Below are 109,843 nucleotides of genomic sequence, written 5' to 3' on the forward strand. Positions count from 1 at the left end.
CTCTGTCTCAAAACAAAACAAACATCCTGAGATCTAACAATTCCATTCCTAGGCATATACCCAGCACATACCCAAGGGAAACCTAGGCTCTTGTGTTCTGTGTTCTGGGAGACATGTTACAGCAACGTTCATAGCAACACTCTTTTTGTTTTTTTTTTGAAATGGAGTCTTGCTCTGTTGTCCAGGCTGGAGTGCAATTGCACGATCTCGGCTCACTGCAACCTCCACCTCCTGAGTTCAAGTGATTCTTCTGCCTCAGCCTCTCAAGTAACTGAGATTACAGGTGCATGCCACCACATCTCGCTAATTTTTTATATTTTTGGTAGAGACAGGTTTCACCATGTTGGCTAGGCTGGCCTCGAACTCCTGACCTCAAGTGATCCACCTGCCTTGGCCTCCAAAAGTGCTGGGATTATAGGCATGAGCCACCATGCCTGGCCCATAGAAACACTCTTTGTAATAGCAAAAGAAATGAAAAGAACCTGTATACATTATCTTACTGTGTAGCAAATTACCACCAATTTAGCAGCTTAGAACAACAAATACTTATTATTATATCTCACATTATTATATCTCACATGGGTCAAGAGTCCAGGCCAGGCTTGGCTGGGTCCTCCACTTCAATGTTTCAATGTTTCCTACAAGGCTGCAAACAAAGGGCCAACAGAACTGCAGTCTCATCTGAAGGCACAACTGGGGAAGGATCCAGGCTTCCAGGCTTACTTGGTTGCTGACTGAATTCACTTCCTAGTGGGCTGTCAGACTGAAAGCTTCAGTGTTTTACTCATTGTTGGCCAATGGCCACCCTCATTTCCTTGACACATGGCTATCTCCAGTATGGTAGCTTACTTCATCAAAGCCAGGAGGGGAGAGAGTTGATAGAGTCTGCTACCAACAAGGGAGTTACAGGCCTGGTGCTGTGGCAGAGGTGCACTTCTCAGAGACAGACTTAGCTATATCTGGATACCAGGAGCAGATGCCTCAAAGAGGAAGAACCATCAGGACCTGGCCCAGCCTTTGCCATGCAGGAGGCCAATAGGTGAGGTCGTGACACCAGCCATCAAAACTGTATTCTGGGCCCACAGTGCTACTGCTAAGGCAGAACTGTTAGCCTGCCCTGTCTCCTGGTCCTCGGGCCACTCCATCAGCCATTCCTACTATCTTTACATATAGCAGCCTACAGGTGAGGTTACATGGATAAAAGTTTCAGAGAATAGAACTCTGGGGGCCTATTGCAGACTATGGAGAGATCGTGGTGCTATAGCAAGGGTCAGTGTGTGTGAAGGGCTAATGGTTAGTTTGGGGCAAGTGGAAGGTCAGGTGGAGCCAGTGTTAACCTAAGACCAGGTGAAGTGCATGGATGGGGCTCAGAACAAGGTCAGGAGTAGTTAGTAATTTTTATTTCATTTATTATTGAATATTTTAAATATTACTGAATTCGACTAAATATAATCCTTGGTTCATGACACTCTCTCCCCATTTGTCCATAATCAACTCACTTATGAACACCTATAAACCCACCACCTGCCCCAAGAATGGAATTATTACAAATAACTTTCACTGGCCATGTGCTTCTTGCATCTCTCCCCCTTGCTTCCACTCAGAGATAACCACCATCCTAGATTTCATCCTTTCATTGCTTTTTCCTCCTTGTAGTAGATAGCTCCTAACGTGGCTCCCAGTAATCCCTGCCTCCTGGACGTCACCCCCATGTGTACCCTTTCCTTGAATGTAGGCTGGACTTAGTGACTTGCTTCTGATAAGTAGAATACAGCAAATGTGATAGGATGCCAACTTTTGTGATTACATTAGATAAGATTATAACTCCCTTATTTTTAATTTAATTTTTTAAAATTTTTTCTTTTTTTTTTTGAGACAGTATTGCTCTGTCACCCAGACTGGAGTGCAGTGGTATGATCTCGGCTCACTGCACTCTCCACGTCCCTGGTTCAAGTGATTCTCCTGTCTCAGCCTCCCAAGTAGCTGGGATTACAGGCACACGCCACCACACCCGGCTAATTTTTGTATTTTTAGTAGAGACGGGGTTCCACCATATTGGTCAGGCTGGTCTCAAACTCCTGACCTCAGGTGATCCACCAGCCTCGGCCTCCCAAAGTGCTGGGATTACAGCCGTGAGCCACCGCACCCAGCCATAACTCCCTTCTTTTTTAGAGACAGGGTTTTACTCTGTCACCCAGGCTGGAGTGCAGTGGCACAATCTTGGCTCACTGCAACCCCAGCCTCCCAAGTTCAAGCAATCTTCACACCTCAGCCTCTGGAATAGGTGGGAGGACAGGTGCATACCACCATGTCCAGCTAATTTTTTTTTTTTATGAGATGGAGTCTCACTCTGTCATCCAGGCTGGAGTGCAGTGGCATGATTTCGGCTCACTGCAACCTCCACCTCCCAGGTTCAAGCGATTCTCCTGCCTCAGCCTCCTGAGTAGCTGGAATTACAGGCACCTGCCACTACGCCCAACTAATTTTTCTATCTTCAGTAGAGATGGTGTTTCACCATGTTGGCCTAGCTGGTCTCGAACTGCTAACCTCAGGTGATCCACCCACCTCGGCCTCCCAAAGTGCTGGGATTACAGGTGTGAGCCACTGTGCCTGGCCGTTTTTTTTTTTTTTTTTTTTTTTTTTTTTTTGTAGAGACGGGATCTCGCTTTGTTACCCAGGCTGGTCTCCAACTCCTAGGTTCAAGTGAGCCTCTTGCCTCGGCCTCCCAAAGTGCTGGGACTACATGTGTGAGCCACTGTGCCTGGCCCCTCTCCTCTCTCTAACCAACACTAAATCTGCTATCTTCTGGTTCATTCATTCGTTCTTTCCTCTATTTATTGAGTACCTACTATGTACTAAATACCAGGAATACAAAAATGAGTACAAAACATGATTTGTTCCCTCCAGTGTTCACAACCCTACAGGAGAAGAAGGCATGCAAGGGTATTTAAACTTTGTTACTTAATGTTTTGAATAGATAAAACATATATATGATTTAAAAAACACACATAAAAAGTGAAAAGTCTTCTTGTTCCCAGCACATCTCTAATAGGGAACCTCTATCTTTAGTTTTTATGTATCCTTCCGGAATGACTTTATGTGACTATAAACAAACATGCACATTTGTCTTACTCTTATTTTTGAGAGAAGAGTCTTGCTCTGTCACCCTGGCTGGAGTGTAGTGGCACAATTTCAGTTAACTGCACCCTCCAGCCTCCTGGGTTCAAGTGATTCTCGTGCCTTGGCCTCCTGAGTAGCTGGGACTACAGGCACATGCCACCATGCCCAGCTAATTTTTATATATTTAGTAGAGGCAGGGTTTCACCATGTTGACCCGAACACCTGAGCTCGAGTGAGCCGCCCGCCTCGGCCTCCCAAAGTGCTGGGAAAACAGGCGTAAACCACCGCACCCGGCTAAGGTTAACATTTAAATCAGCAGATGAGGCCGGGCACGGTGGCTCACGCCTGTAATCCCAGCACTTTGGGAGGCCAAGGCGGGCTAATCACCTGAGGTCAGGCACTCAAGACCAGCCTGGTCAACATGGTGAAACCCCATCTCTACTAAAAATACAAAAATTAGCCGGGTGTGGTGGTGATTGCCTGTAACCCCAGCTACTCAGGAGGCTGAGGCAGGAGAATCGCTTGAACCCGGGAGGTGGAGGTTGCAGGGAACCAAGATCATGCCACTGCACTCCAGCCTGGGCAACAGAGTGAGAATCCATTTCAAAAAACAAAAGGAAAAAAGAAATAAATCAGCAGATGAGTGAAACAGATTTCCCTCCCTAATGTGAGTGGGCCACATCCCATCAGTTGAGACCTAAATAGAAGAAAAAGGCTGGCCCTCCCCAAATAAGAGAGAATTTTTATTGCCTGATGGCCTTTGAACTGGATCATCAGCTTTTTTCTCGCCTTTGGGCTCAAACTAAAACATTGATTCTTCCTTGGTCTCAAACCTGCTGGCCTTTGGACTGGAGCTACATCATTGACTTTCCTGGTTCTCAGGCATTGGGACTCAGACTGGAACTAAACCATTGGCTCTCCTGGGTCTCCAACTTGCCAACCCACGCTGCAGCTCTTGGGACTGGTCAGACTCCATAATTGTGTGAGCCAATTCCTTATAATATGTCAGTCTTTCCTATCTGCCCTCTTTCCTAGTTCTGTTTCTCTGGAGAATCCTAGCTAATACAAAATCTTTCCTTAGCAGGCTGGGCACAGTAGCTCATGCCTATAATCCTAGCATTTTGGGAGGCTGAGGTGGGTGGATCGCTTGAGGCCAGGAGTTCGAGACCCGCTTGGATAACATGGCAAAACCCAATCTCTACTAAAAATACAAAAATTATCCCGGCATGGTGGCTCATGCCTGTAATCTTGGCTACTTGGGAGGACATTGAAAACTTCCTCTGTTTTTTTTTTTCTTTTTAAAGCCATATAAGATTACATTGTCTGTACCAAATTTATTTAAGAAGTCTTCTATTTATGAACATTTGAGTTATTTCCAATCTTTTGCTATCACAAGAATGCAACAATAAATAACCTCATATACTCATGATTTAGTGTCATGTGGAAGTATATCTAAATGACAAATTCCAGAACTGGGGTTCCTAGATCAAAGAATATATGCATCTGTAATCTTTGTTGTGTTTTTTCCTCTCTCTTTTTTCTTTTTTGAGTCAGAATCTCTCACTGTGGCCCAGGCTGGCGTGCAATGGCACTATCTCGGCTCACTGCAACCACTGCCTCCCGGGTTCAAGCGATTCTCCTACCTCAACCTCCTGGGTAGCTGGGATTACAGGCACCTGACACCACGCCCGGCTTATTTTTTGTATTTTTAGTAGAGATGGGGTTTCACCATGTTGGCCAGGCTGGTTTTTTTCTCTTTTTTTGTGTGTGCATTTGCAATCTTGATAGCTGTTGTGAAATTGTCCTCTACAAGGGCATGGCTCAGAGGAGAGGCTGAAGACTGGTAGTCCGTTGCCCTGCTTTGTTTGGTTAGCATGGTGTAGCGTTTTTTACAAAATTGCAAATTTTTATGTTGATGAGGATGTGACGCAACAGGAACTCTTATACTCTGCTAATGGGAGTGTAAGTAAGTACAATCATTTTGGAAAACAATTTGCCAGTTTCTTTTAAAATTAAACACATGCCATGGCTGGGCATGGTGGCTCACGCTTGTAATCCCAGCACTTTGGGAGTCCGAGGTGGGTTGGTCACCTGAGGTCAGGAGTTCGAGACCAGCCTGGCCAACATGGTGAAACCCCGTCTCTATTAAAAATACAAAAAAATTGGCCAGGCACGGTGGCTCACGCCTGTAATCCCAGCACTTTGGGAGGCTGAGGCAGGCAGTTTACCTGAGGTTGGGAGTTCGAGACTAGCGTGACCAACATAGAGAAACCCATCTCTACTAAAAATACAAAATTAGCCAGCGTGGTGGCACATGCCTGTAATCTCAAAAAAAAAAAAAAACAAAACAAAAATTAGCTGGGTGTGGTGGCATGCACCTATAGTCCTGGCTACTGGGGAGGCTGAGGTGGGAGGAGTGCTTGAGCCCAGGAGGCAGAAGTTGTAGAGAGCTGAGATCGCAGCACTGCACTCCAACCTGGGTGACAGAGTGAGACTCTGTCTCAAAAAAAAAAAAAAAGTGGAATTACTCATTTCATTTATCATTTTTATTAGGTACTGCCAAGCGTTTTCCAATGAGGTTATAGTTGTTTAATTTTTAATTAAAAAGAACAGAGGGCTGGGCACAGTGGCTTGTGCCTCTGGTCTGGTCCCAGCACATTAGGAGCCCAAAGTCAGGGAATCGCTTGAGGCCAAGAGTTTGAGACCAGCCTGGGCAACATAGTGAGACCCTGTCTCTGAAAAAAAAAAAAAAAAAAAAAAAAACTAAGAGGGTACAGAATACCATGTGTTTGGAGCTGTAGCAAGTGTTGTGTTTTTTGTTTTTTTTAAAAAACTCACCAGGTTCTCATGGTGAGTAGATTTTTTTTTTTTTTTTTTTTTTTTTTGAGATGGAGCCTTGCTCTGTCGCCCAGGCTGGAGTGCAGTGGCGCAATCTCGACTCACTGCAAGCTCCGCCTCCCAGGTTCACACCATTCTCCTGCCTCAGCCTTCCAAGTAGCTGGGACTACAGGCGCCCGCCACCACACCCGGCTAATTTTTTGTATTTTTAGTAGAGACAGGGTTTCACCGTGTTAGCCAGGATGGTCTCGATCTCCTGACCTCGTGATCCACCCATCTCAGCCTCCCAAAGTGCTGGGATTACAGGCGTGAGCCACCGCGCCCGGCCGTGAGTGGATGTTTTATACATGCTCCATCTGTTCTCCTAACCTGGAGTTGTTCCTAATTCTTCTTGTCCTGCCTCCATCTCCAGGGAGCCTGGTAGGGGCCTGTGGTTTCCCTTGCAGAGCCATCTAACTTTGGTAAGGCCCTCTGCACAGGAAGCCCCAGAGCCTGGGCACCACTCGTGTGGTAACACAGACACATTGGGCAGTGATGGGGCAGCCATGTAACTCCTGCCCTGACTTCCTCCTGACACAAAGAGTCTAATTTTCTCCTGGAGGCTTTCCAGAACCATCTTTGGCCTTCCCTGAGAGCATGTAGTATCCCTAGGTATGGGCAGCTCTGTATTTCAGCTCCTCCCAGTGGGCCAGACTGCCCGATGCCTGGGAGTGTGAGGAACATTTGGCAAGGACAGGAGACCACAGTTCTTTGTGTGTGGTGTCCCTCCCACACTAAACTGTGAGTGCTTTCCACTCCACAGAGCCTAGCACAATAACTTACTCATCAGATACATTCAGTAAATGTTTGCTGAAAGGAGTAGACAATTCGGAAATAACCCCAGGCTGTGCAGTTAGCAGCTAGTTTGTGTTTGAGAGAGCCCACACCAGAGATGGTTTTGAGAAGTTGGCTAGAAAGACTTTTGAAAAAGGCAGGCTTGGGCCAGGCGCGGTGGCTCATGCCTGTAATTCCAGCACTTTGGGAGGCTGAGGCAGGCGGATCACTTGAGGCTAGGAGTTTGAGACCAACCTGACCAACATGGTGAAACCCTGTCTCCACTAAAAATACAAAAATTAGCCCTGGTGTGGTGGCGCGCACCTATAATCCCAGCTACTTGGGAGGCTGAGGCAGAAGAATGGCTTGAACCCGGCGGGGGAGGGGGTGGAGGCTGTAGTCAGCCGAGATGGCACCACTGAACTCAAGCCTGGACGACAGAGACTCTGTCTCAAAAATAAATAAATAAATAAATAAATAAATAAATAAATAAATAAATAGGCAAAACTTACCTTGGTTGAAGAGGCCTTGAATTTTGGCTATGAGAAGAGACGGGGGAGGGACTTCCAGGTTGGAAGGTGGGATAATGAGGGGGAGGGGATCACAAATGTCTGCACAGACCCAGAAGGTAATTAACTGTGAGAAATAGAGATTGGTGGGGACTATGGTAAATTGATGTGCTCTTAAAGGGGCTTGTAATGCCAGGCTGGAATGTGAGCCCATGTTGTTAGATCTTCTGATATTTCAAAAGAAGCCACGAAACCAGATTCCTGATTCCAGAAAGAGGCGGAGGAGGCAGGAGGGGGAAGGACTTCTTTTAAAAAGCCCCATGTGAGCTAAACAAAATACACCTACGGGCCACTTGGGGCCCACCGTCTGCCAACTTTAGACTTTCAAGACAAGGTCTAAAGGTAGTGGGGTGGGAGTGAGTAGAGTGGGCAGGAGTGGATGGGCTGAGATCAGAATGTGAAAAGCTCTCAATGTAAGCGCTGTGTCTCAAACGCGAGGGCACATGAATCACCCAAAATGCTGCTGAAGTTTGTGAAGCGCTACTGGAGACAGTCCCAGAGGGCTTTGGAGCAGGAGAGGGACGCGATGAAAGCAAGAGCTCAGAAAGATTAATTTGCCAACAGTGTGCAGACTGGAGATCAGCAGACAGGTTATGGGCCACAGGGTGTCAGACTCGAGGGCTCCTTTAAGGCAGCGACCCCGGCCCTGCTGAAAGGAGGCTGGCCTTCAGCCGCCCAGGCCGTCTCTCTAGTTCCGTTGGAAGCAAGGCGCTGCGTGCTCCGGCAGGCTTATTGAGGGCACTTTGGGGAATCCGTCCCCACGGGCGAAGTATAGGTGGGGTGTTCGCGAAGCGGCGGGCGGAGAGCACCGGCAAGAACCCCCGCAGACCGGAGGGCCACGCCTCTCGCTCCCCGGCTCATTGCAGGCGCCCACATCCCACCCCGCGGTGCTGAGCGAGGCGCATCTCGCTGCCATGGCGACCGCCTCCATGGAGACCGGGAGCAGAGGCTGCGGTCCCCGGGGGCGCGTCACAGGCTCTCCCAGCCCCCAGCCCGCGTGCCTTCTTTGTTCTGATGCTTCTCCAGGCCGGGCCGGGCACCCGGGACGCGTCTCGGGCCCGCACGGGGGCGCTTCTTTCGAGACAGGGGATGGGGTGGAAGGGGAAGAGGTCCAAACCCTGGGGTCGAAACAGGAGTGATGGAGGATTCCTCAGCTCCTGAACGAGACCAACACGGCCCGTATCGATGGCCGAAGCCGGCGTGGAAGCCCAGGGAGAAAGGCCACCTTCGGGAGCTCCACCCAGCCCCGAGACGCGCCCAACAGCCCTCCCTAGAGCGAAGGGCCCAAGCGAAGTGCGTCCTAAGCAAGGGTTAAGGCTAGAGGCGCTATACCCTAGGCGGAAGAAGAAGCGGGGGCGGGGCCTATCCGAGGCCCTCCTCCCTCTTCGAGTGGCCGGTTCTGGCCCCTGGCCTACTTGGGACGCCTGCCCGTCTTCCTCGCGAGAGCTCGCCCGGCAGGCGCGGACTAGCAGGGAGCTGCCTCAGCGACCCTGGCACGTGACGTAGGCGGCCCTCGCCAGTTGGCTATTCTTTGGAGCCTGCTCATTGGTCCGGAGCGTCCCTCGCCCCACCCCCCCCAGATCAACCAATGGGCGGAGGCGGGGGCGTGCCGACAGGCGGGCGGCCGCGGCGCGGGGCTCCCTTCCTCGTGCTCGGCGTTGAGCTCCTGCAGCCGCCGCCGTCGCCGCAGCGGTCGTCCCTGCCTTTCCTGGCCCCGGGGTGCACCCCGCAAGGTGAGGCCACCCCTCTTCTCCCTGCCTCCCGGTTCCTTCCCGTTCGCCGAGGTCCCCTCCCGGTCCCGGCCCTGTCCTGAGCAGTCAGTGCCTGGGACCCCAGCGACCGTGATGGCAGGGCTGGAGTGGGGGGCTCCGCTGTCGGGGCGGGGCCTGGAGGACTCCCCAGCACCTGAACTAGAGTGATGTCGAATTCCCGGGGCGCAGTGACCGTTAGCTGGTGCAGCTGGGGTGTTTTCCGCCAAGCGATTGTCCGGGGGGCACGAGTGCGGTAGTGAGGGCGGGGGCGTAATGGGGTCAGCGCCCCCTCCTCCCCACGACCCTGTTCATTGTCGCTGCTTCGCTGCATGACCTTGGACGAGTAGCATCTCTGAGCCTCCGAGCCTCAGCACCCTCAGGAAGGAGGGCAGTGATGTCTGGGAGTGCGGGCTCCGGAGACTCCTGCGTCAGCCGAGGTGAGTGAAGGTGGGGAGCGCACAGGATTATCTCCGAGGGACAGAGCCGCCGCCTCGCAGCTCAGGATGGATTGGATGGGGGGGATGTCCGATTACATTTCCCCCCTCCCCCTGAGATGACAAGAATGGGGTGTGGCGGGGGTGCCACACCCACAGGGATGGCTGCCGGAGAGGATAAAGGATCCTATACCTGGACCCCTGGGGCCTCGGGGGCTTGGGCTGCACCTCCCTCCCGGTGGTACGAAGGAGGAGGGACTGGATTTAGGTTCTGGACCGGTGTTTCCGTTAGTAAGCAGGGACTGAGAAAGGGAAGTCTCCGCTTGTCTTTCTTCTTGAATCTTGGCACTGGAAAGTGGAGGTAGGGCATTTTTCTGCCCCGGGGAGTTGAAGAAAGTCGGGGCAGCACCCCATCCCCCTCCCAGTCTGGTCTTCTGTGGAGGGAAAATGTAGCTGGATATCCCCCCACATTCTATCCATCCTGAGCTACGAGGCAGCAGCCCTGTCCCTGGGAGATAATCCTGTGTGCTCCCACCCTCACCTTAGCTGACCCCCTGGATCCAGCCTGGCCTCTGCTTCTTGGGACCTCTGGATCACAGGCCCAGGGCAGGGCCTAGGTGGGGCATGCGATGTGGAGGCTAAGCACCCACTAGCTGAGGGCAAAGTGGGGAGAATGCTCGGCAGAGGATGGCAGCACTTGTTGGGGAGGCAGGAGGGTGTGGGTGGTGAGGGTCCCTTCTCCATATTCCCCCACCCCCACCCCCAGCACCTCACTGTTAGAGGGAGAGAGAACAGCCATACTTATCTTTGCACCTTTGGCCCACTGGAGGGAGAAGGAAATTAAGTCACATTAAGGCTGAGGTGATGTGAAGCTGCCACAACTACTGACCTCCAGCCTTGCCTTTCCAGGCCTTGTTCTGAGTATGTGTGGCCCCTGCTGTGTCCAGTCCTGAGAGTCAGCAGGTCAGTGTGGCCCCATCTCAAGGCCTCAATGGGTGTTCTTTTCACAGGCGTGAGCTTTAATGGGAGGCTACACAGTGCTTCTGCTGGACTGAGTGCTTGAGCCAGGACTGAGCCCCAGGCTGGGGTAGGAGAGGAAGAGGTAGGGAGGGTGGAAAGGTTGCGGAGTTCCTGGCCCAGAGAGAAAGACTTCGAACCACAGTGAGAATGGGGATTGAAGAAGGAATGAGAAATGAGGTCTCAGACGTTAGGAGCATGCTGACCAGAGGTGAATGGGTGTAGCTCCTCTTCCTGCACCCTGGGCTGGGACCTGGAAGCTTGCTGACACTCCATCTCATGGGGGAGGGTATAATTTTTTTTTGCTGGAGGGGGAGGCACCGTGTTCCTCCCTGGTCATTTCCCAGTTTCCCAGGATGTTCATTCTGCACATCTTCCTTGTGAGCCCCTCTGGTTAAGGGGACTGGAAACTCCCAGCATCTGTTCTCTGACCCTCCCTAGGGACCTGGCTGCTTTGGGAGTGGGAGAGGGGGGAGGCAGGAGGAGGGAGGCCCCCTCACCCCTTGAGCTGTTTTCCAAGAAGGCTGATGTCCCTGGGGCCCACTCTAAGGGTCACTCCTGGCTCCTCCAGGATTGGCCTGAAGTGCCTCTCTGATGGTGCTGCTGAAATTGCTGTTGCTTTAGAAACCAGGCCTTTGGGGGTTTGCTTTTGCAGAGGTTGGGGGTGCATTGTCACAGAGCTTCAGGCACAGTTGCAGCAAACCCTGGGAGGAAGAGGCCACTGCTTATTCCTGTGTTACACATTAGGAAACAGGGACAGAGAAGTGAAATAACTCACCCATGCAGCTAGCAAGGGCAGATCCTGAATTTGAACCAGGACTGCTGCCTCTGGGGGCCATGTGGATTGAGCCACGGTGAGGCCTTGGTTGGCACAGGAGGAGGCTGGAGGCAGGGCCAGGCTTGGGGTTGTGTGGTGGCCTAGCTGTGCCCTCTTTGCCTGTTTCTGATGAGGAATTGTATGTGGACAAGAGTCTAGCTCTCGGGGGACAGCGACCAGCAGGTTCTCCATTGAGAAAGGAGGTTTGGTTTTCCCAGTTTCCTTTGGGTTCCTGAAGTCACTTGCTTCCTGCCTCTATGTTCTCACTGTCTGGAGGGTTACAGGCCCTGAGTGTTTGCCCTTTACTGAGTACTGGCACTGCATGGATGTGGGTCCTACCCTCAGTGGGCATGAGTCATGTCCCTCTCAAAGCAGGCATGGACAGGTAACCAGCTGATTGCAGCAAGGCCTGAGGAATGCCAGTGGGAGGCCACTTGGTGGGAGCCAGGGAGAGGGAAGTGCCCCCCAGGGCAGGGGTGGGGTAAGAGAGTGGGGTGGGGAGTTCTGCTTCCTGAGAGCCCCCAGTGCAGTCACTGGCCCTGACCATATCATTTAGTGCTGAAGTACGGGCCTTGGCCAGGCCCTCCAAGCAAATGTGATGTGGTCATTCCTTCAACAAACATAAACCAAACACAGCTCCTCCCTGTCTGGTGCTGCGCTGAGTGCCGGGGACACAGAGTTTGACAAAAACACAGTCACTACCCTTGTAAGGTGAGGAAGAGGGATATCAAATGATCCCAGACATGAGAAAGGGGATTCCATAAAGAGCTGTAGTCCTGTCCTGGGATTTGCAGGGTGTGCATCCTTAAAAAAGAAATGTTGGGGCTGAGACCCTGTCGAAGGTGTGGCTGGGAGGGATGGGATTGTTCCTGGCTGAAGGGATGACCTGGGCAAAGGCAGGGTGGGGGGACGGTCAGGCAGTAGGAAGGGAGGAAGACAGGGAGGGTGCCCTGCACGGACTGGGTCAGAGTGTTTTGTGAAAAGGGCCTGCAGCCTTTGCTCACCAGCCACTGGTGCAGTTTAACCTGAGCCTTCAGGAAGCATCCTGAGATGGGGGAACCTTGTGGACACTGGGTTGTCACTGCCTCCTGGCTGCAGAGGAGGGCCTCACACTCTTGCACTTGGCCATTTGTCATATACTCTGAGTTCACAGCTTTGGGGGCAGCTGTAGTCCGGAGGCGGTTATGGCAGGCTGCTCTCCAAGACCAAGTTCCCTGGGGACAAGCTGAGCTTTCCAGGGCTGAGGCAACTGACCCCACAGTGGCCCTGGCCAGAGATGAATGGGTGTAGCTCCACTTCCTGCACCCTGGGCTGGGGCCTGGAAGCTCACCTCCAAGAGGGGGTTGCTGGCCTGTTCCATTGGCCAAAGGGGGCTCCTGGTGGTACCCAAACTATGAACACCCTGCCCATGAGGCAAGGCTTGGGCCTGGGTGGACTTTGCCCACATTGAGAAGTGGGGAGTGAGGTGAGGCCACATCTGCTCCCAGGGCAGCTTGGCACCAGAGGGACCTTGAGGTCATGTCCTCCACAGGCTCAGCCCTAGACTATGAGGCCACCCTGTAGTTCCTCTTCTGTCCCTGGACTGACAAGCCAGTGTCACCCATCTCTAAGTTGTTCAGTGTGTTTCCCTGACAAAATAAGGACATGCTTCTTTATATAATACAATTCCATGATCAACTCATTTCTTAGTGTCACCTCATATCCAGGCTATTTACATTTTCCAGATACCCCAAAATGTCTTTTTTTTTTTTTTTTTTTTTTTTTGAGACGGAGTTTTGCTCCTTTTGCCCAGGCTGGAGTGCAGTGGCGTAATCTCGGCTCAACGCAACCTCTGCCTCCTGGGTTCAAGTGATTCTCCTGCCTCAGCCTCCCAAGTAGCTGCATGATAGGCATGCGCCACCACGCCTGGCTAATTTTGTATTTTTTAGTAGAGACAGGGTTTCTCCATGTTGGCCAGGCTGGTCTAGAACTCCCAACCTCAGGTGATCCACCCGCCTCGGCCTCCCAAAGTGCTGTGATTACAGGAGTGAGCCACCTCACGGGCCTTTTTTTTTTTTTTTTGAGACAGAGTCTTGCTCTGTCACCCAGGCTGGAGTGCAGTGGCGGGATCTTGGCTCACTGCAACCTCCGCCTCCCAGGTTCAAGCGATTCTCCTGCCTCAGCCTCCTGAGTAGCTGGGATTACAGGTGCACACCACCATGCCTAGCTAATTTTTGTATTTTTAGTAGAGATGGGGTTTCGCCATGTCGGCCAGGCTGGTCCCAAACTCCTGACCTCAGGTGATCCACCCGCCTTGGCTTCCCAAAGTGCTGGGATTACAGGTGTGAGCCGCAGCGCCCAGCCCCCGCAAAATGTCTTCTTTGATAGGTAGTTCGAAACACCCTCTCCTTTATTTTTCTTCTTGCAGCTGATGTGGTGAAAAAAACAGATCAGTTGTCCTGAAGATTATCCTTTTTTGGTTTGTTAAGTGAGTGTTGATCTAGAACAGGGGTTGGCAAACTTTTGCTCTGAAGGGCCAAATAATAAATGGTTTAGACTTTGCAGGCCATATGGTCTCTATCATAACTACTTGGAAGTAACTTTGTTTTAGTGCAAAAACAGACAACATGTAAGTGAATGAAGTGTAGTGTTCTATTAGTAAAACTTTATTTGCAAAAAGCTTTATTTGCTAGGTCCGGCGGCTCACGCCTGTAATCCCAGCACTTTGGGAGGCTAAGGTGGGCGGATCGCTTAAGCTCCGGAGTTTGAGACCAGCCTGGGCAACTCTGTCTCTACAAAAATTAGCCGGGCATGGTGGTGCGTGGCTGTGGTCTCAGCTACTTGGGAGGCTGGGGTGGGAGGACTGCTTGAGCCTGGGAGATTAAGGCAGCAGTGAGCTGGACTCCAGCCTGGGCTGGACAGAGTGAGACCCTGTCTCAAAAAAAAAAAACAAAAAACAGGCAGCAACTCTACCATCAGCTGTGTAATCAGCTGTAGTTTGCCGCTTTCCTATCCAGAACGATCTCCCTCGTTTTATTTTTCTTCTTTTTTTTTTTTCTTGAGACAGAGTCTTACTGTGTCACCCAGGCTGAAGTGCCATGGCGCAATCTCGGCTCACTCCAACCTCCGCCTCCCGGATTCAAGTGATTCTCCTGCCTCAACCTCCCAACTAGCTGGGACTACAGCTGCCCGCCACCACACCCGGCTAATCTTTGTACTTTTGGTAGAGACTGGGTTTTACTATGTTGGCCAGGCTGGTCTTGAACTCCTTACCTTGTGATCCGTGAAAGTGCTGGGATTACAGGCGTGAGCCACCGTGCCCAGCCTGCTTTCTTTTTCTTCTTGACATTTGAAAACAAAAACGAAAACAAAAAACAGGTCAGTCATCCTGTAGAATGTCCTGCCTTCTGGGCTTGTCTCATTGCTTTCTCATGGAGTCATTAAATTTGTTCCACCCTCCTCTGTGTTTTCAGCAAATGAGAAGTTGAAGCTAGAGGCTGGTTTAGATCCAGGTTAAACCTTTTTGGCAGGAATCCCTTATCAGTGATGCTGTGACTTTGGGCTGCCTTACTTCAGGAGGCATCAGTGTGACAGGCTGTCCTGCAGAGAGTAGAGAGATAGACCAGTATGTGACTGGAAGAAGTCACATACCTCCATTGCAAACTTGTGCTATTCCTCTTAAACACCAGGTCCTCGGCCAGGCATGGTGGCTCACACCTGTAATCCCAACACTTTGGGAGGCCGAAGTGGGCGGATCACTTGAGGAGTTCGAGACCAGCCTGGCTAACATGGGGAAACCCCGTCTCTACTAAAAATACAAAAATTAGCTAGGCGTGGTGGCGGGTGCCTGTAGTCCCAGCTACTCGGGACGCTGAGGCGGGAGAGTCGCTCGAACCCAGGAGGCAGATGTTGCAGTGAGCGGAGATCATGCCATTGCATCCCAGCCTGGGTGACAAGAGCGAAACTCCGTCTCAGGAAAAAAAAACAAAAACCACACCAGGTCCTCTGTCACTGACACTTGGGCGCCTGTGAGTATCTGCTTCCTGTCAACCTTCCCCTCTGGTTTAGCATCCACTGGCTCTTGTTGCCTCCAGCATTTGTTCCTTTAGGGGTTGCAGAATGACTTAGCATTTGGTCGTTTGTTATTTATTAGCAAGAATTCTTCCCGAAAGAAGAGCTTTCTGTCAACCACCAGGGCAATTTGGTTACAAGAAAGGCCAAGAGACAGGCTGAATTCTTTCTCTTTAATCCCCAGCTTTCGGAGTAAAGAGGGCACTGCTACCGTCAGTGGTGACAAATGAGGGCTTTTGAGGGCTTGGGTTTGTTTGTTTTGCTTTCTCTCTTCTTTTCTAATAATGTCTGTGAATGCACTGCTTTTATGTGTTCCATCTGTTTCCATCAGTTGCACTCATTATTCTTTTTGATGCTCAGATGGTCCCAGCTCGGCCCATTGGAGGCTTCCTGGGGCACCTCTCACTGCCCCTGTGCTGAGGCTGCCGTTGGGGAGCTGAGCCGGAGGCAGGCCTGAGACTCAGGGCAGGGTCTGAATGGCAGGTTCAGGTGGGGGCACACCCCCTCCACAGGCATCTGTTTTGCACATGGCCCTGACCGATCACCAGGAGGGAAAGCTCTAAGGGCACGTTTATTTTATGTGGTCCCCTGTTCTTGCCCACCATCGAGCACACTGTTGCCTCTGATCTCACCCAGCTGCATTGCTTGTGCGACCTGAATAAGGTAGCTCCAGGCCCAGCCTTTGGGGTCAGCAGCATCAGAACTGGTCCCTGGAAAATACCAATAAAGTCCTCCTTTCCAGGCTGCCCCTCCTGCCAGTCTCCAGGGGTGCTGGGGATAGGAGTCCTATGCTGTTGCTTTGGCACCTAGAAGCTACAGCTCAGCACATGCTGGCAGGACCCTGAGTCATTGGGGTATCAGGAAGCGGTGAGGGCTCTTGGTGAATGTGGGCAGTCGGTAGAGGGTGGGCAGAAGCCCCTGTGCTTGAGAGTACAGGTACCACTTGGGCTGCTGAGAGCAGTAGGGGTTTGAGTCCTTCCTAAAGGGAGCTCCTCTGCTGTCCTGGAGCCATGGGTCCATGGGTGGCCCTGACCCCTGCCCTCCCTACTCCCTATCCTTCAGGCTCCCACTGGTGTCCCTGGAGCATGGGAGGCTGCTGAGCGTGAGTGGCGGTGTCCCGCAGGAGCTGTGTGGCAGGGAGGGCGTCCATGGCTGCAGTCAACAAGGGTAAGTGCCTTCCTGGCCTGGTGGGGCTTGCACAAGCTCTTCCGGTGGGCCCTGGTAGGAGGGCCATTGCTGCAGGTAGGGCCTGCACCACCTCTGTGTGTGTGTGCATGTATGAGTGCGTGTGTGCTGGTGTGCAAATGTGATTGGGAATATGTCAGTGTTTGTGCCAGGTCCTGGGGCTCATGCAAGCCCTGGCAGGGACCCCTGCAGAGCCCTGCTGACTCCTTAGGCTGGTCTGTGGAGGTGTGTGCTCTTGTGTCCCTGCCGTTCCACTGTGGGGGTTGGGGGAGCTGAGGGGCTTATGGTGAGCACTGAGACTGGTGATGTGGGAGGGCCACAGCAGGCTGTGGAAGGGAATTTGGGTTTCTTTCAGAGTCCAGAAGGGATAAGGGAGGGTTTTAGGCCAGGGTGATCTGGTGAGATTTGAGGGTTAGTTCTGTGGGGCTCACCAGGGATTGTGGATGTGCCAGGCTGGTCCCCTGGGTCTCCGAGTATCCAAGAGGCCGGCTCAAAGCTGGATCAGGTCCTCCCACTAAGAGGACCCTGGGCAGGGCTCTTGGTGGGAGGGCCTAGGGGCCAGGGGTCAGAGGACTAGGGCCGTGCTCTCGGCCTCTGCAGCCTGATCATTCATCCACTCCAGGCCCTCAGCTCGGCTCCCGGCTACCCTGCCTGTCTCATCCCTCTGCCCTTTCTGGCCTTGGAGAACCCGACCCAGCTCAGAGACAGCTGAGGGCCTTGATGGTGCGCTAGGCAGAGGAAGGAAGGGGGTCTTGGGGTGGGTCTGGAAGCTTCCTTGGATTCTCTCTTCTTGCTACCAGTGGCCAGTGAGGTTTAGTGGCAGCTGCAGCCTCGCCTAGGTGGGCTGAGTGTGTTTTTTGATCCCCTTTGTTTCTGCCACCCCTAGGCAGATCCCCTAGAGCCTGTTCCTGTCCCTGCCCTTTCAGGTTTGGGTCATGAGGTTGGGCAGGCAGGGGCCTCATGCACTGACACAGCTTAGGGATAGGCCCCAGGGATGGGGAGCTTTGCACTGTGAAGGAGAGCACTGGGCAGGGTATCCAGAGGACTGGGCTGAGCCCCATGCTGCCCTGGCTTGGTGGGAGTCTGGAAGACTGTCCCTTCCTGGCTCTGGCACCAGCCCCATCCCCTCCAAGCAAGGGTCATATTAGCCAGTCCCTGAGTCCCCCCACGCTCACTCTCAGGGGATGGATTTTTGTGGGAGGGGCAGGTCGGAGCCGGGGGAAGGCCTCAAGCCTCATGATCCTAGTGTCCATCTAGCCCTGAAAAGAGCCCAGCCAGTGGGAGCTGGATGATGTTAAGGGCAGTCTTAGGGGCGACGAGGGGACAAGGGGGAGGAGTTTCCTGGGGACAGGGAAAGCCCTCAGAGCCCTCTCCCACTCTTCCTAGGCAACAAGCCCAGAGTCCGGAGTATCCGCTTTGCGGCAGGCCACGATGCAGAAGGATCCCACAGCCACGTCCACTTTGATGAGAAGCTGCATGACTCGGTGGTCATGGTTACCCAGGAGAGTGACAGCAGCTTTCTGGTCAAGGTACATGCACACCTCCCCCATCAGCAGCTTCTCCCCCTCCCTGGCTCTGCCTGGCTTCTGGGTGCCTATCCCCATTCCTCTCAGCTGGGTTTATAGGCATGTCTGTGCCTTTCCCTGTGCCTTGGTTTCCCCATCTGTCAGATGGGAAGCAGTGAGATTTCAATGAGATGAGAGCATTTAGAATGTCATCCAGATCAAGATGAGCAGAGCCATTGCTGTCATCTGCTTCACCCAGACAATAGCAATGGAAGGCAGTGTCGCGGCTGTGGTGCCAGTGGCCTGAGTTCAGGTCTAGGCCAGCCATTCTGGCTCTGTGACCTTGGGAAGGTCACCTGAGTTTCTCTTCTCTCAAGTGGAGACAATCACATCCCCTAGAGTTGGTGTGAGAATGGAAGAATATATGTATGTGATACAGGTGTGAAGCTAATTATGGCAATAACAAGGTGCGACTTTTTTTTAACCCTTCTTTGCCAAATCTCTGGCTGAGTTAGGCTCCTTGAAGTAGTATTATCACCCCCTGTTTTCTGCTTGGTGGAGCTGGATTGGGGAAAATGGAGACTGAGGCCTTCAGGTTGGTCAATAAATCAGGGGTCCAGAGTTGAACAGGAGTGCCCTTGAGTCGGGGGAGGTCTGGCCCATTGAGATGGCCCTGAGTGGGGGGTCTGCTGTGCTGCTCAAAAGGGGCCCAGGTTTAGCCTGGCCAATGGGTCGAAACCCATCTCTACTAAAAATACAAAAGTTAGCTGAGCGTGGTGGCACACGCCTGTAGTCCCAGCTACTTGGGAGGCTGAGGCAGAAGAATTGCTTGAACCCGGGAGGCTGAGGTTGCAGTGAGCTGAGATTGTGCCACTCCACTCCAGCCTGGGCAACAGAAAGACTGTGTCTCAAACAAACAAACAAAAAAGAACCTGGGGGGCCCAGGTTTGTATCCATTTCTGTCCAACTCTGAAGTTCCCACTCTTTGTCCTACAGCTGACAGCTTCCCCAAGAGAGTAAATGAAACAAACCAACACTTAAAAATAGCTCTCTCCCCTCATTGCAAAATCCACTCATGTCTTAATAGACATGAGAAAATTTGGAAGACAGAGACAATATGAAGAAATTTAAAAGTACCCACAGTCATACTATCCCAAAATAACCATGGTTAATATTCTGATGTGTGTTATTTCAGCTTTTTTTTTTTTCTTTTTGAGACGGAGTCTTGCTCTGTCACCAGGCTGGAGTACAGTGGCACCATCTCAGCTCACTGCAACCTCCAGCTCCCAGGTTCAAGCAATTCTCCTGCCTCAGCCTCCAGAGTAGCTGGGATTACAGGCGCGTGCCTCCACGCTCAGCTAATTTTTTATATTTTTAGTAGAGACGGGGTTTCACTCTGTTGGCCAGGATGGTCTCGATCTCCTGACCTTGTGATCCGCCCATGTCGGCCTCCCAAAGTGCTGGGATTACAGGCGTGAGCCACCACGCCTGGCTTATTTTAAAAATGTTATTATTTATTTATTTATTTTTCTGAAAACACTATGGCGATGGATCCAGCTTATTTTAAAAAGCTTTGTTTCCAAAAACAAAAGCTGGCATCACTGTGTCCACACTGGTTTTTGCTTGCTTCTGTTGTGAACTGTCTCCTACCTGTGTCAGTAAATAATTTTCCACGAGATTTTACAACTGCCTACTGGTCCATGATATGTGTCATCACTGACTTAGCTGGCTCCCTATTCCTGGGTGTTACAGCTGTTTTTGTTTTCATTGTTATAAATAGGGCAGCGAAGAGTATTTTTTTGCACATCTCTATTTCCCCTGGAAAATTCTATAAGTAGTACCCCTGGGTCACAGGTTCACAGTTAGCAGGTACAGCCAGAAAGCCGCCTTGAGGGGTGTGCCCTCTACCAGCAGAACATGAGGGGGGCACATGGATTGAGGTTTGTCATGTAGCAATATCAACCTGGTCCCACTGAATGGCTAAAACTCTCTGCAGCCAGTCCCAGTTGGCCCCCAGGGATGGGGCTGCCCAGCCCCAGTAACTGTGAGCAGGACTCTGTGTGCCCATGCGAGCTGGGAGTACAGCATGCACCCTTTGCCTTCTGGCCTGGCACCCCCGCCAGCCACCCTGCTCAGCAACCACCCTGGCTTGTGACCCTTAATACTACTGGAGTTTCCAGGAACGGCATTTGTCCCAGAGGGTGGTTGTCACCAAGCACTGTGAATGAACAACAGAAATTGCTTGGGTCGTGAGTATGGGCCATTGGACACAGTCAGTCTTTGAGTGGGCAGGCAGGCATCCACAGTCCGGTGCCAGCAGGGCAGCCAGGAGCCCCAGTTCAATGGCTGGTGCCAGGCCTGTCGGCCAGCTCTGGGCTGACACAGCTGGTCTACTGTCATATCTCTAATTTGATCCCATCCCTCATCCCGCGCTGTCTGTGGCCTGGTGTCATCCTATGAGCGAATGGAGGACCAGCATCCCTGACCCTGGGATACTGGCAGTGATGGGGACAGGTGGATGACCCATTGGACTTTGAACTTTCCCTTGTAGGCAGTGGGTGGTGCCTTGCTGGGTGCCATGCATGGCAGGAATGGCCAAGAAGTCTAGGGAGGACTTGACCCTGGCCACACTACATAGCCTTTGGCCAATCATTTTGTGGTTTCCATTTTCTTGTCTATGAAATGAGCCACTGGGGACTTTGGGGCCCGTGAGACAGATGCTGAGGATCTTGTTGACCAAGCTGTAGGGCTGGGACCCTCAAAGGGTCTGTGAAAGGGCTGGGGCCACTGGGCTGGGGGGTCGATCAGTTGGAGTGATGGGAGAGTTGGGCTTTCTAGGCTCTCTGGGGAAGCAGGTGCTGGGGCCCATGGGATCATAGGTGGCACAACTGGGTGGGCCTGCGGGAAGCAGGAAGTGAAGGTGCCTCCCTCCCTCACCTCTCCTGCTATAGGTTGGCTTCCTGAAGATCCTGCACAGGTATGAGATTACCTTCACTCTGCCCCCAGTACACAGGCTGAGCAAGGATGTCCGCGAGGCACCTGTCCCCAGCCTGCACCTCAAGCTCCTCAGCGTGGTGCCCGTCCCTGAAGGTGCGTCCCCTCCTCCAGCAGGGCCTGGATAGGCATGGGAGTGAGAACATGGGGTGCTCCCTTACCCCCAACTAGGGTGGATGGGCAGCTCAGCAAGTCGGGGATGTGGCACCTCTTTGTGAGCTTGCAGTGTGGCAGCATGGCAGGTCCCACACTCCACGCCTTGCTCCCTGTCCTGAACAGAAGTCCATGAGCTCATACTTGCCTGTACCTGCCCATGGTGTGATGGTTACCTCCATGGGGCAGTAACCAAGATGGGAGCTGCTGAGGAACTGGTTTGAAGCCTCCAGCCCTCCCTCCTGCCTCCCTAACCCTCTAGAAAAACCTGCTGGAGCTACACACACCGTGTGGATAACTCCTAGCACCCACCAGTCCCAGACCTTGGGTTTCAGGCTGCTGTTCCTATCAGGCTCACTTCAGGCCCTGCCCCACGCCCCATTCCCAGCCTGGCAGAGGCTAGGGTGTCAGTTTCGTGGAGCTCCAGCTTCAGTTTCATGTCCCCGTCACCAGCCTCCTCATGACCTTGCCCTTCAATGGACTGACACCCCTCAGGCCTTTACCTCTTGCCATCTGATCTGCTCCCCTCACTGCCCTGCCCCCCTCACTCCTCATCACCGCCTCTCCCTGCCTTCCTTTTGGGAGAAAACAGCCAGCCCTTCTTTTGGAGGCCTGAATTGGACCCTACTTCATTCACTCTTGGAGCCACATTGGGGTGGCCCACAGGCTGGAGGCATGTCCAGCTCACTGAAGAATGGGTTTTTGAGACCTGTGCACCCCTGCTAGGGGGAATGGGTCTCTGGGCTCTAGAAGGGCCATCCCTGCCCCTTTCTTGGGAGGCGGCTTAGCATGTAGCCCCCCCCATGGTGGTGGGTAGGGGCCAGTGAGTGCCAGGGGCAGGATCGGGAGGCTAGGGGAGGTGCTGACCAATTGCCCCTGTCCCCGGGCAGGTTATAGTGTCAAGTGCGAGTACTCGGCGCACAAAGAGGGCGTCCTCAAAGAGGAGATACTGCTAGCCTGCGAAGGTGGCACTGGCACCTGTGTGCGCGTGACGGTGCAGGCCCGCGTCATGGGTGAGAGTGTGAGGCTCCTGGTTGGAGGAGGGATGCACAAGCTCGACTGCAAGGGTTTCTGTCCTCAGGGAACCAGGGCTGAACAAGGGATCCTTGCCCGGCTCGGGGGTTCTCAACCTCCTTGGCGGGTCCCTACCTCCAGCTGATCCCTGAGGGAAGGGGAGGGGTCGCCTTAGTGGGCCGCATGGGTGGGGCCAGGGGCCAGCATGGCACTGACTTGCACCCTGCCTTGCAGACCGGCACCACGGCACGCCCATGCTGCTGGATGGTGTCAAGTGCGTGGGCGCCGAGCTGGAATACGACTCAGAGCACAGCGACTGGCACGGCTTTGACTGAGGCCCGAGGCCCCGCCTGCCCCGGGCCCCTCAGCCTTAAACCCCGCCTTGTCCCCCCGACATGCTGCGTGATGGTGTGGCTTCCTCACCCCTCTCTGGGGTGGGCGTGGGGGTGGAGTGGCCTTGCCCACGCCTCTCACCTCTGCCTTCATTTGTGCTGCCACCCTGCCCCTCCCGCATCCTCCTCTCCCACTTCCTCCTCTCCGTGTGCCTCAGTCTCCTGCCAGAAGAAATGGGTTGAGCCCGAAAGGAGGCTGTCTGAGGAAGGGAGAGGGAGGGCCTGGGGTGGGTTCCCCACTCCCCACCCCAAGCCACAGGGGCTCCAACCAGGGTCTGGGAGAGGATGGAGCTGGCTCTGTGACGTCGTGGCCCCATTACTGCTGCTGCTGCCTTGCTTCAGCCACCTCTCCTGCCCCTCCCTAGTCCCCACTGCTGTCCACCATGAGTAGGAGGGAGGTGCAGTCCCCAGCCCCCCCCCCCTCAGGTCTGTGTTACTTGGTTTTTAAGCGACTGGTTGGGATAGAACCTTAAAGAAATAAAACTTCCAGTGGATACCGGAGGCCAGGTGGATTTTTGTTCTCTGGGGTTGGGGTAATGTCTACTCCTTTGCAGATGGGCCAAGGAAGGACTTGGGTAGACTCACTCTTTCAGGAGGCAGGGGCACCGCGTGGTATTATAGCACCTAGCCCCACAAGAGGTATGCACAGGTGGTGGGATTTTAGGCCAGAAGCTGGCTGCCAAGACAATTAGTTTGAATGAGGAGAGAGGGACCTCATGTGTAGGCCAGAGAGGTCTTAAAGCAGTGGAGTTGTTTGGGATGCTTGATGGGAGACAGCAGCACCCCCTTCTGGTCAGTTCCCTATGCACAGCTGAAAGCTTTCTCCCTTCTCTCTCTAGCACCGGGAACCCCTGCATTCCTCCCACTATTAGGGTCTCCACACCATATCAGCAGGCTGTGGCTTCCCCTTGAGCATAAATGTTTTATTGTCACCTCAGGGCTCTCAGGCAGGTGGGGCTGTTGCATGTCACAGTTGGAGGGAAGTGCCTGACATTTCACACTTTAGGAAACTGAGGCCCATGGGCGGTCAGAGAATGTCCTAAAGGCACACCGAGTCAATAGCAGAGCTGGGACCACCCCTCAGTGCTTCCTCTGGGCTCCCCATCCACCCTCCAGCTGCCCTTCCATGGCTGGGGTGGGGTGCAAGTGGGGTCCTTCATAAGCTGCCCTTGGGGCCTTCCCAGATGGGTGTTTTGTCTCGAAAGAAATGCTACCCTCATATCCCCTCATAATTGCCTCCACCACAATGTTCCCACCTCCCCATTAGAGATTACTGCCCTTTCCACAATTCACAGTCATATTTGGGTGGTCAGCACCACACCAGGACTGTGCTACCACACCTGTCCCCCTGGAGTCCACTTCCAGTCACTTTCCTACAGCACAGGGTTTTTCTGCCTGGCTCCCGGTTCGGGCCGAGTCCATCAATGAGTGAACTTCAGCCCTGCAGGTCCAGACCCTGCACAACCTACCTTCCTCCTGCGGCTCCTCCTGCCATCCCACCCCCACTCCTACTCGGCCGAGTTCAGACCAGGACTCTTCTGTTGCGTTCTTCCTTCGGGGTCACATGCCCCTTGCCGGGCTGCGCGCTCTGTCTTGCAAACCTCTTCTCTTACCCGTTCAGTCCTTGGCGGGTCCCTTCAGCCTGGCAGTCAGCGGACCAGTGCCCAATCCCAAAGCCAGTCTCTGGGCGTGTCCCCACCCACCCTCCCATGACCTCATCTCCCCGGGGCCGGAGGGCGTGGAAAGAGGCGCAGACTGCAGAACCATCGTTTCCCCCGCCCCACCCCGCTCCGCAGGCCCCTGGACCGAAAGAGGGCGGGGCCGGGCAGAGGGCGCTGGCACCGCGCCGGCGCGCCCTCAGTTGGAAAGAAAGTCGATGGACGCGCGCACGGAGCGATTGGTGCTGACGTCGACGGCGGTGACCTTAATTTCGGTGTCGCCAAACTGCATGGCGGCGCGGATCTCGCGGCGGCCGGGAGGCGCGTCGGCGGTGTCCTGGCCGCAGTCGGCGGGCTCAAGCTCCAGGCTGAGCGCGCCGCATTTGCGCACGCCGGGGTCGGTGATGAAGCGCGCATCCTCTGCAGCGCAGCAGTACAGGTTGATGAGTACGCGCCGCTGGCCGGGACGCGCCGGGCAGTAGCTGCGCCGCACCTCCTCGCCCAGGGCCACCGACTGCTCGGCGGCCACGAAGCGCTCGAAGACGTCGGTGCACCAGCGGCGGCCGTCGCGAACCAGCAGCTTTTCGGGCGGGTGGCGCCCAGGCACAAAGCGGTTCAGCACGCCCACGCCATAGGTGAGCGGCGAGCGGCGGACCCGCACCACGCCCGGCGCCTGGCCGAACAGCACCGCGCCTTTGAGGATGGTGAGGCCCACGTCGTGCGGGACCACGACACGCAGACCGCGGGCGCCCAGCGCCGCCTGCACCGCGTGCTGCAGCACCGCTGACTCGGCGAAGCCGCCCACTAGGAACAGCAGCTTCACACCCTGCACCTCCGGCCGTGCCAGCAGCGCCTCTGCGGGACAGGACGGGGGGACGCGGGTGAAGGGGGCAGAGGAGAAGGGGCGGGGGAGAGAGAGCCACTGAGGCCACCACTAGGCGGCCACCGGTGCCTCCCCTCCCTAGCCTGTACCCGCCTGGCAACTAGAAAGTAGCCATTTGAGCACTTTCTTTGAGAGCTCACGGGAGTCCTCGAGGGCTTCGCCTCCCCAACACTCACGCTCCCCACTTCTCTCCCACCACGACGTGGAGGACAAGAGATAAGGATATGCATTTACACGTATTAAACACCTAGACATTGTGTGCAAGACATTGTGCTCATTCTAGGTACTTCAGCTCATTTTATCCGTGTGATAACGTTTTGAGAACCCAATACTATCACCCCATTTTATAAATGGGGAAACTGAGGCACCAGAAGTTTTTTGCCTTGGCAAGACTACATATCAACCCCCTAGCTCTTAATCACCACTGCACTTCATCCCCCAGGTGTTCTAGATGATTCTAGGTCTCATCCCAGTGTATGGATGTGTGGAGGTTTCTAGGCACTGATGGGGGGGAATTATTCCGCATCTGTTTATGTGGGGGCGGGTGGGGGACCAAGCTCAGGTGCTCACCTATGTGCTGGATGATCCCGCTGACGGTGGGCTGAAAGAGCTCGTTCATGGCTTCACAAGACATTCGGAGCATCCCCTGTGAGGACCACTTCACGAAGTTCACGCTGTTGGTGGCGAAAGGGGCAAAGATCCATCGGTCAGGGCCCAGCTGCTTGTCCCAGTTTGGGGTCCGTGGTCCTTATTCTCTACCTCTGCCTCCAGGCAGAAGTGCCTGGGCACCGACTGCACGTGGTGTCTGGAGGACTGGACCTGCTGGATGTTAGTCCCTTATCTCCACCCTACTCACTCAGGGGATTTAGTTGCCAGCCTGCTCCAGGTTCCAGGTACGAGGTCCTGGGAGGGGCCTCCCCTTGCTTTGGTGCAGGGAAACCAAGGAGCATGGGCCGGCAGGGCCCGGGGTAGGGGTGTAGAGAAGGCTGGGAGGAGATAGGCATTGCCGCCTCCCCGCCATGATTCTCTCTCTTGCCCCAGTTCGGGCAGCGGATTCCGTGGGTGGAGCCTGCTGGGCTGGGGCACTCACTCGCCGCTCCCCGCCGCCCCACCCCGACGCCCTGCTGGCTTAGTGTATATGTGGGATGAATCAGGCAGACCCCCACCGTTCCTTAGGGCTCGGGACCCTCCAGTGCACGGTCATTCCCGGGTCGGCAAACCCTGCCTGAGCCCGCGGGCCCAGGACCCACCTGCTCCTGCGCAGAGCGGTCTCCACGTTGTGGCCTCGCTGCTTGCGGTAGAAGTCAATGAAGGAGAAGGGCAGCGAGATGTTGAGCGCCCCCGCACGGTGCGGGCCAGCAGTGCGCTTGCGAGCCTCGAAGGCGATGGTCAGATCTACCCAAGCTGCCGGCCGTTGCCTTTTGAAGGTGGCGATGAAGTCCTCGCCGAAGATGCGGCACAGCAGCTGCTCGAAGGCCAGGTCCACGCCCACCGCGCCATAAGGGCCCCCTGGGGTGGAGCAGGGGGCGAAGGAGGCGTCAGCGCTCACCGGGCCGCCAGGGGGCGGTGGCAGGGCCGGAGCCCGGGTCGCGCTGGGTACCGGGGCACCGCCTGGCTACTCACCAGATGCCTTGTAGAGCTCCTTGAGGGTGCCATGGGGCTGCTCCAGCTGGTGCACCGTCAGGTCCACGGTGCCTCCGCCGCAGTCGGCCACCACGTAGCGGTCTCCTGCGGCGGCGAGCGCGGGCACACACTCATGGGCGGCCTCGCACCCTCAGCCCTGCGCCCCCTCCAGCCTCGCCCAGCCTCCAGCCCTGCCCCGGGTCCCAAGGCCTGTCTGCAGGGTCGGGGGAGGGACGTGAGGGGCTTCAGGTGCTTGAACCTCAGACCACCACATATGGGCGCAGGGTGTGGGGGAGAAATGGTTCCAGAGGCTCTGCAACTCCACCCGAGCGTCCGCGGAGAATCCCCTGGAGGAGTGGGAGTTAGGGGCGCCGCTGTGAGTGGGGTGGGGGTGCGGGTGACTGTGAGGGGACGGCCAGGTTAGGTACAGCGGATGGAGGAGGAAGAGACGGGCTTTGCAAACATGCCCTTCCCCCCATCAGTATATGGTGCCCCGTAGGGGCCAAGGATAACTCTCCATCCCCCTTTCCCTCTACCTGCTTGCATCTCTGCCCACAGCTCTCCTACGCCTGACTCCACCAGGAACGTGCGGCTGTGGCGAGACCTTCGCAGCTGCTCCCGAGCTGGGGGTCAGGAGACAGCAGGGAGTGAGATTAGAAGGAGGTGCTCCAGCTATGGCGTTCAACTCCCATCCTCCTGCCCAGGCCCTCCATGGGCACTGGGAGCAGCCAGTGCTCCTGAAACTCCAACCTGCTCCTGACTAGGAGAGGGCAATCCTGAACCCCAAACTCCCACCCTGTATCCAACAGCTGGGGGGAAATATTTATGGACACAGGGCCTTCCTTTAACCCAGGAGGTCTCAGGTAATGGCAAAATCAGGGTTAGAGGGGTTTGGAGGAGCGGAGGCAGGTAGGTCTTTGGAGTCTCAGAGGGGACTCAGGACTTAGGGCTTCTCCCTGCCCTGGGAGATGGCATTTGGGAGGATGACCATAGCTGTCCTTGGCTTGGGTGCCTGGTCGTGGCAGCAGGAGCTTGGGGCTGATGTGTGTCGGGGAAGATGAGGGGAATGAAAGGGACAGCTGATGCAGTGAGCTGACTTCCTCCTTTGTCAGTACCCCAGCAATTTCCTCCTGGGGTAGGCTGTGTCTCCCCCAACCCTCAGACTCAGGGCTGGGCGGAGTCCTGCCCTCCTCAGACCTTGCTCCCCTAGGGCAAGGTGAAATCTCCACCCTGAGATTGGGCTGCCCTAGGTAGGGCATGTCCCGCCCTGAGACGAGGTTGCCCTTGGGCAGGGCTGTGCCTCCCTCCCTCAGACGGGCTCCACCAGGCATGTTTCTGCCTGCTCAAATTGGGCTCCTCCAGGGTGGGTACCCCCTCCCCTTCATACTAGACATGGCTGAGCTTCTGGCTTCAGTGACCCTCTGACCCTCCAAGGGTGGGTGGTGTCCCTGGAGGTAGCTCACCCTGACGGAAGCTGGAGTCGATGGAGCGGCGCTCACCCAGGCGCCCACCACCTGGGGCCCGGCCACTCAGGTCCAGGAGCTGGTGCAGGCGCAGCTTGCGGCAGTATACCGAGGCAGCCTCGGGCTCCAGGGCAATGAGTAGCTGCTCTGCATTCTCTCGGGACACTAGTCCAGCCTGGGGATGGGTGGTGGGCAGGGTCAGGCAGCACTGTGGGCTGTCACACCTAAGATGGCACCGTGAGGTGGGGAACCGTGGCCTATGGGGCTCCCACCTCCTCCTCCATCACACCCCACCCATGTTAGGCCTCTCAGGCCCCTCTGTGCTGCACAAATTTGGAGCTGCCTCATAGCCACGCTGTGACCAGGCTGGGGAGGGAATGGCCCTGGCCAAATATGCCAACAAGTTGCCCAGCAGGAAAAGACTCTAGACAGAATGCAGACCTAGAACCCCTGGGATCTGCCCATTCAAATTTCCCAAGATAGCGGGGCTGCAGCAAGGTTCCCCTTCACAGGTACAAGTGGCCAGCTGAGCGCTGGCTGGGGGTGTTGGCAGACTCTAGCACAATGTGGGGGGATGTGGTGGCTCAGAGGAGGCGGTGGGGAGCCGTTTTAGCTCATTGAACCCTCTTTCTCCACTAGGCTGGTGTCAGACAGTAGCCATAGGCCACCCCACTTCCAGGAGAACTTTGTTCCCAGGGAATCTGATACAGCAGGGAGGAAGCTGAAATTCCAGGCACCAAGACAGGCCAATTGGGTGGAGAAAAACACTTGAGATCTGGAGTTATTTCCTTCAGGGCAGGGGATCCCTGTGGGAAGTACATTATGGTTTTGTAGGGTTCCCCAGATTCTGACCAGATAGGGGAGAGGGATAAGGGTGTGATTGGAGACTTTTCCCCAGGGCCAGACTTTCCTGAGCAGCCAGGGAATAGCGTGAGAAGAAGGAGGGTGGGGAAATAGGCAAGGGGACGCTGGGGGAGCAGGTGTTTGTTCTGGCTGGGGACAGCCTTGCTTCCGTCCTGATCCTTGCACAGGGATGTCACTGTGCTCCTTCCAGTGAAAAGTGTAGACATTTACAGACCTGGCCCTGGGTCATGCCTGGCCCATAGGTATGGGAGGATTGGGGGCCCCTCCAGGGTGTCTACAGGCAGGCTTGAGATCCCTTTTGGAAAGCCTAGGGTCTGTATCCAAGGCTCCAGGGTTACGACCAAGAAATGAGTCTTGAGGCTATGCCCTCTCTGTCTCCACTGGAGCCCCCACAACTCCTTGCTCTAGACCTTTGAGCATCTCAGTGGTAGGAAGACCTGTATGCATTGGCCAGAATCGCCTCCCTTTATTTCATAGTCCTATTTCCCCTGCTCAAGAACCAACAAAGGTGGGCAGTGGTGGGGGTGTCCCTCAAAATACTGATGCCAAGTGAAGTGAATGTTCTGGGTGCCCTGCCTGCCACTGTGAGTGTTGGCTGCTATTGGCTCACAGCTGCTACCTCCTCTGGATAACTGCCCTCAGCTGAATGGGAATGGCCTCACTTGGAGAGGTTTCCCTCCCATTTCCCCAGAACCAGTGACAGACCGATACGGATGTGCAAGAAGCCGGCCCCAACTCTGTGCTACAGTTCTCCCTCTGCAGCTCCCCATGGGATCTAGCTGAGGCTAAACCTGAGGCTAGACTCCAGCCAAGACCACATCCTTCATAGCTCCTTCTCCTGTCCCGCCTCCCTCTCTCGCCTTTCTCCTGAGAAACCTTCTTCAATAGACCTCACATATAAGACTCTCCATCTTGGCCGGGCGCGGTGGCTCACGCTTGTAATCCCAGCACTTTGGGAGGCCGAGGCAGGCGGATCACGAGGTCAGGAGATTGAGACCATCCTGGCTAACACAGTGAAACCCCGTCTCTACTAAAAATACAAAAAATTAGCCGGGCATGGTGGCAGGCACCTGTAGTCCCAGCTACTCGGGAGGCTGAGGCAGGAGAATGGTGTGAACCTGGGAGGCAGAGCTTGCAGTGAGCCGAGATCGCGCCTGGGCGACAGAGCAAGACTGTCTCAAAAAAAAAAAAAAAAAGACTCTCCATCTTGGGCTCTGCTTCTAGGACACCTGACTTAAGGCACTCTCTACACTGGCCTGGGCTGTGTCTTTTGTCCCTCTGTCCCCTGTTCCTGCAGGCCCACTCCCTCTCCCGGTGGGAGCAACTCTACAAACTCCCATCAGGAGCAGGCTGAAGTTCTTTCCACAATGACTCTGTGGTCTCAAGGGTGGTGGGGTGCATGCAAGCATGAGGACAAGCCTGGCCCTTCCTGAGCAGTGTTCTCGGGCCCGCCTGCACGTCCTCACCAGATAGGCAGCCTCCCGCATGAACTGCTTGGCTGGCTGTTTCCAGATGGCAGGCACCGTCAACACCCAGCGCACAGTGTCCTTCTCTGGCAGCGATGGGCTCTGCTCCCTCAGCTCCTGGTACAGGAGGGGGCAGTGAGAGGAAAGCTGGCTTGGAGGGAGGGTGGTCTTCAGCCTTCTGCGGAACTGGAGGTACTAATCAAACCACAGGAAGGACTTCCCAGCAGAGCTGGAAGAATAGGCCCCCCTCCCATCAGTATGGCTTGGTGCAGGCTCTACCAGACAAAAAGGGAGGAGGGTACTGGAGAAGATGACCTCTGAGCTCCGGCGGTGTCTACCCATCCAATGTCGGGGACGGGATGGGGGAGCGGTTTCGGATGAGGGGAAAATAGGGGGTCCCTGCCACAGTCGGCAGAGGTGGGGCCGCAGCGCACCTGAAGGGCGTGCTCCCTGAAGAAGCGCAGGGCATGGGCGAACACCTCCAGGGCGGGCATCATCTTTCCATTTACTGCCTCTAGCTGGGTCTTCAAGGTGAGATCCTGGCAGGGACACAGGGCGGCTCTGCAGGAGGCCTCAGCTCGGCCCTCATTTCCTGACGACCTCGCTCTTAAAATCACCCCGTTTCCTGGAGCTTCCCCTCCTCTTTACCACCGTCCCACTCTTGCCCCAATCTGACATTAGCTCTGCCCCAACCCCTCTCCTTAGCCCCACCCCTCCTGCAACCCCAGCTTCACTATTAGCCCCACCCACATTAGCCCCGCCTCCACCTCATTTCTGAGCTCCGCGCACACCGGAGTCCGACATCTCCCTTTAGCCTCGCCCCCTCTCAGCCACGACTCCATCGGGCCGGTCATCACATGTTTTGGTTTTGTCCCACCCACCCCCGTTAGCCCTGCCCTTTTCCATGCTGGCCCCGCCTCCCTGTCTGGAGCCCTGTGACTCACCGTGGCGCTGTGGATCTTCATCTTGAACTTCTCGAAGTAGAGCCAGTCCCGCGCCTCTTCGGGGTCCAGGTCATGGTAGTAATCGCGGGCGGTGTAGCCAAAGCTGTGGAAGGCGCCCTCCGGGGTCAGCAGCAGGCAGGTCGGGGTCTTCTGGTGGGCCACGCCCGGGTCTCCGCCCTCCCATTTCCTGCGGAGGCACAGGGCAGTCAGTGCAACCCTCCCTTCTTGGGTGGGAATCCAGGCAGAGGGAACAGCATGTGCAAAAACTTCCAGATGTGAAAGAGCAGGGAGAACTAGCTATGGGTCGGCTCCATAGACAGCAGGAGAAAATACAAGAATGCTAAGGTGAGATCATGAAGAGCACAGAAGGCCATTCAGAATTCTGTCTTCGTGGATTTAAAGTAGCGAAGACGTATGACCACATTTGCCTTTAGAAAGAAAGGTCACTGGCTCCCATGGAGCAACAGAGTGCAGGGAAGGGAGCATGGAGAAAGGATATTGCAGCCATCCAGGTGAGAGAAGGTCGGGGCTGAACTTTGGCACGATCAGTGGCCATGGAGAGAAGTAGATGGATATTCTAGAGATGTTAGGGGCTTGGTGTCTGGTGGGAAGAGAGAGCTTGGGAGGAGGCTGGAATGTCCCCCAGTTATTTCCTGTGACTGTCACCTCCACAGGACAGAGACAGTGTTCCTGGATGTGTCCTTAGCCCCACCATGGCCTCAGCCATGTGTGTTGATCAGCAAGACATCTGGGATGCCGTGCAGCTCCTAGAGGGCTGTAAGTGCTCAGAGCCTTTGTGGTTTCCTGTGATGTGGAAGGAAGGACAGTCCAATCTCACGAAGCTCAAGTCCCATGTATTTTGGGAGCAGTTATTTGTCTGTCTATCTCTCCATTCACCCTTCCATCCAGTCTCCAGGCCTTGGGAAGCCCCTCTTACCTCCCATCCCAGTCTGGGTTGAGAACTTTGAGGTCTCCTATAGCTTCACCTACTGCCTGCCAACCCTCTAGGACACATTCAGAGGACTGGGGTCTTGAGGTCCCAAGGGGAGTGTTCACACAAAACCCAACAACATCTGAATGGATTTTTGAAACATGTCTTTCAAAACAGCTGTGTGACTTGTCAACTCAGCCCTTAGAACCTTCATTTTCTTGTTTTTATTTTTATTTCTTGTTTTATTATGTTTTATTTTCTGAAAGGAAAAGAAAAAAGATTTGAGATGTTGGACCTAGGAATCACCTCTAGGAATTTACCCCATAGAGATTGCAGCACAAGTTTTCAAAGAAGGATATTACTGCTGCACTTTTTGTAATAGTGAAAAATAAGAGGAGGAAAAAAACCCCGTAAAACTGTCAATAGGGGAATGGATAAATTATGACACATCTGTACTATGGAATACTAGGCCGTTCAAAGAAAGTGGTAGCTTTGTATGTGCTGACATGAAATATCTACAAAATAGTGTTGAAGCTTTAAAACAAAGCAAGTTGTATATCTCACTTTTACTTAAAAAACACATACATGTTTGTATATGTGTGTGTTTGTCTACAAGCTTAGAAAAATATTTGTGGGCTGGGCATGGTGGCTCACACCTGTAATTCCAGCATTTTTGGGATGCTAAAGTGGGAGAATCATTTGAGGCCAGGAATTCAAGACCAGCCCTGGCAACACAGTGAGACCCTGTCTCTCCAAAAAAAATTAAAAAAAAAAAAATTAGCCAGGTGTGGTGGTGCTGCCTGTAGTCCTACCTACTCAGGAGGCTGAGGTGGGAGGATTGCTTGAGCCCAGGAGTTTGAGGCTGCAGTGAGCTATGATCACACCACTGCACTCCAGCTTGTGTGACAGAGCGAGACCCTGTCTCAAAGAAAAAAAAAGAAAAGAAAAAAGGCCAGGTGTGGTGGCTCACGTCTGTAATCCTAGCACTCTGGGAGGCCGAGGCGGGCGGATCGCCCGAGGTCAGGAATTTGAGACCAGCCTGGCTGACATGGTGAAACCCTGTCTCTACTTAAAAAAAAAAAAAAAAAAAAAATTAGCTGGATGTGGTGGCGGACGCCTGTAGTCCCAGCTACTCGGGAGGCTGAGACAGGAGAATGGTGTGAACCCAGGAGGCAGAGCTTGCAGTGAGCTGAGATCGCGTCACTGCACTCCAGCGTGGGCGACAGAGTGAGACTCCGTCTCAAAAAAACAAAAAACCCCACAAAAGTTAGCCAGGCATAGTGGCGCATGCCTGTAGTCCCAGCTACTTGGGAGGCTGAGGCGGGAGAATTGCTTGAATCCGAGAGGTGGAGGTTGCAATGAGCTAAGATCATGCCATTGCACTCCAGCCTAGGCGACAGAGTGAGACTCTGTCTCAAAAAAAAAAAAGGAAAATAAAAAAGATTTGCATATTTTATTGTTATGTTTATTGTAAATTTATTATGTTTGTTATATCTCAAAAAAATTCAAAATTAAAAACAAAGTCTGACTTTTCCTACAGAGGGTTGGGAGCTGCTCCAGCTGAGGCCAAGGACCCAGGCCTGGGGCCCATCCTCCAACTTTTGCCGCAGTGGGGAGCCCCAGACTAGGGGTGGCAGGGCCTCCAAGGAGACCCCGTGTCTCGGTGACAGTACTTTTGGGACCAAGGTATAAGGAACTCCCCACCCTCCCCACCTCACTCTCCCACCCCAGCCGCCCTCACCTCATCATGTGGATGGCCTCAGGGTCACTGGCAAAGCTGAAAGCATAGCCACTAGATGTGGTGCCAAAGTCAATGGCCACCACCACAGAGAAGGAGGCCGGCTGGGGGGCTCGGGCCTCGGGCTTCTGCAAGTGCAAGACTTAGAATTAGCAAGCAGCCAGCAGGGACACCCCCATCCCCCACAGCCCCAACGCTTCCTCTGCATGGGGAAGACACTCCCTTCCACTGACCTGCCCTGGACCTGGCCCACCCCACCTGCCCACCTGCTCGGGCTCCCTTGCCCTCCAGGCTCCAGGCTGAGCCTTGGACGTGTCTCTCAGGTAGCCCCAGGCAGGGTTTGGCTCAAGCTCCTGCTTTCCTACTTCCAGCCTCTGCCCACCCTCCCTCTGGACTGCCTTAGCCCCACCCCCACCTCACACCATCTTCATAGGCAGCCACTAGTCTGGGCCCAGCTGGGAGAAATTTTGCTCCTCCAGGCAGTTTTACAGCACATGGACCAGTGTATATATTTTATCCTCTTGCTCTTTGTGGCCACAGTGACACAAACCAGACTGTCTGATTCCGTGGCAGAGAGGAGAGGGCACGTGCATGTCCCCAGAGAAGTGTGTGCCTTCTATGCCAGGGCTGGACTCCCTAAGAATAAGGGGGTCCCTAAGCTGGATCACCAGGGCAAGGTCATCCATGTGGGGTGACCCAGGGAGCTTGGGGGTGGGGAGGTGGTGTTCTGGATACTTCAAGCTAGTAGTTTCCTTTTTATTTGAGACAGGGTCTCACTCTGTCACCTAGGCTGAAATGCAGTGGTGCGATCTTGGCTAACTGCAACCTCCGCTTCCCAGGTTGAAGCGATTCTCCACCCTCAGCCTCCCGAGTAGCTGGGATTACAGGTGTGCGCCACCACGCCCAGCTAATTGTTGTATTTTTTGTAGAGATGGGGTTTCGCTATGTTGCTCAGGCTGTTCTTGAACTCCTGAGCTCAAAGAAATCTGCCCACCTCGGCCTCCCAAAGAGCTGGGATTACAGGTGTGAGCCACCGTGCCCAGCCCAAGCTAATGGTTTCCGGACTATTTTTTTTAGCAACACGTCTCCTTTCCTTCAGATATGACTTGGATTAAGGTGGGCTGTGGTCAACAGGAGGCGCAGTGCTCTGGGGACCTGGGGACCTAGAAAAGCCACATGCTCAGAGGAACACTTGCCTCAGCCAGGCCAGCTGCAATGGCCGTGGGTGCCTCCTGTGTGTCGGGGTTGGGAGTTAGGGGGTCACCTTCTCAGTAGAATTGTTACCCTTATAGTCCAGGGCCACCCAAGGTCAATCCTTCTGGGGGGCACATGACTGGAGTGTACGGGGACAAGAGGCATGGTGGTACCCCCATCTTCTCCTCCTTCCTGGCCGAGGCCCTGTCATGACTTTGCCAGGCACGACCCTGTCCACACCACCCAGGCCACCCACCACCTGATCCCTGCTCTGGGCTTACTGGAGACTGCGAGGGTGTGAGGGGGGCAATGCCGCAGCTTTCCTGGGTCCTCGGGGAGCCGGGTGGGCTAGGCACTGGGGACCGCTCCGGGCTGGAGCCTGCAGAGAAGAGATGGCAGTTCATCCTGGCACAAGCAGGGTAGGGATGGCAGCGGGGCCCCAAGCCAGGCACCCAAAGGTTCTCCATCAGTCCTTGCTGGGCTAAGGCAAAGAGCTCTCTGCTGGGGAGGAGGACTGGGGGGGTGTAGGAAAGACACGCATGATGTAGGGGCAGGAGCTGAGGGTCTGCTATCAGAGGCAACGTTTCCCTAGCGGGTGACCCATGCTTTCTCTGGGGACTCACTGTCTCCCCACTAGGGCCCCTCAGACACACAGTGTGGGAGGGGAGAGAGACAGAAAAGCATTGTGTGGCAGGGAGACTCAGTCCAGAGAGATGGAAGGGCAGGGGAGATAGGGCAGGTGAGCTCCTGGGAGGGAGTAGAGGAGAGAGAAGCCCTCCTCCTTCAAAAGGTGGAGCTACAGATCTAACTGGCTAGGAGGTGGGGTTGCCCCCCTCCACCCTAAAGTTGGGCCACGTGGTTCTAATCAGGACTTGAGGGAACTCCGCAGCTCCCATGCCCACAAGGGCCACAGACAGGCCCAGCTGGCTGCTTGAGGAGGATCCAGGAAGGGCAGCACCTCCTCCCACACTCATAGAGATAGCCCAGTACTGAACTGGGGGTGTCCACAACATTAGGAAGTCTGATTCCCACCCCCCACCCACACACATACACACACCCTGAGCCAGCATTTCAGGGCAGGAGGCCCCATCAAGACCCTCTTGCACGCCTGGGACTGAGCTGGACCTTTGGTGGGAGGGAGTGGAGTAGCCCTGGAGGACAGCCCCAGGCCTGGCCCCAAGGATCAGGCAGCTCATGGGGCAGGAGGGCCTGCTTGGCTGGTAGCTGCCACCATCACACTGGGCATTGCTAAGGGGCATGTGAGGAGTACTGGGGCGGCCTTGATATCCATGGACAGGCCAGGAAGCCTGGCTAGGGAGGGAGAGTGAGATCTGGTAGGAAGCTCCATGGACAAATCAGGCAGGTCGGGCTCGCCTTAGGCTGAGCCGGGGCAGGCCCTGTGCTCCCTCAGCCACAGTCCTGTCATGTGCTGCCAGGCAGGTCTCCACTCTCCCTGGCCTTGGGGGTAACCTGGGAACACAGGCAAAGGGCCAGGCATGAGGGGGACTCTGGGAAGCGCCTGGACAGGGCCAGAGTCTGAGGTGCTGGAGGGGCAGGGACAAAGTGGCCACATTTCAAGGGCTCCCTCTCCTCAGGCAGCCAGGGCAGGCTCTGGCCCTGCCACCAGCTGCAGCCTGAGAGGCCAAGTTGCTGTGGCTCGAGCTTGGGAAGGGAGGCAGGAAGGAAGGGCCCAGCCCACCAGGTCTTTGTGAATGGACTTCCTGAGGAGTGTCCCTCTTGCCTCCGGCCTCCCACCCCTGCAGAGAACCCAAGCCTGCTCCCAGACCAGGCTATGGTCAGACGCACATGCACATGCAGAATTCTCTGCATGTGTGCCCACCTGCAGACTGTACTCCCATACACAGATCCTGTGCACAGAGACCTGCCCACAGAGACACACACTCACTGATGCACTCACACGGACTCCTGTGCACATAGCCTGAACAAAACACATGGACATGCAAACACTCCTGTGCACACAGACCCTCCGTGCACACGCAGAATTCTCCACATGTGTGCCCACTTGCAGACTATATTCCCGTACACAGGTCCTGTGCACAGAGACCTGCCCGCAGAGACACACACTCACTGACACACTCACACAGGGTCCTGTGGACAGAGCCTGAACAAAACACATGCACATGCATACACTCCTGTGTGCACAGACCCTCCTGGCACACACACACATGCACTCAGCCCACACACATATACACATGGGGGTCCTGTGAATAGACCAGTCCTGTGTGCACACATACTGACACATACTCACATACACAGACCTGTGCACACAGACCCTTCCTGCACACACAGGGGGGTCCAGTAAACACAGACCTGCCCTGCACACATGCACACACACACAGACACTCACAGAAGGGCTGTTGGGAAGCTCTGTGGGAGAGGTACATTGGACAACCTGTAGGTGGGTCTCAGTGCCTGCTCGGGTGAGTGGGTGATGGGTCAGGGCAGAGTGGTGGGGGTTCTTACCGATGTACAGCCCCTGCAGGCCCATCTCCGGGACAGCCAACATCCTTGCAGGCCCTGTAGCTGTCAACAGGAACAGACAAGCAGAGTGGGATTTATTTGTCCCTTTGTTCCCTCATCTGAATGCTTATTTATTTTATTTGTTTACTTTTAGCTGGAGTCCTTTGAAGCAAATCCCAGCCATCATGTTGTTTCACCTGTGAACTCTTTAATACATCTCTCCAACAGATAAAGACGTTTTAAACAATGTCATCGCAACACCATTCTCATGTCTAACAAAATTAACAGTAATTCCTTAAATCTCATCTAAAGTCCCACAGTTCCCAGCTTCTCTCAAAAAATGGCTTTACTTTCTTGGAATCAGGATCCTCCTAAATGTTTTCTGGTGCCTGCTCTGTGCCAGGTGCTGGGAGATATCAGTGACCCAGAGAGACACTGTCCCTGCTCTAGAAACCAACAGTCTGATGGAGGAGATAATCAGCCAAGTGATTTTGAAATGACAAGCATTGCTGAGTGCTAGGAAGGTCAAAGTTGGATAATGCGGGGTGGGAAGGGGACATGGTAAGTCTGGACGGAGGGCTGGGCTGGGCTTACCCTGCAGGCAGGGCCTGTGCACCCTATTTCAGGTTTGATTTTATATGAAGGGCAACAGCAAATCTTGAAAGGTTTGAGGTGGCAGGGTGGGGTGGGGGCATGACTCAATTTGTCTTTTCTTTTTTCTGTTGCCCAGGCTGGAATGCCATGGCACGATCTTGGCTCACTGCAACCTCTGCCTCCCAGGTTCAAGCCATTCTCCTACCTCAGCCTCCTCAGTAGCTAGGATTACAGGTGAGTGCCTCCATGCCCAGCTAATTTTTGTATTTTTAGTAGAGACAGGGTTTCACCATGTTGGCCAGGCTGGTCTCGAATTCCTGACCTCAGGTGGTCCGCCCACCTCTGCCTCCCAAAGTGCTGGGATTACAGGCATGAGCCACCGTGCCTGGCCTTCCTTTTTTGTTTGTTTGTTTTGAGATAGGGTGTCACTCTGTCATGAGGAGAACCTACATTTAAAGGCTGAACAGAGGAACATATACTGGCCAAGGAGATTGAGATTCCCCATGGTCTCATGAAGATTGTACCAAGAGATGGGTAAAGCTAGATCCCTGTAAAAGGTCCTCAGATGAGACTGGAAACACTGTTTTAGTGGCCCAAGGCAGGTAAGCTTAGGTGAGGAGTGAGCAAGAGGTCACATGAGCTAGAACTTCTTTTCTTAAGATGGAGTTTCACTCTGTTGCCCAGGCTGGAGTGTAGTGACGCAATCATATTGAGCTAGAATTTCTGAAAAGCTTGGCTGAGATCAGGAATGCATGTGAGGGCAGTAGTTGGAGGGTGCTACAGCTGAAGGGAGGTGAGGAAGAATATTTATTTTCTAAGATGGGAGGGGCTCAATCCTGTCTATGAAGTTCTGGAGCCAGGCTATAGACAGGATATTCCAAACCATCAACAGCTTTGTTACTCAAAGTGTGGGCTGAGGATCAGCAGCATTGGTATCACCTGGAAGCTTGTTAGAAATGCAGAACCTCAGGCCCCATCGCAGACCTGCTGAATCAGAACCTGTATTTTATTTTTATTTATTTATTTATTTATTTATTTTTGAGGCAGAGTCTCACTCTGTCCCCCAGGCTGGAGTGCAGTGGCGTGATCTCAGTTCTCAGCTCACTGCAATCTCCACCTCCCAGGTTCAAGCGATTATCCTGCCTCAGCCTCCCAAGTAGCTGGGACCACAGGCATGCACCACCATGCCCGGCTAATTTTTTGTATTTTTAGTAGAGTCGGGGTTTCACCATATTGGCCAGGCTGGTCTTGAACTCCTGGCCTCAGGTGATCTGCCCATCTCAGCCTCCCAAAGTGCTGGGATTACAGGCGTAAGCCACCACGTCTGGCCTAGTTTAACAAAATTCCCAGGTGATTCAGGTTTGACGTTTGAAGTTTGAGAAGTGTTGCTCAACAGTGTGTCTCAGCCAGTCTGTAGACCACTGACACTATGTTCTCATTGGTGGGCCTGGCTGCTCCTCTAAACAAAAGGGGAGGCTACACAGGGCCAAAGCATTCCCTCTCTGTCACCAGCAGCCCAATCAGAAAGTTTTGCTATAGAACACAGGCAGACACAGAGCTGGCTCTGGCATGCCCATACACACAGGCACACACCCTTGCTAACACAGTTCACACAAACCAGCCCCACTGTGGACAGACACCTGGACTCCCACACACTCTTGTATGTCCAGGATTCTCCTGCATGGCTAGCACCATGGAGATTTCCAGACACTCTTGCTGTCCTCTGTACCATTGGAGGTACACAGTTGGATGCTCAGGAATCAGAATCAGAAGAAGGATGGGTGCTGGTTGTGGGCACGCATATAGCAGCTGGCTGTTGAGGAGAAAAGGGAAAGCACAGAGAGGGGAGGGGAGGGTTCTTAGGAGCCAGGGGCAGGAGCCCAGCTCAGGATGATGGAGTGGGATGCTGAGGTGGGTCCCGCCAGCTCATGCGAGCTGATTCTATCTCTTCCCAGTTCTGCATTCAATGACATCACATTGGTAGCTTGAAATCAGTCATGGCTGGGAGTATTTACACGACAGAAATTGGCAAGCACTACAAATCAGGATTTTATCCTTCTTCCAGAGCTGATTGGAAACCATTAACCAGCATACTACTGGATCAAGGTCTCGAGGGAGGAGCTGGCAGCCCTATTTGTATGTTGTTCTGATTCTTCAGCAAACACTTATCGAGATTCTTCATGCCAGGCTCTGTGCTAAGCACTGGGGAACCACTTTGTTGAATGAATGAATGGATTTTCTGGACCAAGGCTATTGTACCTGGAGGAGAAACAACCTAGAACCATCAGAAAAAAAAGACTCTGGGCCGGGCGCCGTGGCTCACTCCTGTAATCCCAGCACTTTCAGAGGCTGAGGCAGGTGGATCACCTGAGGTCAGGAATTCGAGACCAGCCTGGCCAACATGGTGAAACCTTGTCTCTACTAAAAATACAAAAATTAGCCGAGCGTAGTGGCAGACGCCTGTAATTCCAGCTACTCAGGAGGCTGAGGCAGGAGAATCGTTTGAACCTGGGAAGCAGAGATTGCAGTGAGCCAAGATCGCGCCATTGCACTCCAGCCTGGGTGAGAAGAGCGAGACCGCATCTCAAGGAAAAAAAAAAGACTGAGTCATCACTCTACACTGGATTCCACATCCAAACCATGGGCCTGTACTCTTCCCAGCTATCGGAAGCTTGTCCAGTTGTCTACCGTCTCTCATTGTGCGATATGCTGAGTGCCCCTATGCTGGGGTTTCAGGGATGGCAAGAGCCTATTATGGCACCTGGCGTGAGTGCATCATGCCACATCTCTGTGCCTCAGTGCTCTTTCCTGTAGAATGGGTGACACAGAGGGCTTATGTTAACAAGTCCAGATATGCAAGGTGTTGATAGAAGCAGGCAGGTGGGCAGGTTTGAGCAGTGTTCTTTCCCTTCGTGATGTGGATTCTGAATTTTCTTGTTAGATATTTTGGTCTTACTGAGAATCGCATTCTAGTCATCATGAGTTCTTTAAGGAAGGAGGTAGGAACTAAATCAATTTGTGTTAAAGGCTAGGTGTGGTGGCTCATGCCTGTAATTCTAGCACTTTGGGAGGTCAAAGTGGGTGGATTGCTTGAGCTCAGGAGTTCGAGACCAGCCTGGGCAACAGCAAAACCCCATCTCTACAAAAACTACGAATATTAGCCCGGCGTGGTAGTGCATGCCTAGAGTCCCAGCCACTTTGGATGCTGAGGTGGGAGAACTGCTTGAGCCTGGAAGGTTGAGGCTGCAGTGAGTCATGATCACACCACTGCACTCTAGCCTGGGTGACAGAGTGAGACCCTGTCTCAAAAAAAAAGAAAAATTGTGTTAAAGAAGGAGGATCCCATGGATTCCCCGAGAGGTGGAGGTAAGCCAAGAGGTGGCTGACTGCCAAGCGAGCACACACACCCAGGAACACTTAAGGAGAATGCTGACCACAGAACACGGGACAAGCCCAGTTCCCAAAAGCTAGGTCTGGGCAGAGTCCACAGCTGAAAATGAGGGGAGGCTGAGCCCCGCTTCAAGGGCCTACTAATTTCAGACTGGTGGTGCCTATGGGTTTGAGAGTAATTGAGTGGGACAGTTTGATTTACACGGAAAGGAACTCCATTTCCTGGCTACAAGCACATGCCAAACTCTGGCCCCAGCCTGATCCCTAACCCTGCCCATGGACTGACCCCTAACTCTTGGCTTCATATTGACCTCTAGTCATCAGCTTCACCCTGACCCCTGGCCCTGACTTCTACCCAATAGGCAGGGCCTATTAGTCACTGGGGACCAGGATAGGGTGTGGCCCAGCAGGAACTCACAACCAGAGACTCCCATCCCAGAGTATCCCCTGGTCTTACAATAGCCTAGGACGAACCCTGCCCCCATGCCCACCCCTGCTCCTTTTTTTGAGACAGGGTCTTGCTCTGTTGCCTAGGCTAGAGTACAGTGGCACAATCATGGCTCACTGCAGCCTCGACCACCTGGCCTCAAGCAATCCTCCCACTTCATCCTCCCAAAGTGCTGGGATTACAGGCGTGAGCCACCTTGCAGGGGCCCGACCCTTTGCCTGATAGACTCCTCGGAGGATCTCTTCCTGGGTGGGGTGTTTCAGCTGGGTACTCATGTCCCCAGGAGCACTATGGGAATGCAGTGTTCTGGGTTCCAAGGCTCCACACAATGCCTGTGTAGACAAAGAGCCCACCCAGGTCCTTCCAGCTCCCCTCCTCACTAGGACCCTGCCTCTTCCGCCTGCTGCTCTCTGCTCAGCACCCAGCCAGCCCTGTAATGGAACAGGACTCCGTCAGCGGGCTAAGTGAGGCCACAGGCGTTTCTTCCAAGCCACAGACTGGGCCAACCAGGGCCCAAAGCACAGATCAGAAACGGCACCCAAAGGGCTGCCCGACTCTGTTCTGGAGAGGAGCCCTTAAGAAGATGGGACCATGTGTGGCTGAGTGAGGTGGCTGCCCCATCCTGCGCTGGGGCAGGGAGTGACAGAAATGGCCTCCCATGGCCCCTCCCTGTCCTCATCTTTGCTTTCCATACATCCTGCCGCACCCCCTTGGGTCCTCATCATGGGAGCAGCCAGTTCACAAACAACAGAGCCCCTCCCATGCTCTGCCCACAGCCCCCCATTTACCCCTCTCGCCTGGGATTCCTGCGCTGCGTCTGCTCTCCGGAGAGTCCCTAGTTTCGTTCTCACTCCCTTCCAGTCTCTCTCATCAACACACGCTAGCCTCACAGACAGGCTCCACTGCTCTAGCGGGAACCTGGACCCCACCCCACCTGGACCTCAAGCTGGCCCGGAAGACCAGGTCCCAGCCTCAGACCCTGGCACCGGACCACTCAGTACTCTGTTGCGCTTCGGGACCACAGGGCCTGGAACCCCTGAGGCACCTCCAACACACATACACTCAACTCTCAGGTTTCCACCTCAGACCTAGGCACCGGGTCCCCCAAATTGGCTCCCTGGAGCGGGCCCCAGCCCACACCAGTCCTGCCAGCCCCTAAGACACAGGAGTTTCTCCAGCCTAAGCCTCTGAGCAGCTGTGCGAGGGACAGGGGAGGTGGTCCCCCGAAGCCCAGGTGGGAGACCAAGGTCGCTGCCCCAAGTGCCTTCCCGAGCCCGCAGCCTCGCTGAAGAGAGGGGCTTGCAGATCTGTCCCCACCAGACACCCGGAGTCTGGAGGCTTTTGGTGGGGTCTCAGCCGACAGCCCGGGACGGCAAACCTCCTCGCCTTTCTCCACTCGGGGCGCCCACCAGCCCCCGCCCCACAACTCACCTCCGCCCTCCCGGCAGCTCGAGCCCCGTCCAGCCGCCGCGATCCCGGGCCCGCAGCCCGTTGGCCGTGCCTGCTGCGGCGGCCGCAGTCCTCGACGTGCGCCCGGCCCTGAGGCCTCCCGCCTCCTCGCGCCGCCCACCCCGCCCGCCCGCCGCCCCCTCCCCCAGGCCGGATGGCCGCGCCGCCTGCGCCGCCGGGTCGGCCCGCGCTCCGGGCCCAGATGTGCGAGGCCGGGGCGGGGCCTGCCTGCGCGGGCCTCCGCCGAGGGGCCCAGCCTGGTCCCGCGTCCAGGGCCCCTCCCTGAGCCCCTCCTGCGCCTCCCCCGCTCCCCTAGCAGCCCAGGGGGTGGGAGAAGGGAGAGGGGGCGGTGGAGGGAGAGGAAGAGGAATTCCAGACCCTCGTCTGCCTCCTGCGGTCCAGCTGCTGAGGGGCTCCCCTGCCCCGTCCCCACAGGCCCACCTTGGGGCTCAGCCTCGGCCCCTTCAGCGAGGGCCCAACAGCTGAGGGGGAAGGGCCCGCCCTAGACCCCTCCACTTCCTTGCCTCAGACCCCTCCAGTCCCTTGACCCAGACCCCTCCAGTCCCTTGACCCAGAACCCTCTCTCCTCCCACCCCCACTGCCCCTACAGTTTCCCTAGCCCAGTCCTCAGTGGCCAGAAAAGAGGCAGAATTGCGGATGAGGGCAGGCCCTCGGGTCCCCAGGCTAGGCCTAGCTCTGTCTTTGCTCAAGTTCAGACGACCGAGGCGAGGAGTCTCACAGACTGAGGCCCCATGCCCGGCAAGGGGACCACTCCGCACCAAGGGGCACCCAGCCTCTCCTCCGAGGCTCACAGCCTTTTTCTTGTCCTAACCGGGGCCCTTTTGGGCATGCTGGGACTTGGCCTCCAAATAGGGGGTTTGTGGGGTGAAGATCTCTTTCTGGGCTGGGAACCGTGGCTCATGCCTGTAATCCAGCGCTTTGGGAGTCTGAGGCGGGAGGATGGCTTGAAGCTGGCTGGGCAACAAAGGGAGACCCTGTCTCTAAAAAGTTTTAAAAATTAGCCAGGTGTAGTAGCTCACGTCTGTAGTCCTAGGTACTCAGGAGGCTGGGGTGGAGGATTGCTTGAGCCCAGGAGTTTGAGGCTGCAGTGTGATCACACCACTGCACTCCAGCTTGGGTGACAGAGAGACCCTGTCATAAATAAATGAATGAACGGATGAATGAATGAATAACTTTCTGCTAGGTCCCTCGTGGAGCTTTCAAAGGCAGCTGACTCGTTCTGCCTGTTCCCCTTCCCCTCTGCCCCATGTGCCCCCACAGAAGTTCCAGATGCTTCTCAGTCCACCTCCCTTTGTGCCTGGGAAGGCCGCCCGTCAGAGAAGTGCCCCACAGCCCCATCAAATGAGGCACAGCTCTTGGGACATCCCTTTTGCTCTTCCACTCCAAACCTTTGCAACGGCTATTTTCCCTCCCTGAAATGCTCTCCTTCCTCCTCTCTGCCCAGCCAAAATGCTCCCCAGCTACAGTGTCACCTCCCTAGGCTTGCTGCCTTTCTTCTCAGGGCCACTGCCCCAGAGGGCCTCCTTAATGAGGTCAGGCATGGGGTGTGCGCTGCACCAACAATTCTGGATACCAAGCCAGCGTGGTATCCAATCAGCAGTCTCCACAGGCCGCCTCCCATTGTGCGTCTATGTGTGTCCGTCTGTGCATCTGTTGGTGTGTTTGTGTCTGTGCTTAAGTGTGTCTTTGTATGTGTAAGACTGTGCTTGTATGTCTGTGTTCATGTGTGAGTGTGTTTCTTGGATTGTCTGACTGTGTCTGTGTGTGTGCTAGTGTGTGACTGTGTTTCTGTATTATGTGTGTGTGTTGCTGCATCTTGTGTCTTTATGTCTGTGTGTGAGTGTGTGTCTGCATTTGTCTGTGTGTAACAGGGGTCCTTGGTCAGGGCCTGCAGGCCTGTACCTCGTTTGAGGCTGAGCAGAGCCAGGAGGGATTGAAGTGTGTGTCTGCTGTGCATGTCCTGGGGGCTCCAGGGTCTGGCCCCTCACACTCATGCCTGCCCCTTTTTTCTTTTTCCCTTCCACCTGGTTTTCTTCTGTCCCCACCTCCAGCTCCAAAGATGGGCTCGTCTCTGAGGGCCGCAGCAGCAGGTTCCCAGCAGGGGTGAAGACTCATGGGGGGCGTATCCCCTGTCCTCAGTGCCTGCGCCCTCCAAACCTTCCTGTTTGGAAGCTCCCTCCTTCCCCCACCCCTACATTTCAGCCCCCCTCAGTCTGATGAGGGAGTCACAGACCCCACCCTTGGGCCGCGTCCGGTCTGACATGAGAGAAGGATAGCAAATAGCCCCAGTGAGCCCACATTCCACACTAGAGGAAGCTCGATTCAATTGTCCAGGTGGGCATGGATGAGTGTCCTCAGAGTCCCTGCCCTCCACCTCTCTGTGCCCTCCCATCTCCCTCCTGCTCCTCTCCAGCATGGTTGTGCCCCACCCACTGACCTCACCAGCTTCCTGCATCTCCCTGGGTGGGGCAGCACGGGGAAGAATCAGGCTCTGAGTAGGTCCTCCCCAGGAGCAGCCTCTCCCCAGGCCCGCTGTTTTCCTCTGGACTGTGGTCAGGGTCTTCCCCTCCCATGAGATGCCCTTCCTCTCAGCCCTGCCCCCAATCCATCTCTATCTGCAACCAGAGGTGACTTTCAAAGGCACAAATCGGGTGCCATCCCATCACCACTCCCACACTCTCCGTGGCTCCCCATGACCTAGAGAAGAGCCAAGGCGTGGACTGCCCTTGGCTGATCTCCCAAACTCTCTTTCCCAGCCCTAGCCTCCAACCCCATGTCCCGCCCCTCGGGCACATCCTGCCTTCTGTGCTTCTGAACCTTCCACCTAGGCCAGCCCCAGCCCTGAGCTGCTTGTCCACATCCATCCCTACCTCAGGCGGTTGGGGAGAAAGGGGTCCCTTAGACCCTTGTGTGGGTGCTGTGTCTGCTTGGGGAGTCCCCTGGCCCCAGGTCCCCTCCATGGGGATTTCAAGAAGACTTACTGGGTTTGGAAGGCAGGAGCAGGGCCCTCTTTCCAAGTACCCACTGCTTGGCCCCATGTGGCAGACCAGCAGGCAGTTTTAGGGCAGAGGGTGAAGTTTGTTTCTAAGACATGTCATCCCCCACCTCAGTCTGTCAGCACTGAGGGGCTGTGGAGAGAAATTTGCATGTCCCCCATTGCCCCCGGGCTCCTGCCCAAGCCTGGCTGCTTGTTCTCCAGAGCTTAGCACACATGCATGTGCGTGCACACACACACGTGCATGCACACACACACATACATGCACACACACACTCATGCACACACAATGGGGAGGGCAGGTGCCTCCACCACCTGCCTCAGGAGGGACGGGAGGGTGGGCGAGGTTTTCTTCACCAGTGGGCCTTGTTGACTGAACCTCAGGTGTGCTGGTGCCCCGCTGGGTCCCCTACCCTGACACTTCAGTTACCCTCACCACAACCATGGTGGGGAAGGGCTCTTCACCCTCTTTCTACAGATGAGAAAGCTGAAGCTTAGAGAGAACAGGTCACTGCCCCATGCAGACCCTGTGGGCCCGTGCTCTAGCCTGTGCCACAGCTCAGGAGGCTGGGCCAGAAGCGTGGTACCTGAGCACCCAGGGGTGGCTCCCAGCTGGTCACCTGGGCCCACCTGCTGATTCATGGGGATAGGAGGTGGGCAGCTCCTGGGCCACCTGTGTCTCTAGTGTCCCTCTACCCCAGTGCTGAGGGGTGAGCTTCCTTCCAGGAATTCCTCTGCCTGCCCCGCCCAGCTGAACTTCCTCAATGTGGCCAATTGCCTCAGGCTGCATCATTTTCCTCCCTGGAAATGGGAGTGTGAGAGGCTGAGCTGCTCCCAGTTGCCTGCAGGAGCCTGGTGGCCCAGGGTTCAAGGCTCAGCCTTGGTGGCTCCCTGCTGTTGCTGCTCTGTCAACAGCTGGTGCCTCCTCCTTCATGAAAAGAAAGCCTTGGGGTCCCACTTTCCTGCTGAAACTCCCCAATACCCTGTCCCAAATGACACCCAAAGCCAGGTCCAGCCAGGATTGGACCTACCTCCCACACCTCTATACTGACCCCCCCACTTTTGGCTTCTTCTCCCAGTGTGATGTGAGGGTTCCCAGCAGACAGGTGGAGACTTCTTGGAGGAGGTGGCTCTGGATCTGAGCCTGAGGGGTGGCTGAGAGTATACCACATGGAGAAGCAGGAAGGGCACTCCTGGTGGAGGAGATGGTACAGACAAAAGTGCAAAGGGTGGCACAGGCAGGAGGCAGAGTGGAGCTGATGTGCTTGGTGGCCAGCCGGATGAAGGGCTGGGTGACTTTGCCCCTGGTGCTTTCAGTACAGACCTGCCCTTGTGTCCTACTCTGCTGACATTCTGTCCCCTTGGACAAGAACTCTCAGCTGCATTTGTTCCACCTGGACATCTTCTGTTTGGGGTTTTCAGTGTTTCCTCCAGACCCCTGGAAATTCAGCTTCCTTGTACAATTCTCTCTGCTCACTCTTGACTGAACTTGGGTGAGACCTCCCCTTGCCAGTGAGCCCACCCCACAGAATTGCCCCTCTGCTAGGGTATGGGGTACAGAAAAGGAACAAGACTAAGGGAAAGGAGATGTTGGGGGGAGATGCTCTTTTTATTTCAGCCACATCAAGCATGAGGAGGTTGTGGGGCTGCAGTGTGGCCAATGCTGGTTGTCCTCCCCCAACCCAGTCTATTCTCATTTTCCTAAGAACAGAGCACTCTCTTTTTAGTCATGCATACGGTAACCCAGCAGAAACAGTATATTTCCCAGCCTTTCTTGCTTCTAGGTGTTGCCACGTGACTAAGCCTGGCTAATGAGATATAAACAGAATTGTTATGTAGCATCTTCCAGGAACCTTCCTTGAAACAGCTGGAGGGCGCCTGTGGTTCCTCCTTCCTCAGCCTGTTCTTTTCCATTCTGTTGCCTGGAATGTCAGTGGGAGGACTGGTCCTTCAGTCACCACTTTGGACAGTGTGGTTGAGGGACACACCCTGGTGATAGCAGAGGGGCAGCCTGCAAGGAGGCGGAGCCCCCCAGCAGTATCCCTATTCCAGCCTAAGGCTGTGTACTTCTAGACTTCTCAGCACAAGAAAAAGAAAGTCTTTTGTTTAGGACTCTGAATTTTCAGTCTCTGTTAGTCACAGCAGAATATAATCCTATCTGATTCGACCCCACAGAGAAAATGTTGACTAGGCAATTAGTAGATGGATCTGGAGCTCGGAGTGGAGTTTGGGATTGCGGGTAGAAATTTGGCAGTCGATCTCCCGGAGGTGGAAATTGAAGACACGAGGATGATGAGCTCACCCAGGCGGAGCGTGTGGTGTGAAAAAGAAGGGAAGGGAAGAGAGGGAGAGATGAGCCTGCTTCCCTCTGCCCACTGCCCCCATCTTTCCACAAAAGAGGATTCTGGCTTTGTCTGCTCAATTTCATCCACCCCCTTCCAATATCATACGAGGAGGCTTCTGCCTCCCCAGAACTCTGCTTGGTTTTTATGATGCAGAATCAAAATGGAGCGGGTTTGAGGGGAGGACAAGAAGTGGATAGATAGGTTGGGGGAAAGTTTTTTGAGTTTTTAAGGAGAAAATGGTAAGAGCAGCTATGGTGTGTAGTAAAGCAGATAGGAGAAGAAAAGGAAGGGGCTTGAGAATGTGTTGCCATTTAGTATGAGTATCCTTTTGACAGTATGTAAGAAAACACACAAGCCGGGCAGGGTGTGGTGGCTCACGCCTGTAATCCCAGCACTTTGGGATGCCGAGTCAGGTGGATCACAAGGTCAGGAGATGGAGACCATCCTGGCCAACATGGTGAAACCCCGTCTGTACTAAAAATACAAAAATTAGCTGGGCATGGTGGTGTGCACCTGTATTCCCAGCTACTCAGGAGGCTGAGGCAGGAGAATTGCTTGAGCCCGAGAGGCGGAGGTTGCAGTGAGCCAAGATCGCGCCACTGCACTCCAGCCTGGGTGGCAGAGTGAGACTCCACCTCAAAAAAAAAAAAAAAGAAAAAAGAAAACACACAAGCCAGATGTGGTGGCACACACCTGCAGTCCCAGCTAGGAAGGAGGCTGAGGTGGAAGGATCACCTGAGCCCAGGAGGTTGAGGCTACAGTGAGCTGTGACTGTGCCACTGCACTCCAGCCTGGGTAACATAGGAAGGCTCTGACTCTAAAATAAATTAATTAAATAGAAAAAAAGAAAAGAAAAGCAAACACAAAGAACTTGAAATTTGTTGCAGCTGTCTTTTTTTTTTTTTTTTTTTTGAGACAGAGTTTTGCTCTTTCACCCAGGCTGGAGTGAAGTGGCACGATCCCAGCTCACTGCCACCTCTGCCCCCTGGGTTCAAGCGATTCTCCTGCCTCAACCTCCCGAGTAGCTGGGATTATAGGCGCTCACCACCACACCCGGCTAATTTTTGTATTTTTAGTGGAGAGGGGGTTTCGCCATGTTGGCCATGCTGGTCTCGAACTCCTGGCCTCAGGTGATCCACCCACCTCGGCCTCCCAAAGTGCTAGGATTACAGGCATGAGCCACTATGCTTGGCTGCAGCTGTCTTTTGGTTGCTGTCTTCTCATAACACCACTCTGAGACAGGTCCACTTGGTTAATTATGTTAGTTAAATGTTCCACAAGTAACAAAAACTCATTAGAGCACATGAAGGAAAGGAGAAGTTGATGTCAAGGATCCAGGGTTTGTATGTAGGGGCAGGTGGGGACATCTGGGCTTCCTGAGGGCTGGGAACAGGGAATTGAACATATGCCAGGAGCCTGGGAGCTGCCACCGTGAGCACTTTCCTCTCCTTTGTTGTTCATGGATTCTCCTCTGTCCTGCTCTCTGTATACCTGCTAACTTCATCTTCTCTTGCTGCAGATTGCCTTTTAAAATTTTATTTTATTTTTATTTATTTATTTTAGAGACAGGGTCTCACTCTGTCACCCAGGCTGGAGTGCAGTGGCACCATCATAGCACACTACAGCCTCGAACTCCTGGGCTCAAGAGATACTCCCTGCTCATCCTTCTCCCATGGTGCTGGGATTACAGGTGTGAGCCACTGCCCCAGCCAGACTGCCTTTTAAAAATGGACATTTTAGACCAGGCATGGTGGTTCAACCCTGTAATCCCAGCACTTTGAGAGGCTGAGGCGGGCGGATCACCTGAGGTCAGGAGTTCTAGACCAGCCTGGCCAACATGGCGAAACCCCATCTCTACTAAAAATACAAACATTAGCCAGGCGTGGTGGCGCATGCCTGTAGTCCCAGCTACTTGGGAGGCTGAGGTGGGAGAATTGATTGAGCCCGGGAGGCAGAGGCAGGAGAATAGCTTGAACTAAGGAGGCAGAAGTTGCAGTGAGCAGAGATTGTGCCACTGCACTCCAGCCTGGGTGACAGAGCAAGATTCCCTCTCAAAAAAAACAAAAAAATTGACTTTTTATTTTATTTTTATTGTTTTCTAAGAGACTTTATTTTAAAAAAAGTTTTAGATTTACAAAATTATTGAGCTATAGTACAGAGTTCCCATGTATCCCCTCCCTCACACGCAGTTTCCCCATTATTAACGTCTTGGATTAGTGTGGTACATTGTTACAATTAATGAACTAATATCGATACATTGTTGACTAAAGCACATGTGCTTTACATTAAGAATCACTCTTTGTGTTGTACTTTCTATGGATTTTGACAAAAGTATATCATGGATCCACCATTACAGTATCATATAGAATAGCATCACTGACCTAAAATTCCCGTGCGCCACCTATTCATCCTTTCCGGTCCCCAGAACCCCAGGCAACCATTGATCTTTTTACTGTCTGTAGTTTTGCCTTTTCCAGAAAGTCAAATATTTGAAATCATACAGCACGTAGCCTTTTCAGACTGGCTTCTTTCATTTAGCAATATGGATATTACTTTTTGTGGCTTGACACGTCTTTTTTTTATTGCTTAATGCATATTAATATTACTAAATGCATATTTAGTATGCATATTACTTTTTGTGGTTTGCTAAGTCTTCTTTTTATTACTTAATGATACTCCATTGCATAGATATACCACAGTTTGTTTATCCTTTCACCCACTGGAGAGCTTCTTGGTTGCTTCCAGTTTTTGGCAATTATGAATAAAGCAGCTATAAACATTCTTGCACAGGGTTTTGTATGGATGTAAGGTCTCTCTCTCTCTTTTCTTTTCTTTTCCTTTTTTCTTTCTTTCTTCCTTCCTTCCTCTCTTCCTTCCTCCCTTCCTTCCCTCTCTTCCCTCCCTTCCCTCCCTTCTCTCCCTTCCTTCCCTTCCCCTCCCTTCCTTCTTTTCTTTTCTTTTCTTTTCTCCTTCCTTCCTTCCTTCCTTCCTTCTTTCCTCTCTCTCTCTCTTTCTTTCTTTCTCTTACTCTGTTGCCCACGCTGGAGTGCAGAGACATAATCGTGGCTCACTGCAACCTCAAACTCCTGGGGCTCAAGTGATCCTCAGCCTCAGCCTCCCCAGTAGCTGACACTACAAGTGTGTGCCACCACATGTGACTAATTAAAAAAATTTTTTTTTGTAGAGACAGAGTATCACTGTGTTGCCAGGACTGGTCTAGAACTCCTGGCCTTGGCTGAGCACAGTAGCTCACACCTGTAATCCCAGCACTTTGGGAGGCCGAGGCAGGCAGGTCACTTGAGGTCAGGAGTTCAAGACCAGTCTAGCTGACATGGTAAAACCCTGTCTCTACTAAAAATATAAACATTAGCTGGGCATGGTGGTGTGCACCTGTAATCCCAGCAGCTACTCAGAGGCTGAGACAGGAGAATCGCTTGAAGCTGGGAGGCAGAGGTTGCAGTGAGATGAGATCACTCCACTGCACTCCAGCCTAGGTGACAGAGCGAAACTCTGTCTCAAAAGAAAATAAATAAATAAATAAAAAGAAAGAACTCCTGGCCTCAAGCAATCCTTCCTCTTTGGCCTCCCAAAGTGATGGGATTAGAGGCATGAGCCACTGTGCTCAGCCCTGGATGTAAGTTTTCAACTCAATTGGGTAACTATCTAGGAGTGTAATTGTTAGATTGTATGGTAAGACTATGTTTAGTTTTGTAAGAAACTGCCAAACTGTCTTAAAAATGGCCATACCATTTTACATTTCCACCAGCAATGAATGAGAGTCCTGTCACTCCACATCCTTGCCAGCATTTGGTGCTTTCAGCATTCTGGATTTTGGCCATTATAATAGGGGTTTAGTGGTATCTTGTTGCTTCAATTTGTAATTCCTTAATGACATCAGGTTAAGCACATTTTCATATGCTTATCTTCCATCTGTATATCTTCTTTGATGAGGTGTCTGTTCACATCTTTTGCCCATTTTTTTTTTTGAGACAGAGTCTCACTGTGTTGCCCAGGCTGGAGTGCAGTGGCATGATCTTAGCTCATTGCAACCTCCACCTCCCAGGCTCAAGCTATTTTCCTGCCTCAGACACCCAAGTATCTGGGACCACAGATGCATGTCACCACGCTCGGCTAATTTTTGTATTTTTAGTAGAGACGGTTTCACTATGTTGGCCAGGTTAGTTGAGAACTCCTGACCTAAGGTGATCTGCCCTGCTCGGCCTCCCAAAGTGCTGGCATTACAGATGTGAGCCACTGCCACCATGCCTGGCCCTTTTGCCCATTTTTTAATGGGGTTGTTTGATTTCTTAGTGTTGGGTTTTAAGAGTTCTTTGTGTATTTTGGGTCATCGGATATTTGTTTTGCAAATATATTCTCCCAGTCTGTGGCTTGTCTTTTTATTCTCTTAACAATTGCTTTTTTGTTGTTGTTGTTGAGACAGAGTCCCACTCTTTCGCCCAGGCTGGAGTGCAGTGGTGCAATCTTGGCTCACTGCAGCCTCTGACTCCCGGGTTCAAGCAGTTCTCATCCCTCAGCCTCCCAAGCAGCTGGGATTACAGGTGCACACCACCATGCCCAGCTGATTTTTGTATTTTTAGTAGAGACGGTATTTCACCATGTTGGCCGGGCTGGTCTCGAACTCCTGACCTCAAGTCATCTGCCTGCCTTGGCTTCCCAAAGTGTTGGGATTACAGGTATGAGTCACGGCGCCAGGCCAACAAATGCTCATTTATTTATTTATTTATTTATTTATTTATTTATTTATTTATTCTCCATGTATACGACCGTTCCACATCTCGTGAATTTAGTTGCCCAATTCCAGCTACCAGCAGATTTCAAATATAGCTAACCCTTGAACAACATGGGGGTTGGGGTCACTAATCCTCCTCATCATCAAAAATCTGTGTATAACTTTTGACTCAAAAACTTAATTACTAATAGTCTTCTGTTGACTGGAAGCCTTACTAATAACATAAACAGCCAATTAACATATATATTTATGCATTCATGACCTACCTCTGTTTCAGTTTTTTTTTTTGATATTTCTAGCTATGTGGCTTGCGAGTTTTTTCAAATTGTCACATCTCTCCAAAATTTTTTTCAATATGTTTATTTTTTAAAAAATCTGTGTATAAGTGGACTAGCACAGTTCAAACCCATGTTGTTTAAGGGTCAGCTGTAGTGTCTCTTAGTCCCAATTTTAACATTTTTAGAAGAGACAATTATTGACCAGTTTGGTGAAGTGGAGAATCAATGATGGCTGGATGAGGTGGTAGCATTAAGGTAGCTGGAAGGGAATCTGGGTGATATAAACTTAGTTTTCTAGCCTCTGCAGTACAGGAGGACGAACTGGAAGGAGGCAGGAATGATTGCTCAACCCTCCATATAAACACAGCAGTTGGAGCCTGGTGGATGGTTGGGGGCTGCGGATATGACGTAGTACATGTAGGTTAAAAAAAAGGTCAACATATACAGAGAGATGAAACAAAACGCAAAATTTTCTACCCCGCAGTTCCACTCTTCCGCCCTCTTTTCATTTTTGTATATTTTCTGGAATTTTCTTCTTCTTCTTTTTTTTTTTTTTTTTTTTGAGAGAGGGTCTCACTCTCATTACCCAGGCTGGAGTGCAGTAGTGAGATCCTGAGTAGCTGGGACTACAGGTGTGCACCACCACGCTTTGCTAATTTTTTGTATTTTTTTCTTTTTAGTAGAGATGGGGCTTCATCATGTTGCCTAGGCTGGTCTCAAACTCCTGGGCTTAAGTGATCTGCCCACCTCGGCCTCCCAAAGTGCTGGGATTACAGGCATGAGCCACCGCACCCAGCCTTTTCTGGAGTTTGAACATCACACCTCTAAACAATATATTTTATCTTTGTTTCTCAATTTAGTAACTCAAGAGAGCACCTACTGACACCTCATCATTAAAGCAGGGAATGGAAATCACACTTTCTCATCTCCCCGCCATGTCTGTTTTCTCAGTTTTGTTTGCTGTGTGATTACTGGAGTCCTGTGTTGGTGCTACTTATAGTTCTAAACAATCTATATTTAAAATTTCATTCCTCATGCATCAATTTTAGAAAGAATTTCTTGAGCCCTATCACTATGTAAGAAAAACTGTGCCTCCCCCAGCCCCAGGTCACCTGCCATCTCCCTCTAATTTCTGCTGTTTTCTTTTCTTTTCTTTTTTTTTTTGAGACGGAGTCTTGCTCTGTTGACCAGGCTGCTGGAGTGCAGTGGCATGATCTTGGCTCACCACAAACTCCATCTCCTGGGTTCAAGTGATTCTCCTGCCTCAGCCTCCCGTGTAGCTGGGACTACAGGCGCGTGCCACCATGCCTAGCTAATTTTTGTATTTTTAGTAGAGGTGGGGTTTCACTATGTTGGCCAAGCTGGTCTCAAACTCCTGACCTTGTGATCCACCCGCCTCGGCCTCCAAAAGTGCTGGGATTACAGGCGTGAGCCACTGCGCCTGGCCTCTTTTTTACATTTTCATGGTCAAAATTTGTAACATTTACATGATGTTTGGTAATTATAATGAAATCTTCCATGCTTTATCTTCAGGTTGATTCTGAAAATTGAAAACCAACGAATGTTATGATTGTATAAACGTTATTTACTGCAGGACCAAGTAACCAGAATAGCTCCTTTGAGAAGGAAATATAGTATAATTTCCTCTACCCTAAAGTGGCTTGATGGAGAATATTTGCTGTTTCAGATGTCAAGGTCAAATGGATTCTCTTTTCTTACACTCCACTAATTGTTCAAAATCATGCCTCAGATGTGTTTTCTTTCTATTTGGTCCTGGAATAGATTTTGTTGTTTCTGGTTCTCCAATTGTCTTTCTTATTTCTTTCTGAGAGAAGAAACAGATGTTGTCTCCGTTATGTCAACCAGAAAGACCACTTGCTGTGCTTACCTTTCTGTGCCTGGATTCTTTGCAGGTGCACTGAGATGAAGTAGTTGTTGTGTTTATCCAGCATTCCTTCTCCCCTGTCTTTTGGGGAACTGCAGCTCTTTCAGTTCAATGATGTGACTTGGGTTTTTTCCCCATTTTCAGTGGGTGGGCTTGTCACCAAGGTCTGGCAGTTTCCCTTGATGATAGCTCATCTGAAGGCTGGACACACAACTGAGGCAAGGATAATTGGAGTCCTTCTATGGAATTTGATCAGTGGCTATTAACAGTGAGAAGTACTCATCCCTTTAGCTTCAGGTAAGGCTTGATCCAGGGACTCAATGATGTCCACAAGGACCCAGGGTCAGTATATATCTTTCATCTGCCCTCAGTGTTGTCTTTACCTGCTGGCTCCTCATATGAACTGTGAGCAGCAACATGCTTCTCTTGTGCAGTAAATGGAAGAGGTGTCAATTCCACCAATCCACAGGGCTTGAGAATACAGGAGGAAAATCAGGGCATTTTTACCAAAAGAAGAGTGAACTAATTTTGGAAACCAAAACCACAGATGTTCACACCCTTTTCTATTGAATTTCTTTTTATTTCAGCAATTCTATTTTAAATTTCCAAGAATTATTTTTTGCTTTCTTTTCATAGCTGCTTTTTTTGTTTTATGAATATATTGGCACTAGAATCTTTCTTTTCATAAGTTTTCTTGTATTCCTTGAATTATCTGTTCCCTCCGGGATTGGTTTGTTCACTTTTTGTTTAGTTTATTAAAGAGGGAGTATTGGTCAGCCATGGTGGCTCACACCTGTAAATCTAGTACTTTGGGAGGCCAAGGTGGGTGGATTGCTTAAGCCCAGGAGTTAGAGACCAGTCTAGGCAATATAGTGAGACCCCCATCTCTATAAAATTTTTTTTTTTTGGATTAGCTGGGCATGATAGTGTTTACCTATGGTCCCAGCTACTTGGGAGGCTGAGGTGGGAGGATCACTTGAGCCTGGGAGGTCGAAGCTGCAGTGAACCATGATGGCACCATTGCACTCCAGCCTGGGTGACAGAGCGAGACCCTGTCTCCTTGTTGTCCAGGCTGGTCTCCAACTCCTGGCCTCAAGTGATCTGCTCCCCTCTGCCTCGCAAAGTGGTGGGATTACAGGTGTGAGCCACTGTGCGCGGCTGACCCCGTCTCAATAAATAAGTAAGTAAATAAATAAATAAATAAATAGGCAGTATGGCTGAGTAGTTCAGAGCCCAACTCAGGAAACAGGTTGCCTGGGTTCAAGTTTCATTTCTCTGCCACTTACCAGCCATGTAAACCTCGGTCAAGGTTATTTTACTGTACCATTCTGTGACTCAGTTTCCTGTAAGTGGAGATAACAATAGCGCCTAGCTCAGAGGGTTGCTAAGTGAGTTAATAAGTATAAAATTGTCAGAACACTGGATGGGTGTGGTGGCTCATGCTGTAATCCCGGCACTTTGGGAGGCTGAGGCAGGTGGATCACCTGAGGTCAGGAGTTTGATACTAGCCTGGCCAACATGGTGAAACCATGTTGTAACCCAGTCTCTACTAAAAATACAAAAATTAGCCGTGTGTGGTGGGATATGCCTATAATCCCAGGTACTCGGGAGTCTGAAGCAGGAGAATCGCTTGAACCCAGGAGGCAGAGGTTGCAGTGAGCTGAGATTGAGCCACTGCACTCCAGTCTGGGTGACAGAGAAAGACTCCATCTCCAAAAAAAAAAAAAAAGAAAAGAAAGTTGTCATAATACTGCCAGGCCCACAGTAAGGGTGCAATAGCTCTTTGCTGTTGGTTTTTATTTTTTATTTATTTTTATTTTTTGAGATGGAGTCTCACTCTGTCACCCAGGCTGGAGTGCAGTGGCGCGATCTCGGCCCTCCGCAACCTCCACCTCTAGGGTTCAAGCAGGAGGGCAGGGCTTCATCTCCCCCTACTTCTTAGCACTGGGGCCCCAGGATTTACTCGGGCACATCACCTGTTAGAATGAAGACATGAGACCATGTGACTAACCTCTAGCCAGTGGAATATAAGCAGCAATGAAGTGTGCAATTTAAAACATTACCTTTTTTGTTGTTGTTAAGAGACAAGATCTCACTCTGTCACTCAGGCCGGAATGCAGTGACACAATTATAGTTCAAAGCAGCCTCGAGCTCCTGGGTTCAAGTGAACCTCCTACTTCAGCCTCCCAGCTACTCGGGAGGCTGAGGCAGGAGAATCCCATCACACCCAGCTAATTTTTGTATTTTTAGTAGAGACAGGGTTTCACCATGTTGGCAAGGCTGGTCTTGAACTCCTGACCTCAGGTGATCCACCTGCCTTGGCCTCCCAGAGTGCTGGGATTACAGGCATGAGCCAATGCACCTGGCCTGTTTGTTTCTGGATCTTTCTCTTTGTGTTGGTCTTTCTCACCTGTCTGGTAATACTTGGTAACCAATTCATCTTTATGAACAAAGGGCAGGTTGATTGATACTGGAACTCACATAGGGTATTTCCTCTGCCCTGCAGTGTTACATGTGGGGGTGGAGAGGTACATGTGCCAGCTGCCAACCCTTTGGGGTGTGTTGAGTCCCTGTAGAGAGTCCACTCCTGCTCCGGCCTCTAGGGCAGCTTTCTCTCAGCGTGCTTTGGCTCTGGTTTCCTTTACCCACATCTGTTCCTGAACGAGATCCCCCCTCTTTCTATCTTCTAGAAGTAAATCAAAATCCCTGTGCAGTGGATACTTCCCATCCCCCAGCCATCCTGTTCCCAGCCCTTCTATCTCCTTTTCCCTTTGCTTACTGTGCTCTCAGTGGTATTGGATGGGCCAGGAATGGCAGAGACAAGTTCTCAATCCACCATCTTGAACCAGATGTTGGTGTGGTGGTTTAAATGTGTGTGTGTGTGTGTATTTAGATGGAGTCTTGCTCTGTCACCCAGGCTGGAGTGCACTGGTGCAATCTTGGCTCACTGCGACCGCCACCTCCTGGGTTCAAGTGATTTTCCTGCCTCAGCCTCCTGAGTAGCTGGGATTACAGGCACCTGCCACCACGCCTGGCTAATTTTTGTATTTTTAGTAGAGATGGGGTTTCACCATGTTGGCCAGGCGGGTCTCAAACTTCTGACCTCAAGTTATCTGCCCACCTCGGCCTCCCAAAGTGCTGGGATTACAGGCATAAGCTTCCGTGCCCGGACTAAATGTTCTTTTTTTTTTTGAGACAGAGTCTCTCTCTGTGGCCCAGGCTGGAGTGCAGCAGCGTGATCTCGGCTCACTGCAAGCTCTGCCTCCCAGGTTCATGCCCTTCTCCTGCCTCAGCCTCCCAAGTAGCTGGGACTACAGATGCCCGACACCACGCCCGGCTAATTTTTTATATTTTTAGTAGAGACGGGGTTTCACCATGTTAGCCAGGATGGTCTCGATCTCCTGACCTTGTGATCCGACCGCCTCGGCCTCCCAGAGTGCTGGGATTACAGGCGTGAGCCACCGCGCCCGGCCGGCTAAATGTTCTTAACTCCATCTGACTCTGTACAGATAGTGTCCCTTGGGGCCTGCATGTGTTCACACTGTATGCCCAGACCTTGCACAGGGAATAAACAGGGAGGACATGTACATGGGTCTTTTAACTTTCTTGTAACAGGCATCTTTGGGCTTGTTGACTTTCCCTGGAAGTCTCTGGCTTCAGAGCCAGTCCCTTAGTGGGTCATTCCACCTAGACCTTGTGGTTGTGTGGGGAGGGAGGTCCCTTCAGTGTCTCTGAAAACCCGAGCCTTGAAACACTCAGGGACGGAAGTGGGTGAGTACAAGACGAATGAACAGGAGAGGAGAGCCAGAGGGACAGATGACAGACTGGGTGAGGTGACTGAAGGAGTGAGGGTCCAGGGTGTGGCTATGAGAGTAGAGGTCACCTCGGGTGGAGGAGAGAGGAGAGTACGGCCTTCAGATACCCAATAAGAGAAGCAACAGCAGAGCCAACATTCTCAGAGCTCTTTTGATGTTCCAGGCCCTGGGAACTCTTCATACAAGCTTTCCAGAGGACTCCAGCTTCTGAGTCATTGAGTGACTCCTGGGATCGTACAGCAGGTGACGGATATGCCTGGATTTGAACCCAGCTCTATGCAGGGCCTAGGCTTTTAGGCACTGAGCTACATGCCTCCCATCTGCCCCAAGCTGACTACAGTATGGGTCTCAAAGATCTCCCTTAGGCGTCTATAGACTGAGCTGTCCCCACCTGAGACGCAGCAAGTGGGGCTGAAGGCTGAGGAAGCAGAGGGCTCTGGCACCCTCTGGGGGAGGCAGGAGGCTCTGCAGAGATACTGGCAAGGAGGTGGGCAGGGGCCTGAGGCTGGAATCTGGGTAGGTCCAAGGAATAAACGACTGAATTAAGGTCCTGGTTGCTCCACAGGAGGGCAGGGCTTCATCTCCCCCTACTTCTTAGCACCGGGCCCCCAGGATTTACTCGGGCACATCACCTGTTAGAATAAAGACATGAGACCATGTGACTAACTTCTAGCTTCTAGTGAAATATAAGCAGCAATAAAGTATGCAATTTAAAGAATTACCTTTTTTGTTGTTGTTAAGAGACAAGATCTCACTCTGTCACTCAGGCTGGAATGCAGTGACACAATTATAGTTCACTGCAGCATCGAGCTCCTGGGTTCAAGTGAACCTCCTGCTTCAGCCTCCTGAGTGGCTGGGATTGCAGGAATGATCCACCACATCAGCAATTTAAGGAGTTATCTTAAAGTAGAGGGCATGGCCTACTTTGTCCCTTCCTCCATCCTGCTTTCCCGAATGCAGATACAGCGGCTGGAGCACAAGCAGCCACTTTGGACAAAGACTGGAAGCAGCCCATTGACAATGACCGAGCCAAAAAATAAAATGGGATCTAGTTTCATGATTGTGGAGTTGCCATACCATCTTGGATGCCAACACTTACTTGAGGGAGAGGGTGAAACACTTCTATTTTATTTAAAATACTGTTATTTGGTGTTTTCTGTACTCGTAGCAAAACTTATTTTTTTTCAACCAAAAAGTTTTGCCTTTGGCAAATTCTCTAACCTCCCTATGCCTTGGTTTTCGTATCTGGAATGAGAATAATTCACTGGGTATGGTGGCTCATACCTGTAATCCCAGCACTTTGAGAGGCCAAGGTGGGTGGATCACTTGACTGGGAACTCTCAGGAGTGTGAGACCAGCCTGGGCAACATGGTGAAGCCCCATCTCTACAAAAAAATACAAAAATTGGCTGCGTCTGGTGGTACTCATCTGTAGTCCCAGCAACTCGGGAGGCTGAGGCAGGAGGATCACTTGAGCCTAGGAGGTCAAAGTTGCAGTGAGCCGAGATTGTGCCATTGCACTCCAGCCTGGGTGACAGTGAGACTCTGTCTCCAAAAAAAAAAAAAAAAGAAAAAAGAAAAAGAATACTTAGATGAATGTATAACAGTGTGACCTATTGAGAAATTACATTTTTAAAAATATTTTGAGGCAGAGTCTCGCTCTGTCATCCAGGCTGGAGTGCAGTAGTGGGATCTCGGCTCACTGCAATCTCCACCTCCCGGGTTCAATCGATTCTGGTGCCTCAGCCTCCTGAGTAGCTGAGATTACAGGCACCTGCCACCAGGCCCGGCTAATTTTTGTATTTTTAGTAGAAACGGGGTTTCGCCACGTTGACCAGGCTGGTCTTGAACTCCTGGCCTCAAGCGATCTGCCCACCTTGGCCTCCCAAAGTGCTGAGATTACAGGCGTGAGCCACTGTGCCCAGCCTACCTAGTTATTTTTATTTATTTACCTAGGCTGCTGTATACTCAAGGAAATGACAGGAAGCAATGCTCCCTGACTAATCAAGGTAGACAAGTCTTTACTCTCCTCACGCTAAGGAAAGGTAAGCAAGTTCTGGGTGTGTTGTTCTGGGACTTAGGCCTTGTATCATTTTGCTAATGTAGCCACAAAATTCTCAGCAGCATCCAGCAATAAATTCACGCATCTACAGGTTGACTGGTCTGGTGGACATAGGCTGGGCTCAGCTGAGTTTTGTTTCAATCCATGGGTCTGATTCAGGTCATCTGCATGTGTTCGTCATCCTCTTTGGACCAGCAGGTTAGTTGGAGCCTGTCCCTTGCATGGCAATGACAGAAATTCAGGGGGGAAGGCAAACTGCTTAAGTACGTTTCAAGACTTAGCTTATGTCATGTCCATGCACATTCATTGGCCAGAGCAAGTCATATGACTAAGGTCAAAGTCAAGGGATGCTTTCCGGCCATGAAGCCAACGGGTGGATGTATACAGTCCCAGTGGACTGAAGGATTGGTACCCATGTGTCACAACCCCACAGGCCTAGAGCTGGGTGTCTCCGGACCAGCTGTTGAGGGAGGAAGTAATGGGATGAACCCTTTGTGTTTTGGCCAAAAGAGGAAATGGCCCAAGCATAGGAGTGGTTGCAGGGGCTATAAAGAGGAACAGAGTGATAGAGACCTAATATCTCTGTAGCCTGAGCTTTTCAGGGTAGAATGTCACCAGACATCTGCTTTGGGGCACCATGGCCTGAGATTCTGGATCCACCCTGATTTAGGGTTTCACATCCTTTTATACCTGCACATGTGGCCTTGCCCTCAGGGTACAGGGGCCTAATTAGCTGTGGCCAGCTCCCCACCAGTACAGGTAGGCAGGGACTGAGTTGAATTAAGTTTGAGTTGTGAAATTAAAAAAAAAAATGGCCAGGAGTGGTGGCTTACGCCTGTAGTTCCAGCACTTTGGGAGGTCGAGGTGGGAGAATCACTTGAGCCCAGGTGTTTGAGACCGGCCTGGGAACATAGGGAGACTCCATCTCTACAAAATAATTTAAAAAATTAGCCGTGCATAGTGGCAAGCGCCTGTAGTCCCGGCTTCTTAGGAGGCTGAGGCAGGAGGATTGCTTAAGCCTAGAATTTCAAAGCTGCAGTGAGCCAAAGTGAGCCAAGATTGCACCAGGACACCCCAGCCTGGGCGACAGAGCAAGACACTGTCTCAAAAAAAAAAAAAAAAAAAAAAAAGTCTTGTTGCTTGTATCTGGGATTGCTTGGAGCAATTAACATCTGCTTCACATGTCAACTGCCTGCACAAACTAGGCCCTCAATAAAATGGGCTGCAGTAATGTAACAGTAATTAGCTGTGGTGGGGGCTTTCCTTTCCTGTCCCAAAGTGGGGGTGAAGGTATAGGATAGTGGCCAGGTGCAGTGGCTCACCTCTGTAATCCCAGAACTTTGGGAGGCCCAGGTAGGCAGATTACTTGGGGTCAGGAGTTCAAGACCAACCTGGACAACATGGTGAAACCCCGTCTCTACCAAAAATACAAAAATTAGCCGGATGTGGTGGTGCATGCCTGTAATCTCAGCTACTCGGGAGGCTGAGGCAAGAGGATCGCTTGAACTCGGGAGGTGGAGGTTGCTGTGAGCCGAGATTGTGCCACTGCACTCCAGCCTGGATGACAGAGCGAGACTCCATCTCAAAAGCAAAAACAAAACAGAACAAAACCAAACCAACGACAAGAAACCAAAAACCAAAAAACGTACAGGACAGTGAGGGGAGAAAGAGAAAACCTGAGGAGTGTCCTGGACATTGGGGCCCTATGTCCTCCACAACAAGGGACTGCCTCTTGGGGGCTCTTAAGAGTACTCAGTGGTACAGGGAGGCTCCTGAATGGCTTGGAGAATAACTGCCTTGGTCTGGGCATCGTGCAGTGCATCCCCACCCCAGGCTGGGCGCGCCTCCCTCTCAGGTGTCAGGGAGGAGCTGTGTGCAGGAAGCCCCCTTCCACGTCCCCCAGCCTCCCTAAGGGGCTCAGAGAGAGTGGGGTGTGGATTTGGCTGGTGAATGGGAGTCCCCCACTCCATTTCTCACTTTGCCTGCTTGCTCGAGTCCCTAAGTCCCTGGCCTTGCCGCGGGCCTTCCCCTATGGAGGTCTTTCCCGTTTTGGCATTGCGCAAGGCCTGCAGCTGCCTCCCTGACGAGCCTCCGGGTTGGACAGTAGAGCTGAGGCTTTGGGAAAGAGGAAGCAGCCCCTGATACGGGATCCTTCTCTCTTGAGCCGGCAGAGCCCTGGGGAGCCAGCTGCACCAGGAGCTCTTGGCCGTCCTTCCTGTTCTCTCCGCAGGTCCAGCACCCCTGCAGCCACTTCCTCCTGTGGAGCAGGTACCCCTGTCCCTGGTCCCTGGGCCCGGAGGGTGAGTGGAGCATTAGGAGCGGGGCTGGGCTGAAACTGGCTGAGTGGGGTAGGAGCAGGGGTTGGGGGGGAGGTGCATCTGGGTGCGAGTGGTGGACCCCAAACCAACCCAAGTCCAAGACACTAATCAAAGCTGGACTCAACTGAAACCCTTCCACCACCTCAAATCCTTCCAACCTGCATCCCAATCCCAGTCCTGACCATCACCCTGCTCTGACCCTACCTCAGCCCCAGCCCCAGCCCCTATTCCAACCTTGCCTCACCCTCACCTCACTTGCACCCCAACCCTAACCATTTACTCATCTCATCCAATCCCAACCATCCATCATCCCAATCCTAACCACAACTCCGATTCTATCATCCTCATCTCAACCCAGCCTCCACTGTATCTTAACCATCACCTGCACCCAACTCAACCTTCACCCTTACCCCCACCCATCACTCAACCTCAATATCCACCCCAATCCCAGCCTTAATTTGCTTCCAGAATTCCAACCTGACCATCACCCTGACCTCAGCCCCAGCCCAGCCCAACGATAATCTCTCCTTACTCTAACCCCAGCACCATTCCACTTCATCCATCACCACTTCGTCCGTCTACAGGAGGGCTTCTGGTGCTGTCTAGCACAGTTCGGAGAGTGGGCACTCCAGCCAGAAGCATTTAGAGCCAGATTAAGGAATGAAGTGTGAAATTTCTACTGCCCATGTCAAAGCCAATAAGCATTAGTTATGGATTCTGTGGCTCTGAGAATTAAACATCTGGCCTGTGATTGGGGATTTCCACTATTTTGACCATAATCTGCTCCAGGAATTGCCCATCTGTACTCTGACTCCCTATCTGTGGGCCAGTAACCTCCAGCTGGCCATGTCATCCTGTGTTCTTCCTTCTCTAGCCCAATGGGGAAGTTGGGGAGAAGCCTTCGTGTCAGGAAACAGAAACTGAATCCTACACCCGGGCCTAGCTGTCCACAAGGAAACTGCCTCTGCCCTTTCTTCCCCAGCTAAACTTGGCCTCTGGAATCAGAGGTCAGGGACTTGGGGCCCTAGCCCACCCTCCAAGACCTTCTGAGGCACTTGGTCTCAAAAAGGCAGCAAACGTGAGTGCCTACTGTGTACCAGGCCAGCCCAAGCCACCCTGATGCAACACATACCAATACTAGGAGTGAGGATTTAAAATCCTGTCTTCAGAGCACCCAAGACTTAGAGACCCAAGGATGAACCTCAGGAACTTCCTCTCTAGGGGACAATGATTTCCAAAAGAGTCACCCAAGGGATGGTTCAGGGCTGCAGAGCTGCTTGCTCCCTGTTGCTAGCACACCGCTCCCTTTCCCGAGACTCGCAATTCCCCCTCGACCACCAGGGGGCGCTGGGTGCTCACTAGGCCACAGCTGCAACCCAAGTTGCGGGGGGCGGGGGGTGGGGCACTGTCCTCTCAACTCCAGTCTTTCAAACAGGGACAGAGATCTCCTTTCTGGGCTGTCCCTGCTCTTTCTGTTTCCAGAACAGTTATCTGGGCTGAAGCTGGCCTTTGTGGTGGAACAGGCTGAGCCAATAGGCTGGACTCTGGTGGGGCTGACCCCTTTGAGGTTAGGGCTGGGCTAAGCATAGGTGGCCTCTACATTATGTGATTGGAGTGGTCCTGGAAAGGGTCCTCCGCCACGCCCTGTTCCAGGGTCGCTGTGTCCAGAACCCCACCATTCTTCCATCAGGTTCACGATTGCCCTTTTCAGGACCCCAAATGGGAGGAACAGGGGAGCTGGGACAAGATAGCTGCCCTGGCCATAGCAGAGCTGACCCTGACATCCCCTGTGGCCAGGGACACATCTGACCCCCAGTGTGCCCAGCAGGCTGCTTTTCTTCACGGTGAGGTGTCCAGGTCCCAGGGCCCCAGCTATACCATTCTCCAGTGGCCAAGAACCTGGTGTGGAGGCTGGGGGTGCATCTTCCCAGAAGAGGAGGAGGCCTAGGGCTTCCCAGAGAACTGGAGATGAGCCCTTGGGCCTCCACAAATGGCCAGATCAGTCCACTCCAGCAGCCCGCGAGAGGGCTGTGTTCCCTGGGGAGCGGTGTCCTTCCTGTCCCAATCCCGCCCTGTACTGTGTTCCCTGCCGGGGCACCTTCTGCCTTCTGCAGCGGGCTAAGTCCCACCTGTTCAGCCTGACCGGCCCTGGGCCTCGGCTCACCCCCTTCCCAGGTGTGCCCCCTGGTAGTCATCGGAATCTGCTGAGCCCAGCCCCTGAGGCGGATGGGCTGGGGGCTGGGAGGTCATGAGTTTCCTGTCCCCACTTCCAGCCTCCCCGTTCACTTGGCCAAGTCAGCATTTAGGACCAGGGAAGATTGCAAAGTTGGCAACATGGGTGTGTATGTGGTGAAATATACATAATATAAAATTTACTGTTTTAACTGTTTTTAAGTGTACACCCCATGACATTAAGTACATTTGCAATATTGTGTAACCATCACCACTATTTCCAGAACTTTTTCATTATCTGAGAGACTCAGCAATCATTAAACATTAACTGCCCCTCCCTGCAGCCTCTGGTTACCTCTGTCCTACTCTACTTTCAGTCTCTGAATATACGTAGTCTAGATATTTCATGCAATTGGAACCCTACAATATTTGCCCTTTTGTGTCTGGCTGATTTCACTGAGCATAATGTTTTCAAAGGTTCACATATGTTAGAATTCATTCCTCCTTATGGCCGATTGATATTGCATTGTATGTACATACCACAGTTTGTTTATCCACATCCATTCACTGATGGACACTTGACCTGTTTCCACCTTTTAGTGGAATAGTGCTGCCGTGAACATTGGTGTACTCTGTTAGAGTCCCTGTTTTCCGTACTTTTGGGTATATACCTAGGAGTGGAATTGCTGGATCATATGGTAATTCTATGTTGACTTTTTGAGGAATGACCAAATTGTTTTCCACAGTGACTGAACCATTTTATATTCCCACCAGCAATACACAAGAATTTCAACTTCACATCCTCACCAATATTTATTGTTTTCTGTGTTGCTTTGTTTGTTTGTGAACAGCCATTCTAACGGATGCGAAGTGGTATCTCATTGTGGTTTTCATTTGCATTTCCTAATGCCTAGTGATGTTGAGCATCTTTTCATGTCCTTATTAGCCAGTTATATATCTTCTTTGAAGAAATGTTTATTCAAGTGTTTTGCCCATTTTTGGAGTTGGCTTTCATGGTTTTTTTTTTTTTGTTCATTGTAGAAATTCTTTATATATTCTGGATATTAGTCCTTTATCAGATAAACGATTTACAAATATTTTCTCCCATTCTGTGGGTTGTCCTTTTATTCACTCTCTGGATAGTGTTCTTTGATGCATATCCTTTTTTTTTTTTTTTTTTTTGAGACATAGTCTCACTCTGTCACCAGGCTGGAGTACAGTGGTGTGATCCTGGCTCACTGCGACCTCCGCCTCCTGGGTTCGGGTGATTCTCCTGCCTCAGCCTCCCGAGTAGCTAGGACTAGAGCTGCACACCACCACACCCAGCTAATTTTGTATTTTTAGTAGAGCCGGGGTTTCACCATGTTGGCCAGGATGGTCTCAGTCTCTTGACCTCGTGATCTGCCTGCCTCAGCCTCCCAAAGTGCTGGGATTACAGGCGTGAGCCACCGCGCCCAGCTGTTTGTTCTTTTGAGACAGGGTCTTGCTCTGTCACCCAGGCTGGAGTGCAGTGGTGCAATCATGGCTCACTGCAGCCTCGACCCCTCCCCTGGGCTCAAGCGATCTTCCCACTTCAGCCTCCAGAGTAGCTGGGACCACAGGCCTGTTTTTTAGTTTTTCGTAGAGACAGAGTCTTGCAGTATTGCCCAGGCTGGTCTTGAACTCCTGGGCTAAAGTGATCCTCCTGCCTCAGCCTACCAAAGTGTTGGGTTCACAGGCATGAGCCACCGTGTCTGGCCAAGTCTTAAATTTTGATGAAGTCCAACTTCCCTATTTTTTTTTCTGTGCTTTTAATTTCATACTTAAGAAAGCATTGCCTAATCCAAGGTCATGAAGATTTTCACCTATGTTTTCTTCTAAGAGTTTTATAGTTTCACTTGTATGTGTTTCTGGCATCTCTTCCTTTTGGACTCAGGTCTATGGTACCCCTTAGACACTCCCTGACCATGGGCACTCCGTGGTTGAGGGCCTGCCTTTTTGGATATGGTATACTCAGCACACATCGAGCTCATATTTGTGGGGTATGTGTTCCACAGGGCTCTCATGCTATCTTTCAAACCTAGACTTGCCCTGCCACCTCCCCACTCCAACTCTGAACCTCAACTCTGAACCCCTAAAGACCTCACCCCTCTCTTAGTCACTAAGGGGTTTGCTGAATCCCTGGTGGGCTCCGCACTGCTATGGGGCACATATCTTCAGTTCTAGGTCCTGAGAAATGGGCTCTCACAAGCTGTAAAAAACAAGGCAAGAAAAATAGAGACAGCTCTGGGGTAGCTACAGGAACCTCAAAGGAGAAGTTCTAGCTGGAAGCCAAATTCATGCTGCTCCTTGAAGGTTGAATAAGGTTTCAGTAGGCAAAGATTATTTGTGGTGGAGATAGAGCTGGGCAGCTAGGGAGCCCGTGAGCAGACAGAACTGCCCCCAGAGTGGGTCTGCGGAGAGCAGGGAATGGGGACAGAGCTGGGGGCAGGAAATGAGGACTTTTCACATCTCACGGGCAATGGGGAGCCACAGAAGGTTTTTGAGCAGGGGAGTGACTGTTAAAGGCAGCACTTTGGCAAGTTCAGTAAAGCCCCATTATGGTCTATAGCTAGTAAGGCAGGTGGTAGGAGACAAGCCTCAGGAAGAAACCATCATTCTAGCTGGGTGTCTTGGAGTGAGTCACTGGGCATCTCTGGGCTCCAGTTCCTGTTGGTTTGGGTGTTGGGGAGGGGGCAGGGAAGTGAGGAAGAGGGAGAAACAGCTGTTCATCTGCCTTAGGGTGGTATCCTTGAGGGGCTGGGAAAGGAGAACTTGGGATAGGGCCAAGGGACACACAGGCTTTTCCGAGGCAGGCCACCAAGTGAGGGCATTCCTGGGCACAGCCTGAGCTGGGAACGTGGCCTCCTGGCTCTCTGCTGGTGGCTGACTCAGAGGTCTTTAAGAGCCCTGCCCTCTTATTGGGTTGGCCAGCAGAGGAGGTGGGGACACAGGCTCGGACTTCTAGCAGGTGCTGGGGCTAAAGTGCCCAGAGGTGTCCCTGGAGGCCCCTGTGTGCCCAGCCAGTGCAGTGCGCACCACCCTCTTAGGCAACAGGAGCCGCACAAGAACCTGCTATGGGCTTCTTGCCCAAGCTTCTCCTCCTGGCCTCATTCTTCCCAGCAGGTAAGCTTTGCAGGCCTAGTGCCTGTCTTCCAGGGTCCAGCCCTCATAAGTCCAGCCCTTGGCAGATTAGACTATGCCTGGGTCACATGTTTGGTTGCTGAGGTCAAGGGAGGGCCCAACCGGGCAGTGGCCGGGAGCTGGGCAGGAAGCTGCGATCTGTCTTGCAGCCACCCTACCAAACCTCTGAGAAGCCTCGGTCAGTGGACTGACCCCTGGGGCACTGAGAAGGGCTGCTCTAAGTGTACATTTCTCGGGGCAGGGCAGAGTTTGGGAGCCCAGCTGGGGCACCTTCCCTGGGGCAGGTCGCAGGGCTCTGTGACACCCTGAGGCCTGTATCACGCTCCTCTCTGTACCCCTGCCATTCTTCCCCCAGGCCAGGCCTCATGGGGCGTCTCCAGCCCCCAGGACGTGCAGGGTGTGAAGGGGTCTTGCCTGCTTATCCCCTGCATCTTCAGCTTCCCTGCCAACGTGGAGGTGCCCGACGGCATCACGACCATCTGGTACTACGACTACTCGGGCCGGCGGCAGGTGGCGAGCCACTCGGCGGACCCCAAGCTGGTGGAGGCCCGCTTCCGCGGCCGTGCCGAGTTCATGGGGAACCCTGAGCACAAGGTGTGCAACCTGCTGCTGAAGGACCTACAGCCCGAGGACTCTGGCTCCTATAACTTCCGCTTCGAGATCAGTGAGGTCAACCGCTGGTCAGATGTGAAAGGCACCTTGGTCACAGTAACAGGTGATTAGTGGGGTGGCCTGGCTGCCCCCCGGGAGGGATTCCCAAGCTGCTTCTGGACCCCTTGGCTCTCAGCCCCAGCCCTTGTCCTGACTCTAACCCCAGCCAGTCTCAGCCTCTGTTCCAGCCCCGGCGTAGGCCCAGGCCTGGTTCTCCCTTGTATTCACCTAAGTGGGGTTGGAGTAGAAAGCGCCTTTCCTTCCCCTAAAAGCCCCCTCCCCAGGGCTCTCTCCTCAGCTGGGGTTTCCAGGGCAAGGGATCTCAGGGGTGGCGAAAGCAGGTCCTGAGCACTGCTGTCTCTGTCCTCAGAGGAGCCCAGGGTGCCCACCATTGCCTCCCCGGTGGAGCTTCTCGAGGGCACAGAGGTGGACTTCAACTGCTCCACTCCCTACGCATGCCTGCAGGAGCAGGTCAGACTGCAGTGGCAAGGCCAGGACCCTGCTCGCTCTGTCACCTTCAATAGCCAGAAGTTTGAGCCCACCGGCATCAGCCACCTGGAGACCCTCCACATGGCCATGTCCTGGCAGGACCACGGCCGGATCCTGCGCTGCCAGCTCTCCGTGGCCAATCACAGGGCTCAGAGTGAGATTCACCTCCAAGTGAAGTGTGAGTTGACTGGGGACACACCCTTGTGGCTGAGCACATCTGTGGCTCCCTGACAGAAACCAGCCCCTCTCCAGCCCACAGAAACGGAACCCTTGCTCCTGACGCAAAACCAGCCTGTACCTGGGCCTCCAGGGTAGGGCAAGTGGAGAGACACTGCTGAGCCCCGAGGGCTTCGTTAAATGGTTCCCTTCCACCTCCTACTGCTTCGAAGGGGCCTGTCCTTGGGGCCAGGCTGGGCAGAGAAAGGGAGACACAAAGGGTTGGGGAACAGGAGCTCCCACGCAGCTTCAGGGTTGGCAGCAAGTGCCCCGGGATTTACCCCGCACTGGAGGATGCTGGGGAGGTGGGGTTTATCCCTTTCCTGCCTTAAGCCATGGTGACCAGGGTGTCACGCAGGCACGGCTATGAGTCAGTGGGGAGAAAGCCCGGGTTTCCATTGGTTATGCATCTTCCATCTCAAATGGGGCAGCCTATTCTAGAACAATCGCTGCTCACAGGCATCCGGCTGCTGGCTCCACCCATCCACTAGATGTGAAAACTTCGGGCAAGTTCCTTGCCTCCCAGAGCCTCTGTTTTCTCATGTCTATGGTGAAGATAACAATAGATGGTTCCTGTCTCATAGATTTATGATAAAAATTAAAGGAGATGGGCCAGGCGCGGTGGCTTATGCCTGTAATCCCATCACTTTGGGAGGCTGAGGCAGGTGGATCACTTGAGGCCAGGGATTCAAGACCAGCTTGGCCAACATGGTGAAACCCTGTCTCTACTAAAAATACAAAAATTAGCCGGGTGTGGTGGCGCATGCCTGTAATCCCAGTTACTAAGGAGGCTGAGGCAGGAGAATTGCTTGAACCCAGGAGGTGGAGTTGCATTGAGTTGTGATTGTGCCACTGCACTCCAGCCTGGGTGACAGAGTGAGACTATGTCTCAAACAAACAACAACAACAACAAACAAATAAAGGAGATGACCCAGGTAAGGTATTCAGAAGAGTTCCTGGCACATATTAAACACTTGAGGCCAGATACAGTGGCTCACACCTGTAACCCCAGTGCTTTGGGAGGCCAAGGCCGGAGAATTGCTTGAGGCAAGGAGTTCGAGACCAGCCTGGGCAACATAGTGAGACCCTGTCTCTACAAAAAATTAAAAAACAAAAATTAGCTGGATGTGGTGGCTTGTACCTGTAGTCCCAGTTCCTCAGGAGGCTGAGGCAGGAGGATCACTTGAGCCCAGGAGTTTCAGGCTGCAGTGAGCTATGATTGTGCCTCTGCACTCCAGCTTGGGTGACTGAGCCAGACCCTGTTTCTAAAAAAATAAGAATAAAACACTTGAATAAAACACAGAGAGAGGCTTTGGAACAAGATTTAAGGAAATGCAGTTTCTTTGTATTGTTGGCCTCTTGCTTACAAACTGGGTAACTATTTTCAGAGCTAGTTTGATGCTGCCTTTGGCCCCTTCCCACTAGGTGGTTGGTCCCTTACCAATAGCTTCCACAGGCCACTAAAGCTAGCAGTGGGGTACCCATGACCCTGTGTGTGGAGCTCGCCCCAAATAGAGCAGGGGCAATGGACAGCATCAGGAAGCAGAAAACTACAGCTGGTGGGGTAGGCTGGACGCTGCCCAAGCGTCACATGATCAGCTCTCAATGGGCACAGGAATGCGTCAGGCACAGGGGGCGGGAAAGGGATGGACATGGGCGGACAGAGCGTGCCCTGGGTGAGGATTGAAGGGGACTGCCGTTTTATCTGGGCATACTTCCTTAGGACAGAGCTTTTAAAGGGGGGCAAGAAGAAGCGTGCCATCCTCTGCCCTCCCCAAGCACCTTACCCAATACCCCCCACTGTGACTTGCAGATGCCCCCAAGGGTGTGAAGATCCTCCTCAGCCCCTCGGGGAGGAACATCCTTCCAGGTGAGCCGGTCACACTCACCTGCCAGGTGAACAGCAGCTACCCTGCAGTCAGTTCCATTAAGTGGCTCAAGGATGGGGTACGCCTCCAAACCAAGACTGGTGTGCTGCACCTGCCCCAGGCAGCCTGGAGCGATGCTGGCGTCTACACCTGCCAAGCTGAGAATGGCGTGGGCTCTTTGGTCTCACCCCCAATCAGCCTCCACATCTTCAGTGAGTTCTTGGGAAGGTTGCGTATTGGCCAGAGAATAGGGAGGAGCTCAGGCCTCAGGGACGGAGGGGAGACAGGGCAGGGCAGGGCCAGCAACTGGCATAACCCAGTGCTTCCTGGATGCAGGTGTGGAGTCCCAGCCCTGCCTTACCATGAGACAGGTGACAATACCCCCCCGAAGGGTGGGGTGTCAGGGGGATCCTGGTGAGCAGGACGAAGAGATGCAGAGCACTCCAGGAGCCTCCACTGTAGCAGCAGGCGGGTGGTGTAGGATGTGCAGAGATTGAGGCTGATTGGCTGAGACCCGGGGACTGTGTGGGGCTGGGGCTGGAAGTCGGCTGGGACCCCCCAGCACTCCCTATGCTGCCCTTGCAGTGGCTGAGGTCCAGGTGAGCCCAGCAGGTCCCATCCTGGAGAACCAGACAGTGACGCTAGTCTGCAACACACCCAACGGGGTGCCCAGCGATCTCCGTTACAGCTGGTACAAGAACCATGTCCTCCTGGAGGACGCCCACTCCCATACCCTCCGGCTGCACTCGGCCGCTAGGGCTGATACTGGCTTCTACTTCTGTGAGGTGCAGAACGCCCATGGCAGCGAGCGCTCGGGCCCTGTCAGCGTGGTAGTCAACCGTAAGTGGCCAGGGTGGGGTGGCAATGGACACAGTCAGAGCAGGGCCAGACGGTGGAGCCCCAAGGAAGGGTTGAGGTCCTGGGCATGGGAACTTCAAGGCCACTTACCTGGAGGTGGCCTTGAGCTCACGTCCCAGCTCTGCACACCTGGGCAAGGCTTTGACCTCCCTAGTTCCCTCCTATTTTATATTTGGAAGTTTAAACTTATGAAAAGTTGCAGAGAAAGACAAAGAATGATTATATACCTTTAACCTAGATTTCCCATTTATTAACATTTTGGCACATTTGCTTTATCTTTCTCACTGTCTACACAGACACACACACGCACATACATACATATAAATGTATGGATATAGACTTGCATATATACATGTGCACTTGTGTGTATGCACATCCACTCTATGTGGACACGTGCACTTATACATATATGGACATTCTATATACATATGAATGTTATCTATCTATGTATCTATCTACATATTTATATTCCTGAAGTTGCAGACATGATGCCTCTTTACCGCTAAATTCCTAAGATCATTCTCTTACATAACCACAATGCAATGATCATGATCAGGAAATTTAGCATTGATAGAAGACTTTTTTTTTTTTGAGATGGAGTCTCGCTCTGTTGCCCAGGCTGGAGTGCAGTGGTGCGATCTTGGCTCACTGCAATGTCAGGGGCTCAAGCGATTCTCCTCCTGCCTCAGCCTCCCGAGTATCTGGGACTACAGGCACCCACCATCCTGCCTGGCTAATTTTTGTGTTTTTGTGGAGACAGGGTTTCACCATGTTGGGCAGGATGGTCTTGAACTCCTGACCTCAGGTGATCCACCCACCTCGGCCTCCCAAAGTACTGGGATTACAGGTATAAGCCACTACACCCGGCTGATAGAAGACTGTTATCTAAGCTATAATCTATATTCACATTTTACCAATGGACCTAATACTGTCTTTTGTAGCCATTTTTTTCTGGTCCAGAATACAATCACAGTTCACTCATTGCATTGGGTCGTTGCGTCTCTTCATTCTCCGTTAGTCTGGGACTGTTCCTCAGTCTTTCCTTGTCATTCTTGACATTGAAACTTGCAGAGTTCAGGCCTGCTGTTCTGAGGAGGTCCCTCACTCCACATTTGCCTGACTTGAATGGCCTGAGACCATGCCCTCTGGGTGGGAAGGCCGCGGACGTGCTGCTCTGCCCTGTCAGGAGGCACTCTGTGTCAGCTTGTCCCATTGCTGATGATACTCACTTTGGTCACCTGGCTGAGGTGCTGTCCCTCGCCAGGTCTCTCTATTAGTTTTCTCATCTTTGAAGTGGGGCTCCTATCCCCACTTGCAGGGTGGCCTTGAACACTGACTGGGACAACAGAGTGATGTGCCCAGCCCAGCCAAGGACAAAAGTGTATTCAGCAGGCACTCAGGCACTTTGGGATCGCCCCCTTCTCGCAGGGCAGTGTGGGACAAAGGGGTGCAGAGGTCACGGGTTGTATCAGGGTATCCAGGGAATGCCCTTGTCTGAGGGTGACAGGCCCACCTCTCGTCTCCACACAGATCCGCCTCTCACCCCAGTCCTGACAGCCTTCCTGGAGACCCAGGTGGGACTTGTGGGCATCCTTCACTGCTCTGTGGTCAGTGAGCCCCTGGCCACACTGGTGCTGTCACATGGGGGTCATATCCTGGCCTCCACCTCCGGGGACAGTGATCACAGCCCACGCTTCAGTGGTACCTCTGGTCCCAACTCCCTGCGCCTGGAGATCCGAGACCTGGAGGAAGCTGACAGTGGGGAGTACAAGTGCTCAGCCACCAACTCCCTTGGAAATGCAACCTCCACCCTGGACTTCCATGCCAATGGTAAGATGGGCACTGGCAGCCAGGGAGAGTGGAGGGAGCCTGAGGAGGAGCCTGCTCCAGTCTGTTCCTTCTAGAAGTCTAGTGGACTCAACTGCAGGACTGAGCTAACTGGCTACATCACATAAAAGACAGGGGCTGTGCAGTGACCCAACCTCAGAGCTTCCTGAAAGTCAAGGCAAAAAGGAAAACACAACAGGTCACATCATTCCTTTTGCATATACCCTGACCCTAAACTTGGAGAGTCCCTCAGAAGCATTCATTATTTTTAAATTATGAAACTTTGGGAGCAGGCTGTATGCTAGCAGTCAGATGTGGGAAGCCAAGTGGAAAAGTAGGGTCTTCTGGCTGGGCGTGGTGGCTCACTCCTGTAATCCCAGCACTTTGGGAGGCCGAGGTGGGTGGATCACGAGGTCAAGAGATCGAGACCATCCTGGCCAACATGGTGAAATCCCGTCTCTACTAAAAATACAAAAATTAGCTGGGCATGGTGGTGAGTGCCTGTAGTCCCAGCTACCTGGGAGGCTAAGGCAGGAGAATCACTTGAACCCGGGAGGCAGAAGTTGCAGTGAGCCAAGATAGTGCCACTGCACTCCAGCCTGGGTGACAAGAGTGAGACTCTGTCTCAGAAAAAAAAAGAAAAAGAAAAAAGAAAAGTAGGGTCTTCCAACTTTCGGTATGTGCACTGTCCTTCCCTCCTCCTGAGGGCATGGTAGCTAATTGATCAAGCCAGGTTTTTGTTTTTGTTTTTTGACATAGGGTGTTGCTCTGTTGCCCAGGCTGGAGTGCAATGGTATGTTCATGGCTCACTGCAGCCTCAAACTCCTGGGCTCAAGCCATCCTCCCATCTCAGCCTCCCAAATAGCTGAGACTACGGTCCGTGTCACCACACCCAGCTAATTAAAAAAAAAATTGTGGCCAGGCATGGTGACTCATGCCTGTAATTCCAGCACTTTGGGAGGCCAAGGCAGGCGGATCACCCGAGGTCAGGAGCTCAAGATCAGCCTGGCCAACGTGGTGAAACCCCATCTCTACTAAAAATACAAAAATTAGCCGGGTGTGGTGGTGCACACCTGTGGTCCCAGCTACTAGGGAGGCTGAGGCAGGATAATTGCTTGAACCTGGGAGGCAGAGGTTGTAGTGAGGTGAGATTGCGCCACTGCACTCCAGCCTGGCTGACAGAGCAAGACTCCGTCTCAAAAAAAAAAAAAAAGCTGGCCACAGTGGCTCACACCTGTAATCCCAGCACTTTGGGAGGCTGAGGCGGGTGGATCACCAGAGGTCGGGAGTTCGAGATCTGCCTGGCTAACATGGTGAAACCCTATCTCTACTACATGTGTAACATTAGCTGGGTGTGATGGCACACCTGTAATCCTAGCTACTTGGGAGGCTGAGGCAGGAGAATCGCTTGAACCTGGGAGGCAGAGGTTGCAGTGAGCCAGGATCACACCACTGCACTCCAGCCTGGGAGACAGAGTGAGACTCAGTCTCAAAAAAAAAAAAAAAAAAAAATTGTTTGAGATGGAGACTCACTATGTTGCCTAGGCTGGTCTGGAACTCCTGGCCTCAAACGATCCTTCTGCCTCAGTCTCCCAAAGTGCTAAGATTACAGGCATGAGCTACCATGCCCAGCCAAGCCAGGTGTTGGACATAAGCCTGGGATCTGGCTCTGAATCTTCAACCACGCTGCAGCCAGCTACTACCAATAGATCTGATTTGGCATTAAAGGGCAAACCCTCCTGATGCACCACAAAGCCCAGAGCTACCTACAGTAGTGTGGAGAAAGGAGAACCCTGGAAGGCTTTCTGTATAGGGCAGCATATGGGGTTGAGAGGCAGGACCCTTCCCAGCCTCTTCCTCTCCCCGCAGCCGCCCGTCTCCTCATCAGCCCGGCAGCCGAGGTGGTGGAAGGACAGGCAGTGACACTGAGCTGCAGAAGCGGCCTAAGCCCCACGCCTGATGCCCGCTTCTCCTGGTACCTGAATGGAGCCCTGCTTCACGAGGGTCCCAGCAGCAGCCTCCTGCTCCCCGCAGCCTCCAGCACTGATGCCGGCTCATACAACTGCCGGGCCCGGGACGGCCACAGTGCCAGTGGCCCCTCTTCGCCAGCCGTTCTCACTGTGCTCTGTGAGCAGCCACCACCTGTTGCAGCCTCCTGCTGGGACCCACCAGCCACCCCACCTCCTCCAGGCCCCCCAGCCCTGTCCTGCCCTGCCCCACGGTCTATATCAGGAGGGCTGGGTCACAGACCTGGCCACAATGGGCCTTTCCATCTGGGGCTGAAGTTTAGGAAACGAGGCTGGGGCCTTCTCTACCTCCCCATGTCTTTACCCTCCAATCCCAGCCCTGTGGGCTCCTCTGTCCCAGCATCAAGCTCAGCATGGGCACCACATCCATGCTTTGTCCTCATGGGTGAGCCCTGGGACACCACACTCCTCTATTCGTGCACACGCCCCACAGGCTGCTCTGGGCTCCCATAGACACCAAGGCAAAGCCCCTCAACACAGGGACAGAGAGCCCCTCTGCATCCGCCAAGCGGGGAGGCTCCGTGTAAGACCAAGGGCCTGATTCCAGAGGCTTCCCCTGACACGTGTGTGCCGGAGCCACGTCTCGGAACTGTCAGAGGGCAGCCGCCTCTGCAAAGTTTTCTGGTGTCTGAGTGAGATCACATGGGGGCCTTGGCTGATTGCTGTCTTTTGGCCAACTGTCTCCAGAAGCCTTCAGGAAGAGGCCATTCTATGCATTCGCTAGTATCACAGGAGCTGGCTTGGAGATCAGAGATAAGCTGCAGGGCAGATCTTGAGGGGAGGCTCCGTGGTAAGGCATTGGGTGCAGGGTGGGAGCAGAGAGCATGACCCCCAGGGATTGCTAGGTGGACACCCTGCTCAGCAGCAGATGGGACTTATGCAAGGTGGCAGCCAGCCCATACAGCACCTTTGTCTGAGCTAGAAAATGGTGCTCCTTCTTCTGGGAAGACTCAGTAAGCATCAGGGCACAGCCTCGCTTGAGGAGCATGAGCCTAGCTTGAGTTCCACCCACCCTGGTCTGGCTGCCCTTGTGCAGTGCACAGTCTGCACAGCTGCTTGGGGCAGCCTTGGGGATCTGCCTTTGTCCAGTATATTCTGGGAGCCTAGCCAGGCTTGTGGGGCCCTGGAGCAACCATGGGATGAGTGCCCATGTTCTTCCTCCCTGCAGACCCCCCTCGACAACCAACATTCACCACCAGGCTGGACCTTGATGCTGCTGGGGCCGGGGCTGGACGGCGAGGCCTCCTTTTGTGCCGTGTGGACAGCGACCCCCCCGCCAGGCTGCAGCTGCTCCACAAGGACCGTGTTGTGGCCACTTCCCTGCCGTCAGGGGGTGGCTGCAGCACCTGTGGGGGCTGTTCCCCACGCATGAAGGTCACCAAAGCCCCCAACTTGCTGCGTGTGGAGATTCACAACCCTTTGCTGGAGGAGGAGGGTTTGTACCTCTGTGAGGCCAGCAATGCCCTGGGCAACGCCTCCACCTCAGCCACCTTCAATGGTCAGGGTGAGTCTGGCAGGGAATGGGTGGCCTGGGAGCAGGGGCTGGAGCTCTGGACCGTTCTGCTCCGAGGAGGATCTAATCAGGCAAAACCACTCTGTGCAGCAGTGGGGGCCCCTCGCTGCTGTCCTCCACATTCAGGAAGAGCGGAGCTGCTCCTGCCCATGATCTCTGTTCAGGCTGGGGACAGGCGACACAGCTGGTCTCTGAGGAAGGACTCCCCAGCTGGGACAGTTGGGCTGCCTTGTCCTCCTTCCCTGTACTGCAACCCTCTCTGCTCAGGGCCCCCACAGTTCCCAGGGCCCATTTCTCATAGGCTGCCCTGTGAGCTGGCTTGCTTTTCTCCCCAACCCTGTGGGCACCCCAGGGGGCCTCCTTCCTGTTCCTTCCAGGCTGGGTGGCTGGACCTCTGGCTCCTGGGGGCCAGGGGTGGTCAGTGAGCCTGTGCTGCCTGCTCTCCAGCCACTGTCCTGGTCATTGCACCATCACACACGCTTCAGGAGGGCACAGAAGCCAACTTGACTTGCAACGTGAGCCGGGAAGCTGCTGGCAGCCCTGCTAACTTCTCCTGGTTCCGAAATGGGGTAATGTGGGCTCAGGGTCCCCTGGAGACTGTGACACTGCTGCCCGTGGCCAGAACTGATGCTGCCCTTTACGCCTGCCGCATCCTGACCGAGGCTGACGCCCAGCTCTCCACTCCTGTGCTCCTGAGTGTACTCTGTGGGTGACTGGCATGGGCAGCCTGGGGACTTGGAGGGTGGAGGGGTGGTCTGGGGAGAAGCAGGGGCTAGGCTGGGGTTTGGGGAGGAAAGGGCATGGCTTAGGCTGTGTGTGTGGCAGGAGGTGGGGGACACAGTGTGGCAGTTGTAATGTGGTGAGCTAGGCTGGGTGGCCTCAGCTCTCTCTGTTCCCGCAGATCCCCCGGACCCTCCAAAGCTGTCAGCCTTCCTAGACATGGGCCAGGGCCACATGGCTCTGTTTGTCTGCACCGTGGATAGCCGCCCCCTGGCCTTGCTGGCCCTGTTCCATGGGGAGCACCTCCTGGCCACCAGCCTGGGTCCCCAGGTCCCATCCCACGGTCGGTTCCAGGCTAAGGCTGAGGCCAACTCCCTGAAGTTAGAGGTCCGAGAACTGGGCCTTGGGGACTCTGGCAGCTACCGCTGTGAGGCCACAAATGTTCTTGGATCATCCAACACCTCACTCTTCTTCCAGGTCCGAGGTGAGTGTCAGTCTTCTGAAGATATGGTAGACTCTGATGCCCTGGGGGCTACTCTGGTCAGACTTTGGGCTGGGTGCTGTGAATTTTGTGCAGAAATGTGTCTTTTTCAGTCCTGGTAAGGGCAGTTTCCAGCCAGCCAGCAGAAGGCCTCCTTTTGCCTCCAGCTAGATATTTTCACCTGTAATAACTGCAGCAGCCACTAGGAGGCAATGGCAATTCACAAGGTGGCTTGCTTGGTGGGAGCACTTTCTGAAATAACTTGTTTTGTGATCATATAATTTTGTTACATAGTAAACAGTCTCATATATATGTATATTTATATTATGCATATATGTTTATGTATGACTATATATACATACAAATATACATTATGTATATTCTTATGCATAATATATTCATATTCTTTATTTATATACACATACGTGTGTGTGTGTGTGTGTGTGTGTGTGTGTGTGTGTGTGTGTATAGTCTCTATAAAAATCCTCCCTCAGGCTGGGCACCATGGCTCATGCCTGTAATCCCAGCACTTTGGGAGGCTGAGGCGGGCGGATCACTTGAGGTCAGGAGTTCAAGACCAGCCTGGCCAACACTCTACTAAAAATACAAAAATTAGCTAGGTGTGGTGGTGGGCATTTGTAATCCCAGTTACTTGGGAGGCTAAGGCAGGAGAATAGTTTGAACCTGGGAGATGGAGGTTGCAGTGAGCCGAAATTGTACTTCACTCTAGCCTGGATGACAGAGTGAGACTCTGTCTTAAAAAAAAAAAAAAATTCTCCCTAAACAAATAAACCAGGAAAAAGGGAAGATAATACCCATAATGCGAAGGTCAAAGGAACATGTGTGCTTCTTCCACCACGGTGACCGACAGCACCAATTTTGGGACATTTACTTTGAGCCTCGGTTCTGTGTATCTTTTCTTACTTAGCATACCTATTTTGCAGGAAGAAAGTAAAGGTTTGAATTTTAGGAGCTTTTCCCCAGTTGCATGACCCGTCTAGCTGTGGTCTCAGGCGTGGTCTGTGTTCTTGCTTAGCATTCCAGCTGTCCCTCCATCTCACTCCCTGCAACCTGGGGTTCTCCTGCTTCAGACCCAGGGGCCACTGAGGAGCTGCCCTTTGCCTGGTCCCCAGGTCCTGTGCTCTTGTGGCCTGGAGTCTGGATGCAGGGCCGGCCTGGCGAGGGCACTCAAGATCACATAGCTGCTAACATTCCCTTCCAAGCCTTCGGTCACCCATGCTGAGTCCAGCTCCTAGTTAGGACAATGGCCCTGGGATGATCTAAATCCCTCCCTTTTCAGTACTTTATGGGTTGAACCAACATTTGTCAGGAGCTAACACATGTAGACACAGTGCCTGGAACTGGGGTCACAGGTCACACAAGTCCAGTGCCCATAAGGCTTACGCTTTGGTAGGCGAGATATGACTGACACAGTAAAACCATCCTACCAGGTGGTGGGAGGTAAATGCCAGGATGGAGCCTGTGCAGGAAAGTGGGGAGCAGGAGGGGCCAAGGCATGGGTCTGAGTGGGCCCTGGCGGTGGTCTGGAAGGGGGCTGCAGCTCCAACACATGGGGTTGGGTTGTGTAGTCCTAGGTGGACACGCACATGGTCCCAGACTGTGAGAGGTGTGGTGGAGAGCCCTCACCTGCTCTTGGTTTTCCCCTGCAGGAGCCTGGGTCCAGGTGTCACCATCACCTGAGCTCCAAGAGGGCCAGGCTGTGGTCCTGAGCTGCCAGGTACCCACAGGAGTCCCGGAGGGGACCTCATATCGTTGGTATCGGGATGGCCAGCCCCTCCAGGAGTCGACCTCGGCCACACTCCGCTTTGCAGCCATAACTTTGACACAAGCTGGGGCCTATCATTGCCAAGCCCAGGCCCCAGGCTCAGCCACCACGAGCCTAGCTGCACCCGTCAGCCTCCACGTGTCCTGTAAGGACTTTTGTCACATCCAGGTGTGGGGGAAGGAATGCAGTCCCTCAGTCCTGGGCTCTATCACATGACAGAGCCCTGGATGAGGGACCCTCTGGCTGGGTCCTTACCACTCCCCACCCTGTGTAGACGCCCCACGCCACGTCACACTCACTACCCTGATGGACACAGGCCCTGGGCGACTGGGCCTCCTCCTGTGCCGTGTGGACAGTGACCCTCCGGCCCAGCTGCGGCTGCTCCACGGGGACCGCCTTGTGGCCTCCACCCTACAAGGTGTGGGGGGACCCGAAGGCAGCTCTCCCAGGCTGCAGGTGGCTGTGGCCCCCAACACGCTGCGTCTGGAGATCCACGGGGCAATGCTGGAGGATGAGGGTGTCTATACCTGTGAGGCCTCCAACACCCTGGGCCAGGCCTCGGCCTCAGCTGACTTCGACGCTCAAGGTCTGTGTGTGTGTGTGTGTGTGCGCATGCATGTGTGTGGTTCCTTTAAAAGAGGAGAGGAGGTGGGACAGGGTTCTAGAAGCCTGGGGGCATGGGAATAGTCCCCATTCCCACCCTTCCTAAGGGTGGTGGACTCCAGACTTGAGTTTCTTGGGAGAACCTGTTTTAAACACCAACTTTTACAAGTATGCCCAGTGGATAAAACTAAACAGGGAATTTCAGGAGAAAGTGCAGCAGGGGAGGGGAGGTCTGTGGTCTTCCCATTTGCCCCCAGCCAGGGTCAGGGAGGGGCTCAGGGCCTTCCAGGACTCTGTGGAACTCTACTTGGGACCACTCAGGAGCCAGTGGGCTATTCCCAAGCTTGACCTCTAAGCCCCATTTATAGGTGAGCCACCCAAGGCTCCCAAAGGCCAGGGGGCTCCCCAGCAGTAGGGGCAGCTCACCCACATGGAGACAGGTGGCCTGCTGTACACAGCCTCAAGACCCTCACTGGTGTCCTGTGCCCTCCCTCTCCCCAGCTGTGAATGTGCAGGTGTGGCCCGGGGCCACCGTGCGGGAGGGGCAGCAGGTGAACCTGACCTGCCTTGTGTGGACCACTCACCCGGCCCAGCTCACCTACACATGGTACCAGGATGGGCAGCAGCGCCTGGATGCCCACTCCATCCCCCTGCCCAACGTCACAGTCAGGGATGCCACCTCCTACCGCTGCGGTGTGGGCCCCCCTGGTCAGGCACCCCGCCTCTCCAGACCTATCACCTTGGACGTCCTCTGTGAGTCTGGCTGGATGCAGGGTGGGCCTGACAGGAATGACAGAAGCCCACAGGGATCAGGGCATGGCCGGAACCCCACAGGTGTCCAGTGGGGAACTTGGTACCCAGTAGCTAGTGGAGCACTGGGCAAGGAGCATTAAGAGTAGGGGGCACTGGGGTGAGTCCTGTCTGGGCAGAGGAGCAGTGCCTCAGATTGGGTGGTTGGGAGCCATTGGGGTGGGGAGCCATGGCCCTCCTGAGTTTGAATGTACCTGCAAACTGGCCTCCTGCAGGCTGCCGCCTGTGACTCCGTGTATGCCTCCCATGCCCTGCAGACGCGCCCCGCAACCTGCGCCTGACCTACCTCCTGGAGAGCCGTGGTGGGAAGCTGGCCCTGGTACTGTGCACTGTGGACAGCCGCCCACCTGCCCAGCTGGCCCTCAGCCACGCCGGTCACCTCTTGGCTTCCTCGACAGCAGCCTCTGTCCCCAACACCCTGCGCCTGGAGCTGCGGGAGCCACAGCCCAGTGACGAGGGTTTCTACAGCTGCTCTGCCCGCAGCCCTCTGGGCCAGGCCAACACGTCCCTGGAGCTGCGGCTGGAGGGTAAGGCAGGGCCCAGGCCAAGCCCGCTGAGATGGAAACCCACTGTGGTGTCTGGCTGGGCCCAGCTGATCCTGGCCTCCTTGGTACAGGTGTGCAGGTGATCCTGGCTCCAGAGGCTACCGTGCCTGAAGGTGCCCCCATCACAGTGACCTGTGAGGACCCTGCTGCCCGCCCACCCACCTTCTATACCTGGTACCACAATGGTCGTTGGCTGCAGGAAGGTCCAGCTGCCTCGCTCTCATTCCCAATGGCCACACGGGCTCATGCAGGCGCCTACTCTTGCCAGGCCCAGGATGCCCAGGGCACCCGCGGCTCCCGTCCTGCTGCCCTGCAAGTCCTCTGTGAGCAGAGGGTCCTTGGCCAGGGCTGCCCAGGAGGAGGGTGGTGGAGGGTGCTTCTGGGCTCTGGTGGGAGTGGGCACAGGACTGCAGTGGGCCCAGGAATGGGCAGTTGGGGAAAGAGGACATAGGTGCTGGAGAAAGAGACAGTCCTATAAGCCCTGCCTGGAGCACTCTGCCCTCAGGACTCCTGGGAAGGTGTCACTTTTAGGAAGTGGCCATTGGTCCAGAGGCTTCAGCCTGGCCAACCCCAGGCAGCTGGGCAATGGGCAGTACAGGGTGCCTAAGCAAGTCCCCATCTGTGCCCTGCCTGCCCACAGATGCCCCTCAGGATGCTGTCCTGTCCTCCTTCCGGGACTCCAGGGCCAGATCTATGGCTGTGATACAGTGCACTGTGGACAGTGAGCCACCTGCTGAGCTGGCCCTATCTCATGATGGCAAGGTGCTGGCCACCAGCAGCAGGGTCCACAGCTTGACATCACGGACAGGCCATGTCCAGGTGGCCCGAAATGCCCTACGGCTGCAGGTGCAAGATGTGCCTGCAGGTGATGACACCTATGTTTGCACAGCCCAAAACTTGCTGGGCTCAATCAGCACCATCCGGCGGCTGCAAGTAGAAGGTGAGTGGGAGAGAGGGGAGGAGGAGGGGCTCTGATGCTGTCAGGTCCAAGTCCATGAGAGGGGCTGGAGCTTCCACTACAGCGGGCTGTCTGCTCTGAGAAAGCCCTGCCTTGAGAAGCCTAATCTGGTGGAGGAGGCACAGCTCCCACTGGAGGGGGCACAGTTCCACCTTGGAAAGCCCAATACCAAGTCAGACTGAGACCTTCCCACAATGCGCAGAGGCCCCTCAGAGGTCCCACCCAGAGGCTCCAGCCCCCAAGGCCTACAGATCCCCAATCATCTCTCTATACTCCTCCCGCAGGTGCACGCGTGGTGGCAGAGCCTGGCCTGGATGTGCCTGAGGGCGCTGCCCTGAACCTTAGCTGCCGCCTCCTGGGTGGCCCTGGGCCCTTGGGCAACTCCACCTTTGCATGGTTCTGGAATGACCGGCGGCTGCACACGGAGCCTGTGCCCACTCTCGCCTTCACCCACGTGGCTCGTGCTCAAGCTGGGATGTACCACTGCCTGGCTGAGCTCCCCGCTGGGGCTGCTGCCTCTGCTCCAGTCATGCTCCGTGTGCTCTGTGAGTGTGAGCCCCCTCCCTCAACTTAGTCTCCCCGCATCTCACACACCCATCTCAGTTCTTCCTCCTCTTCTGTCTGCCAAGAGTGAAGGCTTCACGGATATTGAGTCCTGGGTTGGAATCCTGGCTCTCCCGCTGTCTGGTTGTGTGACCTTATAAAATGGAGAATACATCATTCACCTCATCTTGCAAGTAGTATAAGAAATAAATGGCTGAGTACGGGGGCTCATGCCTGTAATCCCAGCACTTTGAGAGGCTGAGGTGGGCGGATCACTTGAGGCCAGGAGTTCGAGACTAGCCTGGTCAATATGGCGAAACTCCGTCTCTACTAAAAATGCAAAAATTAGCACGGCATGATGGCATACACCTGTAATCCCAGCTATTCAGGAGGCTGAGGCAGGAGACTCGCTTGAACCTGGGAGGTGGAGGTTGCAGTGAGCCAAGATCACCACAATGCGCCCCAGCCTGGGTGACAGACTGAGACTCTGTCTCAAAAAAAAAAAAAAGAAAAGAAAAGAAAAAACCAAAAGAAATAAAGCATGCTGAGTGTCTGGCACACAATAAGCCCTCATCAGTCTTGGTCTCCCACTCCAGCCTTCACTAAGGCCTACACTGTATCAGTCAGCTATTGCTATTGACCACACCAAAACTTACTGCTTCAAACAAAAGCCATGTTATTTGCTCAATTCTGTGGGCTGGGGTCAGCTGGGGAGTTCTTCTGTTGTTCACACCTCATGTGGCTGCAGTTGTCCAGTGGTCTCAGATGACTGCACGCTCGTGGCTGCCGGTCGGGCCACATGTGCCCAGCAGGCTGGCCTGGGCTTCCCACATTGTTGTGTTCCAACAAGCAGAGCAGAAGCTACAAGGCCTCTTGCGGTCTGGCTCTGAAGTTGCACAAGGTCACTTCTTTCTCCAGTTGGTCAAACTGAGTCACAGATTCAAGGAGTGGGGAAATAGGTTCTGCCTCTTAATGGGAGGAGCAGCAAAGTCACTGTGCACGGGTACAGGGAGGGAGGAATTTGTGGTCATTTTCTGCAATCACCACACTCCCTTCCTCCCCACAGACCCTCCCAAGACGCCCACCATGATGGTCTTCGTGGAGCCTGAGGGTGGCCTCCGGGGCATCCTAGATTGCCGAGTGGACAGCGAGCCGCTCGCCAGCCTGACTCTCCACCTTGGCAGTCGACTGGTGGCCTCCAGTCAGCCCCAGGGTGCTCCTGCAGAGCCACACATCCATGTCCTGGCTTCCCCCAATGCCCTGAGGGTGGACATCGAGGCGCTGAGGCCCAGTGACCAAGGAGAATACGTGTGTTCTGCCTCAAATGCCCTGGGCTCTGCCTCTACCTCCACCTACTTTGGGGTCAGAGGTAAGGGGAGGGGGCTCCATCTCCTAGGCCACTCTGCACAAAAGCCCAGCTCTTAGGCCCAAAGGCATCCTTCCCTGTATCCCTCCTGCTGTGGCACGATTTGCCTGTCTACGCTAAACTGATTGCTAGGAGCTCCCTTGTGTGGAGAGCTTCAGAGATAAAGCAAAAGTTAGAAGGTGTCATCTTGGGTGGGTCCCCTTGGAAGGAAGCACTGGGGGCCTGCAGCTGTGGCTGCCCTGAGCCCCGCTCTGTGTTCCAGCCCTGCATCGCCTGCATCAGTTCCAGCAGCTGCTCTGGGTCCTGGGACTGCTGGTGGGCATCCTGCTCCTGCTATTGGGCCTGGGGGCCTGCTACACTTGGAGGTGGGTCTGGAGCTGGGAGTGGGCCAGAAGATTGGGGTAAGGCAGCTCACCTCATCTTCTCCCCAGATTCCCCCAGGTCCTTTAGGACCTCCTATTAAGTTCACAGGCTGTCTACTTCCCAGACTGCCCCTCCAAATTGGGAATCCCTTCTAGAATTGCCCCTAAATCCTCCTTGCTGTAGTTTTCTTCTTTCCTCCTCTCTGTCCTGGCTGTGCTAAAGCAAGGGCTAGGGAGGAAGACAGAGGAAGCACCCACTCTCCTTGAGGTTCCCACGCTCTGGTGGTCTGGAGCCAGCCTGTGGGGAGTGGGAGAGGAATGGGGGCAGGAGGTGGGGAGGGGAGAGGCTCTCTGAGTCCACTCTGGGCCTTGCAGAAGGAGGCGTGTTTGTAAGCAGAGCATGGGCGAGAATTCGGTGGAGATGGCTTTTCAGAAAGAGACCACGCAGGTATCCATTCAACACACGCGGGCAGATAAAATACCCAGCTAACCCACAGTACCGACTGGCATCTGGAGACTGCTGTCATTTAGAGGATGGTGCCTGGGACCAAGGGGAGGTTGGGGAGAGCATGCAGGGAACCAGGAGCCCCTCAGGAGACTGGGGAGCCCTGTTCTGCTTGGGGCAGAGAGAATCCCTGTGTCAGCTGGTGGCTGGCTTAGAGGACTAGGGGAGACTTTCTGGACTTAGCAGCATCCCCTCCATTTCCAAGACACATATGTTCTGACTCCCCCACCTTTGTTCTGCGGCCTCTTCCCCACTCCCAAGCCTGCCCATCACCTGGGCAGAAGTGAAAGTCAGTTTCTCCTCCCCTGTGATGTGTCCCTTCTGCAGCTGATTCACCTGGTAGGCCAGGGCTCCAAATCACACTTCCAGCCATGCACACTCCCACCAATCCTCTTGGGATCCTACCTGAGGGCCTGCCCTGGCTCCCAGAGGCCTCCTGTGACCAGGGTTTTTTCTGTGGGAAGCTCATTGATCCTGATGCAGCCACATGTGAGACCTCAACCTGTGCCCCGCCCCTGGGCTGACCAGTGGTGTTGCCTGCCCTCCGGAGGAGAAAGTGGCCAGCATCTGTGATGACTCCAGCCTGTGAATGTGAATGAGGCACTGTTGGGTCCTGCCTGCCTCTATGAAAACAGCTCTGTGACATCTGACTTTTTATGACCTGGCCCCAAGCCTCTTGGCCCCCCAAAAATGGGTGGTGAGAGGTCTACCCAGAAGGGTGTTGACCCTGGAGGACACTGAAGAGCACTGAGCTGATCTTTCTCTCTCTTCTCTGGATCTCCTCCCTTCTCTCCATTTCTCCCTCAAAGGAAGCCCTGCCCTTTCACATCCTTCTCCTCGAAAGTCGCCCTGGACTTTGGTTGGATTACAGCATCCTGCATCCTCAGAGGCTCACCAAGGCACTCTGTATTCAGCAGAGTATCAGTCAGCCTGCTCTAACAAGAGACCAAATACAGTGACTTCAACATGATAGAATTTTATTTTTCTCTCCCATGCTAGTCTGGCTGTTATGATGGTTTATGACGTTGGGGCTCAGGATCCTTCTGTCTTCCTTTTCTCTATCCCTAAAATGTTGCCTTTGATTGTGAGGCTCACCATGGCCCTGCTTTATCCACATGCCCTCCAGCCAGAAGAAGGAAGAGTGGAGGTAGAAGCACACCCATGCCCATGGTGGACGAAACCCAGAAGCTGCACATGACTTTTCCACTCACTTCCCATTGGCTGGAGTATTGTCACATGGCTACTGCAAGCTACAAGGGAGACTGGGAAATGTAGTTTTTATTTTGAGTCCAGAGGACATTTGGAATTGGACTTCCAAAGGACTCCCAACTGTGAGCTCATCCCTGGGACTTTTGACATTGTTGGGAATGCCACCAGCAGGCCATGTTTTGTCTCAGTGCCCATCTGCTGAGGGCCAGGGTGTGCCCCTGGCCATTCTGGTCATGGGCTTCCTGGAAGAGGTGATCACTCTCACACTAAGACTGAGGAAATAAAAAAGGTTTGGTGTTTTCCTAGGGAGAGAGCATGCCAGGCAGTGGAGTTGCCTAAGCAGACATCCTTGTGCCAGATTTGGCCCCTGAAAGAAGAGATGCCCTCATTCCCACCACCACCACCCCTACCCCCAGGGACTGGGTACTACCTTACTGGCACTTACAAGAGAGGAGGGCAGACACAGATGTCGTCAGCATCCTTGTTCCTGCTCCAGATGCATCCCTGTTCATGACTGAGTGAGCTCCTGTCCTTTTCCTGGAGGCCCTGTGTCGGGCTGTTAAAGAGAATGAGTTACCAAGAAGGAATGACGTGCCCCTGCGAATCAGGGACCAAGAGGAGAGAGCTCTTGAGTGGGCTAGTGACTCCCCCTGCAGCCTGGTGGAGATGGTGGAGGAGCTAAGAGCCCTCTGCTCTAGGATTTGGGTTGAAAAACAGAGAGAGAAGTGGAGTTGGCACAGGAGCTAACAGGCTGGGAGGCAGTTGGGGGCCAGGTGAACTTTGTGTAGCAGAGGCCGCACCCTCCCTCATTCCAGGCCCATTCATTTTTCATGCTCCATTGCCAGACTCTTGCTGGGAGCCCGTCCAGAATGTCTTCCCAATAAAACTCCATCCTATGACGCAACTGGAGTGAGTCTCTTTCTTGCAACCCAAACAGCTGGGCTAGAACAGAGGAGTCACATGTTAGTGGGGTTTATTCTTAGACACCATCTGTAGGAGGGGGCAAGGGGCTGCAAGTTACATGACATTTATCACAAATTACCTTATGCTGAAGTGATTTGTGTCCCTTTCTGCTCCTTGAGGCTTCGTGTGTTGCTCACATTTGCCACCCACGATGACCAGCCCCGTGCATGGCATTCAGTGGGTGGGCACGTGAACTGAGCATTTGTCTTGTCTACATTGCTGACAATGGGGAGGGTGGAGAACATGGACTAAATCCAGAGGTGGGACAGGGATAGAGCAAGCCAAATGCAGCCAGATGTTTGGGGGCTGTCTGAGGAAGAGAGGGTGTAGGGAGGACCATAAGCAGCTGCTGAAGCTGCGGCTACTGGGGGATTTGGGAATATCCGGCTTCCGTGTACTTCCAAGGGGACATATGTCCATCTTGGATTGGAGGGCTCTCAGAGGGGTTAATTGTGTCCGCTTCCAGTGGTCTGAGGCCTCCTGAGACTTTTTGTACATTTAATTAAAGTGTAACATACAGAAAAGTTCACACGTTATAAATGCAACTCAAGGACTTTTCCAAAAGCGAACACACCCAGATCAAGAAACAGACCATCCCACAGTCCCCTCTTACACCCTGTACCAGTTGCAGCCTCCACAAGGTTAACTACTGTCTTGACTTCGAACACCATAGATTTGATTTGCCTGTTTTTAAACTTTACATAAGTAGAATCACAGAGTGTGTACAATGACTTTGGAAAACTGTTTGACAATATCTATTAAAGCTAAAATACCCTTGTCCTATGAACCTGAAATTCCACCCACCTTGCCAAGGGACAAAAAGTTCCCCTCTAAATGCACCAGGCTGTCAGGGATGAAGCGTTGGCTTTGGGGCCCCCATTCACACACATGACTTTTTCTAGGGCACCCAAGCATCAGCCTGTCGTCACCAGGTGCCACCCTGGAGATCTCTGAAGGCTGGAGTCAGAGTGCCTCCCTCAGACATCCTGTTCTGCATCACTCCTTGGGAGGAGTCGTGTTTACAGATGGTGGGTGTCACCCATGCCAAGCACTTCTAAGAGTTAATGCTCACTGGTTTGCCTGGTTCCCAGGACATTTCCCAATGCCCCTCTGGAGGGAGACGCCAACAAGCCAGTGGAGAAGCCATCTTTCCCAGGTGCTGTTGGGTGTCCCCGGAGCTGCTTGGTACATCCTAGGATCCCTCTTCCTCAGCTTTGTTTTGATGGCCTCATCTCCTCCCCTGCAACCTCAAAATGTAAATAAACCCTTTCTCAGAGACTTCGGCAGAAAATTCCTCTGACCCGCACTTGGACACAGCTCATCTGGGTTTGGGAGGTGTCAACTGTGTAAGGATGACTGTGATCCCCATGTGGCTCTTTGACTGCGTCCCCTCTACAGTCAGTTATTAGCACTGACTGTGCTAGGAAGTGAGTAACACACATATTCCCAGACCACATGGAGCTCAGGAGCTCGGGGAGAGAGACAGGGAAGTGGATGACTACAGTGCCTTCTGAAACGCGTTGCAGGGAGAAGTGTCATTCAGGGGATGCGGACCTGGCTTTGGGTAAGGGACAGTCTCTGAATGACAGGACATTAAAGCCATGGCCTGCAGTTTAAGTAGGAGTTGGCCAGTTCGAGGTAAGAATAACAGTAAGCAAGAACGCCAGAGTAGCTCCTCGAGCTGCCTTCTCTACCTGACATCCACACTGAAGCCCGCCCCTCTGTGGTCAGCCTTGCCTTACTGAAGAGGTGTCACTGAGGGGCTGCTCTGGGGTGCTGCTCTGCTTTCCTGTCCCCAACTTGTTCTGAGCTCGAGCCACCTCCATATTGGTGCTCCTGGTTCTCAGGCCTTTGGACTCAAACTGAATCACACCACTGGCTTTCCTGGTTCTCCAGCTTGCAGATGGCAGATTCTGGAACTTTTTGGCCTCCATAATCACGTGAGCCAATTGCTATAATAAATATCTCTCTCCCTCTTTCTTCCTCTCTCTCTCTCTGTTCAAATATAGCTCCAATTATAAGAGCCCCAAACTGGAAAATAACCCTATGGTGCACTGGTGAGTAGAGAAACTGTGGTTCCCTCAAACCACCGAACACTATTCAGCAATACGAAGGAACAAACTATTGATATGCAAAATAGTGTAAATGAATCTCAAAAACATCGGAAAGAGGGAAGGAAGCCAGACACAAAAGAGTGCATGCCGGATGATTCCATTTATATGAAATTCTAGAACAGGCAAAACTTATCTATAGACAAGAGAACAACAGATCAGTGGTTGTCTGGGATTGGGAGTGGGGAAGTTTGGCTGGAAGGGCACAGGGCTCTTTCTGTGGGTGAGGGAATGTGTCTGCATTATAGTGATACTTATGTAGTTATATACACTTATCAAAACTCATCTTACTGGCCACTTAAAATAAGTGCATTTTACTGTGTGTAAATTATACCTTAATGAAGTTGATTTGAAAATCCAAAGTAGTAATAATAAGTAATAATCTCATAGCTGGGCAGGTGTGGTGACTCACTCCTGCAATTCCAGCGATTTGAGAAGCTGAAGCAGGAGGATCACTTAAGATCAGGAGTTCTTTTTTATTTTTATTTTTTGAGACGGAGTTTCGCTCTTGTTGCCCAGGCTGGAGTGCAATGGCACGATCTTGGCTCACTGCAACCTCCACCTTCTGAGTTCAAGTGATTTTCCTGCCTCAGCCTCCCAAGTAGCTGGAACTACAGGCACTCACCACCATGCCTGGCTAATTTTTGTATTTTAGTAGAGATGGGGTTCCACCATGTTGGCCAGACTGGTCTTGAACTCCTGACCTCAAGTGATCTGCCCGCCTCGGCGTCCCAAAGTGCTGGGGGATTACAGGCATGAGACACTGCGCCTGGCCAAGACCAGGAGTTTGAGACCAGCCTGGGAAACAAAGTGAGACCCCTTCTCTACAGAAAAATTGAAAATTTTAGAGGGGCCTGGTGCCGTGTGCCTGTAGTTCCAGCTACTCAGGAGGCTGAGGTGGGAGGATACCTTGAGTCCAGGATTTCAAGGCTGCAATGAGGCATGATCAGGCCACTGCCCTCTAGCGTGAGTGACAGAGTGAGACCCTGTCTCTAAATAATAATCATAAGAACAACAAGGGCCCTCTAAATGCACTGATATCTAAGGTGTATTAAGTGACCAAAAAAAAAAAAAAAATCAAGGTGCAGAAAAATGTTAATAAGAGAAAAAATATGTCTGTATTGTCTTGAGTATGCAAAAAAAAAAAAAAAATCTAAAAGCCTATGTAAGAAACTAATCATATTGTTTCCTGTTGGAGAGGAGGGCTAAGAGCACGGAGACTTTTCCCTATGCTTTCTGTACTTTTTGATTTTGAGATATGTGAATGTAGGTTTATCTCACTGCTCGAACTTTCACTAACCAAATTACTACATTCCAAATTCTCAAAAACAAATAGATTTGCTTAAAAGTAGGCCGGGCATGGTGTCTCACGCCTGTAATTCCAGCGCTTTGGGAGGCCGAGGCGGGCAGATCACCTGAGGTCAGGAGTTCGAGACCAGCCTGACCAACATGGAGAAACCCCATCTCTACTAAAAATACAAAATTAGCTGGGCGTGGTGGCGCATGCCTGTAATCCCAGCTACTCGGGAGGCTGAGGCAGAAGAATCACTTGAACCTGGGAGGCAGAGGTTGCAGTGAGCCGAGATCGTGCCATTGCACTCCAGTCTGGGTAACAAGAGAGAAACTCCGTCTCAAAAAAAAAAAAAAAAAAAAAAATTTGCTTAAAAGTTAACGTTTCGGGCCAGGCACAGTGGCTCACGCCTGTAATCCCAGCACTTTGGGAGGCCGAGGCAGGCAGATCACGAGGTCAGGAGATCGAGACCATCCTGGTAACACGGTGAAACCCCGTCTCTACTAAAAATACAAAAAAATTAGCCGGGCGTGGTGGCGGGCACCTGTGGTCCCAGCTACTCGGGAGGCTGGGGCAGGAGAATGGTGTGAACCCGGGAGGCGGAGGTTGCAGTGAGCCGAGATCGCGCCACTGCACTCCAGCCTGGGCAACAGAGGGAGACTCCGCCTCAAAAAAAAAAAAAAAAAAAAAAAAAGTTAACATCTCGGCCAGGGGCGGTGGCTCATGCCTGTAATCCCAGCACTTGGGGAGGCCGAGGCGGGTGGATCACTTGAGGTCAGCAGTTCGAGACCAGTCTGGCCAAAATGGTGAAAACTCGTGTCTACTAAAAATACAAAAATTAGCTGGGGGTGGTAGCGCGTGCCTGTAATCCCAGCTACTCCGGAGGCTGAGGCAGGAGAATCGCTTGAACCAGGGAGTCGGAGGTTGCAGTGAGCCGAGATCGTGCCACTGCACTCCAGCCTGGCCACAGAGGGAGACTCCGCCTCAAAAAAAAAAAAAAAAAAAAAAAAAAAAAAAAAAAAAAAAATTAACATCTCATCCAAATTTGCACCGAGTAGGAAAACAAAACTTTAAAACATGAAACAGATGCTACTGAGTCTGAAAGGGTCTCCCAGGTCTGGGATTCTGTAGCTTTTACACAATTCTGTCCTCTGGCCACCGCCAGGGACAGAGGGTTGTCTCGTCTGCTGCATCGCCTTTGCCCAGCAATGAAGCTCCCAAGACCTTCGTCTCCACTGGCTCACTCCTCCCCGGGGGCAGCGGCTGGCGGCCACCGTGGTTTAGAGACAGCAACCCTGACAGCGGCAGCCGGTGGCCTGGACCTTCCTATCCCGGGGCACCCAGTGCAGGTGGATGACCCGACTCAACCTCCGCCAGGGTATCCTCGGGGCAGAACGGGTAGCAAGGAGGGGACAGAGATTGGCCCCAGGAGACCACGGAAGATTGCACTTCTGGGGCCAACTTCAGCAGCGAGAGGTGGCCTTTGCCCACCGCCTCATCCCACCACGCTGCGGTCCTCAAAGAACCTTCTCAGCGGTTCTCTACTCCTCTCAGGAGCAGAGGCCCTCTGAGACCGACGAGGAGGGACGGCTCGGGCCGGTCATCCGAGGGGCCGCACGGATTCCCTCCTCCGCCCAGCTCCACCCCTCGAGGGGAGGCGGTCCCGGAGTGGCGTCCCGGCTCCCCCAGGGCCCACGCCGTCGGGGCTCCTGGCCAGGCTCCGAGCGGGATTGGCGGGGAGGGGAGGCGGGAGCGAGGGCGGGCGGTGGGGGGCGGGGGCGGGAAGGTCCGAAGGCGGAGGCCTGGGGCTGCACGGGGCGTGGGTCGGCCGCAATCCAGCCCGGGCGGAGCCGGAGCTGCGAGCAGCTGCCTAGAGGCCGAGGAGCTCACAGCTATGGGCTGGAGGCCCCGGAGAGCTCGGGGGACCCCGTTGCTGCTGCTGCTACTACTGCTGCTGTTCTGGCCAGTGCCAAGCGCCGGGGTACTTCAAGGTGAGGAAGCGGGCGGGGTACGCCCTGAGGGGCAGGCTACGCGAGGTAGTGGTGGCGGGGATGGGTTCTGCTCAGAGCCCGGGTCAGCGCGCGGAGGGTCTCACAGCCCCGGGACCATATGGCCAGTAGGTCAGGGCGTGGGGACTGTTTGGGGGGGTCTCCGTGGGACCTGCCCAGGGACGCTCAAGTGTGCTTGGGCTGGCCTCGGGCCCGGACTTGCCCACACTGCCCGGCTGCCACTCCGCTGGCAAAGCAGAAGGCATGGCCCCCTCCCCCCTCGGGGGCAGCCCAGCCCCCAGCCCGTAGCCCGCAGCCCCCTCTGCCTGGATTCTCGCTCTCACGACCAGCTCCCATCCGCCGGCCACCGTGTGACCCGCTCCTGCATCTCCACCCCTTAGGACTCAGCCGGGCTCCATCCTCCAGGAAGCCCCCATGCCCAGGAGTCCCCCAGAGTCCCTGCTTTGCTCTCAGGCTGCAGAACTAGCTGTGGCCTCCGCCCTGCTCACCCCTCCTCCCTCCTCCCAGGGTGGCAGGGCAGTGTGTATGTTGTTTATATTGTTGCCTTGTTTGGTGAGATAGAGAAGGGCCTCTCCAGATAGAAGGTGTCTGTTTAGCAGTGCTCTGGGAAGACTGCAGCTGTCTCCTCCGGGTAACCCCTTCCAAACAAAGATGTTAAGATGGGGCTGGAACAACCTCTGCAAGCGGGCGGGAGGATTAGCCAGTCCTGCACAGCAAGTGCCTGGCCGGGGACAGGGAGGGCAACCAGGGAGGAGGCATGCGGGGCTGGGCTGGGCTACACAGCCTGGGTGGTGGCTTCCACAGCACTGTGCGGGGACCATACAGGTCCAGGGGCCTGGTCTGTTCTGGCCCCAGGGGAGGGTCCCAGGTGGTCCACTGCTCCCTCCCCTCTGGGCCCTATCTTGGGGCCAGGGGAGGCGATGGGACCCCTGGGAGAGGGGGGTCTATGTGCCCAATACCAACCTGGCTCCCTCGGGTTCCCCTCCCATCCACCCGGTCACCGGAGCTCCAGCTCCAGCTCTGCCCCTCTCTCCCTCATTGGGGTCAGGGTGCCCGTGGCCAGCATGTGCATGTAAGGCCATGTGGACAGCACCCACACACCACACTGCACCCATACCACACCTGTGCCTGGGCCCACCCTACCTCTTCCCAAACCCTTAGAGGCCTAGGAGCAGCAAAGCTTGGTTCTCTATTCTCAGTTAAGTGCTCTCTGGGCTGAGAGACCTCCCCTTCTTCCCTTCCCCCAGATCCACTCAGAGCCCTCCCTGCACTGGCCCCTCCTTTCCAAGGTGGCAGACTCCTCTCGGCCCTCATCTGCCTGATGGCAATTCACTCATCCAATCAAGGAGGGCTTCTTGGAGGAAGGATCTTTGATGTTTGTAGTCTGGGAGAGAAGGTGGAGGAAAAAAAAGGAGTTGGGGTGGCCTAGCAGGAGCTGAGTCACTTCCACAGGCAGCCATCAGCCCAGCAGGACTGAGGCCAGGGCTGCGTGGGGGCGGGGGCTGTCTGTTCTGGGAGCTGGGACTGGGTACCGGGGTAAGGAGGGCTGCTGCAGGCTCTGGATGCCTGGGGCCTGGCTCCTGCAGGGTGGGCGTGTGAGAGTGGTTGGGGCCAGTGGGGGGCTGGGAGCATTCCAGGCGCCCTCTGAGTAATGCTTGGCTCTGGGATTCCTCCTAGAGCCCCCTTAGGCACACCCGGCCAGGGAGCACCAAGGCTCCGTCCGGAAGCCTCCCCTCCCCTTGAAGAGAAGAGGAGGGGCCTTCTGGGCCAGGGTACCAAAACCCTGCCACCAGGACAGAGTCCCCGAGGGAGCTCCGGGCAAGGTGGACCTCGCAAGGCAACATCTGGCTGTTGTTTTTCTCAGATGATGGGGAGGCACAGGCGTCCTCTCTTTGTAGATCTCTCACCCTAAAAGCATCTGCTGCCCATCTAAAAATCCCTAAGGCTGCCTCCCTCTTCCCTTCCCCTCTGCACTGGCGGCCTTGGCCTCTTCCTTGTGATCGCCGAGCCCAAGCCTGCCCCCCGACAAAGGTCAGGGGACTCCCATGTCCCCAGCTGAGCTGTCCCTTTCCAGCCTTCTCTTTTCTTCCTCCTTGATAGCTCCTCAGATCCAAGGATGTCCATGGGTGTCCCTCCTTCTCCAGGCTGAACCCATGCGTGTGGAAGAAGTCTGCCCCGAAAGGCCTCCAGTGCCTCCCTGGGGATGTCCTCTAACCCCCTCCCTCTGCTTTGTCCCATGCCCCTGTGTTCCTCAGGTCCCCCTTACCCTGTGCTCTGTCTTCACTCCAGGACATATCCCTGGGCAGCCAGTCACCCCCCACTGGGTCCTGGATGGACAACCCTGGCGCGCCGTCAGCCTGGAGGAGCCGGTCAGTGCCATGTCACCCCGCCCTCCACAGGGGCCCTGAACCTCCCAGCCCTTTTGTCTCTCCCTACATTACAGCTTCTAGTTTTGCTGGGGTCCCCAGAACCACCAAGTCACTACTCCTGTAGGCCCCTGCCTCCCCCGCCCCTCAAGTGGGCAGAAGAGGGCACTGGGGTTTGGACATCTAGATCTCGTTAGCCCGCACACATGGAAGTCATTTCAGCTTTCTCCGCCCCACCTCCCCCTTTCCCTCCCTCCCTGGATGATCTGGGCCACCCCCAGCCCTACCAGGCAGAAATGAGTCCAGGGTTTGTGGGTCCTGAAGCTTTTCAGGAGCCTCTAAAAAAAAAAAGCACCAAAAAGAAAACCTTTTGCAAAGTTGACCAGAACATGTGACCCTGTGGACACACTGCTGTCCCTCTCAGGGCCCTGCCACTGAAGGCCTGAACCTTCAGCCTCACCGGCTCCTGTGGAATCCACTTCTGGTGGGGGGTGGGGCAGTGGTCACTCTCCTGGTGCCCCCCAGATGTAAGACCACCCCATGTGCTTCTTCTGCAGGACGCTCTGCCCCAGCCTCTTCCCAATCCCGCCCTTCACACGCTTCCGGAATAACCATGCCCCATCTGTTTGTGCCATAATATCTGTGCTGCAAACTAAGAGGGCAGTAGCCTTGATATGCTCATTTTACAGAGGGGCAAATGGAAGCCCAGAGAGCTTGGGGAAATTGTCCATGGTCACACAGCTCTTTAGGCTGGGAGCCTGAGACCCACTAAGGTCTGAATGATTTTAAAGCATTGGCTACACCCCTGCCCCTCGTAGAGAGCCCTCTTTGTTTGGAATTTTCAGCCCTACTGTCCAAATCCAGCAAGAGCGAGGCAGGGGAGCATTGCCATGAAGGCAGGGAGGCCCCCAGAGACCCAGCAGCTCCCAACCCAGGGCCCTCACTGGAATCCCCTAGGCCCATAAGGCCCCCATTCCACTGGTCAAGCACAGCACTGGCCTGAGCTTTGAGACTTCCCTCCCCATCCCCAGGAGGGGAAGGCTGGACATACATTGGGGTCACTCTGCCTCTGGGCCTTCCTGTCTGTCTGGCCTGGGCTGTGACCAAGAGGAGAGCCCCAAAGGGGCTCTGCTTCCCCCAGCTGTGGGCCCCTGCCCCCAGGAAGCCTGCCAAGATGGTACAGAAGAAAGAGTAGAGGCTAGGTATCCCCTCCAACAGGCAGGAAACACTCACATTTCAAGATGAGGGGTATATATCGAGGGGCAGGGTACCAGGAGGGCAAGAGTAAAGACAGCAGGGGCTGCAGAGGAACAGGGACCTCGAGTATGGCCTTTCTCCCAGGGCAGACCTTTCCCCAATAAAGCAAGTGGCATTCCAGCCACATGAGCTCATGCTGGAGGCCTTGTGGGGCCTGTGGCCAGGGAGGCAAGGGCCATCTGCTCCCCACTTGCAAAGGAAGAACTCCCTCCAAAGACTCTGAGACCCTTGGACAGAGCCCCAGCCCAGTGCATTTTTGGAGAAAAGGAGTCGGGGGTTAAACATTCCGAAGGCACAGCAGCCTCCCAGGAAGCTCCTGGGCCGGCTCCAACTCTGGGCCCCCAGCCAGGCTGAGTGGACAAGGGGGAAGTGGGGTGTTCCCACAGGGTGGGAGACGCCAAGAGGGTGGGGGAAGGAGAGAGGGCTGGCCGGCCAAGCCAGCCTCCTGACACCTAGCTGAGAGCCAGTGTGCTCTCTTGGCTGGAATGGCGTCCATGTTTACCTCGTGGGTCCAGTGAAGCAGGTGTCGGAGCAGGAGGGACAGGGGCTGCTGGAGGCCCAGGAAAACTTTGGAAGAGGGAGCAGTTTGCCAAAATTGGAAGTGGAGGAGTAAAGTTTGAATTCCATAGGCAATGAGCGGCAGCTTATTTGGAAACAAGCCTCAGGTAGCAGAGGCTCTGAGGAGGCCCTGACCATGGCTACCCGATGCCCCCATAACGTCCTCAGCACCCCTCTGTCTTCCCCTGCTTTTGATGCCCCTTCTGGGTATGAAAGAAGAGGGTGGGCCAGGGCAGGGGCACCTTTCTGGGACCTCTGGTCTCTAGGGAGGATGTTGGTGCGCCTGGCAGGTTGTGCCAATGCCCTTCCAAGTGGCTGTTGTCAGGACTGCAAACATCCTGAGTTTGGGAACATCTTTGTATGTTCTCACCTCCTCCAGGCCCTCCATAGTATGCGGGGGGGGGTCCTGCTGACTCCCCAGCCCACGTTCTCCCCAAGAACTTCCTCCCCAGCCAGCTCCACAGGCCACCTACTCCCTGGCAGGCAGGAGGCCTGGAGGCCACCATCTCAGCTCCACACTCTTTCTTGCCCAGGTCTCGAAGCCAGACGTGGGGCTGGTGGCCCTGGAGGCTGAAGGCCAGGAGCTCCTGCTTGAGCTGGAGAAGAACCAGTGAGTGCCAGGCTGGGGTAGGGCTGGGAGGAGGGGATCAGTGTTGGGGGGCAGGGACTGACACAGATCTGTGCGGGTGGTTGGATGGGCAGAGGACCCCAGAGGGGGTGCAGATGACAGGAAGAGTCACACAGGCCTGTGGCTGGCTCCCTGGAGGCTGAAGAGGACCGCTGAGGCTGTCAGCCCCGCTGTGGGGCACATCCACCCTCGCAACCCCAGGAGCGACTTGTCAGCTCCCTGCTGGAGATGAGTGAGCACCACCTAGTGGACATTTGCAAGATATGCTGAGTCTAAAGAAATCCTAGAGGGATCCCAAAGATGAGCCGGCACTCCAGGCTAAGGGAATGGCAGGGACAAAGATGCAGTGGCTATGGGAGGCCGAGGCGGGCGGCTCACCTGAGGTCAGGAGTTTGAGACCAGCCTGGCCAACATGGTGAAACCCCGTCTCTACTAAATATACAAAAAATTAGCCGGTCGTGGTGGCGGCGCCTGTAATCCCAGCTACTTAGGGGGCTGAGACAGGAGAATTGCTTGAACCCCGGAGGCAGAGGTTGTGGTGAGCCAAGATCACACCATTGCACCACTTCGGCCTGGGCAAAGTGTGAGACTCTGTCTCAAAAAAAGAAAAAAAAAAAAAAAAAAGAAAGAAAATAAAAGAAAAAAGAAAAAGATGCAGTGGCTACACTTGGGGGCAGCAGTTTGTCTGACCTGCCTGGAAGGTCTCCATCTACATACAGGGGAGCAGCGGGGAATGAATTTGGGGAGTCCCAGGAGGGCCAGATCACAGAAGGCCATTCTAGTGCTCAGTGTCCTGGACCATCCAGAGCCAAAGATTTTGAGCAGGGGAAGGGACAGGCAGACCTGTGCTCAGGAAGGTACCTTGGGCTGGGTGGGGTGGGTGTCCGAGTTGGAGCGCAGGCTCTTAAAACCACCCAGATTATGTTATTAATATATATCACCTACTGAGTGCTTGACCGCAGGCGCTGTTCTGAGCACTTGAAACGTATTTTATTCTCCCTCGTGGAGTCGGATGGACGGGGAACAAACTCTAGTTCCACTGTGCCCAACCATATTTTCCCTGGGGCCAATGTCCCTACCTTTTCAATGGGGTGGTCACATCACCTACCTCCTAGGGTGGTGGGTGTGTGTGGAGCAGGGGTGGGGGGCAGAGCTGGGGCAGGTGGTGGAGTGCCTGGGAGGGGGGAAGCAGCCATCATTAGGGGGTGGTCTGGAGGTAATGAGGCCAAGGTGAGGTTGGGGTAAAGGATTTTCTTTAAAGAAGACAGATTGACTTATGATTGATCCATCCATGTGGGAAAGATCCTGTTAAGATGGAGCCTGAAAATGGAATCATTACTGGAGTGGGTGTGGAGAGGGCGGGGAGGGTGGAAGCAGCGTGGGCAGGTGGCGATTCTGTTTTCTCTGGAGGCAGGGGGTGAGCATCAATCACTGAAGGACAGGTGGGAGGTATGTGGGGTCTAGAAGTCTGAGGAAAATATTTCAAGGATCTAGGGCAGGTGGGGACAAGAGGGTTGACCAGATGCCCAACAAAGGAGGGCAGCAGGCAGGGGAACCTGGGGAGGTCACTGCATTTCCCCAACTCCAAGTCCCATTCCTCGGCAGTGTCTCCTGACTCCTCCCCTCCCGGCCTGTGGATCCTGCTGGCTGCTGCAGGTCCCCTGGGAACCACAAACTCTTCCCCTATTCCCACTCCTCCCTGGCGTCCTCCCTGGGCTTCCCATATTCACACCTCCCACAACTACGCCATCACCAAGGCTCCTTCCTCTAGCCCCAAGAGTTTCTGATCTGAGCAAGTCACCATTGCTCCTGTCCCTTCCCTAAGACACACTGTGAGTGTCTCACTCATAAAGCTGCTCCATTAGCATTTAGGGAGGAAGGCTGGGAGACATCCTGGAGGAGGGAGGAGGAAGCTGAATTCAGTGTTCCCTGTAACACCCCCTCTCAGCAGGCTGCTGGCCCCAGGATACATAGAAACCCACTACGGCCCAGATGGGCAGCCAGTGGTGCTGGCCCCCAACCACAGGGTGAGATGCTTCCATGGGCTCTGGGATGCACCCCCAGAGGTACCCCCCACCATTCCTACCCCTACTCCTCCTTGCATTCCTAAGGGGAGGTTGGAGCCAGCCCCTACCACACCCTCCCTCTTGCCCCTCTTGCTCCAGCCCTGGCTGAGATTTGGGGCTGGCCCCTTCCTCCCTAGGATCATTGCCACTACCAAGGGCGAGTAAGGGGCTTCCCCGACTCCTGGGTAGTCCTCTGCACCTGCTCTGGGATGAGGTGAGCTCTGGGAGAGGAGGCTGGGCCTGGGATGGGGAAAGAGCTCCCTCACACCCGTTCCTACCTCTCTGCACCCTAGTGGCCTGGTCACCCTCAGCAGGAATGCCAGCTATTATCTGCGTCCCTGGCCACGCCGGGGCTCCAAGGACTTCTCAACCCACAAGATCTTTCGGATGGAGCAGCTGCTCACCTGGAAAGGAGCCTGTGGCCACAGGGATCCTGGGGACAAAGCGGGCATGACCAGCCTTTCTGGTGCTCCCCAGAGCAGGGTCAGGGGCATCGAGCGGATGGGAGTGGGAATGCTGTATCTATAGCCCTCCAAATCAGAAGAGACAGGAATTCACAGGCCTCCAGTCCCAGTATTTTTATTGGAGTCTGAAGAAACAAGTTCCAGAAAACATGTTAAACTTCCTTCTGGGAGCTGGGGTTGGTGGTCAGGGCTCAAGCCCAGCAGCTTCCACTCAGGGTCCCCATTTGCCCCTCCACAGGACAGGCGAGAAGCGCGCAGGACCTGGAAGTACCTGGAACTGTACATTGTGGCAGACCACACCCTGGTGAGGAGAGACCCCAGGGGTTGGCGGGGTCTGGGATGGGGCCAGCTCAGCCCCTCAAGCCACCGGGATTTCTGCCTTCCCAGTTCTTGACTCGGCACCGAAACTTGAACCACACCAAACAGCGTCTCCTGGAAGTCGCCAACTACGTGGACCAGGTTGGGGGCGGCGGGGAGAGAGCGGTGATGGGGGTGGCGGCGGCAGGACAGGCAGGTGCTAGTGGGGTTTGGGGAAGAGGAAGGGCGCCCCACGAAGGACCACCGGCGCGATGGGGCGCCCTGTCCCGGCTTCAGCCCTGCCTCGCCCTCAGCTTCTCAGGACTCTGGACATTCAGGTGGTGCTGACCGGCCTGGAAGTGTGGACCGAGCGGGACCGCAGCCGCGTCACGCAGGACGCCAACGCCACGCTCTGGGCCTTCCTGCAGTGGCGCCAGGGGCTGTGGGCGCAGCGGCCCCACGACTCCGCGCAGCTGCTCACGTGGGTGCCTCTGACCCGGACGCGGGTCACGGGCGGGGCGGCCTCACCTCCTGGCCCCGCCTGGTCACGCCGCACTCCGCCCCCAGGGGCCGCGCCTTCCAGGGCGCCACGGTGGGCCTGGCTCCCGTCGAGGGCATGTGCCGCGCCGAGAGCTCGGGAGGCGTGAGCACGGTGAGCCCAGCGGGCGGGGGCGAGGGGAGAGACAGGAGACTCTACGGCCGCAGTGACCGCCCCCCCCACGGCCCCCCAGGACCACTCGGAGCTCCCCATTGGCGCCGCAGCCACCATGGCCCATGAGATCGGCCACAGCCTCGGCCTCAGCCACGACCCCGACGGCTGCTGCGTGGAGGCTGCGGCCGAGTCCGGAGGCTGCGTCATGGCTGCGGCCACCGGGTATGCGGGTGGGGGGTCGGGGCTGCGGCGGGGCGGCTAGTCCTGGGGACTTCCTCCGCTGCGTTTCTTTGGTCGTCCCTCAGTTTCCTCTTCTGTAAAATGGGGATAATGATCATAGTGTCCGCTTCAGGGTGGTTTATGAGGCTTAAAGGGAAGAAGCTCAGGCAAAGTGGATCCTCAACGGTATGAAGATTATTTTCCGAGTAACCTGGCGAGGTTACTCCACCGGGAGTAGCACCGTCGGGTCGCGATTCCACCTTGGGTCCCGGGCTGCTCACTCTTGGGGCCACACCGTCCCCCGTCCCGCTTGCTGTGTGACTTTGTGCGGGTTACTTCCCCTCTCTGGGCTCTGCCCATCTGGCGGCTGTAGCCAAGTCCAGGGGTGGGGATCGGAGAAGCGCGGGGGTTGGGGGACTGTCCCTCCATGCCCAATGTGCTCCCCGTGCCGGTAGGCACCCGTTTCCGCGCGTGTTCAGCGCCTGCAGCCGCCGCCAGCTGCGCGCCTTCTTCCGCAAGGGGGGCGGCGCGTGCCTCTCCAATGCCCCGGACCCCGGACTCCCGGTGCCGCCGGCGCTCTGCGGGAACGGCTTCGTGGAGGCGGGCGAGGAGTGTGACTGCGGCTCTGGCCAGGTTAAGTCGGCTCGCCCGGCCCCCACTCGCCCTCTCCGCTCAGGTCTGGGGCGCTGCGCCGTCACCTGGTCCCTTCTTGCCTTTCTGGTCCCAGGAGTGCGGCGACCTCTGCTGCTTTGCTCACAACTGCTCGCTGCGCCCAGGGGCCCAGTGCGCCCACGGGGACTGCTGCGCGCACTGCCTGGTGAGGGCATGGAAGGTTCAGGGTGAGGGTTTCGGGGAGCTTGGGAGCCGGCCTGTTGGCCTTAGCTAATTGGTGCCCTCAGGTTCCCCGGTTGGGTGCTGGGCTTGGGTCGGCCTGGCTCCCCCAGCTCCGAGCCGCGCTCTCGACATGGACCTCTCACTGCACGTGGCTTCTCTCTGCCTTCCCCACCACCCCTCACCTGCGCAGCTGAAGCCGGCTGGAGCGCTGTGCCGCCAGGCCATGGGTGACTGTGACCTCCCTGAGTTCTGCACGGGCACCTCCTCCCACTGTCCCCCAGACGTTTACCTACTGGACGGCTCACCCTGTGCCAGGGGCAGTGGCTACTGCTGGGATGGCGCATGTCCCACGCTGGAGCAGCAGTGCCAGCAGCTCTGGGGGCCTGGTGAGACGACGCGAGCACCCTTGCACCCTGCCCCCCATCGTCTGGTGGCGCCAGTTTCCTACTGTGGGGAACATGGGCAGGGGAAACTGAGGCCCGCTGAGCGCGGCCCCTCTCCGAGCTGCCCCCAGCCTGGCCCATGCTTCCTCAGGCTCCCGTCCAGCTCCCGAGGCCTGTTTCCAGGTGGTGAACTCTGCGGGAGATGCTCACGGAAACTGCGGCCAGGACAGCGAGGGCCACTTCCTGCCCTGTGCAGGGAGGTAGGGAGTGGAGCTGAGTGGAGGGAGCAGAAGCTATGGAGTGGCTTTGGGGAAGGGGGGTATTGCAGCTGTCGACCCCCCCTCTGCTTCCCCAGGGATGCCCTGTGTGGGAAGCTGCAGTGCCAGGGCGGAAAGCCCAGCCTGCTCGCACCGCACATGGTGCCAGTGGACTCCACCATTCACCTAGATGGTCACGAAGTGACCTGTCGGGGAGCCTTGGCACTCCCCAGTGCCCAGCTGGACCTGCTTGGCTTGGGCCTGGTAGAGCCAGGCACCCAGTGTGGACCTAGAATGGTGAGCTCTGCCCACTCGACCCCTCCTTGCCATTTGAATCCTGCAGGCCAGTGTCCCCCTCACTGCCTGGTGCACTGCCCGTAGGTGTGCCAGAGCAGGCGCTGCAGGAAGACTGCCTTCCAGGAGCTTCAGCGCTGCCTGACTGCCTGCCATGGCCACGGGGTGAGAGCCCGAGGAGTGGGGGTGACCTTGGGGTTCCTAATCCTACGTGACCCTCCTTCTCTTCTCTTCTCTGCAGGTTTGCAATAGCAACCATAACTGCCACTGTGCTCCAGGCTGGGCTCCACCCTTCTGTGACAAGCCAGGCTTTGGTGGCAGCATGGACAGTGGCCCTGTGCAGGCTGAAAGTATGCCAGTGGGGGGCATGTGGGCAGGAGCTGGGGTGGTGCACCTGCTCAGGACTCAGCCCCCCTTCCCCCAATCCCCGCAGACCATGACACCTTCCTGCTGGCCATGCTCCTCAGCGTCCTGCTGCCTCTGCTCCCAGGGGCCGGCCTGGCCTGGTGTTGCTACCGACTCCCAGGAGCCCATCTGCAGCGATGCAGCTGGGGCTGCTGGAGGGACCCTGCATGCAGTGGGTAGGCTCCGAACGCCTGCTTCCTGAGCCTACTCCTGCGGTTCCCCTCCTCAGAGCTCTGCTGGGGCTGTGGGAGCTGGGGCAGGCCCTCAGCCTTGCCCCCAGGTGCAGAGAGCAGCCCCAGAGGCCGTGGAAAGAAGTAGCTTTGAAGAGGAGGTTCCAGTGGCCTCCCAGTGAAGCAAGGGGGTGGATCCCTGCCCCACCACCGGCACCACAAGGCATGGCCCTCTACCTCCCAGTACAGCTCCTCTTGTCCACTCTCCTGCTTCTCCCACCAGCTGGCTGCCTCACCCTTGAACTCGCCCTGTTTTCCCCTGGCTCAGATTGCAGTCCCTGTGCCATGCTGCCCCCGGAGGCCTATCCAGCCTCTGTCTCACGAGTTTTCAGCCCTTTGCCACTTCCTCTGCCCAAATCACCTCTGTCACCCCCTTGAAGTTCCCAAATGCTGGGCCCAGCACATCTTTTCACTCCATACCACTGGTCAGCTGCGGCGCTGGCTGCCCCTGTGCCAGGGCCCTGCCTTAACCCAGTTCTCTGTGACCTGGGTGGTGGCGGAGGGGGGAGTCACATAATACTAAGCATGGCTGTCCTAGGACTCACCCTGCACCAGGGCCCTAGGCAGGGCAGGCACTCTGTGGCCATGTCTGACATAACCTGGTCTTGGGAGTGCTCTGGGCAAGCCAAGGGAGATGGCGTGATTTGGGCCAGAGATGGGGACAGAGGGCATAACAGACAGGGGCAGGGCACCACCTGGGCCCCGGGTGGCAGCTAAGAGGACCCTGACACGGCGAGTCGTGATTGAGGGTCTGTGGGCAGAGGAGCAAGGTGGCCAGAGCCTGGCGTGTCAGCATGGAGGGGGCGCTGCAGAGGGTGGTGGCTGCTTCTCATCCCCAGGTGGGAGTCTTAGGGCAGGGGAGAATGTTTTGAAGGAACATCACAGGAAATGACAAGGCCCTGGGAGATGAGATGGGGATGGTCAAAGACGGCTTGGAATCATCAAGGGCAGCAGAGTACCCAGGGGCAAGGAGAGCAGACATAGCTGCCGAAGGGGCGGACGTCCAGGGTTCTTTGGAAGCTGAGCGATGCCAGCATCTGGCGAATGCTGGGCTGCTGGGTGGTGCCAGAGCCTGGAGGAAATGTTATGACTAGAGAGAGGAGGTGCCAGCCGAGGGCATGAGGCTCACTTGGAGCCTGGATCCCAAGGCTCCCCTAAAGAGGGAGCCGGAAGGGAGCTGAGAGGATGACTTGGAGCAGATGGGTGCCCCAAGAAACTCAGTCAACGCAGAACTCCCTGGGCTGGACACCATGCTGCGGGGAGGCAATAACCCACTCAGGATCACTGTGCCAACCTCCTGGACTCTTATCACGTTGCTCAGGCCCAAAGATGGCCCACACAGGGACCACCCCCTGGGCGGCGTTCCCTCCATGGAGTTGGGCCCCACAGCCACTGGACAGCCCTGGCCCCTGGGTGAGTGAGGCACCAGGGGAAGGTGGAGAGGGAAGGGAGAAGGGAAGGGCTCGTGCCTCCTGCCTCCTTCCAGATAGGCAGCACCCAGTCACCTTGAGTCCCCTGTGCCCCACCCCAGCCCCAGGGTCTCCTGCTGACCATATTCACAACATTTACCCTCCACCATTGCTCCCAGACCCTGAGAACTCTCCTGAGCCCAGCAGCTACCCTGAGAAGCCTCTGCCCACAGTCTCGCCTGACCCCCAAGGTAGGCAGGGACCTGGATTCAAAGCCTTCCCCTCTCATCGCCCACCCTCCCACCTCTCCCACCCCTCAGTTTGCTGCCCCCTAATCAGGTTTCTGGGCTCAGGTTATTATGGAAATGAGTTTATGACCTCTTGGTTATCATGGAGACCAGGATGCTGGAAGCCCCTGGGCTGGGGAGGGAGAAGCTGTGGCTTTTCCTGGATCATCGGTCCTCACTGCGTGAGGATGGGCTCCCTGCCACACAGCTTGCAGCCTGGGGCCCCAGTCCTTAGGGGACAACATATCCTCCTTGTTCTCAGCAGATCAAGTCCAGATGCCAAGTTCCTGCCTCTGGTGAGAGGTAGCTCCTAAAATGAACAGATTTAAAGACAGGTGGCCACTGACAGCCACCCCAGGAACTTGAACTCCGGGGGCAGAGCCAGTGAATCACCGGACCTCCAGCACCTTCAGGCAGCTTGGAAGTTTCTTCCCCGAGTGGAGCTTTGACCCACCCACTCCAGGAACCCAGAGCCACGTTAGAAGCTCCTGAGGGCTGGGGGACACTGCTGGGCACACTCTCCAGCTCAATAAACCATCAGTCCCAGAAGCAAAGGTCACACAGCCCCTGACCTCCCTCAGCAGTGGAGGCTGGGTAGTGCTGGCCACCCCAAAAGGGCTCTGTCCTGGGAGCCTGGTGTGTCTCCTACATGCAATTTCCACAGACCCAGCTTTGTGGAGGGCATGACTGCTGGCCAGAAGCTAGAGGTCCTGGGGCCCTATGGTTCAACTGAGTCCACACTCCCCTGGAGCCTGGCCTCTGCAAACAAACATAATTTTGGGGACCTTCCTTCCTGTTTCTTCCCACCCTGTCTTCTCCCCTAGGTGGTTCCTGAGCCCCCAACCCCAATCCCAGTGCTGCACCTGAGGTTCTGGAGCTCAGAATCTGATAGCCTCTCCCCCATTCTGTGTGTGGGAGGGGACAGAGGGAACCATTTAAGAAAAGATACCAAAGTAGAAGTCAAAAGAAAGACATGTTGGCTACAGGCGTGGTGGCTCATGCCTATAATCCCAGCACCGTGGGAAGCCGGGTTGGGAGGATCACTAGAGGCCAGGAGGTCCACACCAGCCTGGGCAACATAGCAAGACCCCGTATCTACAAAAAAAATTTAAAATTAGCTGGGCATGGTGGTGTGTACCTGTAGGCCTAGCTGCTCAGGAGCCTGAAGCAAGAGGATCGCTTGAGCCTTAGTTCAACACTGCAGTGAGCTATGGTGGCACCACTGCACTCCAGCCTGGGTGACAGAGCAAGACCCTGTCTCTAAAATAAATTTTAAAAAGACATATTACACCTGGACCTTGGTTAGTCTTTTCTGTATGTAAATTCAACCCTACGGGGTGCCCTGAGGACCACACGGGGTGGTGGTTGGCGGCGTGGTGGCTGACGGGGTGGTGGCTGGCAGGCTGAGCCTAGATGGCAGCCAGGGCCCCAGGCATGTGTCTGGGCACAGGACGGTGTTGCCTAGTTTGAACACCCTCTTTGCTCTGTCACTCCTGCCTCCCTTGGGCGTTCACATTGTCCCATTGCTTCATGCAAGAGCTGCTGAGTGGCCTGTATCAGCCAGCTGTTGCCGCATAACAAAACCATCCCAAAACTGAGTGCAGGGAGGCAACTTCAGCTCGGGCTCCACTCCACAAGCCCAAGGGGCCAGGTGAGAGTGCTCTCTAAAGCTCCCCTCCTGCCTCAGTTGTAGTTGCAAAATTTTAATTTACTGAATGATGACACAGAGGCCAATGCTGTTGAAAGAAGTTATTACTCACAGTTTCCCACCATGCAGGGCCACAGAGGGGAGGCACTGGGTTTGGTCCAGGGACAGAATCAGGAGTAAGTGGAAGGCACAGGCCACAGCCCTCAGTGCCGTTTCCACTGGGAAGGCAAGGCAGGCCGGGGAAGAGGGTAGGATTGGCATTTTGAATCATTCTGGTGGGCTTTGCGGCATGGGGTTG

General features: G+C 54.3%; 4 protein-coding genes and 1 long non-coding RNA gene across 26 annotated transcripts; 3 read left to right on the plus strand and 2 right to left on the minus strand.

The window, feature by feature from the left end:
- Positions 1–8,272: 8,272 nt before the first annotated feature.
- Positions 8,273–23,153, plus strand: ADISSP (adipose secreted signaling protein). Of its 3 annotated transcripts, XM_054542066.2 has the most exons (7): positions 8,924–9,073; positions 10,435–10,488; positions 16,472–16,576; positions 17,981–18,123; positions 21,051–21,189; positions 22,137–22,259; positions 22,495–23,153. In XM_054542066.2, the coding sequence occupies exons 3-7, from the start codon at positions 16,558–16,560 to the stop codon at positions 22,593–22,595; spliced, it is 525 nt and encodes a 174-aa protein (XP_054398041.1). In that variant the 5' UTR covers positions 8,924–9,073; positions 10,435–10,488; positions 16,472–16,557; the 3' UTR covers positions 22,596–23,153. The 3 variants fall into 3 exon arrangements, with proteins under 3 accessions (XP_002830120.1, XP_054398041.1, XP_024094959.1); XM_002830074.6 differs by lacking the exon at positions 10,435–10,488 and having other exon boundaries at positions 8,273–9,073; XM_024239191.3 differs by lacking the exon at positions 10,435–10,488 and having other exon boundaries at positions 8,956–9,528.
- Positions 23,154–23,217: 64 nt separating this feature from the next.
- On the minus strand, positions 23,218–43,870 carry HSPA12B (heat shock protein family A (Hsp70) member 12B). 3 transcript variants are annotated; one of them, XM_024239193.2, is made up of 13 exons: positions 43,761–43,870; positions 37,901–37,960; positions 35,698–35,795; positions 34,226–34,350; positions 31,554–31,740; positions 31,044–31,148; positions 30,610–30,726; positions 28,280–28,454; positions 27,353–27,439; positions 26,817–26,921; positions 26,444–26,702; positions 25,764–25,867; positions 23,218–25,165 (listed from the first exon to the last, which is right to left on the minus strand). In XM_024239193.2, exons 2-13 carry the CDS (start codon positions 37,941–37,943, stop codon positions 24,510–24,512), a joined length of 2,061 nt encoding a protein of 686 aa, XP_024094961.2. In that variant the 5' UTR covers positions 37,944–37,960; positions 43,761–43,870; the 3' UTR covers positions 23,218–24,509. The 3 variants fall into 3 exon arrangements, with proteins under 3 accessions (XP_024094961.2, XP_054398036.1, XP_054398035.1); XM_054542061.1 differs by lacking the exons at positions 34,226–34,350; positions 35,698–35,795 and having other exon boundaries at positions 43,761–43,869; XM_054542060.1 differs by lacking the exons at positions 37,901–37,960; positions 43,761–43,870 and having other exon boundaries at positions 35,698–37,874.
- Positions 43,871–64,068: 20,198 nt separating this feature from the next.
- SIGLEC1 (sialic acid binding Ig like lectin 1) lies at positions 64,069–89,821 on the plus strand. 2 transcript variants are annotated; one of them, XM_024238910.2, is made up of 22 exons: positions 64,069–64,196; positions 69,405–69,562; positions 69,936–70,295; positions 70,602–70,898; positions 72,750–73,016; positions 73,390–73,644; positions 75,193–75,492; positions 77,359–77,616; positions 78,685–79,020; positions 79,477–79,734; positions 79,931–80,233; positions 81,901–82,161; positions 82,291–82,602; positions 83,121–83,372; positions 83,687–83,956; positions 84,046–84,297; positions 84,615–84,914; positions 85,217–85,477; positions 86,542–86,844; positions 87,104–87,206; positions 87,579–87,651; positions 88,173–89,821. In XM_024238910.2, exons 2-22 carry the CDS (start codon positions 69,514–69,516, stop codon positions 88,230–88,232), a joined length of 5,130 nt encoding a protein of 1,709 aa, XP_024094678.2. In that variant the 5' UTR covers positions 64,069–64,196; positions 69,405–69,513; the 3' UTR covers positions 88,233–89,821. The 2 variants fall into 2 exon arrangements, with proteins under 2 accessions (XP_024094678.2, XP_024094679.2); XM_024238911.2 differs by lacking the exons at positions 64,069–64,196; positions 87,579–87,651 and having other exon boundaries at positions 69,408–69,562.
- LOC129052191 (uncharacterized) lies at positions 86,135–88,282 on the minus strand. The gene is made up of 2 exons (XR_008517083.1): positions 88,114–88,282; positions 86,135–86,468 (listed from the first exon to the last, which is right to left on the minus strand). It is a non-coding gene; the product is annotated as an uncharacterized LOC129052191 (long non-coding RNA).
- Positions 89,822–95,071: 5,250 nt separating the features above from the next.
- On the plus strand, positions 95,072–109,185 carry ADAM33 (ADAM metallopeptidase domain 33). Of its 17 annotated transcripts, none has more exons than XM_063720717.1 (22): positions 95,075–95,273; positions 97,581–97,660; positions 100,006–100,082; positions 102,049–102,166; positions 102,304–102,380; positions 102,460–102,649; positions 102,869–102,934; positions 103,018–103,089; positions 103,242–103,408; positions 103,495–103,579; positions 103,659–103,801; positions 104,254–104,431; positions 104,526–104,615; positions 104,823–105,018; positions 105,167–105,275; positions 105,371–105,569; positions 105,654–105,731; positions 105,808–105,916; positions 106,000–106,147; positions 107,523–107,614; positions 107,790–107,861; positions 108,160–109,185. In XM_063720717.1, the coding sequence occupies exons 1-22, from the start codon at positions 95,177–95,179 to the stop codon at positions 108,195–108,197; spliced, it is 2,481 nt and encodes an 826-aa protein (XP_063576787.1). In that variant the 5' UTR covers positions 95,075–95,176; the 3' UTR covers positions 108,198–109,185. The 17 variants fall into 17 exon arrangements, with proteins under 17 accessions (XP_063576779.1, XP_063576787.1, XP_063576788.1 ...); XM_063720718.1 differs by having other exon boundaries at positions 108,163–109,185; XM_002830077.5 differs by having other exon boundaries at positions 102,049–102,127.
- The last annotated feature ends 658 nt before the right edge of the window (positions 109,186–109,843 follow it).

The sequence above is a fragment of the Pongo abelii genome, chromosome 21, assembly GCF_028885655.2.
Source record: "Pongo abelii isolate AG06213 chromosome 21, NHGRI_mPonAbe1-v2.0_pri, whole genome shotgun sequence".
Lineage (NCBI taxonomy): Eukaryota > Metazoa > Chordata > Mammalia > Primates > Hominidae > Pongo > Pongo abelii.

Excerpts from the sequence above, each read along its gene's own strand:
- ADAM33 (XM_063720709.1), top strand. The coding sequence starts at position 95,177 with ATGGGCTGGAGGCCCCGGAGAGCTCGGGGGACCCCGTTGCTGCTGCTG. Across the intron at positions 102,167-102,303 it reads TCTGGGATGCACCCCCAGAG|GATCATTGCCACTACCAAGG; the intron begins GTACCCCCCACC and ends CTTCCTCCCTAG. Across the intron at positions 102,935-103,017 it reads TTGTGGCAGACCACACCCTG|TTCTTGACTCGGCACCGAAA; the intron begins GTGAGGAGAGAC and ends CTGCCTTCCCAG.
- SIGLEC1 (XM_024238910.2), top strand. The coding sequence starts at position 69,514 with ATGGGCTTCTTGCCCAAGCTTCTCCTCCTGGCCTCATTCTTCCCAGCA. Across the intron at positions 73,017-73,389 it reads AATCAGCCTCCACATCTTCA|TGGCTGAGGTCCAGGTGAGC; the intron begins GTGAGTTCTTGG and ends CTGCCCTTGCAG. Across the intron at positions 83,957-84,045 it reads CCTGGAGCTGCGGCTGGAGG|GTGTGCAGGTGATCCTGGCT; the intron begins GTAAGGCAGGGC and ends TCCTTGGTACAG.
- ADISSP (XM_002830074.6), top strand. Across the intron at positions 18,124-21,050 it reads ACAGCAGCTTTCTGGTCAAG|GTTGGCTTCCTGAAGATCCT; the intron begins GTACATGCACAC and ends CTCCTGCTATAG. Across the intron at positions 22,260-22,494 it reads GGTGCAGGCCCGCGTCATGG|ACCGGCACCACGGCACGCCC; the intron begins GTGAGAGTGTGA and ends CCTGCCTTGCAG.
- HSPA12B (XM_054542060.1), bottom strand. The coding sequence starts at position 35,883 with ATGGAGAACCTTTGGGTGCCTGGCTTGGGGCCCCGCTGCCATCCCTAC. Across the intron at positions 27,440-28,279 it reads CGACTCCAGCTTCCGTCAGG|CTCGGGAGCAGCTGCGAAGG; the intron begins GTGAGCTACCTC and ends CCTGACCCCCAG. Across the intron at positions 26,703-26,816 it reads GGAGCTCTACAAGGCATCTG|GGGGCCCTTATGGCGCGGTG; the intron begins GTGAGTAGCCAG and ends GCTCCACCCCAG.